The sequence below is a fragment of the Choloepus didactylus genome, chromosome 9 (genome assembly GCF_015220235.1).
Source record: "Choloepus didactylus isolate mChoDid1 chromosome 9, mChoDid1.pri, whole genome shotgun sequence".
NCBI lineage: Eukaryota > Metazoa > Chordata > Mammalia > Pilosa > Megalonychidae > Choloepus > Choloepus didactylus.
The window spans coordinates 88875385-89019563 of record NC_051315.1 but is presented as its reverse complement, the minus strand read 5'-3'; the positions used below and the strand labels follow the sequence as shown (position 1 = coordinate 89019563).

The 144179-nt window shown below is 37.6% G+C and overlaps 3 protein-coding genes and 1 pseudogene across 7 annotated transcripts; 1 reads left to right on the top strand and 3 right to left on the bottom strand.

Annotated features, from left to right (window-relative positions):
• Window positions 1–30964: 30964 nt before the first annotated feature.
• LOC119544930 (MOB-like protein phocein) lies at window positions 30965–74736 on the bottom strand. Of its 3 annotated transcripts, XM_037850507.1 has the most exons (9): window positions 59541–59609; window positions 57489–57517; window positions 56645–56707; window positions 48047–48147; window positions 36576–36618; window positions 36296–36382; window positions 34717–34796; window positions 33562–33673; window positions 30965–33433 (listed from the first exon to the last, which is right to left on the bottom strand). In XM_037850507.1, exons 2-9 carry the CDS (start codon window positions 57498–57500, stop codon window positions 33302–33304), a joined length of 630 nt encoding a protein of 209 aa, XP_037706435.1. In that variant the 5' UTR covers window positions 57501–57517; window positions 59541–59609; the 3' UTR covers window positions 30965–33301. The 3 variants fall into 3 exon arrangements, with proteins under 3 accessions (XP_037706435.1, XP_037706434.1, XP_037706436.1); XM_037850506.1 differs by lacking the exon at window positions 57489–57517 and having other exon boundaries at window positions 59541–59682; XM_037850508.1 differs by lacking the exons at window positions 30965–33433; window positions 33562–33673; window positions 34717–34796; ... (4 more) ...; window positions 57489–57517; window positions 59541–59609 and adding exons at window positions 72580–72808; window positions 72890–72979; window positions 73747–73911; window positions 74579–74736.
• A 184-nt stretch (window positions 74737–74920) lies between these two features.
• On the top strand, window positions 74921–85106 carry HSPD1 (heat shock protein family D (Hsp60) member 1). 2 transcript variants are annotated; one of them, XM_037850503.1, is made up of 12 exons: window positions 74921–75029; window positions 76151–76326; window positions 77447–77699; window positions 79263–79345; window positions 80094–80189; window positions 80609–80702; window positions 81037–81205; window positions 82421–82520; window positions 83064–83309; window positions 83726–83900; window positions 84203–84381; window positions 84493–85106. In XM_037850503.1, the coding sequence occupies exons 2-12, from the start codon at window positions 76153–76155 to the stop codon at window positions 84649–84651; spliced, it is 1728 nt and encodes a 575-aa protein (XP_037706431.1). In that variant the 5' UTR covers window positions 74921–75029; window positions 76151–76152; the 3' UTR covers window positions 84652–85106. The 2 variants fall into 2 exon arrangements, with proteins under 2 accessions (XP_037706431.1, XP_037706430.1); XM_037850502.1 differs by lacking the exon at window positions 74921–75029 and adding an exon at window positions 75103–75240.
• Window positions 85107–88250: 3144 nt separating this feature from the next.
• COQ10B (coenzyme Q10B) lies at window positions 88251–125350 on the bottom strand. Of its 2 annotated transcripts, none has more exons than XM_037850504.1 (5): window positions 125179–125350; window positions 114289–114438; window positions 103075–103267; window positions 90990–91091; window positions 88251–89260 (listed from the first exon to the last, which is right to left on the bottom strand). In XM_037850504.1, the coding sequence occupies exons 1-5, from the start codon at window positions 125298–125300 to the stop codon at window positions 89093–89095; spliced, it is 735 nt and encodes a 244-aa protein (XP_037706432.1). In that variant the 5' UTR covers window positions 125301–125350; the 3' UTR covers window positions 88251–89092. The 2 variants fall into 2 exon arrangements, with proteins under 2 accessions (XP_037706432.1, XP_037706433.1); XM_037850505.1 differs by lacking the exon at window positions 125179–125350 and adding an exon at window positions 124611–125129.
• A 13357-nt stretch (window positions 125351–138707) lies between these two features.
• LOC119544541 lies at window positions 138708–140449 on the bottom strand (annotated as a pseudogene).
• Between the last annotated feature and the right edge of the window lie 3730 nt (window positions 140450–144179).

Here is a 144179-nt window from a genome sequence, read left to right as displayed (position 1 = left end):
GTTTCTTCCAAGAACTGCAAAGCCATTGTGGAAAGAAAAGCCCAGCTGGCCATTGGAGCCACCAGTCCCAATGCCTGGCTATGCAGCAAAGAAAAGGAAACAGACAGCTCCTCTGCAAGATTTATTTGTGTGAAATAAAACCATAAGAAGTAAAAAAACAAAACAAAACAAAACAAAAAAACCCCACAAGCCTCAAAAAAAAAACAAACAAACAAAAAAAAAAAAAAAACACAACTATTTCCAAGCAAACCAGAACAAAACTCAAGAATATTTACAGGAGTATAAAAATATTCAGCATCCAAAAAGGCAAAATTAACAATGTGTGGCATCCAATCAAAAGTGACCAGACATGCAAAGAAGCAGAAAGTAACAATCTATATTGAGGAGAAAAAATAATCAATAGATACAGACCCAGAAATGACAATGATAATAGAAATAGTAAAATTAAAACAATTATTATAACTGTATTCCATAGGTTCAAGAAAGTACAGAAAAGATTGACTGTGTTAAGTAGAGACATGGAAGATATGAATAAAGACAAAAATTGAACTTCTAGAAAAGAAATTTATAATATCTGAGATGAAAAATATATTGGATGGGATTAACAGCAGATTAGACACTGTAGAAGGAAAAAAATAGTGGATTTGAAGCCACAGCAATAGAAATCCAAAATGGGATACATAGAGTTTGCCAATTTAGAGATATTTTGTCTCTCAAAAAGCCATGTTCTTTAATGCAATCTTGTGAAGGCAGAGTTATTAATTCTTTGATTTGGGTGTGACCTCTTGATTGAATGTTTCCATGGAGATTTGACCCCACCCATTCAGGGTAGGTCTTGATTAGTTTACTGGAGTCCTTTAAAGAGAGCTCACAGACAGAAGGAACACAGAGTAGCTGAGAGAGACTTTTGGAGAGAAGCTAAGAGCTGACTCTGACCTCACACTTGGAGATGCTTAGAGACATTTGGAGATGCTAGCCCAGAGTTCACTCCAGAGAAGCTAAGAGAGAAAAGCCCAGAGACATTTTGGAGAAACCTATTTTGAAACCAGAACCCGGAAGCAAAGGATCAGAGGACGCCAGCTACGTGACTTCCCAGTTGACAGAGGTTATCCAGATGCCATCAGCCGTTCTTCAGTGAAGGTGTCTTCTTGGTGATTCCTTAGTTTGGACACTTTTATGACCTCAGGACTGTAAATTTGCAACCAAATAAACTCCCTTTATAAAAGCCTATCCATTTCTGGTAGTCTGCGTAACAGCAGCATTAGCAAACCGGAACATAGAGAAAAAAGATAGAAAAAAATTAGAAAGAGCATCAATAAACTGTGGAACAACTTCAATTAGCCTAATAAATTTATAGAGTCCCCAGAGGAGGTGGGGTGTGGGGGGAAAGGCAGAAAAACTATTTGAAGAAATAATGGCTGAAAATTTTCCAGACTTTCTAAAACCTATAAAACTCGAGAATCAATAATCTCAAACAAACTCTAAGTACTGGAACTATGAAGACAATCACACACGAACACATCATAATCAAATGTGATAAACAGAAAATCTTAAAAGCAGATGGAAGAAAAAGGCACATTGCATGCAGAGAAACGAAGAGAAAAATTCCAGATTTCTCATTGGAAACAACGCAAGCCAGAAGAGAATGGAACAACATCTTTAAAATACTGGGGAAAAATGCTCTCCCAAATTTGAATGCTACATGCAGCAAAAATATCTTTCAAAAACAAAGGCAAAATGAGGACTTTTTCAAACATATAAAAGCTAAAATAATTGCCAACAGATTTGTACATCAAGAAACATTAAAAGAAGTCCTTTTAACTGAAGGAGAATGATACCAGATAGAAATCTGCATCTACTCAAAAAAATGAAGAGCACTGGAAATGGTAAATATGTGGGTAAATGTAAAATACTTTTTTCTTATTTTTAAAATGTATTCAAAGGTGCCAGAGTTTTCCCTCAGAATTTATTCAGAAATCTGGTCAAGACGAAAGTGTACACTTGCACATGCATATACACTCGTGCACAACAGACTACTATCTTCTCACCTCCTTACACCAAGGTGGACTTTTAATTTACTCAATTACTCTTGACCTGTAAGGAAAAATCGTTGAAATCAGATTTTGGGAGAGAATCAAGAACTTCTGAATAACTTTAAACCAAGAGAAGCTAAGAGCTGACTCTGACCTCACACTTGGAGATGCTTAGAGACATTTGGAGATGCTAGCCCAGAGTTCACTCCAGAGAAGCTAAGAGAGAAAAGCCCAGAGAAATTTTGGAGAAACCTATTTTGAAACCAGAACCCGGAAGCAAAGGATCAGAGGACGCCAGCTACGTGACTTCCCAGTTGACAGAGGCTTTAATGGGGATAGCTTAGTACTAACTATGTGACAGTCATTGTTACAAATACATTTATCAAATGAGGAAATTGAGAAAAAAGAATTTGTGAATTTAACTTCAGTCAAGATTTCTGAATCTGAACCTGAAAGTTGATAAACATTTAAATACTTTATGTGGTTAATAAAACAATTCACCATTACTTAGCTAAGAAATAATTCTTTTTCTCACAGGATTGCCGTATTTTCAAAGATCCAACTCAAATAATTCATTCAACCACATTCATCCTACAAGCTACCCTGAGCAATGTGCTAGGATGTAGGGATATAACAGTGAATAAAACAGAGTCCCTACTCTAATGGAATTCTTGGTGGGGAGACATGTAACAAACAAATAGACAATTATGTAATGCCTGTTGGTGATTGGCGCCAAGAAGAAAACTAAGAAGGAAACACCAAATGGCAGGGCTGGATGAGGGTGGGCTGGGGTAAATTTAAATGTTTGTCAGGAAAAGCCTCACTGATAAGAGGAAAATAAGCAGAGACTTGAGTGAAGTGAGAGAGCTAGCCTTGCAGTCCTGCCACAGGAACAGTCTGTGCAAAGGTCTGAGATGGGAGAGTATGCAGAGTGCTCCTAGAGTATTTAGAGTAGCTGAAGAGCCATGAGCATGGTAGAGAAGGGGAGGGGAGAGGTCAGAGCGATGATGGAGATCATTTAGAGCCTTTGTGGACTTTTGTACAGAGTTTGATTTTACATACTTTGAGTAACATGGGAAGACACTGGAAAGTTTTGAGAGCATAGGAGTGGCATGGTCTTTCTTTCGCTTTAAAAAGATGACTGGTTAATGTGTGGAGAATAGAATGTAGGGGGCAAAAGTGAAGTAAGAAGACTGGATAGGAGGCTAAGGCAATAAACTGATGAGAGATTTTAAGAATTTTTTTTTTAATTGTCAGTTCTCAGGCTGAGACAGAATCTCTGTGATTCACTCTCATTGCTCTTATGGAATCAATCATCTGGCAGAGAACAAAGATAGTAAATTAATAATTATATAAATAACTATGAAGTTACAGTTGATGGAAATGCCCTCACAGGGAAGCAAATTTGCTAGGAGAGTGTATAACGGAAGAACATAATATACTCAAGAAAATCAGAGAAAAAATTCCCTGAGCAAATGATATTTAGTAGAGTACAGCTTCTAATAATAGGGTGGGTTTGTGTTGTAAAATTATAAGTAAATCATTTTAAACATGAGTTGCTATGAGCTTTTCAGGGGCCCAAAAAATGGTTTGAGACCTAGAAAAAAATGTTGGCTCTAAAATATGAAAACTGCAAAATTGAAATAAATGTTTGAATAGCTATAAAACATAGCATTTTGCCAACATTACTTCCTTTCAGATTCATAAAAATGCCAATTAGTTATAAAACAATTTGTATATTAGCTCAACTCAAAGACATTCCAAAGAATATGTGATAAGAAATCAATTGTAAACTTAATGACTAATGAGAGTCCAATTCCTAAAACCAAATTGCAAAAGCTTTTGTAATTCAGATTTAAATTCAGATTTATATTTTTTTTTTAATTCAGTTTTATTGAAATACATTCACACACCGTACAATCATCCATGATATACAATCCACTGTCCACAGTATGATAACATAGTTATGCGTTCATCACCACAATCTATCTCTGAACATTTTCCTTACATCAGTAAGAACCAGAACAAGAATAAAAAATAAAAGTGAAAAAAAAACACCCAAATCATCCCCCCATCCCACCCCATTTGTCCTTTAGTTTTTATCCCCATTCCTCCACTCATCCATACACTAGATAAAGGGGGTGTGATCCACAAGGTCTTCACAATCACACTGTCACCCCTTGTAATCTACATTATTATATAATTGTCTTCAAGAGTCCAGACTGCTGGGTTGGAGTTTGGTAGTTTCAGGTATTTACTTCTAGCTATTCCAATACATTAAAGCCTAAGAGGTGTTATCTATATAGTGCATAAGAATGTCCACCAGAGTGACCTCTCGACTCCATTTGGAATCTCTCAGCCACTGAAACTATTTCGTCTCATTTTGCATCCCCCTTTTGGTCAAGAAGATACTCTCAGTCCCACGATGCCGGGTCCACATTCATCCCCGGGAGTCATACTCTGCGTTGCCAGGGAGATTTACACCCCTGGGAGTCGGGTCCCACGTTGGGGGGAGGGCAGCGAGTTCACCTGTCGAGATGGCTCAGTTAGAGAGAGAGAGGGCCACATCTGAGCAACAAAGAGGTACTCAGGGGGAGACTCCTAGGCACCATTATATACAACTTTAGACTCTCCTTTGTGGTAATGAGCTTCGTAAGGGCAAGTCCCATGCTCGAGGGCTCAGCACATCAAACCGTCAGTCCCAATGTTTGTAACAACATATGCTAGGGGGTCAGCATCTCAAAGTTTAGAGATAGGCCTTACAATTCAGGGATAGCGTTAACTGCTGTAAGAGCTTACAATCTAGGGACTATTACAATTATTGTGTCCATGTTAGGCTATGTTCTAAGATTCAATTCTGAGTTTACACATTGTAGTTAGTCCATATTGGTGAGGCATCATCCCTCTCACCATGTTTTCTCCAACACTTTTACTCCTATATATATATTTTCCTACAATTTTATAGAGTTAAATTCACACACCATACATTTATCCACAGTGCACAATCACCTGTTCATGGCATCATCACAAAGTTGTACATTTATCATTACAATCAGCATCCAAACATACTGATTACCACAAGAAAAATTGTTTTCTTTCTTTTCAGCAATAAGAAAAAATGTTAAAAAGAAAAACAACATGTCATACAATACAATATACTACCAAGGACAGCAAACAACACCACTACCAAGAATCCCATATTCCTCCCCTATATCCCCCTCTCATATACATTTAGCATTGGCATATTGCCTTTGTTACATTTAATGGAGGTATATTACAATGTTACTGTTGACCATAGACTCCAGTTTGCTTTGATTATGTTTTTTCCTGAATACCATCCCTTTTTCAAATTTCTACATGGTTGACATTCATTTGCTTTCCCACATGCAAAAACATTTTTATATTTGTATATTTAGTAACAGTCATTGGCTACTCCAGTTTTTGCCACGTTATACAGTCCCAGTCTTTATCATCTATCTTTACCTCTGGTGTCATACATTCTCCTATCCCATCTCTTTCAGCTTTACTCACAGACATCTTTGTTCAGTGTACTTACAATACCGTGCTACCATCACACAGTATTATGCTATCTATTTCTGGATCTATGCAGTCAATCCTAAACATTCTGTAGTCCTTCAGCATCAAATGGCTGATCTCTGCTGTCTTTCTATCTCCTGGTCGCCTGTGTTGTCAGCTTTTAACTCCCAAAGTTTGTTCATTAATGTCTGTTCATATTAGTGAGACCATACAGAATCTGTCCTTTTGTTTCTGGCTAACTTCACTCAACATAATGTCCTCAAGGTTCATCCACATTATTACATGATCCATGTCTTTGTTCTGTCTTACAGCTGCATAATATTCCATCATGTGTATATACCACAGTTTGTTTATCCACTCATCCTTTGATGGACATTTGGGCTGTTTCCATCTCTTGGCAATTGTGAATAATGCTGCAATAAACATTGGTTTACAAATGTCTGTTTGTGTCTTAAGTTTCAGTTCCTCTGAGTATATACCCAGCAATGGAATAGCTGGGTCATATGGCAAATCTATATTTAGCTTCCTGAGGAACCTCCATACTGTCTTCCAGAGTGGTTGCACCATTCTACATTCCCACCAACAATGAATAAGTGTGCCTCTTTCTCCACATCCTCTCCAGCACTTGTCATTTTCTGTTTTTTGGATAATGGCCATTCTGGTAGGTGTGAGATGATATCTCATTGTGGTTTTGATTTGCATTTCCTTAATAGCCAGTGAAGTTGAGCACTTTTTCATATGGTTTTGAGCCATTTGTATTTCCTCTTCAGAAAAATGCCTGTTCATGTCTTTTGCCCATTTTTTAATTGGATTGTTTGTCTTTCTGTTATTGAGATGCAGGATTCCTTTATATATTCGGGATATTAAACCCTTATCTGATATGTGGTTTCCAAATATCATCTCCCATTGTGTAGGTTGCCTTTTGACTTTTCTGACAAAGTCCTTTGATGTACAAAAGTGTTTAATTTTGAGGAGATCCCATTTGTCTATTTGTTCTTTGGTTGCTCGTGCCTTGGGTGTGAGGTCTAAGAAACCACCTCCTTTCACAAGATCTCTAAGATACTGCCCTACATTTTCTTCTAAGAGTTTTATGGTCTTGGTGCTAATGTTTAGGTCTTTGATCCACTTTGAGTTAATTTTGGAATAAGGTGTGAGATGGACATCCTCTTTCATTCTTTTGGAAATGGATATCCAGTTCTCCAAACACCATTTATTGAACAGGCTGCTCTTTCCCAGTTGCTTCGGCTTCACTGCCTTATCAAAGATCAGTTGTCCATAGATGTGAGGGTCTACTTCTGAACACTCAATTCGATTCCATTGATCAGTATATCTGTCCTTATGCCAGTACCATGCTGTTTTGAGCACTGTAGCTTTGTAATATGCTTCAAAGTCAGGTAGTGTGAGACCTCCCACTTCACTCCTCTTTCTCAAGACATTTTTGGCTATTCGGGGCACCTTACCCTTCCAAATAAATTTAGTTATTGGTTTTTCTATTTCTGTAAAGTAAGTTGTTGGGATTTGAATTGGTATTGCATTGAATCTGTAAATCAGTTTAGGTAAAATTGCCATCTTAACTATATTTAGTCTTCCAATCCATGAACATGGTATGTTCTTCCATTTTTTCAGGTCTTGTTCAATTTCTTTTAGCAGTTTCTTATAGTTTTCTATGTAAAGGTCTTTTGTGTCCTTGGTTAAGTTTATTCCTAAATACTTGATTCTTTTGGTTGCTATTGTAAATGGGATTTTTTTCTTGATTTCCTCCTTTTGTTGCACATTACTTGTGTATAGGAACACTACAGATTTTTGCGTGTTGATCTTGTAGCCTGCTACTTTGCTGTATTCATTGACTAGTTCTAGCAGCTTTGCTGTAGATTTTTCTGGATTTCCTACATATAGAATCATGTCATCTGCAAATAGTGAAAGTTTTACTTCTTCCTCTCCAATTTGGATGCCTTTTATTTCTTTTTCTTGCCTAATTGCTCTAGCTAGAACTTCCAGCACAATGTTGAATAGCAATGGTGATAGTGGGCATCCCTGTCTTGTTCCTGATCTTAGAGGAAAAGCTTTCAGTCTCTCCCCATTGAGTGTGATGTTAGCTGTGGGTTTTTCATATATTGCCTTTATCATATTGAAAAAGTTCCCTTCTATTCCTATCCTTTGAAGTGTTTTCATCAGGAAAGGATGTTGAATTTTGTCAAATGCCTTTTCTGCATCAATCGAGATGATCATGTGGTTCTTCTGCTTTGATTTATTGATGTGGTGTATTACATTAATTGATTTTCTTGTGTTGAACCAGCCTTGCATACCTGGAATAAATCCCACCTGGTCGTGGTGTATAATTCTTTTAATGTGCTGCTGGATTCGATTTGCGAGTATTTTGTTGAGGATTTTTGCATCTATATTCATTAAAGAAATTGGTCTATAATTTTCTTTTTTTGTAGTGTCTTTGCCTGGTTTTGGTATTAGGGTGATGTTGGCTTCATAGAAAGAGTTAGGTAGCTTTCCCTCTTCTTCAATTTTTTTGAAGAGATTGAGCAGGATTGGTACTAATTCATTCTTGAATGCTTGGTAGAATTCACATGTGAAACCATCTGGTCCTGGGCTTTTCCTTTTTGGGAGCTTTTTGATGACTGACTCAATCTCTTTACTTGTGATTGGTTTGTTGAGGTCATCTATTTCTTCTTGAGTTAATGTTGGTTGTTTATGCTTTTCTAGGAAGTTGTCCATTTCATCTAAGTTGTCTAGTTTATTAGTATATAGTTGCTCATAGTATCTTCTCATTATCTCCTTAATTTCTGCAGGGTCGGTAGTTATATTTCCTTTCCCGTTTCTGATTGCATTTATTTGCATCTGCTCTCTCTTTTTTTTTTGTTAGCCTAGCCAGTGGTCCATCGATTTTATTGATTTTCTCAAAGAACCAACTTCTGGTTTTGTTGATTCTCTCTATTGTTTTCCTGTTCTCAATTGCATTTATTTCTGCTCTAATCTTTGTTATTTCTTCCCTTCTGCTTGCTTTGGGGTTAGTTTGCTGTTCTTTCTCTAATTCCTCCAGGTGAGCAGTTAACTCTTCAATTTTTGCTCTCTCTTCTCTTTTAATGTAGCCATTTAGGGCAATAAATTTCCCTCTCAGCACCGCCTTTGCTGCATCCCATAAGTTTTGATAAGTTGTGTTTTCATTGTCATTTGCCTCGAGGTATTTACTAATTTCTCTTGTAATTTCTTCCTTTACCCACTGGTTTTCTAAGAGGGTGTTGTTTAGCCTCCATATGTTTGTGAATTTTCTGACCTTCTGCCTTTTATTTATTTCCAACTTCATTCCATTGTGGTCTGAGAAAGTGTTTTGTATAATATCAATATTTTTAAATTTGTCGAGACTTGCTTTGTGACCCAACATGTGGTCTATCCTAGAGAATGTTCCATGAGCACTTGAGAAAAAAGTGTATCCTGCTGTTGTTGGATGTAGTGTTCTATAAATGTCTGTCAAGTCTAGTTCATTTATCATACAATTCAACATCTCTGTTTCTTTAGTGATCCTCTGTCTAGATGTTCTATCCATTGATGAGAGTGGTGTATTGAAGTCTCCAACTATTATTGTAGAGGTATCTATTTCTCCTTTCAGTGATTGCAGTGTTTGCCTCATGAATTTTGGGGCATTCTGGTTTGGTGCATAAATATTTATGACTGTTATGTTTTCTTGATGAATTGACCCTTTTATTAATAAATAGTGTCCTTCTTTGTCTCTTTTAATTGTTTCGCTTTTGAAGTCTAACTTGTCTGATATTAATATAGCTACTCCCGCTTTTTTCTGGTTGTTGTTTGCATGAAATATCTTTTTCCAACCTTTCACTTTCAGTCTATGTTTGTCCTTGTGTCTAAAGTGAGTTTCTTGTAGACAGCATATAGATGGATCCTGTTTTTTAATCCATTCTGCCAGTCTGTGTCTTTTTATTGGGGAGTTTAATCCATTTACATTTAGTGTTATTACTGTAAGGGCAGTACTTTCTACTACCATTTTGTTTTTTGGAATTTATATGTCATATCTTGTTTTTTCCCTCTCCTTTTACCTTTCCTGATAATCTTCATTTCTGCACTCTTCTCCATCTCTCTCTCTCCTGTCTTTTCCTATCAGCCTGTAGCACTCCCTTTAGTATTTCTTGTAGTGCCGGTCTCTTGTTCACAAACTCTCTCAGTGTCTGTTTGTCTGAAAATGTTTTAATCTCTCCCTCATTTTTGAAGGAAAGTTTTGCTGGATATAGAATTCTTGGTTGGCAGTTTTTCTCTTTCAGTATCTTAAATATATCATGCCACTGTCTTCTTGCCTCCATGGTTTCTGCAGAGAAATCTGTACATAGTCTTATTGACTTTCCCTTGTATGTGATGGATTGCTTTTCTCTTGCTGCTTTCAGAATCCTCTCTTTGTCTTTGACATTGGACAATCTGACCAGTAAGTGTCTTGGAGTAGGTCTGTTGGGATCTATTCTAATTGGGGTACGTTGTACTTCTTGAATCTCTAATTTTCTGTCTTTTATAAGAGTTGGGAAACTTTCAGTGAATATATCTTCTATTACTCTTTCTGCCCCTTTTCCCTTCTCTTCTCCTTCTGGGATACCCATAACACGTATATTTGTGCGTTTCATGTTGTCACTCAGCTCCCTAAGACCCTGCTCATATTTTTCCATTTTTTTCACCATCTGTTCTTTTGTGTGTATGAATTCGAATGACCTGTCTTCCAATTCACTGATCCTTTCTTCTGCCTGTTCAAATCTACTGTTGTGTCCCTCCATTGTATTTTTCATCTCCTCCATTGTGGCCTTCATTCCCATGAGTTCTGCCATTTGTTTTTTTAAGTTTATGAATTCTTCTTTACGGTCAGCCAGTGTCTTCTTTATATCCTTCAGCTCTTTTGCTATATCTTCCTTCATTTCATCAAATTTATTTAGCATTAGTTGCCTCCACTCCTGTGTCTCAGCTGAGCTATTAGTTTGTTCCTTTGGCTGGTCCATGTTTTCGTGTTTCCTGGTATGGCTTGTTATCTTAAGTTGTCTAGGCATCTGATTCTCTTGATTAGTTTATTTTGGAGCTTGTTTTCTGTCTTTTACCTAGTGGTTTTCTTGTTGGTTGGCTTTGTTTTCTGGCCTCTGTTATTCAGTTCAGCTTATTCTAGACCTCTAATTTAGGTTCTATTTAGTTGATCAGAATTGTTCCCCTCTTGTTTTTTCTGTTTCTTGCTCTGCCTCTATGTAACCTTTTTGTGAGTGGGTCTCCTCAGATATGGTTGACCCTAGTCAGATTTTCCCAGTCTGGTGAAGCCCAGGTCTCATTGGGAAGGTATGGAGTTTTCCTGAGAATGAGAGCCTCCTATGAGGCCTTTAGAATTGGTGCTTTTCCTCTCCTGTCCAGCAGGTGGCGCTGGCCAGCCCGCAGCTCCCCTACCAGTGTAAGGAGGTGTGGAGACTTTAGTTCTCCTGGTGCCTCTGATCCTGTCGGGGGCGTAGCTGACTGAAGCTGGAATCTGAATTCCAGCCCCTGGGGTCTGAATTCCCAGAAGGAGGACTGCCAGTTTAGCTGGGCCTCCCTCCTCTCTCCCAATCCTCAGACCTCCAGTTGTCTCTCAGGGGCACTATTCCCTTCTCCTCTCTCCTCTTTGGGGCCTCTCCAGGTAGATTCCTTGGTCACCCTGAGTTGCCAATTAAAGACGGGGCTGGAGGCCTTCAGTAATGCATACGGAATTCAAAGACACTGTGGGTACTCTGTCTCCCCCAAGCCCAGCCTAGTCCCTCAACCTGGGCTTTCCGATAGAAAATAACCACATATATTACTTTTAGATTAAAAAAAAAAAAAAAAAGTCTCTTTTAAACGTCTTTCCCCAGGCTGGGAGTTTTGTCAGTATCAGAATAGAGCATTTAAAGATATGCTTTGGGCTATTGTCTGATAATTACTCTCCAACCGCTTCAGTTCCACCCTTGAGTTCCACCCTTGCCGGGGGCTATTGAAATGCAAAAAGATAAGGGATCAGTGAGAAGCCAGAAGGGACAAAATGTAAGGGAAAAAAAAAATGGCTTTTTTGGAGTCTGGGAATGGGTGCCCGCTTTTACGTGCCCCCACTTCTCGGAGCCCAGCCCTTCTTTAGCGCCCCAGCTCCCACAGTTTGTTAATTAATTCTGCAGCTGAGGCTGGGTTGAGCCTCCCTTCTTGCCCTCAGCAGATTGCTGTTTTTTGTTTTTTTTTTTTCCCCCCTTTCAGGGAGCCGGCAGCAAGACAGTCTGTGAGGTCTGGGTGGGGAGGGGCGCCAGACCCCTGGTCTGGGGAACTTACAATGTTCACTGTGATCTCAGCTTTTCCTCCAATTCCAAACTTGAGTCCAATGTGTGACTGGTCACCGGAGACCCCGAAAAAACTGTTTCATATAGTTCTTGGGTAGCTGCCAGATGCTCTAGGGGAGAGACGAAATTCTGCTCCTCACCACTCCGCCATCTTGCCCCGCCCTCCAAAAAATGTTTTTCCAGATTTATATTTTCTAAAATAAAAAATATATATTTAATGTGAAACAAGACTACCTTTTAAAACATGTGGTATGATGTGGGGTGGAATCTGGTACCTACAAAGGTCTTAAAATTGTCTGATTTTAAGGTGTTAGAAAGCCCAGGTCAGCAGATCTCAGGATGTGCAGAGCAGTGGACAGTCACAGGGACTTGAGATTAGGAGGTACAGATGGGTCCTTATCAGTAGACTGGGAGTCACAGGCAGCAGGAGACAGCAGCAATAGGGAACTCACAAGGACGAAAAATTCTTGTCCTATAGGTGGAGAGAACATTTGCATCTAGAGAATTCTGTTCCTATCTGTCACCCTACATCTAGCCTCCCTTTCATCCTCACCACTGAGTTTCTAGGCCACCCATCTTGACCATTTTTCATGCTGTGTTCTGATTCTGAGTAATGGCTTTTATTTCTGAGTTATTATATAATGAGCTCCCAGGTACTGGCAAGCCCTTGAATCTTTAGCAAACCCGTGGAGTCTGAAGAGTGGCAGAGGAAATGGTGCTTAGGATTTGGAAAGCCATAATGGCCAGAAAGGCACACTTGAGAAGTCCCTCTTTCTGACTGTTGACATCCGCTTCACAGACTGTGGCCTCTCCAAATGCCTCAGAAACATAATGCTAATCAACATGGTCACATTCTACTTGTTATTATCCTGCTAAATATGCGCTTTCCACCAAGTATTGATGGGTTTTTCCACAATAAATTCTCTATATCTGGGAGCTCACATTTAATAAAAATAATAAAGATTTCGTTTCTACACTAGCCCTAAAAGTTAGCACCTTATTCAGAAATAGGAACCCCATTCAATCCATGATCTCCTCACCAACTAGCAAGCTCATTTTGCTGTGCAGCATACCATGTTTTCCCCCCACCTCAAGCAATATTTGAAAGATCCCTCTCCTGCTAATTCCAGGTCATCATTAGTGAGTTAAATTTTAAGTACTCTTGTATTAAAAACACATTTAACTATGTTCAGACGTTCAAAATAAGTAACTATACATATATACAGCTCTAAAGGGGAACTTTCATTGATTGCAAAATGAACATGTTTTTGTGAATATAGCTTAGAAAAAAACTTCTCATTGAGTAAACAAAAAGTGTATTTTAATAGAGATGGTTGCCAAGACTGATAGCCTTTTTATCTCTAACTAAGCATGATTGGACATGTTTAACATAAGTCATTATTATAAGATTCAATTTGTATGTTAGTCAGTGAAAACTTATAACTTTAAGACACAGAATTTTCACAAAATAATATTAAAATGTAGACTTGAAAAACTATAAATTATAAGATATTCCAAATTTACTTAGGGAAAAATTGAAAACCTATAAAGATGCACTTTTTGATAAATTATTCCTTTGCTTCTGAACTCACAAACATCATATTTTCTTTCTTCTCTGGTAGTCTCAGTTCTAGCTTCCAGGAAGCTGTGCTCTGTTTACATAGCTGCTATCTAAAATTTACCCTCTGTTTCCAAGATCATAAATTCAGTCTTCAAATGCTGCATTCATTTATCTAACTAGACAGATGTAGATGCATTCTTTATCAGCAGAAAGACTTCTTTTAAGAGTAACCATTCATAAAATGCAAAGTCATCTGCATTAATAGTTTACAATTTCTCAATTCAGTCAAGTGGATCTAGATTATCATAGGCTGATTTTTTGCAGGGTCATGATTTGAAATTTCATATTTTATGTTAGATCCTTGATGCCTAAATAGAGAAGGCAAGGGACAAGTGATAATGATTGCCATGTGAAATTATGATCAAGGAAGCATATTCAGATCCAACTTGAGAAATCAGTCAAGTTATTGCTGGGTGGTATAGGAAGTCCTGGGGAAGAATGGGCACACTGTGAAGCTTCTGGCATGCTTGTAAATTAGCTAGTGAAAGCTAAAGGCAGATGGGACTTTAGCCAATTGATGACTGGCCTATTTTTTATTTAGAATTGTAAGCAGAAGGGGCTGTTTTTAAACAGTCCAAACCACAGTAGTGATTAAGATACAACCTGGAAGTAAATCAGAGCTTCTGGAAATCTCCAAAGATCTCTACTGTTTTGTATACCATGCACTAATATACCAAATACTCTTATCAGTTGAAAAGATTTCACCCAAATTCCAAACTCTAACCTACTTCCAGAAGGGACTTAGACAATGGCTTCAATGTTAAGTTCTGGCCCAAGAAACACTTTCATCTCCAACTAGAGAATCCCACCATTTATTGTTAAAATCATAGGATCTGGCTAAAATGCAACTTAACGTGGATGTTTTAGGAATTGAGATTACCTAATGGTCAATCTTTACAGCACTAGTTCTACTGAGAAGTCATAGGGGACAGGATGCTGGTTTCTCTGGCCACATTGAATAAACTTTTCTTTGTCTCGTATATGTTAACTTCTACACCTTTCTGGGATTTAAGATCCTAGCTCTGCCACTATCTGACTGTGGGAATCCTGGCGATCATTTAATTTCTGTGGCCTTGGTTTTATTTTTGTTTGTGTGTCTTGTTTTAAAATCTGTAAAACAAGAGGTCAGAAGAGGGAGGCTCAACTCAATGTTCTCTAAGGATCTTTTTCTATCTCGAAATATAAATAATACAAGCACAACTGAACCCTTTTAGTTGTGCCAAGACAAGGCTGCCAACTCTTTCTTTAGATTTATCTCCCCCAAATGAAGCAAAGATTCAAGAGTGGTGATATGAAGTAATAAGGTTGGATTCAGGTATCTGTACTGCCTCCAAACAGATAAATGTCCTCTTCAATCCAGAATGTGCTAAACAAGAATATAGCACGAATGTGATGGGAAAAAAATCACTATCTCTACCAAATGCCTAAAGACTCCAGTCCCGCTAGTGTGGGACACTCACTTCTTGAGGAAAGAAATACTAAACAATTTCCTCTCCACCAACCCATGTCAATGTGATATGCTCTTTGAAAATTTTAATTCTGTGTATTTCACACTAATATGATTTCTTAAAGGCTTAAGACATAAAAAAGAATTTTTAAAAAATAACAATCATCATCTATGGGTTTTTCTTCATTAGAAAAGAAATTATTCACACTAGAGATCCCAAAAGGAAATGAACATAATCTTGCAATTCTAGAACACAAAATTAAACTTCATGGTAAGGGATTCTTAAATTTTCAAAAAGTGGAAAAAGAAAAACAGAAAAATTGAGAACAATTTAAGGACAGTGTTTCTCAAATTTAATTCCTTCCACAGACATGTTTTTGGGTGGAGGGAGCTACAAGATTTCAATGAGAATTTTTTAATTTTGCATTTTAATTTTAATGATACTTTAAATCAAAATAATACACATTCATTCAGGATTACCTGGATAAGCATCTTATATAAGAACATTGCTACATGATTGCAGCATCTGCACTTGTGTCTCTGACCCCTGTGGCAACGACTAACAGTGCCTAACTTTTCCTGTAGAGTTGTCAAGTTTGAGAACACTGGCTCAGGGTAATGAGTCTCAAAATGGGATAAGATGGGCTGAAGATGGTGAAAAGAGATATGCATGTAGTTTGAAAAAGCACATTTAAGAGACTATTGATTTTGCAATGCAAATTCTAGAAAGTCAAGCTCAGGAAAATAATTTTGGCTGATGGGTAGTACCAAAGACCAAATATGGATCCATCTTAGGGGGCTTGGAATAAACATGGTTGTGGTTGAAAAACAATGGTTTAGAGGTAGAGGAGTGCTGGCACATGGAGAATAGTCAATAAGAAAAACATGTCCAAAAGAACATCTTTTGGGTCAATGGATGAATCTTAAACCAGAACTTGCCATGATCTTTTGGAACCCAAGAGGCTAATACAGAAGAAACCCAAGATGGTCAGTCTTTTCGGCCCCATGGTGTGGGGAAAGTTGGTCTACTTTTTAATACTGATCCAAAAGAAGAAGAGAAGCTTTCCCCTCTGCCCAAATTCCACTCCCCCTAATATTGTTATTATTATTATTATTATTTCAATAACTGTATTTCAGGCTGTAAACAGCTGCTGTAGCTGGGTAAGAATGGCCCCAGATCCATCCAAGAAGTGCTGTCATCGTTGGTAAGGCCATTCCAGTTCCCAAGGGGGACATCACTGGAGTCTGCTGTGTAATTATTTTAACACTTCAATTTGCCATAGTAGCTAGGTCTCCAGTTCCCCACTCTTTTGCATATTTATTAGAGCAGAGCATCCACCTATACAATTTTTTCCACTAAAGACCAGAGGTATAGTTCTTATCCTGTGAGCTGTTGGAAATAATCTTGAATCACGTTTGTGTCACTGGTGGCTGTAATATCATCAAATTCCAGAAGTCCTTGTTTGAAGGGCATTTGACAGATGATCTCTTGGGTCTTTCTGCAGGACGTGCAGGTGGGCGTGATGAACACAACCACTTTCCCAGGGTGGATTTTGCTATTCACAAATTCCTGAGCCATGCTGATAGGCAGCCGTCTTCCTGGGAGGAATCCTCAATTGCAGGTACTGTTCTGGGTGTAAATCGCTCCCCACCCCATTACTTTTTTTTTTAATCTCAAAATGACATTTTTTTTTTAATTTAATTTTATTTTGATATATTCACATACCATACAATCATCCAAAGTGTACAGTCAATTGTTCACTGTACCATCACATAGTTGTGCATTCATCACCCCCAATCTATTTTTTGAACATTTTCCTTGTACCAGAAAAAGTAAAAGAATAAAAAGTAACGTAAAAAAGAACACCCAAATCATCCCCCCACCTTATTTTTCATTTAGTTTTTTGTCCCCATTTTTCTACTCTCCCCCATTACTTTTTAAATAACCAAAACATTAGAGACCTATTAGAACTTACCTGATATCCTTCAACAAAATACCCAAAATATGAAGGGGTATTAGCCCCACTCTTCAATGTTAATTCCATAGTGAAAGACTCCCACTATCAGTATTGTAACTCATTATAAAGCAAAGCTGGTGAATTCCCTCAAGCTGTAGAATTCAACATTTCTCAAATGGGCTCCCACATTTAAAGAACAAAACAAGATAATCTTTGCAAACTCTGGCAACAAAGTTGGTTAGGGTCAGCTTTGGGCTATCTCTTTCCCTATTTTTCTCTGTAGCCTCTGTCAACCTCTGCAGAACCAGGAAGCAACACATGGTATATCCCAAAACTCACTCCTTCACTTAGGAATTTACCTGAGAGGTGAATGTTTTTGCTACTGTCAGATTTATCTTTCCCAGAGGAAACACTGCCTATGACTACTTTTTACTGATTTGAAGAAAGTGCACCTTTTACCTCATCTCAAATTTCCTAGTGGTTTCTAAAACTGAGTGCTCATCGGAGTCAACCGAGTTAGCACTTAAAATCCAGATTAGGCCCTCTCTATTCTCAATAAATCAGTTTCCAAAGTTAGAGCTAAGCGTCTATACTTTTAAACTCTTCCTTTGTTTTTTGACGTATAAATAGGTTTGGGAAACATTCTCCCACTCCCTTTTCTTCCATCTCTATTTGTTTTTCACAAACAGGTAAGCAAGCTCTCTGAACCACAGAATTATCAGAATTATACATCAACTGGCTACAAGATCATGCCAAGAATTTATCAATGGATCAACACAAGGAGGTACATGGTAATCTGCAGAAAATCATCTTAAATTCAACTTTTCAATAAGATACTTAAACCATGTGTGATTGGGAGGCATAAAGCAATGCAGAACATGTAGGAAATAAAAAGTACCACAATATAGAGGAAATAAAAATACCAGTACCAGAGTAAAAATTAAGTCAGTAGCATGAAGAACCTTCTGAGATTAGCAACATGAATTTGAGAGAATTGCTGTGGTAGGCTAAATAATGGCCTCCCTAAAATGTCCACATCCTAATCCCCAGACTTTGTGAACATGTTACCTTATATGACAAAAGGGACCTTGCAGATGTGATTAAGTTAAGGGTCTCAAAATGGGGAGATTATCCTGAATTAATTTGAGTGGGCCCAATGATGTAATCACAAGTGTCCTTTTAAGACAGGGAGGATTTGGAGAAGATGGTGGAATGGGAAGCTCAAGAATCAGTCCCTTCACCAAAACAAGCATTGAATTGGCACGAACTATCTGAATCAACTACTTTGAAATTCTGGAGTGTAGTGGAACACTGTGCAGCATTCAGGAAGAGCTGGAGGAAGAGGCTGGTAAACTGTAGTAAACACAGGTGAATTTTACCTTCTGAAGAGTGGCTACCATCCCCCATTCCCAAACTGCATGGCAGGCAGCAGAGGAGACTGCAACCAGGGCTCCTGGTACAGCTTTCTGGTGCCAGAGTGGGCTATAAGGACCTAGACCTCCAAAATTTAGGTGTATGTGGTCTGATAGTCACTGCTTTTGACCAGCTGCTTCAGATCGCTGAGGAATCTGCCTCTGAGGGCAGCCAATGTTCCAATCCCCCTCAGGAAAAAGTGGCAGAGAAGTCTTAAAGAAGCAGCATCTTTTTTTTCTCTCTCTCTCTCTTTCCTCTTCCCATTCCCCATTTCAGGGCAAAAGAGTTTGGAAAAGTCACAAATCGATGGCTCCACCCCTCAACAACAACTATAAAACCTAGGAACCCCAGAAGAGTAGGAGAACTAGATTTCCAGAGTAATTACAACATAATACCCAGAATGTCCAATTCTCGATAAAAAAGTAGAAAACACAAAGAAACAGGAAAGTATGGCCTATTCACAGGAAAAAAAGAATTTTCCAGAAACCATTCCTGAGGAAGCTCATACATTGGAACCATTAGTCAAAGACTTTAAATCAACCATCTTAAATATATTCAATGAGCTAAAGGAATCTATACACCAAGAACTAAAGGAAATTAGGAAAACATTGTCAGAGAACTAGAAATTATAAAAAAAAGAACCAAATTTTGAAGTTGTAAAGTACAGTAATTGAAATTAAAAACTCAAGATGAGGGAGAGGAAGAACATGGTGGGATAGAGAGGAGTGGAAACTAGTTTGCTCCCCTGGAACAACTAATAAACAAGCAGGAACAACTAGTAAATAATCTGAAATAACTGCAGGGGGAAAAACGTGACTGTCCACTCATCATACACTAACCTGAATTGGGAGGAATGCCTGATATTGCAGCATAAAATCTGTAAGTAAAGACTGTGGATCCAAGCCAGGCGCCCCCCTCCCCCGTGGCCCAAACTGCAAAGCCTCATGGTGCTAGAGAGCAGCACTCTCCGAACAAATGAATATAGCTCAGCTGAGCTCCAACTGGGGTTTTAATTAACAAACATGGACTGCTTGAAACAAGATATGAATCCCCAACAAGCAGACAGAGGCTTTTGGTGACGACTGACCTTGGAGAGCCGGAGGGTGGCTGTGGACTGGAACTGGAGGGGGCTTTCTGTCCCGTTATCAGCTCAGTGGAGAAAGCCTCAGCCATTTTCAGCTGCCAGTGTCCTGACCCACACAAGGGTAGAGATAGCACAGGCAGAGAGACTATTCAAATGTAAATGACCTCTCCCTAGGGGGCATATGTTCCCTAAGAGAAAGAAGGTGGTACCAAGCTCTACTACCTGCCTTCCATTCAGAACCAGACCTCAGAGTCTGGGGAAATAGCCACAGGCCACACCTCCTTATACCAGTCTTTAGCTATAGGCTGACAGGCACCACCTGCTGGGCGGAAAAGCACAGTGACTTGAGGCCTCACAGGGTATACCAGTCATCTAAGACACACTCTCAGAGACATGTGATACTATTGCCTCCTTCTGAGACCTGAGCCTGTTCTGGTATGGGAAAACCTGGTTGGGGTAACCAAGGAAATCAGATGCCTAGACAACAGAAAACTACAACCTACACTAAGAAAAACGAAGTTATGGCCCAGTCAAAAGGAACTAACTTACACATCAACTGAGATACAGTAATTGAAACAACTAATACTATATCAATTCAAAAAGTTTAGGGAAGATATGGCAAAAGAGATGAAGCATATAATGAACACTGAGCATACATGAGGTAGAAATTGAAAGTTTGAAAAAACAATTAGCAGAATCTATGGAAATGAAAGGCACAACACAAGAGATGAAATACACAATGGAAACATACAACAGCAGATCTCAAGAGACAGAAGAAAACACTCAGTAACTGGAGAACAAGGCACGTGAAAGCCTATACACAAAAGAATAGATAGAGAAAAGAATGGAAAAATATGAGCAACATCGCCAGAAACCTAAGGACAAAATGAAATGCAGGAATGTACATGTCATTGGTGTCCCAGAAGGAGAAGAGAAGGGAAAAGGGACAGAAGCAACAATAGAGGAAATAATCAACAAAAATTTCCCAGTTCTTATGAAAGACATAAAATTATGGATCCAAAAAGCACAGCATACCCCAAACAGAATAGATCTGAATAGACCTACACCAAGACACTTAATAATAAGATTATCAAACATCAAAGATAGAGAGAGAACCCTGCAAGCAGCAAGAGAAAAGCAATCCATCACATAAAAGGAGGCTTGATAAGACTCTGTGTGGATTTCTCAATAGAAACCATGGAGGCAAGAAGGAAGTGGGGTGATATATTTAAGATACAGAAAGAGAAAAACTGCCAACCAAGGATCCTATATCTGGGGAAACTGTCTTCAAATATGAGGGAGAGCTTAAAATATTCTCTGACAAACAGACAATGACAGAGTTTGTGAACAAGATACCTGCTCTACAGGAAACACTAAAGGAAGCACTGCAGAGAGAAAGGAAAAGACAGGAGAGGTTTGGAACACAATTTTGGGAGATAGTAGCACAGCAATGTAAGTACACTGAGTGAAGATGACTGTGAGTATAGTATGGTTGAAATAGGAAGGTTAGGATCATGTGGGACACCAGAACAAAAAACAAAAGATAAAGACTGGGACTGCATAACTCAGTGAAACCTAAGGTGATCAACAATTGTAACAAAAGGTACAAATATGTTTTTACATGAGGTAAAACAAATGAATGTCAACATTGCAAGGTGTTAAACATAGGGTGGGATTGGGGGGAAATACAATCAATGCAAACTAGAGGCTATAATTAACAGAAACATTGTATTATGCATCCTTTAATATAACAAAGGCAATATACCAAAGCAAAATGCATATGGAGGAAGGGGGACTTAGGGGAAGCATATGGGATTCTTGGCATTGGTGATGGTGTCTGACTCTTTATTCTACTTTAATGCTATCTTTCCTTTTGTTGCTTTCTAGCTGTCATGTTTTTCTTCTCTCTCTCTCTCTTTCTTTTTTCTTTTTCTTTTGTCTCTCTGCCTTCTTTGAGTCTTCCTCCTTCTTTGTGGAAGAAATGGAGATGTCCTTATAAAGACAGTGGCAATGGTGCTGAATACATAAATACATGACTATACAGGGAACCAATGACGGTTTACTTAGGACAGAATGTATGGTGTGTGAACAAAACCATCTTAAAAAAAATGGGTTGATGAAGAAACCTTGAAGGCACAATATTGAGTGAAATAAGACAGACAAATAAGGACAAATATTGCAGGGTCTCACTGATATGAACTAATTATAATATGTAACTCATAGACATGAAATATAAGTTTCAAGGCTAAAGAATGGGGAGCAATTGCTTAGTATGAGCAGAATGTTAAACTAGGGTGAACTTAAACATTTGGAAATGGACAGAGGTGATGATAGCACATTGTGAGAATGATTAACAGTGATGAATAGTGTGTGAATATGGTGGAAAGGATAAGCTCAGAGTCATGTATGTCACCAGAAGCAAAGTTGGAGGTTAAAAGACAGGAATGTATAAAACAGTGAATCTGGTGGTGGACAATGTCCATGATTAACTATACAAATATTAGAAATCTCTCTCATGAACTAGAACAAATATGTGACACTGTAACTAGAAGGGAAGAATAGAGGGGTGTTCTAGTTTGCTAATGCTACCAGAATGCAAAACACCAGAGATGGATTGGCTTTTATAAAAGGGGATTTATTTGGTTACACAGTCACAGTCTCAAGGCCATAAAGTGTCCAAGGTAACACATCAGAATTCAGGTACCTTCACTGGAGGATGACCAATGGTGTTTGAAAAACCTCTGTTAGCTGGGAAGACACGTGGTTGGTGTCTGCTCCGAAGTTCTGGTTTCAAAATGGCTTTCTCCTAGGACATTCCTCTTTAGGCTGCAGTTCCTCAAAAATGTCACTCTTAGTTGCACTTGGGGTATCTGTCCTCTCTTAGCTTCTCTGGAGAAAGAGTCTGCTTCCAGTGGTCATCTTCAAAATGTGTCTCATCTGCAGCTCCTATACTTTCTTCAAAGTGTCCCTCTTGGCTGTAGCTCCTCTTCAAAAGTTCACTCTCAGCTGCACTGAGTTCCCTCTGCCCGTCAGCTCATCTGTATAGCTCCACTGATCAAGGCCCACCCTGAATGTGTGGGGCCACACCTCCATGGAAATATCTCATCAGAGTTATCACCCACAGTTGGATGGGGCACATCTCCATGCAAACAACCTAATCCAAACGTTCCAACTTAATCCCCACCAATACGTCTGCCCCACAAGATTGCATCAAAGAATACGGCTTTTTCTGGGGGACATAATACATTCAAACCAGCACAAGGGGCATATAGGAAAAAAATATATACCTATTGCAAACTATATATTACAGTTAGTTGTATTTTAACATTCTTTCATCAACAGTAACAAATGTACTATACCAAAACTATGAATCAATAATGGATGGGGTTTGTTAGGGGTATGGGAGGATTGGAGTCTCAATTTTTTGTATTTATGTCTTTTCTGTAGTAATGAAAATGTTCTAAAATTTGAAAAAAAAATTATTGTGTTGATGGATGCACAGCTGTATGATGGTATCATGGGCAATTGATTGCACACTTTGAATCTTTGGATAGTTGTATTGTATGTGAACAATCTCAATAAAAACTAAAATAATAATAATCAACAAAGCCTCATTAGATGGATTCAATATCAGATTTCAATCCGAAGAAAGGATTGGTAAACTTGAAGACAAGACAATTGAAATCATCCAGTGTGAGGAGCAGAAAGAAAATGGAAAATGAACCTGTGGGACACCTTCAAACATACCAACATATGCCACACTGAAGTCCTAGAAGTAGAAGAGAGAGAGACAAATGGGGTAGAAAAAGTATTTGAAGAAATAATGGCTGAAAACATCCCAGATCTGAGAAAGACATGAATATATACATCGAAGAAGCTCAATAAATTCCAAGAAGGATAGACTGTAAGAGATCTACACCAATACATATTAGAGTGAAAGGTCAAAAGACAAAGAGAGGCTATTGAAGGCAGCAAGAAACATACAAGGATCCCCAGTAAGATTAATAGTGGATTTCTCATAAGAAAACAGAGGCCAGAAGAGAATGGGATGATATATTTAAAGTTCTTAGAGAAGACAAATCTACCAAAAATTCCATATCTGGCAAAATTATTTCAAAAGTGGAGAAATTAAGATATATACCGATAAACAAAAGCTGAAAGAATTCATTACCATAAGAGCTGCCCTACAAGAAATGCTAAAGAAAAATATGTTCTTAAATGCAATTCATTCCTGTGGGTGTGAAACCATAAGTGGGACCTTTTCATGAGGCTACATTAGTTAGGATATAACCCACCTCAATCAAGATGGGTCTTAATCCTATTAGTGGAGTCCTTTTTGAGAGAATGAAATACAGACACACAGAGAAAAAAGCCACTGGAGGCAAGAAGCTGAACCAAGAAGAGAAGGGAGAAAGCAGGAGATGCTTCCATGTGCCTTGCCATGTGACAGAGGAGCCAAGGATCACTGGCAACTGATCATCAGAAGGAAAGCATCACTTTGATGATGCCTTGACTTGGACATTTTCTCAACCTGAAAACCATGAGTGAATAAATTCCCCTTGTTTAACCCAACCCATTTCATGGTGTTTGCTTTGAACAACCTAGGAAACTAAAATAGAGTCCTTCAGGCTGAAACAAAAGGACACTAGACAGTAACTGGAAGCCCTAAGAAGAAAAAAAGAAAAGGTAACTACTAAGGTAAATATAAAATCCTGTACTATTGAACTTTTGATTTGTAACTGCTCCCCCTCTCCTATATGACTTAGGCAAATGTGTAAAATAACATTCAAAATCTTTGTTAATAGACATACAATGCATAAAGACATAATCTGAGACACTAACAATGTAAAGGGGGAGAGATGGAGGTATAAGAAACTTTGTATACTATTGGAGCTAGGTTGTTATTAGTTTAAGAGTTAATTGCAATTACAAAATAACCACTAAGAAAATAACTAAAAAATATAAGGAAAAGGAAAGAAGGGAGTCAAAATGGTACAATACAGAAAAGCAACTAAATTAAAAAAAAAAAAAAAGGCTGGTTTAATTGAGGCAAAAAGCATACAAGACATACAGAAAATAAATGGCTGAATGGCCAAAGTAATCCTTTTCCAGTTATTACCTTAAATGACAATGGATTAAACTCTCCTATTAAAAAATAGAGATTGGCAGATTGGCTGTCTACAAGAGACTTACTTTAGATAGGAAGATACAAAAAGGATGAAAATAAAAGGGTAGAAAAGACATTCCAAGCAAAGAATAATAAAACAGAGCTGGAGTAGCTATATTATTGTCACACAAAATAGAGTTTAAGCCAAGAAAAATTATAAGAAACAAAGAAGAATATTATACATTGAAAAAAGTTTCAATCCAGCAAAAATTATAAAATGATTATAAACATATATGCATCTCACAACAGAGCTCCCAAAATATATGAAGCAAATACTGACAGAATTGAAAGGAGAAATAGTTCTACAATAATAGTTGGAGACTTCAACACACCACTTTCAATAATTGATAGACTATCTAAACAAAAGATAAATAAGGAAATAGAGAACTTGAAAAATACTATTAACCAATTAAAACTAATGGACATATATAAAACACTCTGCCCAACAAAAGCAGAATACACATTCTTCTCAAGTACATATGGAATATTTTCTAGGATAGACAGTGTTAGGCCACAAATTAAACCTTAATTTAAAATATAATGAAATCATACAAAGTATCTTCTCAGACCACAATGGAATAAAGCTATAAATCAATACCAGAAGGAAAACTGGAAAATTACATATATGTGGAAATTAAACCACACACTATTAAAGAACCAATGCAGCAAAGAACTCACAAGGGAAATTAGGAAATATCTTGAGATGAAAGAAAACAAAAACACAACATAACAGATCCTACAGGATGTGGTGAAGGGAGTGCTCAGAGGGAAATGCCTACATTAAAAAACAAAACAAAACAAAACAAAACACATATCAATAATCTAACTTCACTTCTAAAGAAACTAGAACAGGAAGTGCAAACTAAACCCAAAGTTAGTAAGTTAGTAGAAGAAAGAAATAGTAAAGATGGCAGGAGATAAAGATTAGAGAATAGAAAAATAATAGAGAATCAATGAAACCCAATGTTGGTTTTTTGAAAAGATCAATAAAATTAACAAACCTTTAGATAGACTGACAAAGGAAAGAGAGAGAGAAACGAAAGTGGACATATTACTACCAGCTTTATGGAAATAAAAAAGATACTATGCTAACAATTAGAAAACCTGGCTGAAATGGAAAATTCTTTGAAATATACAAATTACTTAATCTGATACAAGAATAAATAAAAATTGCAAGAGATCCAGAAGAGATTGGATTAGTAATTTAAAACCTCCCAACAAAGAAAAGTCCAGGACTGGATGGTTTCACTGCCATACTCTACCAAACACTGAAAGAAGATTTAACACTAAAATTTTCAAAAAAAAAAAAAAAAAAAAAGAGGAGAGATTACATCCTAACTCATTCTATGAAGCTAAAAACAATCTGATACCAATGCCAGATAGACAGTACAGGAAAAGAAAATTACAGACCAATATCCTTTATGAATTTGAAAGTGATGAGCTGGGATACTTAGCTGAAGAGACTTTGAAACTAAATGTGGAAAATGCAGTCTGACTTCTCCTTGCAGCTTGTCGTAAAGTGTGGGAGGAGATAAGCTGAAGACTGAACTCTTGGACAAAAAGAAACCAGAAATTGATAGTCTTGAAAATTCTGGGCTTCCAGAAAGTGAAATCCCAGAAGCTACAGCCCCACATGAGGATTTAACAAAACCTGGAGTCAGCCAGCCATTTCAGTACAAGCCAGGATTGGAGATGAGTTATCCAGAAAGGATTTGTGGCAAGTCCTATTGCTGGCAGTTTTGACCCCTGCTGCATGCCAAGCCAACAAACTTTTTGAAAGATCTGTATAGATAGAACCACTGCCAGTCTAGACTAAAAGGGACAGAAAGCGGACAAATTGAAGGAAAGATGTCTTCAGAGAAGGCAGAACCATGGAAGCCAAGGTCTGAAGCCAAGAAATCTCAGGCAAGGAGAGCAGAGGAACTCATGCATGTGGAAAGGTGAGTTTGCCCCAAAAGCAGAGGGCAGGCCTTCTGGTTGATGCTCAGGAAGAGTGCTGCCACCCCAGGCTTCAGAGAGGGTGGAGCACATTCCCCAGGGATTGTGGAGAGCCTGGCCACCACCCTACCATTCAGAGAGGAGAGCCTTTGTCCAGGAGAGGCAGAGTCCAGGTGGCACCCTGATGCTTGAGGAGGGTGGTGCTGAGAAGGTGGTCTCCCCAATGCATAGATATGTTGGAGTACTCACCCCAGCATTTGGAGAGCAAAGGGCTGCTGCGAAGTCCCTTGGAAAGGGTTGGACTCTGCTCTCTCAAGTTCCAAGGAAAAAACATCATTCTATAAATGACCCTCAGCCTTTGAAATCTAATGAAGTATACCTACAGGTTTTAGAACAGTTTTGGTCCCATGAACTGTTTTCCTTTCAATTTCTCCCTATGGCAATGGGAATGCTTATCCTGTGACTGTCCCTTCTTTGTATATTGGAAGCAGATAACTTGTTCTGAGTTTCCCAGGTCCACAGTCAGAGGAGAATTTTGCCTTAGGACAGACCACAACTGTAACTGATTTTGCCAAGACTTTGTACTTATCTTTAGTGTGATGGAATGAATGTATTTTTGCATTTGGAAAGAGCATGTCCTTTTGGGGTCCAGGGGGTAGAATGTGCCAGTTTGAATATATTATGTCCCCCACAAAAAAACCATGTTCTTTAATGCAATCTTGTGGGGGCAGATTGATTAGTCTGTTGATTAGGGTGGAACCTCTGACTGAATTATTTCCATAAACCCCCTTTATAATAGCCAATACATTTCTGGTATTTTGCATAACGGCAGCATTAACAAACCAGAACAAGATCTCATACTTCCTGAATTAAAAACTTATTAAAGAACCTGACTCCCAGGGGCGTAAATCTCCCTGGCAATGCAGGATATGACTCCTGGGAATGAATCTGGACCTGGCACTGTGGGATTGAGAACATCTTCTTGACCAAAAGGGGGATGCGAAATGAAATGAAATAAAGCTTTAGTGTCTGAGAGATTTCAAATGGAGTCGAGAGGTCACTCTGGTGGACATTCTTACACACTATATAGATAGCACTTTTTAGGTTTTAATGTATTGGAATAGCTAGAAGTAAATACCTGAAACTATCGAACTCCAACCCAGTAGCCTTGACTCTTGAAGACAATTGTATAACAATGTAGATTACAAGGGGTGACAGTGTGAGTGTGAAAACCTTGTGGATCACACTCCCTTTATCCAGTGTATGGATGGATGAGTAGATAAATGGGGACAAAAACTAATTGAAAAATAGGATGGGATGGGGGGATGATTTGGGTGTTCTTTTTTATTTTTTATTCTTATTCTGATTCTTTCTGGTATAAGGAAAATGTTCAAAAATAGATTGGAGTGATGAATGAACAGCTATATAATCGTACTGTGAACAGCTGATTGTATACCATGGATGATTGTATGGTATGTGACTATATCTCACTAAAACTGAATTAAAAAAAAAAAAACTTTATTACAGACCTACAGTAATTTAAATAGTATGGAACTCATGTAAGGAAAGACATATAAAGCAATGGAATAGGACTGAGAATCCAAAGATAAACCTGCATATTTACAGCCAGTTGATTTTCAACAAAGGTGCCAAGTTCATTCAATGGGGAAATAAGTCTTCAACAAATGGTGCTGGGACAACTGGAAATCCACAGGCAAAAGAATGAATGTGGACCCCTACATTTCCACCATATCCAAACAATTCAAAACGGATCAAAGAAGGAAATGTAAGAGTTAATACTATGAAACTTAGGGAAATACCTTCAGGACCTTGTAGAAGGCAATGTATTTTTAGATATTACATGAAAAGTGTGAGTAACAAAAGAAAATGTACATAAAATGGACATCATCAAAATTAAAAACTTTTGTCTCAAAAGACATTATCAAGAAAATGAAAAGACAACCTACAGAATGGGAGAAAATATTTGGAAACATGTATCTGATAAGTGTTTAATATTATATATATATACATATATATAATCTCCTACAACATAACAAAAAGACAAATGACTCAATTTTAAAAATGAGCAAAGGATCTGGACATTTCTCTGAAGAAAATATGTAAATGGCCGATAAATATATGAAAAGATGCTAAACATCAGCCATTAGAGAAACGCAAATTAAAACTACAATGATAAAACACTTCACACCCACTAGGATGGCTATTATTAAAACAAATGAAAATAATAAGTTGGTGAGGATCTGGAGAAATAGAGACCCTCGTACATTGTTGGTAGAAATGTAAAATGGTGCGGACACTGTGCGAAACAGTTTGATGGTTCCTCAGAAAGTTAAACATAGAACATATGACCTGGTAATTCCACTTTTAGGTATGGAACCCAAAAAACTGAAAGGAGGGATTTGGACAGATACCTGTACACCAATGTTCAACACAGCATTCTTCACAACACAATATTATTCCTAAAGAAGGAAACAACCCAAGCGTCCATCAACAGATGACTGGATAAACAAAATGTGGTTGTGGCAACCTGTGGCCTGAGCAAAACAGGCCTGCAGATCTTCGGTGCACAGCAGTCTGCATGACCTAGGCAGCTAAATGTTCAACCTATTGTCTTTCTAAGCCAGTAAAGAAAAAAAAGGGTAAATTGACCTTAAAATGTAACTTGATGCAAGCAGGCAGGAAGTGAGAACTTCTTAGTCTAGAGCAAAACGTAATTGTTCAAGTGTTATTCTAGTCCTTCCTGCACCCCCCCCCCCCAGGTCAGAATGACCTGTTCTTGCATCTGTGCTCCCCCCACCCTTAGGAAGGCCTTTGTCTTAAACCCTTGTAAAAGGCTTTCTGTCCTTTTTGTATCGCTGGGTTGTCTTCCCCGCGAACGCGATGCCTGCCCGGCCTGAGAGAGCCGTCATGATCGCTCCACAACTTCTCACGCTGTAAGTAAACCCTGAATAAAAGTTCAAGTATCAGAAAATGTTCATTGTCTTCTTTGGCCTCTGGACTGGCATGGCCCTCATGGGCTGCGACAGTGGTACTGTTATACAATGGAATATTATTCAGTCGTAAAAAAGAAGTAATGTGCTGATACATGCTACAACATGCTAAATACTAGTATTTAAAAATCAGCAAGTACGTGCAGGGATATAGGAAATACTTTTACAAAAAAAAAAAAAAATCATTACATATAAGCATATTCCTTCAACACATAAAAAATGTCAGAAATAGCCTAAAATCTATACTCAGGCTACAATTTTTAAGTGAAGATTTCTAATTATTATGGAAGATATAGGTGGTTCTCATAAGGTCCTCCTACCTAAAATAAAGTGGTAGATAAACTATTTGTGGAATCATAAACTGCTTTTACCAAGGTTTATAGAAATCCAGATCAGGATACACTCCTGATTTCCTTAAAAACTGAATCAATAACCCACTAGTTTTGAATGTCAACATTGCATTTAACCCTAGAATTAATGTAAAAAGTATGACATACTATTTTCACATGTGTATTTTCTTTTGGAAATTTAAGTTTTAAAAATTCAGTATTCTCTTTGCTTAATTACATTAGGTTCTCACATTTGATATGAAGTTTCCTGTACTACAAAAAAAAATGTAAATGGAAGAAAAATCACACAAATGAGATAACATAATTAGATTCCCAGCCCCACACGAAACACCCAGATATCCTCCAATTTTAGGAGAGCGAGGCTTTTCATTTGTTCAATGAATAAGTAAACTGTCTAGTGGATTCACTTAGCAGTTCTCTGGTTTTATAATGTAATCTACACTAATAATGCATATTATTTTTCAAGAAACAGGTTTTGATGTTTTGACCATCTCAAATAAAACTGCTAAACATGTTGTATCAAATACATCTGTACTGTCTACTTAATTACCAAATAGCTGCATTCAAGAAATGAAAGTGAACTACTTTTACTAGAACATCTGCATAGCGTGTAGTACACTAAGAAATCTTCAGCATGTTCAAGAAGTATTCACAGTATAAGTATATAACATTTAGAATTTAACTGCTTGAATAAAATTATAGGGAGCCTTCAGGCAAAAAAACAAAAACAAAAACAAAAAACCATCATATATAGACTAGGGCAAAGTATCCAGGGCAAAAAACAATTCGCTTTTACATTACAATGAATTTGGAATCAGTCAGTAAATGTGTTTATAACTACAACACAAGCCTTACTAACAATGTAATATGTATTTTAAATTTTATTCTGATATTAAAAGTGCTAAATAATTAAGAATTTAACTGAGAATCTGTTCTAGAAATGCAAACTTAACACTTCAAGACAGAGAAAAGGTAATTTACATACAAAAAAGAACTATGTTACTTCTGGGAACACAGATTAGCAAAAGTAAGCTCCTTTCCCCCATAGGATTGGAAAAAAAGAGTTAAGTACATGGTCAAAATAATTTTATGAAAAGAAAAATTTAATTTTTAATTTTGGATCTCTATAGGATAATTCAAACAAAAGTGGAGCCTAACTACCCTATTACACAGAATGGTGAGTTCTTCATTTCTCCACTTTTTAGAACACTTACGTTATAAATTAATGGTTTGCCAGGCTCATTAATTTAATACCACTTAGGTACATACATATACATTTTCAAAATTATGTAAACAGCATTAGTTAAATAGAAAATGTTTTGTTTAGGTCTTATCTAGTATAATGAATCAACCTCATAGTGCAATAAATACGATTGAAATATCAACATGAATACAAAACAAAACTATAAATGGATGTTTTCTTTCAGGGAATTTTTTTTTTTTTTTTTTTTTTTTTTTTTTTTTTTTTATGATTAACTCCAAACACAGACTACAGGGAAGATGGAATGAGTAGGAAAAAAATCATATTTTATTTCCCTGTAAACACCAAACCAGTGTGTTTCAAAATACTTAGCTAGATCACCAATCCCAGTCACTGTCTTAGTTCAAATGTTCACCAAGAAAAGTCAAGTAACATAAATTTATTGTGAAATGCCTTCTAGAGAAAACAGCCACATTACTATATAATTTATTAATTTAGTAGTTTGTCTCTCAATACTTAGAAAGTTCATTTAAAAATTACTATTCCCATTGGTATTTTATAGTTACATTAATATAAATGCATAATTTCAAAGTCAACATTCCTTTCACCGTGAACACCAAACTTCCTAAAAGATAGCTGTGGGCTGAGGCATACTAATGAATGGCTGCTAGGATAGCACTGTTCAAAGCCAAATAGGCTGGCAGGCTTAGAAAAGCATAAATTATACACACAATCTCATTAAGCTACTACTTCCCACATTTTTGCTGTACATACTTGCCTCATATTGTATAAATTATTTCCTCACATTCAAGTAAGATTAATACATTTTCATCTTCATTTCAAAATGAGCCTTTTATCAAAGAAAAATGTAATTAAAAATGAAAAAGAAGTTCCCCGTGATTGCTAAATTCAAGTTATGGATTTAAATATTTTCTTCACTACATGTACAATGTTTTTACCCTCTCTTAGTGCCTCCCTTCAGTTTGGCAGTAAGACCTACAATGCTTTTTTAAAAACTGCCTCCAACAGATTATTAGTTTGTTAAATCTGTAGTTGAATCCTTCTTAAGACAATGAATTATAACATAGTCCAAAAAATGTATGACCATTCATTAACATCCTTGGAACCTGCAAATTATTGCAAATAATCTCACATGTGCATATAATTCAAACATAAACTTTGTGGGGAGAGGGTACAAAATAAATATTACAATATTCTTTCAACTCTACCTAAATGCTGCCTCAATGGTTAAATGAAACGATTAATGTTACGAATAGGAAGAGTCAAACGATTTTAAGGACTATTTTCCAAATAGAACAATTTTGCAAAACAAAGGTAAGAATCTATGCCAATACATTTTTTCCTGTAGTGTAATGTAATTGCTAATATGAGGTATAATTTGTAAGCAATGAATACAAACATAAATAGGTATAAGCTACCATTAAATCACAGTTTGGTGAAAAGCTTCTCAGCTAATGCTGTTCAGGGAGCGAATTAGGGGAATTCAGAAGGGAGAGATGGGAGTTTCCAGTGGGAACGTCATTATTGTGCCTATGGTCATCATCATTTCACATATAACATACATTGTTGCAGAAAGGTAAGTCCTTTCCAGGTATGCTGGCCAAGAATATACTTTATGTAGCATAGTAAAATCATTTAAGTGTTACTAATACTTCATTTGCATTTACATTTGGATATACACATAATTATATATGCATATCAAAAACTATAAACAGAATTTTAAAATATTTTATCACGTTTGAAAAGTTAAGACTTTATGTACTACAGAATCTTCTAGAAAATCTAAACTCAGGGATTAAAAACCAAAGGAAAAATTTACCATTTCTTTAGTAAATGGCTTGTGCGAAACCTCAAGCTCACTCATCTTTTTATATAGATGGGTTTATTTAATGAGGATTGTGATCCAATGATTGTTTAGCAGCAATTTTACCAAACTGTAAATTCTTTTATTAACAGGCATTATAAACAGATAATACTAATCTTATTTAAAAACCATGAGTGCCACACTGGTGAATATACAGCTCATGAATAACTTAAAAAGTATTTCCCATTTTAAAAGGCTACACACAGCATACAAAAACCTATACTAAACAAAAAAGCTATAATATGGATACATGATTGATGTGTCTAAAATGATATATATACAGTACATAATTAATATTAATTATGTGTTCAGTACATTTTTCTCTGATTCCCTTCATGCTTCACTTTCTCCAGAAACTGAATTCTGTACTTCCTCTTCTAAAATTGGTACAATCAGGTTATCCTTGGACATCAAATTATATTTCATCACAAATTTAGTAAACCGATGACACAAAAATGTTTCATTCTGTAGAAACGAAGAAAAAATGTTATTTTAATTTACTATACAAAACCAAACCAACTAGAAATAATATTAACATTTATTACTGTCAGTCTGACAAGAATGCATCAGGATAATTAGTGATATATACTTACTTCATATTCATCAAATATCTGCCGGTGATGAAAATACGCATGTGAAAATATTCTGTAAATCCTACGGCATACTGATCCTAGTTTTGCTACAGATGATTCCTTTATGCTAACTCTAGAAATAGAAAAGAATTCATAGAATCTTAGAAATTATAGTCTAATCTTCTCATTTCAAAAATGTAGACAATGAAACCTAAGGAAGCTGAGTAGCCCAAGGTCACAGTGCTAGTAAGTCGCAAGGGCAGGACTGGAATTCTGGTTTTTCACTCGAGCCAGTACCCTTTCTACCTAACTACAGTGCTTAAATTAAATTCACTATTACAGTTTCTTTAACTTTGTAAAAGTTTAAGGCAGTATTAGTGAATTAAAATGAATCACTGACAACTCAAAACTTACTAAAAGAAACACTTAAGACATCAATATTTGCCCACTAGTTGAAAGGAACTTACTCTACAGAACTGTTTTCTTTTTTTAATTGCATATTCCTAGTATTCTTTTTTTTAAAAAAATACACATGGGATACTGAGGCACAATCGGTCTTTTTTAAAAAGATATTTCATATGAGCTCTTTGGAGCTAATTAGATTTGGGGGGAAAAATCACCTGGTAACAAATATCTTAATAGAATAAAAGGCCAGTCACAAGGGTCCTCAACTATTCTTCCAAACCTCATCAATAACATAGTACAGTGTACACAGGCTTCTTCTCAGATGTTAAAAGTCTGTAGGGAAGGATAAGGACTTTATTCAAAAAGAAGCAGTCCAACTTAAGAAAGTTTGCTTTTTAGGCATGTTGTGTAAGGGGCAGTTGACTACACAGAGAAATTCATGTGAACAAGTGTGTAAACATCTTTAACCCTAAGACATAAGAGGGAGAAACTTGGAGAATGAGGCACAGCAGCAAGAACTAGAATTGATTCAACTGGTGTCGAGCCTTGTAAGCCAAGTCCTGCTGCCTCTAGTTTAACCACAACTGTAATTTTAAAATCTGAATAACTTTTAACAGGCCAAATAAATATATAGCAGTAAAAAAATTAAAAAAATAAAAATAAAAATAAATTAAAGAAGACATTAACCAGTAACCTAATTTTAGTTTTAAAATAGTAATTCTTGAAATTAAATCCCAAAAGTTTAATACCATGTTTAAAAGTTTTGTTTACCTGCTGGGAAAATATTTATTACTATTCAGAAGACATGCAGCACCATCAAGTGTGTGCCTAGTGTAGTCTATGGCAGGACACTAGAAAAGAAAGGATATAACAAGCTTTACTGCTACATTATGTATATATCATATAGGTGTCTTCTTCTAAAGACCTGGGCATATTCTAAGAAAAAAATCCCTTAAAACTTCAGAATGATTATGTACTTTTTCCTGGTCCACTGACTTATACTGTAACCAAGCTAATCAGAGCCTCAGTAAGCAATGCTGAAATTTTAAGACTTTTTGTTCACAGGCCCTAAATGCTGATGATTACCCCATTATACAATTTAATATTAACCAAGAAAAAACAATGACAATGACAGTATAGATATATCATATAGATATATCATATCACATCACCAACCAGACAGCATTTAAGAGTCAGAATAATGCATCTTTGCAATATGTCAAAATGAAATTAGCCTTCTTGATTCAGCTTCCTAATTGTAATCGTTACATCATTCACCATACTATGTAGCCAATTACAGTGACATCAATGAATTTAAGTGGATTTTCCCATATGTAAATTGATTTACAATCTTAATACTTCAATTCATTAACATGAAAAATGTAATGAAATACGTTTTTCAAATCAGTACTACTTGCTTACATAGGTACCAAATACTCCTTATTTTGGAGAATTTACGCTTTTTCAAACAAAAATATACCAGGTATTGATTTTCCAACTAGTGAGTCACTTGTCTTCAAGCCTTAGAGGTCTGTCAATATAATGACTGTTTTAAGGTCTGTAATTCTAAGAACTGGCTCAGTATCTTGAATGAGTCAGTGTCAAGTAAAAAGAAACTACTCAAGATTAAAAAGGAATGCAGATTAAGGGAAAGGCAATTAATGTATGGTCTAAACAAGTTAAAAGGATATTTTGGAGACAACTAAGAAGAACTGAATATATAATGGGTATCAGATGATATGAAGAAATTATTTAAAGTAAGAAATAAGTTCTGTAAACAGTTGCTACTGACTATACTCTTACCTTAAAAACTAGATGAAGAGAAAACAACATGAATGATTTCTTTAATGTAGAACCAATTATGAAGAAAAAAATCATTATGTTGGGTTCTGACAAATAGGTAAGAAGTATTAATGAAATATGGAGAAAAATATTAACCTATGAAATTAAAAAGCTCAAAAGTAATACTTGTTCTTAATAGACTAAGCATCAACTAGTAATTACCAACAGTTCTTCCTACCACAAGAAGAAATCATGACTGAACAAAAAGCTAAAGTTTATGTATCACCCATTACATAGTGGGTATCAGAACAGTGTGACAGATGTTATTCTGTGATAGCCAGTGAATCATAAAGTGAGCTCAATCCATGCAATAGCCCAGTTATGAAAAATGATGCTAATAATATAAAATCTTAAAATAGCACTTTGACAAAAACTTTGTAGCAAGATACTCTAACCCAAACATTAAAATAAGCAGTGAGCTAAAAGCTCTAAAAACTTATCTACCATTACCATGGAGAGATTTCAGTTATGATGATTCTATTCATTCTATTGTTTCATAAATCCTCACCTCTTTTGGAGTTTTATGAGCTGCACAAAGAAAAATCCATTGTTCAGTTGCTGTCATCTGAGTACATGTATCTGGATGGCACTCACTCTGTTAAAAGTAATTATGTATCTTAATATGTAAAATAATAAAGAAAAGTTTGTCATTTGGGTAACTAAATTCCATGTAAAATTCTAAAAGAAAATAATTAAAATTTTGGATAAGTCTCTGTAAGGATATTAAATTACAAAAAATAGAAAACACTAGAACTTTCCATTACATTTTAATTTAAACAAAATATTACCTGAAGTTTGACAGCAAGTCCATTTAGCTCAAGGCAGAACTGCCTAAAAATGCAAATACATAAGTGAAAAATCATATTATCCAAAATTATTTTTAGAATATTGACTGTAAAAAGAAAGTCTCATCAGTACCAACCCTCCTTCCTCTTCAACTTTACCAACACCACCTGAATTAAAAAGGCACATTTCTTCAAAAGACTTACAGATTAAAAACAGAACCAACAATCAATACCAGAGTTCAATACCACAATTCAACGTTGATCACTCTTTTAAACTGGATATTAGCACAATTTTCCAGGGAAATTATTTGGAAACATTTAACAAAATGCTTAGGAAATGTATACTCTATGACTAAGTCATTCTCCTAAGAATCTATTCTAATGAAATTATCAGAACTGCATGCAGATATATGTACAAAGATGTTCACTGGAACTTTATACACACAAGAGAAAAATGTTGTAAACATTCAAAGTGATTAACAATTGGAAAGTAGTAAAATATTGGTCTATATATAAACATACAGATGATTTATATATCTATATTTCACAGTATGATTCCAGTTTTTGTACTTACATGTATTTTCTAAGTTTTGTTCTGACTACAAACACATGCTCCTTATAAAAACCTCAAACATCACTAAATATATAATGTAGGAAATGAAAGTCTTCTAAACTTCCACCACCCCCTCTCCATGGAAAACTGTTGTTTACACACAAATTGGCTTTTCTATGCACAGATCAAAAATATATTGTTTATCAACAATGGGATCACATCATACACAATTCTGCAATTTGCTTTTGTCACTTAATAAATCTTGGGCATTTTTCCACAATATACCTTCCTTCTTAAATTGCCAAACCTGAAAACTATAAAGCCTAGAACACATATAGTAAGTGCTCAATAAATACTTTTGAATAAATGAATACTGGTGGAAATTACACGACACTGGGATCACCACTTTTACATAGATAACAGAATTATTTGATATGAGCAAGCAATTAATCCTCCACTTGTTTTATAGCTGACAAAATACTGAACATGCTCCCTCTAAAAGTCCTACCAGAAAAAATTTGTTCACAGTTTGAAGTTAGATAATCACTACTATATTTTCCTATCAAACAGATGAAAACACTTTGGTTCTGTAAACATCTAAAGCTAAAAAACCTAGATAGAAGATAAAAGAGTGAATCCCAAAAGAAAAAAAATGAACACATATGAAACAAATCTGGTAAATCTGGTGTTTATTTACTTATTTATTTAAGGTACGTTATAATAGAAGAAAGCAAATAAAAAGACAAGGGTCAAATCAAATTTTCATTTGTCCATAACCATATTTCCTTTCCACATACCTAATAATAATGCTGTTCTTGGAAGACAAAAATAACACTGTATCTGAATCACCGCATTACTCCCTACTGCCCCTTATCAGTAGGACGAATGTTATGCCTTTCTGCGACATCTTTCCAGTAAGCAGTAATAACGACTAGTGATGACTAGCAACTTTCTTATCTAGTTCAAACCTTTTATGGTCAACAGCAAACTTAAGCTAACTGATTCAGCAGTGTTATGGGTACAATCTACAACAACGAAATAGTGCAAAACTAAATGACTTCAAGTTAATTGAATACAAGGCTAACACATATAGCTGTGCAGTTGAAGATACAAGCTGGAGCTGAAATCCAACCTACCTTTAATCTCCAAGCCATGCACCCTGAATTGGATTGCATCCACTCAAACAGAAGAGCACCTTTTTCTAATCACAAAGATTCAGTATGGGCTAGTGGAAGCTATGACTGAAGCCATGACCCAATTCTCATTAACATCATAATATAATCAACTGCATTAACCAATAATGGCAAGTATATGGCCTCAAATCGGTAACATGAAGTACATGCAAAAAAAACCCCAAAAGGCTACCTTTGAAACTCTTCTTGCTAAACTATACAGATATACCCAATATGATAAAGAGACAAAGAATAAATATGTGATGTTCAACACAAAACAAAACGAGTGGGTAACTGTCAGAAAAAAAATAATGAAAGTAGAAAGAATAGCCCAGGACAAATGGGATAGACACAAGAAAGATCTTATAAGTTTTGTGTAATGTATACTTCATAGTATAAGTCAAATAAGGAGGAAAATGTTTTCTTAGAACTAAAATAAAAGTCTCATAAACTAAACTCATCTCTCACTTGTTAGGATTTACACTTGTAGTAAAACATAGATGCCACTTAGTTTCATCATGAATCCCAAACTTGTTACCTATTTTCAAGGCTGATTAAAACAAGGCAAACATTTAACTATATTAAAGTACTCTCAATCCTGAGTTAAAAGAACAGAAAAATATTTACATACTTATACTTTCAATTATCCTGTACTGAGTGGTATTTAAAAAAAATAAATAAATCCAGTAAGTTGTCCAAGTATGATAAAAGACATAAAGAAGTTTCAGCATCCTGAAACTGCTGTACCGTTATGACATGACATTGTCTTAGCAGTATCAAGACAAGCATGTAGCACTAAGAAAGAAAAAAAAGTACCCTGACTACAAGTTGAGACACTCATCGCAGGTAATGAAGTTTAATGTATTCAAGGAAAGTCCTATTTCCACTCTACTTATCTAAAAACCAACTCAAAAGTAATGAACTCAGATGAACATCTTATACTACTTATATATACACATGTATACCTTATATTGCATTCTCTATATTTAATACGTAAACTCACCCCCAATTCCCATTTATACTGGAAAGTTAATAACTTCAAGGAGCAACCTAGTAAATTCAAGATACTAAATGAAAAATAGGGTGGGATGGGGGGATGATTTAGGTGTTCTTTTTTATTTTTTATTCTTTTTATTCTTTCTGGTTTAAGGAAAATGTTCAAAAATAGACTGGGGATAGAGGCGGGGCAAGATGGCAGACTGGTGAGCTGTATGTTTTAGTTACTCCTCCAGGAAAGTAGGTAAAAAGCCAGGAACTGCGTGGTCTGGACACCACAGAGCAATCTGACTTTGGGCATACTTCATACAACACTCATGAAAACGTGGAACTGCTGAGATCAGCGAAATCTGTAAGTTTTTGCGGCCAGGGGACCCGCGCCCCTCCCTGCCAGGCTCAGTCCCGGGGGAGGAGGGGCTGTCAGCTCCAGGAAGGAGAAGGGAGAATTGCAGTGGCTGCTCTTACCGGAAACTCATTCTACTGATTCAAACTCCAACCATAGATAGACTGAGGCCAGACACCAGAGACTCTGAGAGCAGCCAGCCCAGCAGAGAGGAGACAGGCATAGAAAAAAAAACAACACGAAAAACTCCAAAATAAAAGCAGAGGATTTTTGGAGTTCTGGTGAACACAGAAAGGGGAAGGGCGGAGATCAGGCCTTGAGGCGCATATGCAAATCCCGAAGCAAGGCTGATCTCTCTGCCCTGGGCACCTTTCCTTAATGGCCCTGGTTGCTTTGTCTATTAGCATTTCAATAACCCATTAGATCTCTGAGGAGGGCCGTTTTTTTTTTTTTTTTTTTTTTTTGTTTTTTTTTTTTTTTTTAAATCCTTTTTGCTTTTTCTAAAACAATTACTCTAAGAAGCTCAATACAGAAAGCTTCAAAGAATTGAAATTTGGGCACGTCAAGTCAAGAGCAGAACTAAGAGAGCTCTGAGACAAAAGGCAACAATCCAGTGGCTGAGAAAATTCACTGAACAACACAACTTCCCAAGAAAAGGGGGGTGTCCGCTCACAGCCACCATCCTGGTGGACAGGAAACACTCCTGCCCATCGCCAGCCCCATAGCCCAGAGCTGCCCCAGACAACCCAGTGTGACGGAAGTGCTTCAAATAACAGGCACACACCACAAAACTGGGCGTGGACATTAGCCTTCCCTGCAACCTCAGCTGAATGTCCCAGAGCTGGGAAGGGGGAGCAGTGTGAATTAACAGAGCCCCATTCAGCCATCATTTGAGCAGACTGGGAGCCTCCCAACACAGCCCAGCAGCCCAGAACTGCCCTGGGGGGACGGCACTCACCTGCGACATAGCACAGTCATCCCTCAACAGAGGACCCGGGGTGCACAGCCTGGAAGAGGGGCCCACTTGCAAGTCTCAGGAGCCATACGCCAATACCAAAGACTTGTGGGTCAGTGGCAGAGACAAACTGTGGCAGGACTGAACTGAAGGATTAGACTATTGCAGTAGCTTTAAAACTCTAGGATCATCAGGGAGATTTGATTGTTAGGGCCACCCCCCCTCCCCGACTGCCCAGAAACACGCCCCACATACAGGGCAGGCAACACCAACTACACACGCAAGCTTGGGACACCAATTGGGCCCCACAAGACTCACTCCCCCACTCACCAAAAAGGCTAAGCAGGGGAGATCTGGCTTGTGGAGAACAGGTGGCTCGTGGACGCCACCTGCTGGTTAGTTAGAGAAAGTGTACTCCACGAAGCTGTAGATCTGATAAATTAGAGATAAGGACTTCAACTGGTCTACAAACCCTAAAAGAACCCTATCAAGGTCAGCAAATGCCACGAGGCCCAAAACAACAGAAAATTATAAAGCATATGAAAAAACCAGACGATATGGATAACCCAAGCCCAAGCACCCAAATCAAAAGACCAGAAGAGACACACCTAGAGCAGCTACTCAAAGAACTAAAGATGAACAATGAGACCCTAGTACGGGATATGAAGGAAATCAAGAAGACCCTAGAAGAGCATAAAGAAGACACTGCAAGACTAAATAAAAAAATGGATGATCTTATGGAAATTAAAGAAACTGTTGACCAAATTAAAAAGATTCTGGACACTCATAGTACAAGACTAGAGGAAGTTGAACAACGAATCAGTGACCTGGAAGATGACAGAATGGAAAATGAAAACATAAAAGAAAGAATGGGGAAAAAAATTGAAAAACTCGAAATGGACCTCAGGGATATGATAGATAATATGAAACGTCCGAATATAAGACTCATTGGTGTCCCAGAAGGGGAAGAAAAGGGTAAAGGTCTAGGAAGAGTATTCAAAGAAATGGTTGGGGAAAACTTCCCAAATCTTCTAAACAACATAAATACACAAATCATAAATGCTCAGCGAACTCCAAATAGAATAAATCCAAAAAAACCCACTCCAAGACATATACTGATCACACTGTCAAACATAGAAGAGAAGGAGCAAGTTCTGAAAGCAGCAAGAGAAAAGCAATTCACCACATACAAAGGAAACAGCATAAGACTAAGTAGTGACTACTCAGCAGCCACCATGGAGGCGAGAAGGCAGTGGCACGATATATTTAAAATTCTGAGTGAGAGGAATTTCCAGCCAAGAATACTTTATCCAGCAAAGCTCTCCTTCAAATTTGAGGGAGAGCTTAAATTTTTCACAGACAAAGAAACGCTGAGAGAATTTGCTAACAAGAGACCTGCCCTACTGGAGATACTAAAGGGAGCCCTACAGACAGAGAAACAAAGACAGGACAGAGAGACTTGGAGAAAGGTTCAGTACTAAAGAGATTCGGTATGGGTACAATAAAGGATATTAATAGAGAGAGGGAAAAATATGGCAAACATAATCCAAAGGATAAGATGGCCGATTCAAGAAATGCCTTCACGGTTTTAACGTTGAATGTAAATGGACTAAACTCCCCAATTAAAAGATATAGATTCGCAGAATGGATCAAAAAAAATGAACCATCAATATGTTGCATACAAGAGACTCATCTTAGACACAGGGACACAAAGAAACTGAAAGTGAAAGGATGGAAAAAAATATTTCATGCAAGCTACAGCCAAAAGAAAGCAGGTGTAGCAATTTTAATCTCAGATAAAATAGACTTCAAATGCAGGGATGTTTTGAGAGACAAAGAAGGCCACTACATACTAATAAAAGGGGCAATTCAGCAAGAAGAAATAACAATCGTAAATGTCTATGCACCCAATCAAGGTGCCACAAAATACATGAGAGAAACATTGGCAAAACTAAAGGAAGCAATTGATGTTTCCACAATAATTGTGGGAGACTTCAACACATCACTCTCTCCTATAGATAGATCAACCAGACAGAAGACCAATAAGGAAATTGAAAACCTAAACAATCTGATAAATGAATTAGATTTAACAGACATCTACAGGACATTACATCCCAAATCAACAGGATACACATACTTTTCTAGTGCTCACGGAACTTTCTCCAGAATAGATCATATGCTGGGACATAAAACAAGCCTCAATAAATTTAAAAAGATTGAAATTATTCAAAGCACATTCTCTGACCACAATGGAATACAATTAGAAGTCAATAACCATCAGAGACTTAGAAAATTCACAAATACCTGGAGGTTAAACAACACACTCCTAAACAATCAGTGGGTTAAAGAAGAAATAGCAAGAGAAATTGCTAAATATATAGAGACGAATGAAAATGAGAACACAACATACCAAAACCTATGGGATGCAGCAAAAGCAGTGCTAAGGGGGAAATTTATAGCACTAAACGCATATATTAAAAAGGAAGAAAGAGCCAAAATCAAAGAACTAATGGATCAACTGAAGAAGCTAGAAAATGAACAGCAAACCAATCCTAAACCAAGTACAAGAAAAGAAATAACAAGGATTAAAGCAGAAATAAATGACATAGAGAACAAAAAAACAATAGAAAGGATAAATATCACCAAAAGTTGGTTCTTTGAGAAGATCAACAAGATTGACAAGCCCCTAGCTAGACTGACAAAATCAAAAAGAGAGAAGACCCATATAAACAAAATAATGAATGAAAAAGGTGACATAACTGCAGATCCTGAAGAAATTAAAAAAATTATAAGAGGATATTATGAACAACTGTATGGCAACAAACTGGATAATGTAGAAGAAATGGACAATTTCCTGGAAACATATGAACAACCTAGACTGACCAGAGAAGAAATAGAAGACCTCAACCAACCCATCACAAGCAAAGAGATCCAATCAGTCATCAAAAATCTTCCCACAAATAAATGCCCAGGGCCAGATGGCTTCACAGGGGAATTCTACCAAACTTTCCAGAAAGAACTGACACCAATCTTACTCAAACTCTTTCAAAACATTGAAAAAAATGGAACACTACCTAACTCATTTTATGAAGCTAACATCAATCTAATACCAAAACCAGGCAAAGATGCTACAAAAAAGGAAAACTACCGGCCAATCTCCCTAATGAATATAGATGCAAAAATCCTCAACAAAATACTTGCAAATCGAATCCAAAGACACATTAAAAAAATCATACACCATGACCAAGTGGGGTTCATTCCAGGCATGCAAGGATGGTTCAACATAAGAAAAACAATCAATGTATTACAACACATTAAAAACTCGAAAGGGAAAAATCAATTGATCATCTCAATAGATGCTGAAAAAGCATTTGACAAAATCCAATATCCGTTTTTGATAAAAACACTTCAAAAGGTAGGAATTGAAGGAAACTTCCTCAACATGATAAAGAGCATATATGAAAAACCCACAGCCAGCATAGTACTCAATGGTGAGAGACTGAAAGCCTTCCCTCTAAGATCAGGAACAAGACAAGGATGCCCGCTGTCACCACTGTTATTCAACATTGTTCTGGAAGTGCTAGCCAGGGCAATCCGGCAAGACAAAGAAATAAAAGGCATCCAAATTGGAAAAGAAGAAGTAAAACTGTCATTGTTTGCAGATGATATGATCTTATATCTAGAAAACCCTGAGAAATCAACGATACACCTACTAGAGCTAATAAACAAATTTAGCAAAGTAGCGGGATACAAGATTAATGCACATAAGTCAGTAATGTTTCTATATGCTAGAAATGAACAAACTGAAGAGACACTCAAGAAAAAGATACCATTTTCAATAGCAACTAAAAAAATCAAGTACCTAGGAATAAACTTAACCAAAGATGTAAAAGACCTATACAAAGAAAACTACATAACTCTACGAAAAGAAATAGAAGGGGACCTTAAAAGATGGAAAAATATTCCATGTTCATGGATAGGAAGGCTAAATGTCATTAAGATGTCAATTCTACCCAAACTCATCTACAGATTCAATGCAATCCCAATCAAAATTCCAACAACCTACTTTGCAGACTTGGAAAAGCTAGTTATCAAATTTATTTGGAAAGGGAAGATGCCTCCAATTGCTAAAGACACTCTAAAAAAGAAAAACGAAGTGGGAGGACTTACACTCCCTGACTTTGAAGCTTATTATAAAGCCACAGTTGCCAAAACAGCATGGTACTGGCACAAAGATAGACATATAGATCAATGGAATCGAATTGAGAATTCAGAGATAGACCCTCAGATCTATGGCCGACTGATCTTTGATAAGGCCCCCAAAGTCACCGAACTGAGCCATAATGGTCTTTTCAACAAATGGGGCTGGGAGAGTTGGATATCCATATCCAAAAGAATGAAAGAGGACCCCTACCTCACCCCCTACACAAAAATTAACTCAAAATGGACCAAAGATCTCAATATAAAAGAAAGTACCATTAAACTCCTAGAAGATAATGTAGGAAAACATCTTCAAGACCTTGTATTAGGAGGCCACTTCCTAGACTTTACACCCAAAGCACAAGCAACAAAAGAGAAAATAGATAAATGGGAACTCCTCAAGCTTAGAAGTTTCTGCACCTCAAAGGAATTTCTCAAAAAGGTAAAGAGGCAGCCAACTCAATGGGAAAAAATTTTTGGAAACCATGTATCTGACAAAAGACTGATATCTTGCATATACAAAGAAATCCTACAACTCAATGACAATAGTACAGACAGCCCAATTATAAAATGGGCAAAAGATATGAAAAGACAGTTCTCTGAAGAGGAAATACAAATGGCCAAGAAACACATGAAAAAATGTTCAGCTTCACTAGCTATTAGAGAGATGCAAATTAAGACCACAATGAGATACCATCTAACACCGGTTAGAATGGCTGCCATTAAACAAACAGGAAACTACAAATGCTGGAGGGGATGTGGAGAAATTGGAACTCTTATTCATTGTTGGTGGGACTGTATAATGGTTCAGCCACTCTGGAAGTCAGTCTGGCAGTTCCTTAGAAAACTAGAGATAGAGCTACCATTCGATCCAGCGATTGCACTTCTCGGGATATACCCGGAAGATCGGAAAGCAGTGACACGAACAGATATCTGCACGCCGATGTTCATAGCAGCATTATTCACAATTGCCAAGAGATGGAAACAACCCAAATGTCCATCAACAGATGAGAGGATAAATAAAATGTGGTATATACACACGATGGAATACTACGCGGCAGTAAGAAGGAACGATCTGGTGAAACATATGACAACATGGATGAACCTTGAAGACATAATGCTGAGCGAAATAAGCCAGGCACAAAAAGAGAAATATTATATGCTACCACTAATGTGAACTTTGAAAAATGTAAAACAAATGGTTTATAATGTAGAATGTAGGGGAACTAGCAGTAGAGAGCAATTAAGGAAGGGGGAACAATAATCCAAGAAGAACAGATAAGCTATTTAACGTTCTGGGGATGCCCAGAAATGACTATGGTCTGTTAATTTCTGATGGATGTAGTGGGGGCAAGTTCACTGAAATGTTGCTATAGTATGTGGCTTTCTTGGGGTAAAGTAGGAACATGTTGGAAGTTAAGCAGTTATCTTAGGTTAGTTGTCTTTTTCTTACTCCCTTGCTATGGTCTCTTTGAAAGGTTCTTTTATTGTATGTTTGTTTTCTTTTTAACTTTTTTTTTCATACAGTTGATTTGAAAAAAGAAGGGAAAGTTAAAAAAAAAAAAAAGAAAAAAGACAAACAAGGAAAAAAAAAAAAAAAAAAAACGATGTAGTGCCCCCTTGAGGAGCCTGTGGAGAATGCAGGGGTATTCGCCTACCCCACCTCCATGGTTGCTAACATGACCACAGACACAGGGGACTGGTGGTTTGATGGGTTGAGCCCTCTACCATAAGTTTTACCCTTGGGAAGACGGTTGCTGCAAAGGAGAGGCTAGACCTCCCTGTATTTGTGCCTAAGAGTCTCCTCCAGAATGCCTCTTTGTTGCTCAGATGTGGCCCTCTCTCTCTGGCTAAGCCAACTTGAAAGGTGAAATCACTGCCCTCCCCCCTACGTGGGATCAGACACCCAGGGAAGTGAATCTCCCTGGCAACGTGGAATATGACTCCCGGGGAGGAATGTAGACCCGGCATCGTGGGATGGAGAACATCTTCTTGACCAAAAGGGGGATGTGAAAGGAAATGAAATAAGCTTCAGTGGCAGAGAGATTCCAAAACGAGCCGAGAGATCACTCTGGTGGGCACTCTTACGCACACTTTAGACAACCTTTTTTAGGTTCTAAAGAATTGGGGTAGCTGGTGGTGGATACCTGAAAATATTAAACTACAACCCAGAACCCATGAATCTCGAAGACAGTTGTATAAAAATGTAGCTTATGAGGGGTGACAGTGGGATTGGGAATGCCATAAGGACCAAACTCCACTTTGTCTAGTTTATGGATCGATGTGTAGAAAAGTAGGGGAAGCAAACAAACAGACAAAGGTACCTAGTGTTCTTTTTTACTTCAATTGCTCTTTTTCACTCTAATTATTATTCTTGTTATTTTTGTGTGTGTGCTAATGAAGGTGTCAGGGATTGATTTAGGTGATGAATGTACAACTATGTAATGGTACTGTAAACAATCGAAAGTACAATTTGTTTTGTATGACTGCGTGGTATGTGAATATATCTCAATAAAATGATGATTAAAAAAAAAAAAAATAGACTGGGGTGATGAATGCACAACTATATGATAGTGCTGTAAACAGCTGATTGTACACCATGGATGACTGTATGGTATGTGAATATATCTCAATAAAACTGAATTTTAAAAAAAAGATACAGCTGTTTCTAAAGTTAACTCTATTTTTTCACTAGTCATCAATCTTCTCAAAGGATAGTATGAAAAACTCCAAAACTCCTTAATTTAAGATTATAATTAACCTCTCTTTACTGAAGTGAAGACTGAATGTTCACATAGTTCAAAGGTGACTTATCAGATACCAGAACTAGACTAGGATAAGGAGGTGATCCTTTACAGAGAACTATATAGTTATTCACAAATGGGGAAATGGAAATACATTTGTGGTTAGGAATATGATTAAGGAAAACTGGGGGTGGGGGTGGGAAAAGGTCCAAATCCATAAAAACAGAAAGGTGCAGAGACAGGTCCTTATTAGTAGTTCAAATTACCAACCAGCTTTGAAACCACTTTTGAAAAGAACAGTAGTACTGTAGCATAACTTCATCAGGAAACCATCAACAGCTAAAACTGAGAACCTTATGACACTAAAAACACAGAAGCTTTAGAATTTGAATTTCTGGTCTGTAAATTTACATAGTAAATTTTATTAATGATTCATAATTGTCACTAATACCAGAAATTATTTTTACTAGTAGAAGTATTATGACTATTTTAATATATCATAAGGACCTACCTTAAATGTTCATACTTCCATACACCTTCATCTTGGCCTTCAGGTGGTTCAAGAATTTTGTCAATATTGGAGCAATCTGCCCTTATGTTCTGTTGAATATACTATAAAAAAAGTTCTTATGGTTAATTAAAATATTATATAAAATGGTAAATCTTATGTTAAATAAATACAGATTTTGAATATGTAACTGCTCTAGTGGTTCAGCTTTTGGGTTATACACCAAATAGGAAACTGAGTATAGAATCACAATTGGTAACTGAGAGGAAAGGAGGTAACCACTTAGTTTACAAATCAACTTCTTTGGGACAGGATCTACTACATAAATGCAGACATGTATTTATCAGGATTAAAACTGGGATTAAAATTGCAAAACAAATATGAACATAAAATATAGACAATGTATGTACACTGTGGTACATATTGCATGATTCCATTTATATGAAATGCTCAGAATAGGCAAATCTATAGAAACAAAGTAGATTAGTAGCTGCTTAGGGTTGAGGTAGGGGAGGCAGGGGGGAATGGAAATGATTATTAATGTGAATAGGATTTCCTTGGGGGGGGGTGTGAAAATATTCTAAAATTAAATAGTGGCGATGGTTGCACAATTCTGTGATCTATTAAAACAACTCCTTTAAAGGGGTGAATTATATGATATGTGAATTATGTCCAATAAAACAGTTTAAAAAATGAACTGGAGAAAAAGTAATTAAAAAAAAAGGCAAGGAGGATCATTTTCAATTAAAAATATATTATTTAACATAAAATTTTAAATTTTAGATCTTTGTAATGCATCATTCAATCTGGAATTCAGATATCCTGAAATTTAAATAGACTAGATTACTTTATAATAATTGATTATAGAAGCTTACTGACAAGGGCCTTCTTGAACTAATCTATCTTGCCTATTCCAATCTTCCTTAAATATTCTCATCTCAAGCCTGCTCAAAAGCAAACAAAAATTTCTGCTTAAAAATTTCTGATCTCTCCGTAATTCCCATCTAAACCACTCTCCCTGATTTCTGACCCAACCCTTATATTCCAAAGCATCCCCCAAATTTTACATGAAATTGATTCTCTCTGCAAGCAGATCCAACTAAATTCTGTACCATTTCCCGGGGCCACCTCAAATTCCACACAACTATTCTTCCCAAATCTCTCTTCCCCTCCAAAACACTTAAGGTCTTTCCTGATTATTTTAGTCCACACAAAACTCCCTGTAGTTTCCAACTAAATTTGTCACCTGCATAATCTAAAGTAACACTTTATTTATCTACACTTGTGTTTCCTGCTCCCATTATACTTTCTGTAGTACTCCTAATAGCATTTATTTCACACATAATGGTACTTGTTTTCATGTGTCTCCCCAAAGAGTGAGTCCTTGAACAGAGTTTTGTTTATAATTTTGATTTGAATTTGAAATTAGTACCTGGCACATGGGAGATTTTCAATAAGTGTTTACTGACTTTACCTACACTACATTATTTGAAGTCAAGAAAAAAGATAAGTTCACTTCATACCTATAAGAATGGCTACTAAACAAAAAAAAGGAAATAAGTATTGCAGAGGATATGATGTGGAGCTACTGGAATTCTAGTGTATTGCTGGTAGGAATGTAAAATGGTGCAACTACTGTGGAAAGCCATACGGTGGTTCCTCTAAAAGTTCAATATAGAATTACCATGTGATCTGACAATTCTAACTTCTAGGTATATACCCAAAGAAAGTGAAAAATAGGGTCTCAAACAGACCCTTGTAAACCAGGTCTACAGCAGTATTATTCACAACAGTCAAAAGGAAGAAACAATCCAAGTGTCCATCAACAAAAAAATGGATAAACAAAATGTGGTACACACACACAATGGATTATTAAGCCATAAGAAAAAAATGAAGTTATGAGATATGCTGCAACATTAAAGAACCTTAAAAACAGGCTCAGTGAAATAAGTAAGGTAAATAAGAGCAAATATTGTATGATATCACTTACATGACTAGAAATAGCAAATCCACAGATAGAAAGTGAAATAGAGGTTACCAGGCAAAGGGAGAAGGGAGAAAGGGGGAGAGTTTGTAAAAATAAAACAAATTTTAAAATTAAAAAAATAAGCAACTGACCAAAATGTGAAAGACATGGAGTGGTGAAAATTGAGAAAATTTATCAAAAATAAAAGTGTAGACTCTGAATCTTTAGCATCCTTTGGTGATCGCAAACATCAGTTTCTTTCCTAGGTATACAAAAAGATATTCTCTGCAAAACAGTTTGCTCATATTCAACTTTAATTCTTAAACCAATAACTGAGTTTACATCTAATTTTTAAATTTTGTTATAAATAGAGGTAAAAGCAGCAATCTTTGAGGAATCTAAATCCTTTCATTAATGGCAGTTATATACATCATAAACAACAACACAGAAATCCTGAATTTAGAAAACAAAACTCATTTTTTTTCCTAAACTGAATCTTCTACATTTTTATGCAAATAAGGGCAGCTATCATTATTATAAAATGAGCTAAGAAAAATTAACTTCCTTATACTCAATGAATATAACTTTTGCCATGTGGAACTTTTTACATTATTTCTGAGTTACTGCTATCAGGGGTTCCATTGGATCTGTAAATCACTTCGGGTAGAAATGACATCTTAATGATATTTAGTCTAACAATCCATGAACACGGAATATCCTTCCATTTTTTAGGTCTTTTTGTTTTAAACAATTACACAGTTTTCTGAGTACAACTCCTTTGTATCCTTGGTTAGATTTACTCCTAGATATTCTTTTAGTTGCTACTGTGAATGCAATTTTTCCTTAATTTTTGTTCTGAATGCTCATTGCCTGAGTATAGAAACATGACTGATTCTGGGGTGTTGACTTTGTACCATGCTGCTTTGTTAAATTCATTTATTAGCTCTAAGAACTTTGTTGTGGCTTTTTTCAAGGATTTTCTTTTTATAGGATCATAACATCTGCAAATATGGAAAGTTCTACTTCTTCCTTTCCAATTTGGATGCCTTTTATTTCTTTTTCTTGCCTAATTGCTCTGGCAAGAACTTTCAGTACAATGTTGAGTAACAGTGCTGAAAGTGGGCATCCTTGTCTTGTTCTTGATCTCAAAGGGAAAACTTTCAGTTTTTCACCATTAAGTAGGATGTTAGCTGCTGGCTTTTCATATATGCCCTTTATCATGTTGAGGAAGTTTCCTTCTATTCCTATCTTTCAAAGTGTTTTTATCAAGAAAGGGTGCTGTCTTTTATCAAATACTTTTTCTGTGTTGATTGAGATGATCATGCAATTTTTTCCTTTATTCTTTAATGTGTTGTATTACATTAATTGATTTTATGTTGAACCTTGCATACCAGGGATAAATCCCACTTGATTATGGTGTATAATTCTTGTAATATGCTGTTGGATTTGATTTGCTGGTATTTTGTTGAGGATTTCTGCATCTACATTCATAAGAGACACTGCTCTGTAATTTTCTCTGCTTGTGGAATTCTTACCCACCTTTGGTATAAGGGTGATGTAAGCCTCATAGAATGAGTTAGGTGGTGTTCCCTCCTCTTCAAGTTTTTTAAGAGTTTAAGCAGAATAGGAGTTAAGTCTTCTTGGAATGTTTGAGAAAATTCCCCCTGTGAAACCTGGGCTTTTTTGTGTGGGAGGTTTTTGATTACCAATTCAATCCTTTACTAGGAATTGGTTTGTTGAGCTCTTCTATTTCTCCTCGAGTCAATGTAAGAGTTTGTGCATTTCATCCAGGTTATCTAATTCACTGGCATACATCTGTTCATAGTATCCAATTACAGTCCTTTTTATTTCAGCAGGGTCAGTAGTAATGTCTCCCTTTTCATTTCTGATTTAAATATATTTTTTTTCTTCTGTCAGTCTAGCTAAAGTTTTGTTCATTTTGTTGGTTTTTCCAAGGAACCAACTTTTGGTATTGTTGACTATTATGTTTGTTTGTTTGTTTCCTATTTCATTTATTGCCACTCTAATCTTTATTTCCTTCCTTCTGCTTACCTTGGGTTACGTTTTCTCTTCTTTTTTCTAGTTCTTCCAGTTTTGAGGTTAGGTTTCTGATTTGATGCCTCTCTTCTTTTTTAATGTAAGCAGAGCTACAAATTTCCCTCTTAGCACCGCCTCTGTTCACCCCATAAGTTTTGGTATGTTGTATTTTCATTTGTCTCAAAATATTTCCTAACTTTGCTTCTGATTTCCCCTTTAACCCATCGGTTGTTTAAGAGTATATTTCCACATATTTGTGAATTTTACCTTTCTCCCTCTGTTATTGATTTCTAGCTTCTTTCCATTGTGGTTGGGGAATATATATTGTATGATTTCAAATATTTCTGAGACTTGTTTTGTGACCTAACACATGGTCTATAACCTGGAGAATGATTCACATGCACTCGAAAAGAAATGTGTATTCTGCTTTCATTGGGTACAGTATTCTATATATGTCTGTTAGGTCAAGTTGGTTTCGTGTATTATTCAAGTCCTGTACTATCTCACTGCTCTTCTGACTACATGTTCTATTCATTATTGAGAGTGATGTGTTCAGTCTCCTACTAGTAATGTAGAACCATCAATTTCTCCCTTCAAATCTGTCTTCAAATCCAGGGCTCTGCTGTTAGGTCATATGTCTTTACAATCATTACATTTTCCTAATGAATTGTTCCCTTTATCAATTTGTAATGACCATCTTTGTCCCTCAGAACAGTTTTAGACTTAAAAGTCTATTTTATCTGATATTAGCATAGCCACCACAGTCTTCTTTTAGTTACTACTTGCATAGTATAGTTTTTTCCATCCTTCTACCATCAACCTATGTGTACCTTTGACTTCTTAAAGACAGTATATAGTTGGGTCGTGCTTTTTTATCCATGATACCTTTTGACTAGATCATTTAATCCATTTACATTTAAAGTCACTATTGATAATACAGGTCTTTCTTTTGTGATTTTGCTACTTTGACTTTGTAACTCTTCTACCTATTATGTCCCTCACTTCCATTAAAGCCTATTTTTATATTTATTTGCTTTCCTGTGCTGTATCATATTAAGAGCCTTCTCACTTCTATCTAGATGTGTTTTTCATCTGTTTCCCTTTTGGTTACCACAGGGTTAAAATTTAACATCCTACTGATTGTACATGTTGGATGGATTGTATGGTATGTGAATAAAACTACTTTTAAAAAAATTAACATCCTAAATATATATCAATTATATTTGGTTTGATACCAACTGAACTTCAATAGTATGTAAATATACTTTTCCTATACCTCTCCATCACTTTTTTTTTTACTTGTTACTACTTATATCTTCATATATTGTATGTCCATAAACCTAGATTTATCATTACTTTCTATGCATTTGTATTTTAGCACCTGTAGGAAGTTAAGAAGTAGAGTTACATACCATACAATATAATACAATACTGACATTTATAATTACCCAAATGATTACCTTTACCACAGATTTTTATTTCTTTATACTGATTTGAACCACTGTCTAATACCCTTTTGTTTCACTCTTAATAACTCCCTCAACATTGCTTATAGGGCAGGTCTAGTGGTGACATACACTCTCAGGCTTTGTTTATATGAGAATGTTTTAATCTCTTCCTCATTTTTAAAGAGTGTCTCACAGGATATAATATTCTTGGTTGCCACTGTTTTCCTTCAACAAGGTTAAGAGTTTTTCAACCTACTGCCTTCTTGCTTTCGTGATTTCTGATGAGAAATCAGCCTTATATGTAACATGCTGTTTTTCTCAACAAGTGGGATTTATCCCTGGTATGCAAGGGTGGTTCAAGATAATAATATCAATTACTCTAATATACCACATTAATAAATCAAAGGAAGAAAAAAAACAACACATGATCATCTCAACAGTTGCAGAAAAGGCATTTGACAAAATCCAATGACACTTCTTGATAACAAAACATAGAACACTAGGAATAGAAGGAAACTCCCTAACAGGATAAAGGGCATATATGAAAAACCCATAACTAACATCATACTCAATAGTGAGACTGAGAGCTTTCCCTCTCAGGTCAGGAACAAGAGAAGGATGCCCATTGTCACCACCGTTAACTGAACATTATGCTGGAAGTTCCAGCCTAGGCAAGTAGGCAAGAAAAATAAATTAAAAGCATACAAATCAGAAAGGAAGAAGTAAAAGTTTCCCTATTTGCAGATGACATGGTCCTATACACATACAGAATCCTAAAAAAACCATAACAAAGTTATTAGAACTAATAAATTAAGCAAAGTTATGGGGCACAAGATAAACATGCAAAATTCAGTGGTGTTTCTATACATTAGGAATGAAAGATCTTAAGAGGAAATCAAGTAAATAATTCCATTTACAATGGTAATTAAAAGAATTAAATATCTAGGAATAAATTTAGTGAAGGATGTAAAGGCCTTATACACAGAAAACCAAGATCTACATAAATGGAAGGACATTGCATGTTCATGAGTTGGATGTCTAAATATTCTTAATATGTCAGTTCTACCCAAAGTGACTTACAGGTTCAATGTAATCCGAATCAAAATTCCAACAGCCTTCTTTATAGAAATGGAAAAGCTAATTATCAAATTAATATAGAATAAAAGGCCCAACACTATCTTAAAAAAGAAGGATAGAGCTTGAGAACCCATACTTCCTGATTTAAAAACTTATAAAGCTTCAGAAGTCAAAAAGCATGGTACTAGCACAAGGACACAGAACAATGGAACTGAATTGAACTATAACAACATTACTAGAACTAATAAATTAAGCAAAGTTGTGGGGTACAAGATAAACATGCAAAAATAAATGAATGAATGAATAAACCCTCAAATGTATGGCTAATTGATTTCTGACAAGGGTGCCAAGTCTAGTCAGTGGGAGAACAGCCTTTTGAAGTAATGGTGCTAGGAAAACTGATATCCACATGCAAAAGAATTGTTGGACCCCTACCTCACACCATATACAAGTCAACTCAAATTAACCTGGTTATAAAATGAGCAGAAGACCTGTATAGACATATCTCCAAAGAAGATGCACAAATGAAAAGATGCTCAATGTCATTAACCTGTTAGGGAAATGCACCATCAGAGTCACAATGAGTTCCCACTTCACACCCACTAGAATGGCTACTATTTTTAAAAAAATGAAAAATAACAAGTGTTGGAGAGGACATGGAGAAATAGAAATACTTGTTCATTGTTGGTGGGAATGTAAAATGGTGCAGTCACTATGCAAAACACTTGGCTTTTCCTCAGAAAATTAAATATAGAGTCATCATATGACCTGAAATCTCACTTCTACACATATTCTGAAAAGAACTTAAATCAGGGACTCACCAATATTCACAGCAGCATTATTCACTATTACCAAAAGACCTAAATAACCCAAGTGTCCATCAACAGATGATGGGATAAAAAAAATATGTTATTTTCACAAAACGTAGCATTTTCAGCAGTTAAAAGGAATGAAGTTCTAATACACGTGACATGAGTGAATCACGGAGACATTACGTTGACTGAAATATGCCAAATACTAAAGGACAACTATTACATGATCTCACTGATATCAAGTAATTAGAATAAGAAAATTCACAGTCAGATACTAGAATAAAGGTTACCAGGAGCCATGGTGGGTATTGGGAACGGGGAGTTAATGCTTTTGGTACAGTGTTTCTATGTGAGATGATGGAAAAGTTTTGTGAATCGATGGTACTGATGGTAGCATAACATCATGAACATAATTAACACCACTGAATTATACCTTTGAATGTGGTTTAAAGGGAAACTTTAGGTTGTATATATGTTACTAGAACAAAAATTTTAAACAACATAGAATGGTAGAACACAAACAGGAACCCTAATGCAAACCATGGATTGTAGTTAATAGTATAATTAAAATAATACTGTTTCTTCAATTACGACAAAGTGTTAATAATAATGCAAAATGTTAATAATAATATGGAAAACTGCATGTTTGCCAGGAGAGGGGAATATTTGGGAAATCTACTTTCTGCATGATTTTTCTATAAACCTACAACTTCTCTAATAAAAATAAATTAATTAAAGAACATGCTGAGGGGTTTTTCAAACCAAACATGCCTATATAAACCCATTTCCTTGAGAATCACTAACTTAGTTAATGACTTGATAGTGGCACCAAACCAAAGAGCATCCTAGCCCCAATATAAACTGGAGGGGGACAAAAGTTAAGAACTTACAGTAACTAAAATTCAAATGTAAAGCTTAGAAACATACATACAGGTTTTCAAGTGTTTTGTCACCAAATGAGTATGTTATTTCTTTCTTCTCAATCACTGTTATTCTAATTTATCATTTGATTAATTTGGAATTACACCCATTGTAAAATCAAATTTGGTATCCTAATTTGGTATATATTAATAGATATTAAAATGTGATTATAGCTTAATATGCCATCTTAAAACAAAATGAGGTCTGATAAAAGTTTTAAATAGGCATTCCATTAATCCAATGGAATCTGTTTGTGCCAGAAGTTACAGGAATACCCACCTATGCTGAGAGGGGTAAAATGGTGAGATTACTCAAGCTGCAAAAGATACTATGTTATTACCTGCTGAACAGCTAGAGTACTGTCCATTTCATCAAAAGATTCATCAGGCCAATTATAGAAATCCTATTAAAAAAAAGAATCACAGTTAAAGCACAAAGTTAAAAAGAGAATGCAATACCATTATGGTAACTTCAATTCTTTACACAGATCCAAAGCTTACACTAGAGAGAGAGGGAGAGAAAGAAAGGAGACTTTACAATGTAATTATCAATTATTAATAAGAAGGAATTTTACTCACTGTCTTTAAATGAACACTAAAATTTTACTTAACTGAACTACAAATTACACTTTTTTCCAACCACAAATCCCTCCACATATGACTACCATAAACCTCTTGTTTTAAGTTAATTGGGTAGAAGGGTCTATCACTTTTTTGTTTATAGTGGTTAAATACATTTTAAAATGTTTCATTGAAAAAAAAAATCTCCAGACACCAAAAAACTGAGTCAGTTTTTACCTAAAAAAAAATAATTTACTGCTCTATAAACATTATTTAAAAACAAACATTATAAATTATTATACCCATTCCAAATGTTTTAAATTTCTAAATCAGAATGTTAACTTCATCAAAAAGTAGTCATCCAAATAGAACAGGCTTCTTTTAAGGGAAATATTTTTGTTGAGCCCCTTGCACAGCTTCTGAATCCCTCCAAAGATAGCCCCATTCAGAGACCTTTCCCTAAGTGATTAAGAATCGTCCCATTTAACTGATTTTTTCATCAAAGTTTATCTATGTATCTTCAGGAGGCAGCACAATGCTTGACATACAGTAGGTGTTCAATAAATGTTTCTAAGTTTAAAAGTAAACAAACAAAAAAAGTAAATCAATGATCTCTATAGTTACCTGCATGGACATCGGAAGTCCCCAAAGTCCTTGAGTAAAAACAGAAAATTAGAGAATACATAGTGTATGATAGCACATATATAAAAGTTTAAGAAAGTACAAAGCATTCTTACAGATACAATGCATATGGGCAAGGGTGGAGGGGTAGAAAAAAGACAAGAAAATAATCCAGAAGGATTCAACATTAGTAATGTTTTAGTTCTGAGGGTGGATGATGGGTACACCTTTTAAAATGTCTTCAAAGTTTCATAATCTTTTTTCATAGTTGCCCCATCTGAATGAAACTGAACTAATGTTACCGATTAAGGTAACATGTCAAGAAATAAAAAGTACCTTTATTGTTCCAGGAAGCCTTTTCCTAGGCATCACCTAAATATTATTAAAGAGTTTTTAAATTCTTTGACCATTTTTCCCTTTAAAATATTAAGAATGTTTGTAGAATATTTTATTTTAAAATATATATAGAAAAGATGCAAAATAGTTAATTGGGAACTAAATGTTTTCATCATAGCCATGTGATATTTCAGACATAAGAGAGGAGACAAAATTCAGGTTTAATGAACTTTCTCTTCTAATTCAGTCAACAAACATTTATTGAACACCAACTATGTGCCTATATCACAATCTAACCAATTAAAAAAATAAGTAGGAAAATACCCCACCTACTCTACTGGCGTTCTAAATATACTTTAAAATAGACTGAAGACATTTCACTAAAGGAAACTGGCCTAATAGACAAGAGATAGGAGGAGGTGCTGCTTAAGCAGTCATTTTCTTTTTTTTTTTTTCAATCCTAGCCTTTTTCTGTTATATTCTACAACCTTGATGTATTACATGTGGGAAAAAAAAGCAAAGGAGCTTTCTTACATGTGACTTGCTAAGATATCTGAGAAAAGAGCATTTAGAAGAAAACTTCGGAAAAGGTAAAAGAAATCACACATAATATATAAATAATTTCCAATAGTCTGACCACAAAACTGCCAGAAGAAATAAATGATGGCTTAATGTGATTGTATCATAAGACTTTCAAAATAAATTCTCTAAAATACGGTATTAGAAGCAACTTATTAAAGAGGAAAGACCACCAGCGAACTAGGAATCAGAAGACTATGTAATCTTGGGCATAATTCTGTGCAAGAAATTAAAATCTGTTCTCAGAAATACGGTCTTAGTTCCATGGCTTTTTTTCCTTTTCTTTTTTCTTGTTCTTTAAAAAATTACATTTTAAACACATCCTCTCTGATCTAGAGCAACTTCTCAACAGCAAGCCATTTCGGCTGGCTGATCAATCACATTAAGTGTAAATGCCAATTTGATTTTTTTCAAGAACGTGAGCCATCTCGTCCTTCGCAAAGCCTAAGAACTAATATCTAAACAAGTATCAAGTCACCCCCAAATGGTGCCCTACTAAAAGTTGGTAAAATTATAATCAGTTCATTCCTGGACTATGCTTCACACAACAAGGATATCCGCAAAGACTGACATCTAACAAGTCACAACCTGGTAATGAAAACCTGCTGGACCACAGAACAGCAGCAGGGAAGCAGCGAGAGGTGGTCAAAGGTAAACAGCAGTAGGAGGATAGAGTACATTATCGCCATCCGGATCCGGCTAGACAAGCTGGATTACCGAAGCCAGGACGTACGTCACAGGTCAGGTAGGAAGGGCTGTGCTTACAGCCCCTCCCGTCCCCGCGACCTCGAGCCTCAGGAAGCTCCGGGGCTCTCCACCTGGCCAGCTAGGGATCGAGGCAAGAACAGGCAGCTGCCGCTGACAGGCTCCCAGTCCTGGGCCCTCCTGGGCCCAGCCCGCGGCCCCCATTCGCCTCTCACGCCCACCCCCTAGTCATGGTTTAGGCAGGTCTCGGCCGCCTTTGCCTGCTCGGCCAGACTAAAGGGTTGCGGCTCCGGAAGACGAGGCCGGACACCAGGGCCTTCGTCCGCCTGCCCGGCAGCCCGGCCCATCCCAACCTTCCCTCAGGGCGGCCCGCTTCCAGGTGTCGCGCGGCTCGGCACTGGGCATTCCCGGGTAGGAAAGGTGCGAAGACGGTACCTGCGCCTTGGTGCCCGGCCTGTTCCGCCTCAGAACTGCCGTCCCCTCCGCCATGACCATAGTGCCAAAGTCTGGACGGCTAGAGTCGGTACCCGGATGTGGGGAAGGCTGCCTGCGTGGGGGCGTGGAGGCGGGGCCTCAGAGCCGCGCTCTCCGCCAAATGCCGGGGAGGGGCGGCGGCCGACGGAACAGCTGCAGCACGCGCGGGGCAGGGTGGGATGGTAGGGAGGAGTCTAGGAAAGGGCTGGCTCAGCGGAGGGAGGGGATCGAGAAAGGCAGAGCTTGGGAGGCAAAGGCAACGACGTGGACAGGGGGCTACCGCAAAGGTCACAAGCACCTCCTGGAGATCCTGTGGGTTGGCTGTACGGCACTGTGCCAGGTCTGAGTAACTCTTAGGGCTTCTCATTTGGGCTGCGTTGGTTACACTGAAAGAACAGAGTTTGCACAATAGCGAGCCCGTATACAAGCAAATACTTAAGAAGCGTAATTCTGCCGCGAAATCCGCCTAGGGAAGCGAACTGGAAAACAGGCCAGCAGTCTGTCAAAATTTCACAGAACCTGCATGAAACCGACCCGATCTCAAATTAGACTGGCGGTTATAACAAATGTCAGATGATTTTTCCACCAGCCTCTGGTTTCAAAGTCAAGGACCTTTTGAAGGAAAAGTTTTCGTAGATAAACGACGCAGATGCCACTTATCTCAGAGATACGCAGATGCCACTTATCTCAGAGATAGTGGACTTCTGATTTTGTGTCTTAGGCAGACAGAAGTTTTGCAAGTCTTAAGCAGACAGAATTTTTGCAAGTCGGAAGCAACAGGAGAAAATGTATCGCCCTTGATAGATAGTGGGAGTTTTGCTTCTTATAGAATAACAAATTTCCTTTGTTGCAAATTTTAAGTGTTCTCTTCAGTTAGGAAATCACAGCATTTTGGAAAACGTTTTCTCCTGCTCTGAAATCCTAATACTTTTATACGGCATAAGAAAGGCCTGAGGACATCAGGTAGGAAGATAGTTGAAGAATAAAGAATGCATTTCAGTGGGATGATTTTCAAGAGAAAAGATCAGATGTTTGTGTTTCAAGCAACCAACCAAACTGTTAAGAGTTGTGTTGAGAATGCTGAGAGGAGGGCCATGTTACAGCCTTCAAAGATGGAAGTGGAAAGTTGAGAAGTGGTGGGTTAAATTGAATGGGTCGAAGTTGAATCACTATCAATGACTCTGAACTTTGTTTCGAAAGGTTTGACAATGGGAGGTTGGTTGTGGGGGCCCGGGCACTCTACAGAGTGATTTTGGATAGTGGCCTACTTGACAGGGATGGAAGTTAAAAGTCATAAGACCTCCCCAGGGGAGAAGAAAAATGTATTGTTAACAAACTATTGAAACTCCCCTCCCCTGATCACTGTTGATAACAATCTCCACATCCTGTGTCACAAGACCCTTTGTCACAAGACCATGTGTTACAAGACTGTTCTCACACCCTCCTTGTCCTATCCCTTATAAACCAACCCCTGGCACCCCCTATGTGGGATCTCAGGACCCAGGGCGTTCCCCAAGTGCCTTGAAGTCTGTGCACACAGCAGCCTGTGTGACCTAGGTCAGTTGAGGTTATGACTACTCTCCTTGTAAAATCAGGCCTCTGGCACTAAATGTAATCTATAGCTTGCCAACCTCTTGAAACTACATTCTCCCTAAAACTCCCTGAGGTCCTATCTATTTGAATGTCTTTGTCCTAACCCTTATAAACCACTCCTTAGCAACCCTGCTTTTGCGGAGTTTCTTCACCTTGAGCTCTGAACCCACCACCATTCAGAGCAGCCCCTGAATCTATTCAGAGCAGCTCCTGAATTCAGTGCAATGTGACTGACTTCCACCCTGTAGGTAAGCCCCAAAATAAAAACTCATGTCTCATAACATGTCTGGTGCTTTCTTTAGTCCTTTGGCTGCAAAAGCCCTCTTGGGCCATGACACCCTGCTGTTGCGGAGCACTAACTTCATCTTTCCTTGTCAGCTGCCACCATGTAACAAGCCATCTCCTGTTAGTAACTCCTATTAAACTTATGTCTAACTCCTTGCCTGGCATGTTCTTGGTACTAGGGCTAAGCTGGGTTGTGACATGGTTTACATTCAAGTAAGGTTCCTTCCTTCTGGAAAGTTGTAGATTGGTAGCTCTTTAAGAGCAAGGACTTAGCTCTATATATCCCAAGCAGTACGCCCTAGATAGCACAAAGTTTATTCATTCAACAAGTATGTATTAAACCACTGTGGTGGGCACTGAGGTACAGCTTATGACAGTCCTTAGTCATAAATTACTTTGAGTCTAACATGGAGACAGGTGTGCCGATCACCAATTCTTATACAAGAATAATCTTGCTATAATAGAGTTCTGCCTGTCCAAAGTACAGTGAGAGCCCAGGACAAGGGGCATCTAAAGGGTAGTCCATAAGGGAGAGACATGGGGTGATTCTGTGAGAGAACAAGGTCCTGGGTCAGCCTTTGCATCAGTGTACACTCACTCCAAGGATCAAGTTTAAATTTCCCTGGTTGTTTGGTAGTTTTCCTGAGTTGTAAATAGCAGTCAAGGGGCTTGTAGTTGAAGGGGCTCATTTTAGGGTTCTCTTAATTCCAGATTTGTTATTCTGTTTCAGCCCATCTGAAAACAACAAGAGAAAAAGTGGATAAGTGGGTGTTATATTCAGGAACAAAATACACATTCATTCTCTTTGAACAGTCCAGTAAAGTTGCCTTCTGATGTCAACCCTGGCCTTGTTCACAGGAATAACCTTGTTCTTCAGGGATGAAATGTTTCTAGCTTATATCCTTCACATTTTATTTCCTCTGCAGATAATAACCTTCAAACAAAAACCATTTTATAATAAGGATTAATTATGAGGGGAAAAGAAGAAAAAGAAAAGAACATCTGTAATAATAGTTATATGTAATGCTTGGCTTACTTAAATATTTCAGGTTAAGAAGTCTTTTAAAAGGAAATAACGACAAATGGAAATAGCTCTGGGCTAGATTTGGAACATCTAGATTCTCTCATCTGCTGACTTTGAACAAATTATCAAATAAAAATTTCTCTACTTGTGAAGAAGATAGTGCACAGCAGTTCTTTCCCTCTACCTCAGAGTTTGAAAGCAAACATGAAATTAAGTATTCATGGAAGTCTCTGTGAGCTTTAGATGACAGTATTTTGTAAACCCGAAGTATCATAGGTAATTTCAAAAATATATTTTGCATGTGCTGAAAAACATGAAGTTTTATAAAATAATCTCCTTTCCTGAAACAGCTGAAAAATGAAAGGGAAAAAGGTGGGTATAGATTACTATATTACAAGACAGAATGCCTTTAGTGTTGAAGCAGCCCAGTTGGTTGCCTACTTGCTATCCATCCCCTTCCCACACTGTTTGCATACTGACTTCATTCTTGTTCAGGTATCCATCTTCCCTCATGATCAAAGAAAGGTAAACCCATCTCCAGCTGAGAAATAAATTTCCAATTGGCCTATGCCAATCAGTAGTTAAGGAGGTAAGCATGTGACTCCATTTCAGCTTAAAGAGACATGAAAAGAAATCTGATGGAGCACTTTGGGGAAAGGTTTCCTTGCTCTTAAGTAGAAAGAAGAGGGGCTCTCTTCTTTCTAACTCTGGATATTGCCAACTCTATATCTGCAGCAGGGACCATAAGGGAAGTCAAGCTAAACTCAAAGCTAACATCCTCTGAGTGTTGCATGAAGTATTTATATGCAAAGATGCAAGAGATTTTATTCCAGGTTAAGCGAAGTTGTACCAGCAAGGAACATTCATGGAGATGTATGTTCTTGGTAGAACAAATTAGTACTTATATATGATTGTACACATCTTTAACATATTACTAAAAATTTTTCTCTTTAAGAAGGTTGTTCTTAGACATAATTCTTTGGATTTATAAAAAGTTCAAACATAGACACCTTTGAGAGTTAAGTGAGATACTGAACTCTGATGACACTTCATTTTTCTCTTAAGACACTTAGCAACATTTTAGAATATTTGATCAAATTGGTGGTTGGGGTAGCCAGCTCTAACATGGCCCCCAATGATTATTGCCTCCTGGTATTTATACCCTTTTGTGCATCTCTCTCACACTGAATAGGGCTGGTCTGTATAAATAATAGGATATTATGGAAATGTTGTTGTGTAACTTCTGAGGCTATGTCAAAAGAAAAGGTATTGAAACTTCTGCTTGGCTCCCTTGGATCACTTGCCCTGGTGAAGAAACTGTCATGGGTAAGGACACTCAAGCAGCCTTATGAGGAGTCTGTATGGTGAGGAACTGAGGCCTTGCCAAAAACAAACATCAAGTTGCCAACATATGAGTGAACCATCATGGAAACTGATTCTCCAGCCCATTCAAGTCTTAGGATGATTACAGCCTCACAAGAGACCCCCAGCCTATGGCCACACAATTAAGCTACTCCCAAATTTCTGCCCTACAAATACTGTGAGATGTTTATTGTTGTTTTAAGTCATTGAGTTTGGGTAATTTTTTATGCAGCAATAGATAACTAATACAGTAAGTTCATGAACTTTCAGGGAGGGAGGATGTGATATGAAGGAACAAGTCCCAACAGAATATCATTTCTTTTTTTCAAAGGGCACCTAATCTCTCTCATGAAATTAGTAGCATTTTCTATCTTTACTTTCTTGCTGACACTAATCCTATCTGAAATTATGCTATTAATTAATTTGTTCCTCCTTCTTCTTCATCCCAGTATTCCCAATGCCTAGAACAGTACCTTAAAAATACTGTAACAAACTGGTCTTTTAAAACTGACACTCAAGACAGATAAACAAATACCCATTCATGTTTTTTTCCAGTCAAGTCTTTAGGCTAAATAAATAAAATTGAAAGGGCATTTTGCAAGTCATGAGGCTAAATTTTAACATCTCTTAAAAAAAAAAAAAGGCTTAATTTGGAAGAGGGAATGGGAATTTGATACATTGCTTATATCTTGTAACAGGAAGATTTCCAGATGGATCCAAGACTAAAATTCTAAAAAACAAATTTTTTAACAATTTTTAATCTAGAAGAAATCATGGAAGAACATGTAAGTATTGAAGTAGAGAAGAGTTTTCCAAGTTTGACATAATATCCAGAAGCCATAAGAGAAAACATAAGTTCAACTACAATAAAATAAAATCTTCCTGTAAGTTCAAAGTAAAAGCAAAATCAAAACAAAAATGACAAACTGGGGAAAAAAAATCCCAAATAACCAATTTCCCTGATAAATAAAGATCTCATACAAATTATGAAAGACCAGTCACTCTATAGAAAAATGGGCAGAAGATATCCATACACAGCTCAGAATAAAGGAAATAGAAATGGCTTTTAACAACATGAAATTTTCACACTCATTTATAATAACAAGTAAAAAATGAAGCTATCAATCTGGCAAAGGTGAAAAACATTTACAACACCCCTATTCTTAAGCGTAGAAAGAAATAAGTAGTCTCATGCATTGCTGGTAGGCATGTTAATTGACAGAACTTCTATGAAGGGCAACTTGGATATATATAGATGTGTACATGTATGACTAACATCTACATATGCTTTGACACAACAATTACATGTCTAGGAATTTATCTCATAGACCTGTGCACATGTGCAAAATAATTTACACCTAAATATATTCATTGCAGAAGTGTTTTGAATAGCAAAAGATTAGAACAACTTAATTACCCATCAGTGGGGAATGCTTAAATAATGATTCACCCATTTAATGGGACATACAGCTATAAAGAAAATGACAAAGCTCTTTATATACTTTGTATTATATATGGAATATTATCATTTATATTTTGTGAAAAAGGAAAAATGCGTATGGGATATATATGTATACACACATCTATATGTATGTATTGCACACTCACACAAACACACAAATACATACATATACATAAAATACACTAGAAGAAAATAAATATACAGTGTCGTATATGTACACATCTATATATATCCAAGTTGCCATTCAAATAAATATGCTAGTTGGCTCCAGAGAAGGAAATGGATGGCTGGGGGAAGACATGAGGACTCTTTTTTTTGTGTATCTTTTGTCCTTTTTGAATTTTGAACTACATGAACTGCATTAACTATTTAAAAGACAAATAAAATTTGAATTAAAATTTACAAAAAAATAGGCTTGACTGAAAATATTAAGGGGTGGAGAAGGGGCAAGATGGTGGCATAGAAAGGTGTTGAATTTAGTTAGTCCCCTGGACCAACTAATAAACAACCAGAAACAATTAGTAAATAATCTGGAACAACTGCTAGGGGACAACTGCAACTGTCCACACATCATATATCAACCTGGAATGGATGGAATGCCTGAGATCGCAGCATAAAAGCTGTAAGTAAAAACTGCAGAACCATGCCAGGAGCCCCCTCCCCCCAGGGCAGGCTGAGCTGCAAGACCTCATTGTGGGAGAAAACAGCATTCTCAGAGCAAGCAAATATAGCTCAACCTAGCTCCAACTGGGTTTTAATTAACGAATGTGGACTGCTGAATACAAGCTACAAACATAGACAAATGCCTAACAAGCAGCAACGTACCCTGAGGTCACTCCCAGTGGAGAGGAGATGGGGCTGATGGAAAAAAAAAAATAATTAAAAAAAATATAGAGAGAGGCTTTTAGAGACAGCTGACCTTAGAGAGCTGGAAAACACTTGTGTCCTGGGAAAGGGAGCTCAGAAGACTGGGTGATATCTCTGACCAATGGGTGAAACTGGGAGGCTGTGGACTGGCTCTGAAAAGGGGCTTCTTTCCCCTTTTTCTCTTTCTCAACCTGAGTGGCTCAGCAGAAAAAGTCCCAGCCATTGTCAGTTCACAGCCCTCTGACCCAGACAGGGGTGGAGTTAGCATTGTCAGAGAGACAAAGGAGTAATTCAAGTGCAGAAGATGACTCCCTAGGGGGTGTGTCTTCCATAAGAGGAAGGAGATGGGCCCAGCTCTAGTGCCTTTCCTCCCTTCAGAACTCAGATCCCAGGGCCTAGGGGAAAATAGTCAAAACAGAAACAACTTAAGCTGAGAATTAAAGGGACCACACTTCTTTACACCAGTGGGGAGTGACAGGCTGCTAGGCAGGTTAGGAAAAGCACAGCAGCTACAAGCCTCACAGGAAAGTCTGTCAGTCTTCTAAGACATACCTTCAGGGAAACCTGACACTGAATACAGCCCCATTCTGAGACCTGAACCTGTTCTGGTCTGGGAAAATCTGACTGGGTAACCAAAAAACCAGATGCCTAGACAACAGAAAACTACAAATCACACTAGGAAAAACAAAGATATGGCCCAGTCAAAAGAACAATCTTACACCTCAACTGAGTTACTGTTGAGATACTGTTTCCCTTTAATGAAACAATCAATTAAAGATTTTCAAATAAATACGCTAAATCAATTAAAAAATCAAGTCAACGAGTTTAGGGAAGATATGGCAAAAGAGATGAAGTATATAAAGAAAACACCAGGTGAACATAAGGCAGAAATTGAAAATTTGGAAAAAACAAAACAAAACAAAACAAAAACCTGGCAGAATCTATGGAAATGAAAGGCACAAAACAAGAGATGAAAAACACAATGGAGACATGAACAGCAGATTTCAAGAGGCAGAAGAAAACATTCAGGAACTGGAGAACAAGACACCTGAAATCCTACACACAAAAGAACAGACAGGGAAATGAATGGAAAATATGAGCAACATCTCGGGGAATTGAATGACAACATGAAGCACATGAATATATGTGTTATGGGTGTCCCAGAAGGAGAAGAGAAGGGAAAGGGGGCAGAAGCAATAATAGAGGAAATAATGAAAATTTCCCATCTCTTATGAAAGACATAAAATTACGGATCCAAGAAGCGCAGCATACCCCAAACAGATCTGAATAGACCTACACTAAGACACTTAAAAATCAGATTATCAAACATCAAAGACAAAGAGAGATCCTGAAAGCAGCAAGAGAAAAGCAATTCATCACATACAAGGGAAACTTGATAAGACTATGTGTGGATTTCTCCGTAGAAATCATGGAGGCAAGAAGGAAGTGGTGTGATATGTTTAAGATATTGAAAGAGAAAAACTGCCAACCAGAATCCTATATCCAGCAAAACTGTCCTTCTAATATGAGGGAGAATTGAAAATATTCTCTGACAAACAGACAATGAGAGAGTTTGTGAACAAGATAGCTGTTCTATAGGAAATACTAAAGGGAGCACTACAGATAGGAAAAGACAGAAGTGAGAAAGGTTTGGAACACAATTTTGGGTGATGGTAGCACAGCAATGTAAGTAAACTGAACAAAGGTGACTGTGAGTATCATTGAAAGAGGAAGATTAGGGGCATGTGGGACACCAGAAGAAAAGAGGGAAAATAAAGACTGGGACTGTATAACTTAGTGAAACCTAGAGTGCTCAATAATTGTGAATAAAATGTACAAATATGTTTTTACATGTGAGAGGACAAATGAATGCCAACCTTGCAAGGTGTTAAAAATGGGGTGGTATTGGGGAAAAAATACAATCCATGCAAACTAGAGACTATAGTTAAAAGAAACATTTTATTATGCTTCCTTTAATGTAACAAAGGCAATATACCAAAGTAAATGCTTATAAGAGGAAGATATAAGGGAGGGGTATGGGACTCTTGGCATTGGTCATGTTGTCTTTTATTATGCCTTATTTTAATTGTCCTTTTGTTGCTTTTTAGTTGTCATCTTTTTTCTTTCTTTTTCTTTTTCTTTTGTCTCTCTACCTTCTTTAACTCTTCCTTTCTTTGTGGGAAAAAAATGGAAAATGTCCTTAAATAGATAGTGGTGATGGTGGTGAATGCATAAATACGTGATTACACAGGGAACCAGCAATTGTTTACTTAGGATGGAATGTATGGGGTGTGAATAAAACCGTCTTAAAAAAAAAAAGATGGTTGATGAAGAAACCTTGAGGGCATTATATTGAGTGAAATAAGTCAGACAGAAAAGGGCACTGATATGAACTAATTATAACAAGCACACTCATAGACATGGAATGTAGGTACCAGGAATAGAACAAGGCTAAAGAATGGGCAGCGGTTGCTTATTATGAGCAGAATGTTTAACTAGGTTGAACTTAAATGTTCAGACATGGACAGAGGTGATGGTAGCACATTATTGTGAGAATAACTTAACAGTGCTGAATGGTGTGTGAATGTGGTGGAAAGGGTTAAGCTCAGAGTCACGTATCACCAAAATGAAAGTTGGAGGTTAAAATATGGGAATATATAAAACAGTGAATCTTGTGGTGGACAGTGTCCATGATTAACTGTACAAATATTAGAAATCTCTTTCATGAACCAGAACAAATGTATGACACTCTAAATAGAAGTTAATAATAGAGGGGAATATAGGGGGAAAATATACCTATTGCAAACTATGTACTACAGTTAGTAGTATTTTAACATTCATCAACAGTAACAAATGTACTATACCAATACTATGAGTCAATGATGGAGGGGGGTGGGTAGGGGTATGGGAAGATTTGAGTTTTCTTTTTTGTCTTTTTTTCTGGAGTAATGAAAATGTTCTAAAAATTGAAAAAAAAATTGTGGTGATGAATGCACAACTACACAACAGTCCTGTGAACAACTGTACACTTTGGATGATTGTATGGTATGTGAACAATCTCAATAAAAGTGAATTTAAAAAAAATTAAGGGGCAAACTTAGCCCCCTTGATTTACTGTTAATTCTTAAAATAAGATGTTAAGTGATTTGAAAATGTCACAAAACTAGTATGTATTAGACAAAGACTAGAGCATAGATTTAATTACCTAAGGGTTAAGGAAAACATATTTACTCTTCACTCAAGTAAATCCAAAAGTCCAAAACTCCATTTTGGTGTGGGTGCAGAGAGAACAGCAGTAACTTGCTGGAAGAACCATAACTTGGTATACTCTGAAGAGCCACGTAGCAATCCTTTCCAAGAACCCTAAAAATGCTCCTTGCCAGCAGAGCACATTGTGAAGAATACAGGCAAGGACTTGCCTTATCAGGTATCAAACTTTATAAAACCCAGGAATAGACATAAAATTTTAATGTACGATAAAGGTGACAACTCAAATTAGGGATGGGATAAATTTGTTTTATCCCAATAAACAAAATTGGGATAAAAGCTAATTGCTAAATAAAGTCAGATATATGTTGTTTATATTTGTTAAACCTGCTGGAATGTAATACACCAGAAATGCATTGGTTTTTACAATGGGGATTTATTAATTTATAAGCTTACAGTTCCTAGTCCATGAAAAATGTCCAAATCAAGTCATCATCAGATTGTATCTGGACTCCGGTCACATGACGATGCACATAGCCAGCATCTGCTGGTTCTGCTGTCCCAGGTTTCGTTGCTTCATCTTCTGGCTTCAGTGGCTTCCTGTCTCAGCTTTTCTGGGGCTTTTTCCTGAGCTATATCCTCTCATAAAGGACTCCAGTAAGAGGATTAAGACCCACCTTGAATGAAGTGGGTCACATCTCAATTGAAATAACCTAATCAAAAGGTCCCACCTACAATAAATAGGTCTACGCCCACAGGAATGGATTAAATGAACTTGGTCTTTTCCGGGGTACATACAGCTTCAAACTACCAAATATACTATACACTAGATTATGGACCAAAAAATTACTTGAATGTTCAAAAGAAAAAAGTACTATAAGTATGAAATTTGACAAACATAAACAAAAACTGCATGTTAGAAAGGAAACTGGAAATCAATGTGACAAGTTAGTACCTCTAATATGCAAAATCTTAAACCAATTTTAAAAACAAGAATTTTTTTCAAAGTGTTAACTTTCTGAAACAGAAGGAAAAAGCCATAATCGTAATAATGGTAATACAAACAGCTCCCTAGTAATTTTTCTTCCCAATTTTTTCATGTGTGGACTTAGTGAAAAGCAGATTTACTAGTCAGACAGATCTGAAGTCAATTCCAACTCTGCCTCATAAAATTTGTTATCACCTTGCATACGTTATTCTTCCTCCCTGGGCAAGAATACCTCCCTCAAAAAGTTGCTGATTACATGTAATTAAACAAGATTGCACATTAAATACCTAGGACAGTTCCTGCAAGTGCTCAAAAACAGACAATATTATGAGAATTCCACTTAGAATTTTACCTACTTTGTTCACCTTTCTCTTAGAAATTTTCTGCTTCAACAGGAACAAAAGGTAAACGACATTTTTTTCTGAATCATACAGTTCACGCTCTCAGTGCCCTTTCCTTATTTTTGGCCTATTTTCTCAAGTACTAGGGCCAAAATTCCTTTCCTTATTTTATCAACATAATTTCACAATCTAAAATTACTTCTTCAGCAATTCTGCTAGACAAGCATCACAGTTGTTCAACTATTTGTGTGCTACAAAAATTTTCTTCCTGGTTTTGCTTTAGTAGGTGTTGGATGGATGGGGCCCATTTTTTTTTTTTTTTTTTTTTTTCCTTTTCAGTACACTAATTCCAATGATGAACCAAAGTTTGGGAACTATTGCCTTAGATTGCAAAACTCACTTGCTTGGGTCTGCAGCAGGCAGCACTGAGGTGCATAAACAGAAAGTCATGGCTAGCCTTTAGACTAGATTCCTAATGTTGCAATTTAGGAGCCACACGGCCTTGAACAAGTTTCTTCATCTCTCAAGTTTTCTTACCAGTAAACAGAAATCTGTGCTCACAAGGTTATGTGCATAGCACATTACCTGGCTGTGCCTGGAGCACAGTAGGAAATCGGTGCCATAAGAAAAAGGAGCTTTGCCGGATTGTCTTTAAATACACAAAAACTAAGCCTTAATACACTGAATGGCACTCACACATGCACATAATTTATAATGTAGATACTTATTTTGGAGGTACATAACACTTTTTCAGTGATAGGATACATATCAAAAGTTGAGACCACAATTTAATGCCACATCATCCAGACCTTCAAGTCTGCTCAACATAAAGATGGGACAGAATTTTCAAAAGGTGTTATGAAACAGTTCATAATGAACTAAAGCAAGAAAACAGGTTTGATCACTAAGATAGCCATAGCTGGTAGCTGAGGTCGTTAAGTTTAGGAGTTGGTAATCTCCTCTCTGGTATAGGACTGTATTGGTTCAAATTCTCCTTCCCATAGCTGCTATAGCCAGATCAAGCTATTCAACATGTCATGGTTTCCATATTAAATTCAATACTAGATACCCACTAAATGCCAGACACTGCTAGGTACCACCCACACCTCAGGTGAATACTTAAATTAACTGAACTGTATCAAATGCTTAAAAGAATCTGACAATATGGCAAACAGAGGCTCTAAAGGATCCCTTTTTAGAGTGCAGTATCTGGAGGTGGGCTACCTATGTTCAAAGCCTGACTCCACCACTTCTGAGTGAACTTATTACACTAACACCTCTAGTCCTATGCTCCCTCACCTACAAAAAGGCAATACCTACCTCAGAGGGTGACTGACTCATGTCCCCCACAAAAGGCATGACCTGGTCCCAATTCCTGGTCTTGAGGCCATGAACCCATTTGTAAATAGAACCTTGGAATGAGGGTGGGCCTTTATTCAATACGGCTGAAATCCTTACAAGCAAAGAAAATGATAAAAAAGCAGCTCGGGGAGCAGCCTTAAGCTTGAAGTCAATGGAACCCAGGAAAGAAGGAAGGTGCCACTGTGTACATCGCCATGTGACAGAAAAGCCAAGGAAACCCAAGATCGCCAGCCAGCCAGAAGATACCCATCCAGGCAGGAAGCAAGCCATCTAGCCTCTGAAATTATGACAGCCAATAAACTTGTCATTAGCCAGCGCATTGTATGGTACTTGTTTCAGCAGCTGGGAAACTAAAAACAGTGTGGTAGAAAAATTAACTATTATATTTTGCCTTAGATTTCTCCCCACTTAAAGTCACATACAAACCTTGTTTCCCAGAATTATCTGCAGGTTATTTTTAAAAAGGCTTAATTACTCCAGAGAACTCTAAATCACTAAACAAATAAAAATTAAGCATTCATTTACATATTTTTATTTGGAAATGTTTATATCAGTACAGGGAAATTAAATTTTAGAGACACTGGGTTATCAGTTTATTACAAAAGACACGGAAATTATTTACATCACAGAAGATTTCAGAACTTCAGGGGAATGGGCAGCTTCACATGATGCCATTTCAAGAATATTTCACTCTATATACTTCCCAAGAATGTCACTATCTCTAAATAAGAAATATTCCTGCAAAAGAAAAAAAACATTAGGTTAAGACAGCTAACAGCGAACACTTAACTTCTTTTAAAAGTTATTAAGGTTACACACCTTTTCTTCTAGAACTACTTTGGTGCCTCCATATTCTGGGAGAAGAACTTTATCTCCAACTTTCACGCTAACTGGTTCAATCTGTCCACCCTTAAAAAAAAACAGTATTTATTAGCAAAGACAAGTAGTTCACCAAATACTTACACTTTTAAATCACTACAATTAATCAAGTATGTTCACTCAATTCAAATGATAAAAATGCATTTAGTGGCCAAGTGATATAACTAACTACCATTAGTTCTTCACTAATAAATATTAAGTGTAAAGAGTCAGAATTCAAAATAAGCCCTACAGTAGCTTGAACTAGAACCCAATTTCACTGTAAAAGTTCAAGTAGTTATACTGGGAAATCTAACTCTAGCTAATTAAAGCTAACTTCATTATTGCTAAATACTGTATTAACACAGCCTATCAACTTGTAATTAAACAGTTTTCAAAACCATACGCAGCAAAATGATCATCTTTAACTTATTACAACATTCAAAAGTTAAGAGAACTTTTCTATACTTAGGACATACATTTCTTTTTGTTATCCAATTTCCTTCCTTCCAAATTATAGATTCGGGGAAAGGCACTAAAGCAGAGTGCCCAGAACCTCCCTTCTCCTAACTCTGGGACAGCTCCTTGCTAGAACGTTCTCTTTCAGAGTTAACCAGAACAATGCAGTTAACAGATTTCACCCAAAGAGCATTTATCGTGTATTCTGGCTGACACTTTTTGAGTTCTGAGGTCTAGCCAGTTAAGTGAAGAATACCTGAAAGGATAATGCAACCTGTTCCTTTCATAGGTAAGCCAACTGTGGCCCGAGTGGTTCAAGTATTACAACAAAAATTAATTCACTTGCACCCCACATTTACCTTTCCTTTAGCTCCCGATCCAACAGCTAATACTGTTGCTTGCAACACTTTTCCTTGAGATTTTTCTGGAAGCATAATGCCTCCTTTAGTTACAGTTTCGGCTGCACTCCTTTCAACCAATACTCGATCAAAAAGGGGAAGAAACTTTCTAAACGCCTGTCCTGCCTGTAGAGAGAAATTTTACACTTGCAACAAAAACAATATAATTATATGCTGAACAAACAATACCATCGTAACCGTTACATATCAAACACCAACCACATTCTAGTTCCAAAAGATAAACACCGTAAGTCATAAAGTAGTTCGGGAAACACATTTGAGTGTTCGGGCCTATATTTCCACGTTTAATTCCCCAGTCCCTATGTCTATTAGAGGTCGTCGTTGTTCTCCTATCCAGAATAGCCTTAAGAACAACCTTGGCTAACTCCAAGGTCAAATATTTCCCTTCCTCAGATTTTTCTAGAAATGTTCAGAACATGGAGTAAACCCTCCTCCTAGGGCCCTGCTCTTTCTCCAAGAGATCACACGCCCACAAAGGCCTGTGGGAGAACTCAGCCGCCGCACGTGCGCCCAGGTTCTTGTCCCCTGCCCCGCAGACGTGCCTCACCGGCACACTCATGCGAAGACCCCATGGCAGACGAAAGGGTCGGCGGGTCCCTCGCTCTCCCGCCCGGGCGACTTCCCCTTGGGGACCGCGACTGTCCAGGGTCCAAGCGGGAGCAGAACACTGAATGACCCCTATCCCTCCGGCCAGAGCCCAAGCCGCTGTACGAACTCCTGAACTGTTCAAACCAACCCAGGACCGCCGACCTCCAGCCTACGCGGTACCCACCATGGCTCCGGTTGCCGTAACTCGTGCTCTGCTCTCGCGTTACCACCGCCGCAAGGACTGAAATCGCTTAGACCCTGGGACTAAACGAACGTGAGGAAAAGTGGCCCAATGCGCAAGCGGGCTCGCCGCTCCACCCCCCCAACCCGACGCCCCGCCCTGCGAGAGTGGGTGGTCGCACCCGCGCGTGCCCTGATTCGTTCCGGGAGCGCCGCGCAGATCACTGACGCAAGGATAGGAGGGCGGAAGAAAAGAGGAGCATTTTCTAGGCTTTTCTAGGCTACCCGCCGAGGTAAAAGAATTACCCCTTCGCCCCCTCCCGGAAATGACGCAACTTGACCCTTGACACGCGGAGAGCGCGGCGCTTTCCGGAAAGTTCTGGAACTGAGTTTGGCCCGGGAACTAGCCTAAACCGGCTGGAGAGGGCTGAGTCCCCAGATCTGGCCCTTAGCGGGTAGGGAGGGGCGGGGCCCAGGCGTCGCGCGTGCTGATTGCAGGGCCTGCGCGGGGGGAAGAGGGCGGGAGCCCCTCGCACATGCGGCATCGCGGGGCGGGGGGAGCGGCAGAGGGAGGGGACACGGACTCATTGCCGTGTGCGCCCTGTAAGGTGTCCCTCACTCGCCGCTGACGGCTTGCCTCTTCGTCCGCACGCTCGGCCGCCGCAGGTACCCATGCGACTGTGCCGCCTCACCTTACCGTTTCCAATCCCTTAGCGTACTTTTTTGCTGCGACTCTGCTTGAGTGGGGTGTCGGGGATAGAACAAGGGCTTCCCGGTGGCGCTGCAGGCCCAGCCCCGCTGGGCTAGGCCACGAGGGTCCATGCGGGAACCCATCACGTGGGGCGTGGAGCGCAGGACCCGGGCCGGACGCGAGGGAGGGCTTGCTTGGGGGATGGAATTTAGGGGGTTTTAGTTCCGTGGGCCCTCGGTGCAGCGCGCTCTTGGCTGACTGTTAAGGCTTCGAAGGGGGTGGTCGTAGCTGCATGGGAATTGCTTTCTGCCCGGCGGCCGGCTGGGTACGGAGCCTCCACCCTTGACCTTGCTCGCGGCGTCCTGATGCAAAAGACATGTGGGGCCGCGCGGAGAGGCTGGGTCTCAGCCCCCAGCATCACGGACCTCCGGGCTGCTCAGATACTGTAGCCGTGGGTGGATACTTGGAGATACTCCTTTTCAGGTGTTTTTTTGTACCTCAAGGAATAATTTTCACCCCCATGGTGACTTGTGTTTGTAACTTGGTCTTCTGCGGAGTTTGTTTTCCAGGGGCGCACTTGGAGGGCGTTTGCTCTCGGGGCCATTTTAGCGGTGAAAGGTGAACTCATTTTTTTTAGGCATAGGTGGGTGGCCATGGACAAGGAGATAAGTGTACTGTGTGCTAGTGCTATAGGTCAGGAGTTGGAGGCGGCTTCTCCTTTTAAGCTAGTAGCTGGTGTTCTGTAGCTATGGCCCACGGAGCATGGCTTGTGCGTGCCATCCCGGCTCACACCTAACGTTTCTTGTTCCATTGCACAGTTGGCATGTTTGCTGCAACACGCTCATGTAGTGTTAGTACTGATGATCTACTTGTCTTCCCTTCTAGAAATGCTTCGATTACCCACAGTCCTTCGGCAGATGAGGCCAGTGTCCAGGGCATTGGCACCTCATCTCACTCGGGCTTATGCCAAAGATGTAAAATTCGGTGCAGATGCCCGAGCCTTAATGCTTCAAGGTGTAGACCTCTTAGCGGATGCTGTAGCCGTTACTATGGGGCCAAAGGTACAGTATTGTTTTATTATAGTTGTAATACTTTTAACTAAGCAATAATGTTTTACTGATGCAGATAGTCACTGAACTACAGAACAATATTTTGGTATTCGTTTTTGAGAGTATCACATTTGCAAATAAAAGTTTCAATTTTTTGGTTAATATTTTTTTCCTACTTAAGTATAATGTCTTACAGCTTCAGCCAAATTTTCAAAGCTTTATTTTGTATAATGTGCGATGTAATTGAATAGTATTACGGCTCAAACAGTATTTTTAAACTCAAGGTAGAACTAATCTTGTTGGCTTGCTTGACTTAAATTTTGGATTCTTTCCCAGTAAGTTAGTGCCAAGTATAAATGGAAGAGAGTAATTTATTTGTCTTGTAATACCTCAAATATGTGCTTATAGGTACTAGTTGTATCCAATGTATTTTCTCCTATTCCAAAGCGTGTTTAAAATTTTTTAATCTTGTTCACTTTGAAGTTACTGGTGAGTGAGGGGTAATAAATGATTTGAGGTGGTCTTCATTTCATGTTGAAGATGGTTCAAATATTAAAGTGATCCAAACAACTGCACGAAGTATGGCATTTGCTTGCCTCGTGCAAAAAGAAAAAGCAGCTTTTACTGGCCTAAATCGAAAAGTTGCCAATACTGTTGCACCATGTTTGAGGTTTCATATTGAACAACCATGGAAGAGCACATTGCTCTTGCCTGGCTCTTAGTATGTTAGTAATTAGATTTTAAAATGTCATTATTTTTAAAGATAGCAGTAACTAACTAAAATTAAAGTATAAATGGTATGAAGGGTATTATCATTATAATCTACCAACCTGGTGTTGGTTATCCTGTACTCTTGTTTTATAAGATGACATCTTTTGGCCCCTAGGATTTTTATCTGCCATAATACCTAATCCAAAGATATGCACTTGGCTGGGCAACAGAGAGGTCATTTTGTGTGTAAACAAAGAACGTTGATGAATTTGCCCTTGAGATTCATGCTACGGGATTGATAAAAATGACACAACTTATGTTAAGGCTTTCAAGTAGTTGCCCTGTTATGAAGACTGTTCATTGTCTGAGTAGCCTTTGCAGTGTGTGAGCCTGTCATGTTTTATTCTCTCTGCAATTATAGGGAAGAACAGTGATTATTGAACAGAGTTGGGGAAGTCCCAAAGTAACAAAAGATGGTGTGACTGTTGCAAAATCAATTGACTTGAAGGATAAATATAAGAATATTGGTGCTAAACTTGTTCAAGATGTTGCCAATAACACAAATGAAGAGGCTGGGGATGGTACCACCACTGCTACTGTACTGGCACGCTCTATTGCCAAGGAAGGGTTTGAGAAGATTAGCAAAGGTGCTAATCCAGTGGAAATCAGGAGAGGTAGGAAAGTTTCTTCTTTCAGTACATTGTTTTGAACTTTGATTTTTTTTTAAGAAGTCGTTGATTCCCTATCCCTGGACATGAAATGTTTTAAAAGTTATCTGATGAAGTTGAGTCTCTCCTAAAACCTTAAACAGAGCTTGCCTTCAGCAAATAGTGATTGACTGCCTGGCTATGCAGTGAACACTATGCTAGGTTTAAAGGAGAAAATGTAAATGAGACAGATCCTGCTTTCCCCTGTCCCCCAAAGTGCAAGCATTTATTGGCAGATACAGTATCTACCCTGTACCTTGAAAAAAGTAAACTTGTGGGGTTTAGAGAGATGATACAATTTTGATATAATTCCACTTTAGTTTTAGGAAAGGTAGGGTTAAAGAAGAAACTCTCATCATTTAGATCAGAAAGCAATGTCTTCCTAGAATTTTGTAGCAATTTTTTCTTCCATCTTAACAGTACATACCATGTTATTGATTTGCATTTTGTTTGTTACTGCTTGTTTCTTGAGAGCTAGACTGCATTTTAAAGGTTTCCTTCAGCATGAGCTTATGCAATACAGAATTAAATTCAAGTCTTGCCTTTGTCTTTTATTGGCTGTCAGCTAAAACTCATTTTTCCTACCTGTAAAATGGGATTACTATCTATCGCTAGGGTGTGTTATTCTCCAAACCAGAACACTTGAGAGTTAAAGGAGATGCTCTTCATTTTATCAAAATTTAATTCACAAGCCAAATTGATCTATCGTCACCCTATCTCAGTGGTGTAGGCCCAGGTGAGTGCTCTGCATTTAAAGCAGTTTGGGACTGTAAACCACTAGCAAGTATTAAATGATGTTATTAAGAGTACTTCCCAATAACAGTCATTATTACTACTCATTGGATTTTTTTTTTTTTTTTGAAGTAACATTTCTCAAAATGAAGGATGAGGGAAAGGAAGAGCTAGCACTAGTTCTAGTTGAGCAAAACATGGTAGCTGGCCTGTGATTCTTATAAATCCATATTGTTAGTATAGCTCTGTTGATTAATAAAATTTTGTCATTTCATAATTACATATTAAATCAGGATATTTCTGACATTTAAAACCTGCAGTGGTGTATCACAAATTTTTTATGGCCAAGAGCTTATGCTTCTTGTTGAAAATGGAGTATTAATCCATTTTGGTCCCTTTTTGTGTCATTTAATTGGGGTGAGTAGTTTCCCCAAGGCAACCCTTATAGGAAATGGGCAACATGAATGGATTGGGAATAACTTACACAGAATGAATTAAAGGTTGAGAGTCTTGAAACTGTACATATCACCCTTTGTTAGTTCAGTTTTCAGAGTAACATTGGTGTTGTGGGACTTCGTTTGTTTACTGTATAAATGCAAAGTTCCTATTTCAGGACATGCCATCAACTCCATGTGATTGGGAACAGCACTGGCACAGAAGCTGTGCATAGACAGTATATTAAAACATTTATTGGGCATATTAAGGCATTGAAACACTTAATTCAAGATTTTTGAATTCCCTACATGACATGGAAGCCATGAGAGAATAAGTATTGTAATGACATTTATTCTTGACCAGGTGTGATGTTAGCTGTTGATGCTGTAATTGCTGAACTTAAGAAACAGTCGAAACCTGTGACAACCCCTGAAGAAATTGCTCAGGTAAGGATTTTTCATAATATATTGTGAAGGTTAAAAGTAGAATTTTTTTTTAATAAATTGTGTGACTATTCCGTAATCACACACCAATTTCAGAGCTACCACAATCTCCAACATTGGAAGCATTTTTTGTTCCTACTACTGAATCCAGCAACTGTAATTTGAGTCTTACTGGATTATTTTAATTACATGGTTGTAATTTGTATGTATGAGAGAAAGTTCTTTAGCCATTGTATTAGGTATATAATTTTTATATCTTGTAATATTACTGTCACTTTCACCCAGGAAAAAAAATGGGTTCAGCCGATTTTTCCCGTTTTTGTTGAAAGGAACAATTTCATATTTAATTTGTATCCTTCAAAATAATATAGCCAAATAATGAATTTTAAAGGAATTGAAAACAGAACCAACATTTCATTAAAATTGTACAAAATTTATTTTAATTCTTTTTTGAGATATATTCATATACCATGCGGTCATACAAAGCATACATGCAGTTGTTCAAAGTATCATTATATAGTTGTGCATTCATCACCAAAATTAATTTTTGAACATTTTCATTACCACACACACAAAAATAATAATAAAAATTAAAATGAAAAAAAAAACAAAGTAAAAAAGAACACTGGGTGCCTTTTTTCTGACCATTAAAATTTTATTTGGCGGAGGGAGAGGTATCAGTGAAGGGAGTTGATTGAGGATGCTAGCCTTACATTTTAATTTAGAAGAGTATGTATCTTGATTGTTTCAGGTTGCTACAATTTCTGCAAACGGAGATAAAGAAATTGGCAACATCATATCTGATGCAATGAAAAAGGTTGGAAGAAAGGGTGTCATCACAGTAAAGGTGTGTTTTTAATGGTAGCTTGTCTGATGATGATCCAAACAGTTGTTCAAATAGGAAAATTCAATCTAATTGTATTTCAGATTTAAAGTTCTATTTCAGTCCTTCATGTGTACTCACAGCACCTGAATACACTGCTTGTTGTTGTTTGGTGCGAATTATTAACCTTTGCTGTTAGGAATAGAAATTCTGTCCAAATAATCTTATGAATTCATCCTAACTTAAATAATTATCTTCTGGCTGTAAAAAATATTCAAATATGTATTTTTAAAATTTTGGCAGGAGTGGAGTTGGATGCTCCTGGGGCATTTGCATACTCCTGCATGGCTCTCTTAATGGCCAGTGGGATCTATTTTTATTAATCTGGTATATAATTACAGGTTTTATATTTCTTTAATGAAATTCATTCTTTGAATACATAGGATGGAAAAACATTGAATGATGAATTAGAAATTATTGAAGGCATGAAGTTTGATCGGGGTTATATTTCTCCATATTTTATTAATACATCAAAAGGTAAGCAAGTCAGTAATTGAAATTTTTTTTTAAGTATAATTGGCTATTAGGTGTCAAACTAGGCATTACTCGGTGTAATACCTAAAAATATATTGATATTTTGAAAAGTAAATGTCTATTGAGAAACGAAGAATGAAAAATATTAACTCTCACCGGTCACTTTTCAGTAAATAGAAGGTCAACTGTTCGTGAAAAAAGGATGAGACATATATAGAATCTCGACAGAGAAGCCAGAAACCCAAAGTCAGGCACAAGTCAATATATTTCATCAACTGATGACCATTCACTTGGAGCTTTTGTTAAGTTTGATTGGAACTGTTGTTTGTTTTTGTAGGTCAGAAATGTGAATTCCAGGATGCCTATGTTCTGTTGAGTGAAAAGAAAATTTCTAGCGTCCAATCCATTGTACCTGCTCTTGAAATTGCCAATGCTCACCGAAAGCCCTTGGTGATAATTGCTGAAGATGTTGATGGAGAAGCTCTAAGTACACTTGTTTTGAATAGGTAAAAGGCAGTGATATTTGATGGCTTACATTTCTAGGTAAAAGAATTACTGTATTGTTGTTTGAAATCTCCACCATGTACCGCCACAGCTGATCCAGTTTCGTTTATATCTAGGGTTGTAACTTAGTCCAGTTATAGTAGTACCATCTTTTGGAATGGGGTTTTAAAGTCCTTACCATTTTGTTCAACTTTTTAATAAGACAGACCAATTTGTAGTGTATGGTGCCTTTTTATTTTTGAAAGTGTTTATATTTATTATGAATGTACCTGATAGAATTTATTTTTTTTAAAATTTCCTTTTTCTGGTAAAATAAATTGGAATTTTGCATTCAAGAAGTAAATTGCCATTCTAAAAACCTCAGATTTAGATGTATTTAGGGATAAATTATTTTACATAATCAAAATCTTAAAAGTTTAGTAAATAATTGGAAATAGAGAAATTGGAAATTAAGTGAATGGACCTAAACTCATTTTGGAGGATTTTTAAAATCTATGTTTAGTTTAGTATATTAGTTGCAACTTTAAGACAGTTATGTTCATGCAGTAAATAGAATCTTAGGGCATTACTGAAATGTGCTTTTCCTAATTTTAGAATTGAGATATATCACAAGGGAGACTTTCAAATTTTATTTGGTTGGAAATGCACAAATGCATTTCTGTTTGCACAAACCAAATAGCAGATATGTTCCAAAGATGCATACCTTTCTTTACCTGACCCAGAAGTTCTAAAGGAACTTGTTTATCATGGAACTTTTTGTTAACTTGGATTTGCTTTTTTGGATTATGTGGAGCCTTAGAGATTGTGAGATTTGAAGCCAAAATAAAAAAACAAAACAATAGACCTACAGAGTTTTTCATGGAGCCATTTTACTGGTAGCAATGAAGTTGGATGTCCGGTTTACTGAACATACCATAATAGCTTATTTGAGGGTGCTGTGTTTTGTTTTGGTTTTGGTTTTTTAACCAAATAGATCATCTGTCTGGACATTTGCATATTCCTTCTGTTTTTCAATCCAGCCTCAGCTGGACATTTGACTGTGCATTCCATGTGTCCGATATCTGATAAGATTGCAGCTGAGTAGTATCAGTAGTAGTTACATTTTTAAAGGAATTGAATTCAGAACACTGCTTGTTTCCCTATGATCCTTGTCCCTGAATTAAAAGAGATAGGCATTTTTGTTAAATTTAAATCTTACAATCATCTGTTCTTAACAGGCTGAAAGTTGGTCTTCAGGTTGTAGCAGTCAAAGCTCCAGGTTTTGGTGACAATAGAAAGAACCAGCTTAAAGACATGGCTATTGCTACTGGTGGGGCAGTAAGTAAAACAAATGTTGGGATGTTGGCTTTACTGAATGTTATACATAAATACTTTTAGGTCTAAAATTTATAGGTAGAATTTACATTTTTCAGAGTAAGATATTACCTGAACTGCTACTTTGTTTCTCTTGGCTATTTGGGGGGTGTGGTTGGATTAGATAATTTTCAGGTCCCTTTTATCTCTAACTTACCAAGAGTCTGGCCCAAGAAGGGGAAGTTTATTGGCTAATCTCTTGTCAGTTTTGAAAGACAGAAGAATGTAATAGAAATGACATAAGGTAAAGAGTTTAGCCTATGGTGTCTTGTCCTGTTTCAAGTAAGTGTGACCTTGGGTGATTTTCCTGAATTTGTATTTCCTCAGATAAGACTAATACTAATTGGTAGAGTTGTGGAAAATTGAGAAGTTGGAATTGCATTCAGTGTTGTTCTGAACTAGTAATGTCTTAAAGTCTCACATTTCAAAGAAATGTATTTCAAGATGTTACAAACACCTACGTGTTATGTTGTGAATAAGCTTGGTATAACCAAAATGTCTTCATAGGTGTTTGGAGAAGAAGGATTGACTCTAAACCTTGAAGATGTTCAGTCTCATGATTTGGGAAAAGTTGGAGAGGTCATAGTGACCAAAGATGATGCCATGCTCTTGAAAGGAAAAGGTGACAAGACTCAAATTGAAAAACGTATTCAAGAAATCATTGAGCAGTTAGATGTCACAACTAGTGAATATGAAAAGGAAAAACTAAATGAACGTCTAGCAAAACTTTCAGATGGAGTAGCTGTGCTGAAGGTAAGAGCCATTGTTGTAAATAGGTTTCTTGGGTTCTGAGACAAAGAATGATTTTGTGTCTGGTATTTCCCAATAGTGTTGTTTACCTAAATGTTTGAGGAATTAACATCATTGTAGAGATATTTCTTAATAAAATTTATTTACTGAGTCATTCCTTAAACTGGATTTGAACTTGTAGTGGGGGCATTGTCCTGGAAAAAAGGTATGTTTTGTTATTTACTGGGATCAGGAGGTCAGTCTTGTGTATGCCTTTTTGGGACACCCTCTTAGCTACTTAATCATACAGATAATAATAGCAAATATAACAATCCTGTTTTACAGGATTGCTTTAAGTAAACTAGGTGCTTTTTTTAATGACTTTTGACAGCATCCTGAATGGGAGTGGCCATGTTAACTAGAATTCTTTTACTCTTTAGGTTGGTGGAACAAGTGATGTGGAAGTGAATGAAAAGAAAGACAGAGTTACAGATGCACTCAATGCTACACGAGCTGCTGTTGAAGAAGGCATTGTTCTTGGAGGTGGTTGTGCTCTGCTTCGATGCATTCCAGCCTTGGACTCACTAACTCCAGCTAATGAAGATCAAAAAATTGGTAAAGAGTTATCATACAAATGTGTTATTTGTGGCACCTGATTTTAATATTTCTATTAGAATAAAATTGTTGCTACTCACTAAATGGAACGAAAAATCACAAAGCAATATCCAGAATAACAAAAGTAGAATAGTGTTTGTGTCAGAGTTAATAATGCATCTTATGTTTTAGGGAGATTGATATGACCCATATTATCTCCCCATTGGGATTTGTGTACATCAGTACCCTCACAAGGAGAATTGTGTTGATATTTACAAAAGAAAGAACTAAAATAAATTTGCTAAAATTGGTTTTCTTTATAGGTATAGAAATTATTAAAAGAACACTCAAAATTCCTGCAATGACCATTGCTAAGAATGCAGGTGTTGAAGGATCGTTGATAGTTGAGAAAATTATGCAGAGTTCTTCAGAAGTTGGCTATGATGCTATGCTTGGAGATTTTGTGAATATGGTAGAAAAGGGAATTATTGATCCAACTAAGGTAAAGAGTTTTCTAAAAATCCTTTCATCAGCTGAAACATCAAATCTTCATTAAGTCTTTTTCAGTATTTTACTAAGGAGAAATAATATTTTACCAAACTTTTTTTTCTAGGTTGTAAGAACTGCTTTATTGGATGCTGCTGGGGTGGCCTCTCTGTTAACCACAGCAGAAGTTGTAGTCACAGAAATTCCTAAAGAAGAGAAGGACCCTGCAATGGGGGGAATGGGTGGAATGGGTGGAATGGGTGGTATGGGAGGTGGCATGTTCTAATTCCTAGAATAGTGGTTACCATAATTAATGAACTGTGGGAAGCTCAAGGCAGTGTTTCTCAACAATAACTTAGTCATTTGAAGAAAATGGCGGAAGGCTGGCCAGTGTAAGAAAATCACTATAACCATCAGTTACTGGTTTCAGTTGACAATATATAATGGTTTACTGCTGTCATTCTCCATGCCGACAGATAATTTATTTTGTATTTTTGAATAAAAAGACATTTGTACATTCCTGATAACTGGGTACAAGAGCCATGTACCGGTGTACTGCTTTCCACTTAAATCACTGAGGCATTTTACTGATTCTGTTAAAATCAGGATTTTAGTGCTTGCCATCACTAGATGAGAAGTTAAGAAGTAGCCTTTCTGAGGAGAGTAAGAATAATTGTGTACAAAGAGAAATACCCAATTATGTGACAAAGCTTTGCGTAATAAAAATTTCTTTAAAGTTCATAGTTGTGTTGACCTTTCCGTGGTTGAAAAAGAAATGAGAAATGAAAGCTAATTGAAAGGGGGGAAATGGGACGTGTAGGTGGAATTGAGAATACAGGAGTAAACCCATGTCTTGTCAACCCATTTTCAACAAGGGTGCCAAGACTATTCACTGGGTAAAGAAGAGTCTGGTGCTGGGACAAATGGATACCCATGTACAAAAAAAATGAAGTTGGATCCCTTATCTCATACCATATGTAAGGGTATTGTTCCATCTACAGTATTTCATGTTTCTTTTTGCTGCAAACTGAATCACCTTATTACATAGTCACTGGAGGAAATTTTTAAATAAGGCAACAACTCTGAGTCCTGTGGGAATATAATGTGTTTGTTGAGTCTTGGTCATAAAAAAGATAATCTGTCATTTCTTGTGGGGGCTAAAGTTATTGCTCCACATAGGGGGAAGGACATCCACATTTTGCTAGGGACAGCCCATGGCTTCACTTTTTTAATTTAAAAAGAACTTAAATGGAAATGGGTTTCTTTATCTTTGATAATCGCAGTGTGGCAGTTTAGTGGGCTTTTTTTTTATTATGGTAAAGTACGTGTTAGAGAGACATCATTTTGAGCTTTTCAAGCGTCCAATGCAGTGACATTAAGAACATTCCCATTGTTGGGCAACCATCAACATTATCTGGTTATATGGTTCCAGAATTCCCAAAAGGAAACTCTGTGTCCAGCAAGCAGTCACAATTCTCTCCTTTTCCCAGTCTCTGGCAACCACTTACCTGCTTCCTCTGAATTTGCCTATTGTGGATATTTAATGTAAATATGTGATATATATGATACATAGCCTTTTGTGTCTGCCTTCTTTCACTTAGCATGTTCTTAAAATTCATCCATGTCATATATATAATGTATATATAACATGTATTAGTACTTCCTTTTGTACAGATATATATCCTATTCTGTTATCTATCAGTTGATGGTCTTTTGGGTTTTTTTTGGTGTACGTTTTTGCATGGATGTTTTTATTTTGGTATATACGAAGTATGGAATTGTTAGGTCACATGGTAATTGTGTTTAACTTGAACCCAAAACTTCTACAGCCCTGTAGTTTCGCGTTCTCACCAGTAATGTACAAGCCTTCCAAATTTTCCACCTTTACTCAATTTTCCTTTTTTATAATAGCCCTCCCAGTGGGTGTGAAGTGGTATCTCATTGTGGTTTAATTTCTACTTTCCTAACAGCTAAAGATGTTAAGCATCTTTATCTGTGTTTATTGGCCATTTGTCTGTCTTGGGAGAAATGTCTATTCCTTTGCCCATTCCTCCATATGAATTAAAAATTTTAATTGTAATTGCCGATTCCAAGTCTCACTCAGATTAGTCAGTCACCAATATGACAACCAGTACCCAAGAAAACCTAGTCTTTTTCTTAATGTTTAATACTCAGCTGAGTTCAATATATGCATGGTTGATAATATTAATACATGCATGATATATTATTTAGGAGGGTAAAATTAATGCTATGTGGGTTCAGAGTTGTAAGAAAGACTTCCCCAGGTTAGGAAGTAGCTGAGTGGCATGTGAAGAATCATATCTGAATTTAAATACATACCTGTACTGGGGTTAGGATTTGAGACGCTTTACTCGTATTTGTGTTGTCTTTGTTGAGTTTAAATATATTTTGGTTACTAGACCCTTATCAGGGATGTGATTTGTCTTTTCACACTTGAGATAATATACTTTTGATGTGATATACTAAATTTAATTTTTATGAAGTCTAATAATTTTTTGTTGCTTGTGCTTTTGGTGTCATATCTAAAAAATCATTACTAAATCTGAGGTCATGAAAATCTGTCCTAGGATTTGAGAGTTGTATAGTTTCAGCTTTTTTATTTAATGTCTTTGATCCATTTTGAGTTAAATTTTATATATGGTATGAGGTAAGGGATCCAACTTCATTTTTTTTGTACATGGATATCCATTTGTCCCAGCACCATTTGTTGAAGAGACTATTCTTTACCCAGTGAACAGTCTGGGCACCCTTGTGGAAAATGGGTTGACAAGACATGGGTTTATTCCTGTATTCTCAGTTCTGTTCCATTGAGCTATGTATCTATCCCTGTGTCACTACCACTCTTAATTTGATTACTGTATCTGTGTAGTAAGTTTTGAATTTAAAAAGTATGAGTCCTCCAATTTTGTTCTTTTTTAAACTTTTTTTTTTTTTTTGGCTAGTCTAGCTTCCTTGCAATTCCATATGAATCTTAGGATGTTTTTCCATTTAAGGAAAAAAGGCCATTGGGATTTTGATAGGGATTGCAATGAATCTGTAGACCACATTGGAAAGTATTACCATCTTACTCCAGAAAAAGAAATCCAAAACTCCTTACCCCTCCCTTACTGACCACTAGAATTGCACTCTACCCAATTTTTAAGACTTTCAATAGAGGTTAACGCAGTGTGGTACTGTCACAGATAAGATACATAGATCATGGAACTGAACAAAACATCCAGAATTCCATACAAACACGGGCAACTTTTTTTTTTTTTTTTGCTATATAGTTATTATCAAAGGTCAAGGCTAATGGATTACAGTTCAATAACTTAAGGTATTTCCTTCTGGCTATTCTAAAACACTGTAGACACTAAAAAGTATCTATATAATATAGAGTTAGTAGTCACAGTCATTTGTTAAATCCTAATTTCTTGGTTCTACCTCCACCCTCTCATTTGATCTCTCAATCTTTGGGGATATCTGGGCAATGACTTTTAACTTCATAGTGCTGGAAATGGGTGTTGACCTTATGGGGCAGAGAAATGAAACTGGTTGATGTTCTTGGAGAGACTGGTACCTTTGGGTTTCAGTATTGCCATCTTAACAGTATTAAGTCTTCAAATCCATGAAGATAGGGTGTCTTTCCATTTATTTAGATCTTTAATTCAGCAGTGTTTTGTAGTTTCAGTATACAACTGTTGCACCTCCTGAGTTAAATTTATTCCTAAGGATTTTATTCTTCTGATGATACTGCAAATGAAAGTGAATTTTGTCCAGCCATATTTGTCAAAGTCTGATACTTTGGATATTAAGAAATGTTATAATTAAACTTGATGTCTATGCACATATCAAAATAATACAGGAAGATTTCAATGGCCAAAATAACTACAAAAAATAAACAAATTACCTTTATTAAGTTACCACTTCAGTCCTTACATTGATTTGTTTTAAAAAAAATAGTCTGAAATACCAAAGTGAGTATACATAATAAATAGAAAATAGGGATGCATAGTGCTGGAGATGTATCAACCATCTTCATCTGCTGAAGACAAAATTTGGTGCACAATTAGTATTTGTTGAAAGAGCAGCCAAAGTACCTGGGAGAGGGTAGCTTAAAGTCTGGACCACTCACCAAAAAATATATTCACTCTGTATCTGGAAGCTAACCTCACTATAGCACTGAATTCTACCCCCCATAAGAACAATTTTTAAAGTATCAAAAGTGCCAGGGGACTTTTATTGACAGCTTTTTAAGTCAAAGTTTAAAAATATCTAATGATTAGGCAAATAAGCTAAGCCACAGGGCAGCCCCTGTAACAATAAGTTACACAGTGTGAATTTAATAACTTAAGTGTGATATGGTTAATATAATACATACATCATGAATATCTAAACTAACCTTTTTCAAGTAAAGTGATAATGGAAAGTTTAAACTTAGTTTCAATTTCTGCTCTGAAGAGGGATGTCAGTATTCTAGCAACAGTGATGACATCCCATTGTAAATGCAGAACATGCTGATGTATACATTGCTTTGAATTATACTTGATTGAAGAAAATACTATGTACATGTGGTTCAATATTCTGTGTGCAAATTTTAAATGGTGCAGGTTTATAATCAAAGCTGGGTTTAACAAATACTTTCTGACTTCTAAAAGTTAATGATGAAAGCACTTCCTAAATATGAACAAACTTAGAAGTAGGTGACACCAATTCTTCTTTCTCCTCTATGTGTGATGAACTTCATGTAGCATTAATTCCCGAGGTATATTTGTTTCTGGACCATACAGCTTACATGCTCTTCTTTCAAAGGCAGCTACCATCTGCTTTACAACTTCATCAAAAAACAGCGTGGCAAGCTGAGAGTGTAGAAGTGAGCGAAATTCGAAAGAAATCTGTAGGAAAATGCTAATAATTATTTTAGGAAGATGTGTCTTAAACCTCCAATTAGGACGGTGATACTTACACTGTGGCCTGGGCTAGTTGGCCCAGTATCTAAGGCAGAGCTGGGTGAGGTTTTCAGCCCTCTTCAGAAAAGGCTGTCTTATTTACAGCAATAAACATTAACTACTGGCACAAGGAGCTTAAGTAAACAAGGCCAACGGATCTCATTTCAAGGCAAAGAGATATGGCTTCTTAATAAGTTGAGAAAAGCCACACAAAAGCTTTGCTGAATACATGTATCACTCTGACAATCATTAATGTGTCCCTTTTAGATCTGTTCTACCCCCAAAAAAGAAATAAGGAAAGGAAGTGATACTTCTGATAGGTAGCAACAGGAAGATGACTCACGTGTGCATTTCAGACAGACAAGGTTGATGGTTCAATCTGAAAGTAGCTAATGAATTAGAACTTTATATCTCATTGTTCCAGATGGAATTCAAGGCAACTTGTTTTACTTTTCATTTTAAAATAATCTGATTTATAGAAATGTTTCAAATATAGTACAAAGAATTCCCTTATAACCATCACTCAGATTCCTTTATGTTAATGTCTTATATAAGCACAGTTCTATGATCAAAATCAGGATATTAACAGAGGGAGTTAATACTATCAGATTATAATGCTGTAATCTTCATGGATCTTTTTCAAAGTTTTCCAATGTCATTTATCCACTTATGTTTAATGAAAGTAACTCAAGTGCTAAGAACACCATATAGTAATTTAATCAAAATTAGGACCATTTCTTGCGATTTAATGACTGTTACAGAGAACTCTCTGTCAACAAAGGAAAAAGTGGCTTTAAGTTTTTATAGCAAAGGTAATGTGAACAAGAAATTACCAAAGTCACTATATTCTTAAAACATCTTTTTCCCTTTGTCCTGTATTTCTGCTTCTTATAAATCAATGTGTAGATTTAGTTTGGTGCTATTCAGCTGTTACTATAAAAACTGAGTGAAGTCATGACATGTGTCTTATAGTCTGTGGACTTAACAAAAATTATTTCACTTATGTGAAATAATTAGAATATGCAAATTCAGAGCCCGAAACTAGAAAACAAGATACCAGGGGTTGGGGTGGGTCGGGGTGGGTTGGGGAATGGATGTTGGTGATGGCAGCACAATATTGTGAATAAAAATAACACCACTAAATTGTATATTTGAAAGTGGTTAAAGTGGGAAATTCTAGTTGTATATATGTAAACAGAATAAAAATTTAAAACTCATAGAACTGTAAAACAAAAAATGACCCTAATGTCAACTATGGACCATAGTTAATAGTATAACTGAAATAATATTGTTTCATCAATTGTAACAAAAAAATTACTAACACTAATGCAGAGTGTTAACAGGGAAAACTGTATGGGGACAGGGTATATGAGAACTCTATACTTTCTGCATGATTTTTTGTAAACCTATGATTGCTAATAAAAAGAAAAAAGGAATGAATATTCAAGTTTGCAAAAAATACAATAGAAAAAAGGAGAAATGTTCTTTAGTATTTTTTCCTATAAAGTCAGTGCAGAAAAGGTATCCAATGGTCAGAAATTTGAGATTTTTTAAAAGTGTGTTTCAGTAATCTCTGTGCCTATAAGATAATTAATTATGGCATGTGGGTTCTACTCCCTCTATAGCAACTTCACCTGATAGTTGGAACAAATCAAGGGGTTTCTGAGAGACTTACTGAAAAATCCAAAGTACAAGTTCTTGGGTAGCCAGGAAGACCTGGGCTAAAACGCCAAACAGTCTCCAAATGATTGAAAAGTCTCCCATCTGTACAGGATGCCTACAACAAAATTAAAAAATAAAGCCGCAGTAAAATATCACTTGTTTATTTGCCAGAATCTACCATGAGGCTGATTTTTTTGAGAAGTATATATTTTTGATGATGAAGCCATCTGATTTTTAAGCTTGGTATTAGGAAGTAACCTCTTGCCTTAATAAAAGCCATATTCATTTCTTCTGGGATCCACAAGATTTTAAATTTTCTCTTCCACCGCTACCACCCACTGTGCTACTCAGATTTCTCTTCCAGCAGAAAAACGGAGTGATTTTCCGAAGCCTGTTTCCGGCTCTGCCACTCAAACGATCCTGAACAAGTTAATTCCCTACACCATACATTTCTTTTTTTTTTTCCTCCCAACTGAGTTAAGTTTATTCTTTTTCCATATATTTCTTTAATAGATAAAGTGAGTATAATACCTACTTTATACAATCACTATGAGATTAAAATGTGTATAAAGTACCTAACACAGATCTCTAGTAATAATCTAAACTGTTCTCTCCTACCCCCCTATTTTTCTCTAGTTAATCATAGTTAGCATTTATTTTACTCTTTACTCTTATTCCTAGAGGCTTCTATGGCTCCAGTTTCCTCAAGTCTGACCCGAACCCTTGTCCCTGACCCATCCATTTCTTTTGGACCTCTTCAGTGCACATGTGTATTTTATGTGTGTCTACACACTGAAACACAATACTTAGCCTTACTACGTGCAGTGCATTTTGATATTTCCCATTCTGTATCACTTATGATTGAGACCCACTAAAATGGTGACCAGAATCATATTCACTAGTGGACTGTTAGCACTGGTTATGACCTTGAGTAAAGTTCAGCCTCTACCTACTACTCAAAGATACTATCTGGACTTTATTATACTAGTAGACAAGTGACCTCAAGAATACATACAACCTTCCTTCAGCAACAGACCCATTTTTTAATTCCTGTTTCAAAGTCTACACTACCCTCTTCAATTAAGCCTTAAGTTTTCAGTAAGTATCCTGAGGCCAATAAATAAACTAGCAAAAGGAGGACTTGTATGGGTAAACCATGTTTCCCTAGAGTAAAATGAGACATGTTTCTTCCCTAGGTATAGGTTCCCTAAACACATAACCCAGGACCATTTCTCTGACTAAATTCTGGATCTTTCCACAGGAAAGTCAAACTGGGAGTCAAAGAACTGAAAATCTAGTTGCAGTTTTGTTCCTAACCTTTATTTCATTTCTTAACCCTTTTGAATCAATTATCAGATGGTAATATGGTAATATCATTATTACAAACAATGTCAGCTGCACCCAAGGTAAAAAGCAGTTATAAAGAAATGCTCCCTTTATGTAAGGAATTTTAGTTTTTTAAATGAAAACCAATGAATGTCTTAAAAACTTATTTAGACATGATTCAATAACAATCATTAAAATACTACCTCGAATTTAATCACATTATGCTAAGTCATTGGGGAAAAATGAAAATTTCCTTCAAAATATTCAGCTTTACATTTGGTTCAATAATGGCCATCTAATTTTTAAAAGCATCAAGAGTCAATGATAAAGTCTTATTTCAGTTATCCAACTTTAACACATTCTGTCTCTTTTCAATCACATAAAAAGCTTACAGCAAAGTTAACACTAAGGGAGAAACAGCTATTGGAAATACTAAAATATAGTATCTTCCTCTGACTATTTTTCTTCAAAACGTGGTACTGCTGCACTCATAAAATTATCTAGCCCAGGAACCCACAGAATTTTACTGGTATGGTTTGAACATACCAGGAACAATAATGCCAAAGGCCTCGTGCCTAACAGCAGAAAATGCTGACCACAGTAGAAGCTATCCCATACAAAATACTCATATTGTTAACATTCACTGAACTGTTGCTTCTATTAAATCTGCTGAAAACTTTCAAGAGCTCTGGCCATTAGATACTAGAATTAATGACACATTAAGTCACAGGCACATTTTGGGCAGCTAATATTTCACAGAAAAGGTCACAGGGCTTCTGCTGCTCCCTTGGTAATAATGATTTTTATTGTATATCACATGCATAATAAGTATTAAAATCTAGAATCTGAACCTAGAGACAACTGAATGTTGAGCATATATAGTTTTGTGTTATTCTCAAACATATCCTGAGACAGTCAATTAGCGAATTAAGCGTGAATTTATTATAATGGAAAAAAATGTGGAATCAGACACACATAGTGTGACTTTCGCAAGGTTCCTAATGTTAAGCCTCATAAAACTGAGAAAGCAATACTCATCTAACACTGCCTATTAATGAAGATTAATCTTTTAAATAATATAGTTTCCTCCTTCCTGGGCAGTGTGCAAAGCTACTCTGAGATTATGATGGATGTTTCTGGATCTGCAAGGTAAGTAGTGAGGCCTTCATAAGTAAGGAGAACTCACGACTCCATTATTGTAGTATGGGTCTGGGGATAACAAATAAAAAAAGCAGCGTGCCTTTCTTCAAAGAGCTCAATCTTGTCAAGGTTTGTAAATAACTTGTTAAATGAACAAATGTAAGAGAAGGGGCAAAATTAATAAAGCATTTACAAAGCCCAGAGAAATCATGAAGGTAAGAATAATTATCTATATGAAAGGAAAGGGAGAAATGAAACTGGATAGCCGAATTTAAGGAAATTATAGTCAAGGAGTTAAGCACATTACAGATAGAAGAACAATATGCAAAGGCACAGAGCTGTAGAATAATTACCATACAGTGCATTAAGGGAACTTTAACATGGATGGTATTGCCTGAATATTCAGTACAGTATGGGGGATGGGAGGACGAGGAGGGTGAGGAATAGATGGGCTCATGTGTAAGGCTAAAGAGCTTGACTTTATCTGTATGTTTTAAGAAGTCATGGAGGGCGGGGCAAGATGGTGGATTGGTGAGGTGTATGTTTTAGATATTCCTCCAGGAAAGTAGGTAGAAAGCCAGGAACTGCGTGGACTGGACACTGCAGAGCAATTTGACTTTGGGCATACTTCATACAACACTCATGAACACGTCGAACTGCTGAGATCAGCGAAATCTGTAAGTTTTTGCGGCCAGGGGACCCACGCCCCTCCCTGCCAGGCTCAGTCCCATGGGAGGAGGGGCTGTCAGCGCTCGGAAGGAGAAGGGAGAACTGCAGTGGCAGCTCTTATCGGAAACTCATTCTACTGATCCAAATTTCCAACCACAGACAGACTGAGACCAGACACCAGAGAATCTGAGAGCAGCCAGCCCAGCAGAGAGGAGACAGGCATAGCAAAAAACAGCAAGAAAAACTAAAAAATAAAAGCAGAGGCTTCTTGGAGTTCTGGTGAACATAGAAAGGGGAAGGGCAGAGCTCAGGCCCTGAGGCTTATATGCAAATCCCGAAGAAAAACTGATCTCTCTGTCCCCTGGATCTTTCCATAATGGCCCTAATTGCTTTGTCTCTTAGCATTTCAATAACCCATTAGATCTGCTAGGAGGGCTTTTATATATTTTTTTAATCTTTTTTTTTCTGTTTCTAAAACAATTACTCTAAGAAGCCCAATACAGAAAGCCTCAAAGACTTGCAATTATGGCAGGTCAAGACAAGAGCAGAACTAAGAGAGCACTGAGACAAAAGGCAATAATCCAGTGGCTGAGAAAATTCACTAAACAACACAACTTCCCAAGAAAAGGGGGGTGTCCGCTCATAGCCATCATCCTGGTGGACAGGAAACACTCCTGCCCGTCGCCAGCCCCATAGCCCAGAGCTGCCCCAGACAACCCAGTGTGACGGAAGTGCTTCAAATAACACGCACACACCACAAAATCGGGGGTGGACATTAGCCTTCCCTGCACCCTCAGCTGGTTGTCCCAGAGTTGGGAAGGTGGAGCAATGTGAATTAATAAAGCCCCATTCAGCCATCATTTCAGCAGACTGGGAGCCTCCCTACACAGCCCAGCAGCCCAGAACCGCCCTGGGGGGACGTCACTCACCTGTGACATAGCACAGTCATCCCTCAACAGAGGACTTGGTAGTGCACGGCCTGGAAAAGGGACCCACTCGCAAGTCTCAGGGGCCATACGCCAATACCAAGGACTTGTGGGTCAGTGGCAGAGACAAACTGTGGCAGGACTGAACTGAAGGATTAGATTATTGCAGCAGCTTTAAAACTCCAGGAACATCAGGGAGATTTGATTGTTAGAGCCACCCCCCTCCCCCGCCCTGACCACCCAGACACACACCCCCTATACAGAGCGGGCAACAACAACTACACACGCAAGCTTGGTACACCAATTGGACCCCACAAGACTCACTCCCCCACTCACCACAAAGGCAAAGCAGGGGAGAAATGGCTTGTGGAGAACAGGTGGCTCGTGGACGCCACCTGCTGGTTAGTTAGAGAAAGTGTACTCCACGAAGCTGTAGATCTGATAAATTAGACATAAGGACTTCAACTGGTCTACAAATCCTAAAAGAACCCTATCAAGTTAAGCAAATGCCAAGAGGCCAAAAACAACAGCAAATTCTAAAGCGTATGAAAAAACCAGATGATATGGAAAACCCAAGCCCAAACACCCAAATCAAAAGATCAGAAGAGACACAGTCCCTAAAGCAACTAATCAAAGAACTAAAGATGAACAATGAGACCATAGTACGGGATACAAAGGATATCAAGAAGACCCTAGAAGAGCATAAAGAAGACACTGCAAGACTAAATAAAAAAAATAGATGATCTTATGGAAATTAAAGAAACTGTTGACCAAATTAAAAAGATTCTGGATACTCACAGTACAAGACTAGAGGAAGTTGAACAACGAATCAGTGACCTGGAAGATGACAGAATGGAAAATGAAAGCACAAAAGAAAGAATGGGGAAAAAAAATCGAAAAAATCGAAATGGACCTCCGGGATAGATAATATAAAACGTCCAAATATAAGACTCATTGGTGTTCCAGAAGCGGAAGAAAAGGGTTAAGGTCTAGGAAGAGTATTGAAACAAATTGTTGAGGAAAACTTCCCAAATCTTCTAAACACCATAAATACACAAATCATAAATGCCCAGTGAACTCCAAATAGAATAAATCCAAATAAACCCACTCCAAGACATATTCTGATCACACTATCAAACACAGAAGAGAAGGAGCAAGTTATGAAAGCAGCAAGAGAAAAGCAATTCACCACATACAAAGGAAATACCATAAGACTAAGTAGTGACTACTCAGCAGCCACCATGGAGGCGAGAAGGCAGTGGCACGATATATTTAAAATTCTGAGTGAGAATAATTTCCAACCAAGAATTCTTTATCCAGCAAAGATCTCCTTCAAATTTGAGGGAGAGCTTAAATTTTTCACAGGCAAACAAATGCTGAGAGAATTTGCTAACAAGAGACCTGCCCTACTGGAGAAACTAAAGGGAGCCCTACAGACAGAGAAACAAAGAAAGGACAGAGAGACTTGGAGAAAAGTTCAGTACTAAAGAGATTCGGTATGGGTACATTAAAGGATATTAATAGAGAGAGGGGAAAAATATATATGACAAACATAAACCAAAGGATAAGATGGCTGATTCAAGAAATGCCTTCACGGTTATAATGTTGAATGTAAATGGATTAAACTCCCCAATTAAAAGATATAGATCGGCAGAACGGATTAAAAAAAATGAACCATCAATATGTTGCATACAAGAGACTCATCTTAGACACAGGGACACAAAGAAATTGAAAGTGAAAGGATGGAAAAAAATATTTCATGCAAGCTACAGCCAAAAGAAAGCAGGTGTAGCAATATTAATCTCAGATAAAATAGACTTTAAATGCAGGGATGTTTTGAGAGACAAAGAAGGCCACTACATACTAATAAAAGGGGCAATTCAAAAAGAAGAAATAACAATCATAAATGTCTATGTACCCAATCAAGGTACCACAAAATACATGAGAGAAACACTGGCAAAACTAAAGGAAGCAATTGATGTTTCCACAATAATTGTGGGAGACTTCAACACATCACTTTCTCCTATAGATAGATCAACCAGACAGAAAACCAGTAAGGAAACTGAAAACCTAAACAACCTGATAAATGAATTAGATTTAAGACATATACAGAACATTACATCCCAAATCACCAGAATACACATTCTTCTCTAGTGCTCACGGAAGTTTCTCCAGAATAGATCATATGCTGGGACATAAAACAAGCCTCAATAAATTTAAAAAGATTGAAATTATTCAAAGCACATTCTCTAACCATAATGGAATACAATCAGAAGTCAATAACCATCAGAGACTTAGAAAATTCACAAATACCTGGAGGTTAAACAACACACTCCTAAACAATCAGTGGGTTAAACAAGAAATAGCAAGAGAAATTGCTAAATATATAGAGACAAATGAAAATGAGAACACAACATTCCAAAACCTACGGGATGCAGCAAAAGCGGTACTGAGGGGGAAATTTATAGCAATAAATGCATATATTAAAAAGGAAGAAAGAGCCAAAACCAAAGAACTAATGGATCTACTGAAGAAGCTAGAAAATGAACAGCAAACCAATCCTAAACCAAGTAGAAGAAAAGAAATAGCAAGGATTAAAGCAGAAATAAATGACATAGAGAACAAAAAAACTAAATAGAGAGGATAAATATCACCAAAAGTTGGTTCTTTGAGAAGATCAACAAGATTGACAAGCCCCTAGCTAGACTGACAAAATCAAAAAGAGAAAAGACCCATATAAACAAAATAATAAATGAAAAAGGTGACATAACTGCAGATCCCGAAGAAATTTAAAAAATTATAAGAGGATACTATGAACAACTGTATGCCAACAAACTGGATAATGTAGAGGAAATGGACAATTTCCTGGAAACATATGAACAACCTAGACTGACCAGAGAAGAAATAGAAGGCCTCAACCAACCCATCACAAGCAAAGAGATCCAATCAGTCATCAAAAAGTTTCCCACAAATAAATGCCCAGGGCCAGATGGCTTCACAGGGGAATTCTACCAAACTTTCCAAAAAGAACTGATACCAATCTTACTTAAAGTCTTTCAAAACACTGAAGAAAATGGAACACTATCTAACTCATTTTATGAAGCTAACATTAATCTAATACCAAAACCAGGCAAAGATGCCACAAGAAAGGAAAACTACCAGCCAATCTCCCTAATGAATACAGATGCAAAAATCCTCAACAAAATACTTGCAAATCGAATCCAAAGACACATTAAAAAAATCATACACCATGACCAAGTGGGGTTCATTCCAGGCATGCAAGGATGGTTCAACATAAGAAAATCAATCAATGTATTATAACGCATTAACAATTCGAAAGGGAAAAATCAAATGATCATCTCAATAGATGCTGAAAAAGCATTTGACAAAATCCAACATCCCTTTTTGATAAAAACACTTCAAAAGGTAGGAATTGAAGGAAACTTCCTCAACATGATAAAGAGCATATATGAAAAACCCACAGCCAGCATAGTACTCAATTGTGAGAGACTGAAAGCCTTCCCTCTAAGATCAGGAACAAGACAAGGATGCCCGCTATCACCACTGTTATTCAACATTGTGCTGGAAGTGCTAGCCAGGGCAACCTGGCAAGACAAAGAAATAAAAGGCATCCAAATTGGAAAGGAAGAAGTAAAACTGTCATTATTTGCAGATGATACGATCTTGTATCTGGAAAACCCTGAGAAATCGACGATACAGCTACTAGAGCTAATAAATTTAGCAAAGTAGCGGGATACAAGATTAATGCACATAAGTCAGTAATATTTCTATATGCTAGAAATGAACAAACTGAAGAGACACTCAAGAAAAAGACACCATTTTCAATAGCAACTAAAAAAATCAAGTACCTAGGAATAAACTTAACCAAAGATGTAAAAGACCTATACAAAGAAAACTACATAACTCTACTAAAGGAAATAGAAGGGGACCTTAAAAGATGGAAAAATATTCCATGTTCATGGATAGGAAGTCTAAATGTCATTAAGATGTCAATTCTACCCAAACTCATCTACAGATTCAATGCAATCCCAATCAAAATTCCAACAACCTACTTTGCAGACTTGGAAAAGCTAGTTATCAAATTTATTTGGAAAGGGAAGATGCCTCGAATTCCTAAAGACACTCTAAAAAAGAAAAATAAAGTGGGAGGACTTACACTCCCTGACTTTGAAGCTTATTATAAAGCCACAGTTGTCAAAACAGCATGGTACTGGCACAAAGATAGACATATAGATCAATGGATTCGAATTGAGAATTCAGAGAAAGACCCCCAGATCTATGGCCGACTGATCTTTGATAAGGCCCCCAAAGTCACTGAACTGGGTCATAATGGTCTTTTCAACAAATGGGGCTGGGAGAGTTGGATATCCATATCCAAAAGAATGAAAGAGGACCCCTACCTCACCCCCTACACAAAAATTAACTCAAAATGGACCAAAGATCTCAATATAAAAGAAAGTACCATAAAACTCCCAGAAGATAATGTAGGAAAACATCTTCAAGACCTTGTATTAGGCGGCCACTTCCTAGACTTTACACCCAAAGCACAAGCAACAAAGAAAAAACAGATAAATGGGAACTCCTCAAACTTACAAGTTTCTGTACCTCAAAGGAATTTGTCAAAGAGGTAAAGAGGCAGCCAACTCAATGGGAAAAAATTTTTGGAAACCATGTATCTGACAAAAGACTGATATCTTGCATATATAAAGAAATCCTACAACTCAATGACAGTAGTACAGACAGCCCAATTATAAAATGGGCAAAAGATATGAAAAGACAGTTCTCTGAAGAGGAAATACAAATGGCCAAGAAACACATGAAAAAAATGTTCAGCTTCACTAGCTATTAGAGAGATGCAAATTAAGACCACAATGAGATACCATCTCACACTGATTAGAATGGCTGCCATTAAACAAACAGGAAACTACAAATGCTGGAGGGGATGTGGAGAAATTGGAACTCTTATTCATTGTTGGTGGGACTGTATAATGGTTCAGCCACTCTGGAAGTCAGTCTGGCAGTTCCTTAGAAAACTAGATACAGAGTTACCATTCGATCCAGCGACTGCACTTCTCGGTATATACCCGGAAGTTTGGAGAGCAGTGACACGAACGGATATCTGCACGCCAATGTTCATAGCAGCATTATTCACAATTGCCAAGAGATGGAAACAACCCAAATGTCCTTCAACAGATGAGTGAATAAATAAAATGTGGTATATACACACGATGGAATACTACACGGCAGTAAGAAGGAACGATCTCGTGAAACACATGACAACATGGATGAACCTTGAAGACAACGCTGAGCGAAATAAGCCAGGCACAAAAAGACAAATATTATATGTTACCACTAATGTGAACTTTGAAAAATGTAAAACAAATGGTTTATAATGTAGACTGTAGGGGAACTATCAAAAGAGAGCAATTAAGGAAGGGGCAACAATAATCCAAGAAGAACAGATAAGCTATTGTGGGTAAATTTAACATTCTGGGAATGCCCAGGAATGACTATGGTCTGTTAATTTCTGATGGGTATCGTAGGAACAAGTTCACAGAAATGTTGCTATATTAGGTTACTTTCTTGGGGTAGAGTAGGAACATGTTGGAAGTAAAGTAGTTATCTTAGGTTAGTTGTCTTTTTCTTACTCCCTTGTTATGGTCTCTTTGAAATGTTCTTTTATTGTATGTTTTTTTTTTAATTTTTTAATTTTTAATTTTTTTTATTTTTCATACAGTTGATTTAAAAAAAAAAAAAAGAAAAAAAATATGTAGAGCCCCCGTGAGGAGCCTGTGGCGAATGCAGGGTTATTGGCCTACCCCACCTCGATGGTTGCTAACATGACCACAGACATAGGGGACTGGTGGTTTGATGGGCTGAGCTCTCTACCACAGGATTTACCCTTGGGAAGACTGTTGCTGCAAAGGAGAGTCTAGGCCTCCCTATAATTGTGCCTAAGAGCCTCCTCCCGAATGCCTCTTTGTTGCTCAGATGTGGCCCTCTCTCTCTACCTAAGCCAACTTGAAAGGTGAAATCACTGCCCTCCCCACTACGTGGGATCAGACACCCAGGGGAGTGAATCTCCCTGGCAACGTGGAATATGACTCCCGGGGAGGAATGTAGACCTGGCATCGTGGGATGGAGAACATCTTCTTGACCAAAAGGGGGATGTGAAAGGAAAGGAAATAAGCTTCAGTGGCAGAGAGATTCCAAAAGGAGCCGAGAGGTCTCCCTGGTGGGCACTCTTACGCACAATTTAGACAACCCTTTTTAGGTTCTAATGAATTGGGGTAGCTGGTGGTATATACCTGAAACTATCAAAGTACAACCCAGAACCCATGAATCTCAAAGACAATTGTATAAAAATGTAGCTTATGAGAGGTGACAATGGGATTGAGAAAGCCATAAGGACCACACTCTCCTTTATTTAGTTTATGGATGGATGAGTAGAAAAATAGGGGAAGGAAACAAAGAAACAAACAAAGGCACCCAGTGTTCTTTTTTACTTTAATTGCTCTTTTTCACTTTAATTATTATTCTTGTTATTTTTGTGTGTGTGCTAATGAAGGTGTCAGGGATTGAGTTAGGTGACGAATGTACAACTATGTAATGGTACTGTGAACAATCCAATGTACGATTTGTTTTGTATGACTGCGTGGTATGTGAATATATCTCAATAAAATGAAGATTTAAAATTAAAAAAAAAAAAAAAAAAAAAGAATTCATGGAAGGGATAAAAGCCAGTGAAGAAAAATGAGATTTTTTTTAGAGTAGTTTTAGACAGAAGCAGCATAGTATACTAAGATTAAAATTATAAGGACTTTAATGAAAAGAGACTGAGGTCAAGGAATAGAAAATAAGAATTTAAGATTATAGAAATACTCGCGGGTATCAGACAGAATGAGATGGAGTGTTGGCAAATTATTTAACGCTAGTTCCAAGCCTTAGTTTACTCAAACATAAGATGGAAAATATAAAATATTTGAACCTCAGAGGACTGTTGTGGAGATTAAATAGGAAATTCAAGTAAAGCACTAATAAGGGCTCAATAAATATTAGCTCTTACATGAGAAACAGTGAAAACTCCAAAACTATAGGGCAATCTGGTGAAAACACTCTTTATAATGGCAAAGTCCCAGAATGGGTTATAGCCTTGTAAGTGGAGTTCAAATTCTGAGATTGAGAACAGGCAGACTCCAAGGTTACAGCTTAATACTGGACAGAATACTTCTGGTCTAAGAGTCATACCTCCTTCAATGCCTGACAAAGAGTTGACTAAAGTATTTAGCCACAGCCAATACAAATGATATTATCTTTCAAGCCTGTAGGCACAAAAGCACAACTCAGCTTTAAAAGTCTGCTGTCATGCACTAGGAATTCAGAAGAAATGGTATTACTCTAAGGAATTTTGCCTTTTTGTGTATTTAAGTCTGAAGACCTTTTCTACATGTGTATCCTCTTCTAGCCAGAGTAAGATAATTAATATAATGCATGTAACGGTAGCTGGCATTTTGGTGTCTTGGTATATGGCAGGATGACCTCAACAATGCTAATGGTTCTCCACATTTGTAGCTTTTCTACCTTTTTTCATCCTCTCACTTTTCCTTCCTTAATTTTTTTTACATATTTATTAAGCAACATTGAATGTCTTTTTTCTTAATATTCCAATAGTAAAGCATTTATTATTTTTCTTTTAAAGTAATGCAAAGATTAAAACATTTCTCATTTGTGTACTCTAAAACTGATTGTCCCTATGGGTCAGAGTCAACAGAAAGAAAAAAGAGAAAATGAAAAAGTTTCCAACTTCCATTTTCTAGTCAAACTCTACTTGGAAAGAAAAATGCTAGTATTGTATATGTAACACAATTAGGAAATGTAATAAAAAGTTCTTTTTCCCCCCTCTTCCTATTAGTTTAGGGAAATCTTTTTAATGTATTACTTTAACATAAGTAAAACATAATGCATTTTATATAATCAATATTTAGGGAGTATTTTTTAAAATAATTAAACCATTACCTTTACCAAATGTGGTTTCACCAAGGTTACTACTGAGGTATATCGCTCCAACATGGGTGGAAACCCAATTTCTAATCGTGTTTTGCAGTATCCAGATCTCTTTGATATTACATCCGATTTTTTGCACCAAGGAACAAAATGCTTATAATCGTCCATTCCTGATACCACATCATACATTTCCTGCATAGAATATCTTTAAAAAAAAAAAAATGAAAGGGGATGTTAACTTCATATGTTTATAGATGGTATTCTCATACTTTAAACTGAGTATGTGTGTTCAGGCAATAAATCACTGGACACACATATTGAACCATACTCTGGAATGAATGACTTCAAAGCAACAAAGAAAATAAGGAAGGAGTTAAATATACATACACAGCAGAAGTCACAATCTGGCAATGCATGGGCTAGATGTGGCCTACAGATGTGGTTTTTTAAATTTTTAGTTGGCTGCGAGCATTTAAAAATTGACAGGTTACATAAACTGGATTCATGACTTCTCTGAAAAAACTGAAAGGGCTTGCAACAATGGGTCCACATTTCTGTATAACAAGAATTGGCTTCAGTTGATCAACAATTCCTTACTTGGAGTCAACGATTTCACTTCCATCAGGCTGACATTCAAAAATACTCCTAATATTTCACAAAAGTTCATTTCAACAGAACTGTGAGAGAAAACACCTGGAAGCAACCTAGATGTCTATCAATAAGGGAATGATTAATAAATTATGATAGTCCATACTATAGAATTCTATTATCAGTTGATTGAAAGAATTAGTTAAAAAAAGAATTAGAGCAAATGCATACCTTAAAGCAAACAGGTATATGATAAATTGTTACATGAAAAAAAAATTACAAACCATAATAGTATGATTCTAAGAAACATCTGAAGTATACATTTCCTTGATTTTAAACTTATTTAATATTTGTATATTTTTCAAAAAAAATGTCAATAGAATGTCTGTAATGGAAATACAAAGAAAAAAGTCCTAGAAGGATACAATTGTTAATTTTGGGTGAAGGGAGTGGGGGTAAAGGTAGACTAATTTTTTGGTTTACGTATTTCAATCTCATTAGTCTTTTTATACAACCATGAAATATTTTAAAGCAGTTTTATTGAGATATATTCACAAACCATACAATCCATCCAAGGGTACAATCAATGACTCTCAGTATAATCACAGAGTTGCGCATTCATCACCACAATTTTAGAACATTTTCCTTTCTCCAAAAAGAAAAAACCCATATTCATAATACCCCCCTATTGTTGAAACTTAGCATTACTGTGGTACATTTGTTACCAACTGCTGAAAGAATATTAAAATATTACTCTTAACTATAGTGCACAGTTTGCATTAGGTGCATTTTTCCCCATAAACCACCCTATTATTAACATCTTGTAATAGTGACGTACATTTGTTATAGTTCATGACAACTATATTTACTATATATAGTAAATAAATACTATATGCTATAGTATATATAGTATATTTGTACTCTTAACTAAAGTCATTGTCCACAACAGGGTTCACTGCGTTACTCAGTTCCATGTTTTATCGTCTAGCTTTCCTCCTAATAACATATATAACCCAAAACTTCCCCTTTCAACCACATTCACATGCTTAATTCAGCACTGTTCCACTCAAAAGAAAGCTATTATCACCGTTATCCATATCCAAACACTAAAAATCAACCTAATTAGAGACTGCACAAATTAAGCATCCTCTAATTATTTCATAACAGTGAAATCATAAAACATTTGTTCTTTTGTGTCTGGCTTATTTCACTCAACATAATGTCCTCAAGGTTCATCCATGTTGTCACATGCATCAGGATTTCATTCCTTTTTACAGTTGAATAAAATTTTATTGTACATATATACCTAATTTTGTTTATCCACTCATTGGTTGATGGGATACTTGGATTGCTTCCATCTTTGGGCAATTATGAATAATGCTGCTATGAACATCAGAGTGAAAATGTCTTGTTTTGTCCCTGCTTTCAGTTCTTCTGGAACTGGATATATACCTAGTAAGGACTGCCTGATCATATGACAATTCTATACTTAATTTCCTGAGGAACCGCCAAACTATCTTCCACGGGGGCTATAACATTTTATATTTCCACCAGCAGTGAATGAGGGTTCCTATGTCTCCACATCCTCTCCAACACTTGTAGTTTTCTGTTTCGTTTTCTTTTGTTTTTAATAGTGGCCTTTCTAATAGGAGTGAAATGATACCTTATTGTGGCTTTCATGTACATTTCCCTAATAATAGTTAGTGATGTTGAGCATCTTTTCATGTGCTTTTTAGCCATTTGTATTTCCGCTTTGGAAAAATGGCTATTCAGGTCTTTTGCCCATTTTTCAGTTAGTTTGTCTTTTTATTGTTCAGTTTTAGGATTTCTTTATATATTCTGGATGTTAAATCCTTTTCGGGTTTGTGGTTTCCAGATATTTTCTCCCACTGAGTAGGCTGCCTTTTGACTTTCTTGACAAAGTTCCTTGAAGTTCAAAAAGGTTTTTAATTTTGAAGAGGTCCCATTTATTCCTTTGTTGCTTGTGCTTAGGGTGTAAATCTAAGAAACCATTGCCTATCACAAGATCTTAAAGATGCTTCCCCACATTTTCTTCTGGAATTTTATGGTCTTTGCTCTTATATTTAGTTCTTTGACCCATTTTGAGTTACTTTTTGTAAAGAGTGTGAGATAGGAGTCCTACTTCATTCTTTTTGGATATAGATACCTAGTTCTCCTACAACCATTTGTTGAAGATACTATTCTGTCCCAGTTGAGTGGGCCTGGAAGAACTGTCAAATAGCAATTGACCATAGATGTGAGGGTCTATTTCTGAACCCTCAATTAGATTCCCTGGTCAATATATCTATCTTAATGCCAGTATCATGCTGTTTTGACCACTGTAGCTTTGTAACATGCTTTAAAGTCAGAAAGTGTGAGCCCTCCATCTTCATTCTTCTTTTTCAAGGTGTTTTTGGCTTTTGGGGGCCCCTTACCCTTCCAAACAAATTTGATAATTGGCTTTTCCATTTCTGCATAGTAGGCTATTGGAATTTTCATTGGTATTGCATTGAATTTATAAACCAATTTGCATAGAATTGACATTAAATTTATTCCTGGATATTTGATTATTTTAATTACTATTGTAAATGGAATTTTTATTTCTTAATTTCCACCTCAGATTGCTCATTACTAGTATATAAAACACTACTGATTTCTGTGTGTAGATCTTGTATCCCACCCCTTTGCTCAACTCATTTATTAGCTTTACTAGCTTTGTTACAGATTTTTCAGGACTTTACACAGGCTTACGTCATCTGCAAATAGTGAATTTTACTTCTTCCTTCCCCATTTAGATGCCCTTGATTTCTTTTTTGTGTCAAACTGCCCTAGCTACAACTTCTAGTACAATGTTGAAAACAGTGGTGACAGAGGGCATCCTTATCTTGCTCTTGATCTCAGAGGGAAATCTTTCAGTCTTTCAAATCAAGTACAATGTTAGCTGTGGGTTTTTTATATATGCCCTTTACTATGTTGAGGAAGTTTCCTTTTATTCCTATCTTTTGAAGTGTTTTAATCAAGAAAGGATGCTGGATTTTGTCAAATTTCTTTTCCACGTCAATCAAGATGATCATGTGTTTATCCTCCTATGATTTGTCAATGTGGTGTATTTCATTAATATATTTTCTTGTGTTGAACCATTCTTGCATACCTGGGATAAAACCCACTTGACCATTGTATAATTCTTTCAATGTGCTACTGGATTCAAGTTGCAAGTATTTGTTGAGGATTTTTGCATCTATACTCATTAGAGAAATTCTTCTGTCATTTTCTTTCCTTGTAGTATCTTTATCTGACTTTGGTATTAGGGTGATGTTGGCCTCACAGAATGAGTTAAGGAGTGTTGCCTCCTCTTCAGGTGTTGGGAACAGTTTGAGCAGAAATGGAGTTAAGTGTTCTTGTAATGTCTGGTGTAATTCCCCTGTGAAACCATCTCGTCTTAGGCTTGTCTTTGTAGTTTCAATCTCTTTACCTGTAATTCATCTGTTGAGGTCTTCTATATCTTCTAGGGTCACTTTAGGTTGTTCTTGGGTTTCTAGGAATTTGTCCATTTCATCTAACTTGTCTAATTTGTTGGCACACAGTTATTTATATGATCTCTCACAATCCTTTTTATTTCTGTAGGTTCAGTAGTATTGACCCCCTCTCATTTCTGATATTATGTATTTGCATCCTCTCTTTTTTTCATCAGTCTAGCTAAGGGTTTGTCAATTTCATTGACCTGAAAGAACACCACTTGGTTTTGTGAATTCTTTTTTTTTTACTCTCTCATTTATTTCTTGCGGGTGACTGAGCTTGTACCTCGGCTTACCAGGCCTGGGCCAGGGGACCTGATATCACCCCCTGGGGAGGGTAGTAGGTACGGGCGTTAGTGCCCTCTGCAGCCCCCCCGAGCCTGGGGAGCGAGGTCAAGGCAGCTCCCTTTTCCTCACCCAAAATGTCACGGGCAGGGGAGGCTTGCCGGAGGAAACCGCCTTTCTCCCAACCGCCCTTTCCCCACTTCCTTATCTTACCCGCACACTCCCCTGTGCCAAGGCAACTCCTGCCACCGCCAGCGTGCATGCACCGTGGCCAGAACAACTCCCGCCCGCTGCAACGGCTCCTGCGTCCTCTCAGAACCAATCCTAGCCCCTCTCCCTTCAGTATTGCCATTTAAGGCTACTTCACCTCTTTTCCAGCCCTGCCCTTCTTACCAGCCTATATAACCTGTAATCACCCCTGAATAAATCTCTTTGGCGCATACTCCTACTGGATGAAGAGTGTCTTGTCCTTATCGCCGCCCTCCACACCTTGCACGCCTCCCGCCGAGGACCTGGCCAAGTCCTCCGCCTCGCCCTCGCCTCCGGGAAAGAGCCCCCGCCGCCGGTACCCTTTAAGCAGCCCCGAGAGCTGAGGGCTCCGCTACCGGCCGCCACTCCCCCCAGAAGCAGTAACCGCGACCGCAATTTCTATTAATCTTCATCATTTCTTTCCTTCTGCTTGGTTTGGAAGTAGTTTGCTGCTCTTTTTCTAGTTCCTCCATGCGAGCAGTTAGGTCTTTGATTTTACCTCTTTCTTCTTTTTTAATGTAGACATCAGGGCTATAAATTTCCTCTCACCACTTCCTTCACTGTATCCCATATGTTTTGATACATTGTGTTCTCCTTTTCATCTTGAGATATTTACTGATTTCTCTTGCAATTTCTTCTTTGGTCCACCAATCGTTTAAGAGTGTGCAGTTCAACCTCTGTATGTTTGTGAATTTTCTGATTCTCTACCTGTTATTGATTTTCAGCTTCATTCCATTATGATCAGAGAAAGTGCACTGTATAATTTCAGTCTTTTTAAATTTATTGAGACTTGTTTGTTACCCAACATGTGGTCTATCCCGGAAAATGACCAATGAGCACTTGAGAAGAATGTACATCCAGCTGTTTTACAGCGCAGTGTTCTGTGTATTTCTTCTAGTTCATTTATCATATTATTCAAGTTCTCTGTTTCCTTATTGATCCTCTATCTAGATGTTCTACCTATTGGTAAGAGTGGTGTGTGGAAGTCTCCAACTCTTATTGTAGAGATGTCTATTTCTCCCTTCAGTTTTGCCAGTGTTTGCCACATGTACTTTGGGGCACCCTGGTTGGGTACATAAATACTTATGATTGTTATTTCTTCTTGGTGGATTGCCCCCTTTTATTAATTTATAATGTCCTTCTTTGTCTCCTAACAGTTTTGCATTCAAAGTCTATTTTGTCTGTCATTAGTATAGCTACCCAGCTCTTATTTGGTTACCATTTGCATGGAATATCTTTTTCCAACCTTTCACTTACAACCTATTTGTGTCCTTGGGTGTAAAGTGAGTATCTTGTAGATAGCATATAGATGGTTCATACATTTTATCCATTCTGCCAACCTGTCCCTTTTGATTAGGGAGTTTAATCCATTAACATTCAATGTGATTACTGTAAATGCAGTACTTACAACAACCATTTATCCTTTGGCTTTAATATGTTGTATCTTATTTTTGTCCCTCTTCTTACTTTTAGTTACCCATACTGATAATCTTCATTTCTACCCTCTCCTCCAATCCTCTCTGTCCTGTCTTTTCCTTTCAGACTGCAGAACTCTCTCCTGCCTTATCCTTTCAGATGACAGGACTCCTTTTAATATTTCTTGTAGGGCAGGTCTTCTATTGATGAATTCTCTCAGCTTCTGTTTTGCTGTGAATTTTTTAATCTCCCCCTCATTTTTTAAAATTCATTTTTATTGAGATATATTCACATACCATGCAATCATACAAAGTATACATTCAATTGTTCACAGTACTCCCCTTCATTTTTGAAGGACAATTTATCCAGATAAAGAATTCCAGGTGGCAGTTTTTCTCTTTTAGTACCTTAAATATATCATACAATTGCCTTCTTGTCCCCAAGGTTTCTGATGAGAAATTCAAATTCAGTCTTATTGCTGTTCTGTGATCAATCACTTTTCTCTTGATGCTTTCAGAATTCTCTTATCTTTGGCACCCAACATTCTGATTAGTATGTGTCTCAGAGTCAGTCTATTAGGATTTATACTGGTTGCGGAACAGTGCCCTTCTTGGACATGTATATTTGTGTCTTTCATAAGAGTTGGAATATTTTGGCCATTTCCTCAAATATTTCTTCTGCCCCTTTTCCATTCTCTTCTCCTTCTGGAACACTCATGATGTGTACTGTTTGTGTGCTTCATGGTGTCATTCAATTCCCTGAGACCCTGCTCTATTTTTTCCATTCTTTTCTCTATCTGTTCTTCTGTCTTCTTGTAAGATTTTGAATGTCCTATCTTCTAGTTTGCTGATTTTTTCTTCTGCCTGTTCAACTTTGCTGTTGTATGCCTCTGGTGTATTTTTAATCTCTTCTATTGTGACTTTTCTTCCCATAAGTCCTGTTATGTTTCTTTTCATTCTTTGAAATTCTTCTCTATACTCACCCAGTGTTAATATCCTTTATCTCTTTACTTATATTTTTCCTTCATCCTCTTGAATTGATTCAGGAGATTTGTTTGAAATCTTTGGTTACTTGTTCCAAATTTGGTGTCTCCTATGGCTTTTTAATTTGTTCCTTTGACTGGGTTATCTTCCTGTGTCTTAGTATGGCCTGTAATTTTTTGCTGATGTCTAGGTATCTGATTATCTTAATGACTCTACTCTGCAGGTCAGTTTCTCTTTCTTGTCTAAGGTTTTGTTGTTGATTGGCTTTGTGTTAAGGCCTTCTTTGACACTTGGTTCAGCTTATTATAGACCTTTAAAATTGCCTGTGTTTAGCTAATCAGATTTATTCAACTGTTCTGTATCAGATTCTTTCCCTGGGTATGAGGTACAATTTTTAAGATTGCTCTGTTTATGCAATTGCTTCACCCCCAGGAGAAAGCTTCCTTTCATCCATTGTCTCTGGGATAGGAATCTTGACCTGTTCTCTGTGTGTGTGTGTGTGTGGTTTTTTATTTAACATTCTCTTTGTTGCCTGTAGCTGCTTTTGCTTGGAGGGAAAATTCTGGGAGGAGTGTCACCGTGGAGAGGACTTTCCCAAGTCAATATTTCTTAGGCAGAACAGGGTCAAGGACCTAAGAACAAGGTGCAGACCAGTTCAAAAGGGCCTTGGGGAGAGTGTCAGGAAAGACACCCAAAAGCCTTCTTGGCTCCCTGCAGCTGCACTTTTTTCACCAGTCCAGCAGGTGGAGCTCTTCGCCAAAAATTGTTTCTGTTGGCTCTCCAAAGGCTGAACTTTCCTGGCCTTTCCAGTAGATGGCACTGTTTGGCAATCTCTTCCCCACAGCCCTCAAGAGACAGTATGTCTTTAAACCTCCACTGTCTCTCCCCCTGTTGGGGGCAGGGTTGAAGTTGAAGCAATGGCTGTGGCAGTCTTTGCATAAGGCAGGTTTTAGTAGCAGTTCAGAGCTGGGACCCAGCAATCTAAATTCACTGGTCAAAAGCCATGGTCAATATTCAGCCATACTGCTCCTGTTCTTTGGGAGGACAGCGTCCACATCCCTCTCCGTCCACAGCAGCCAGCCAGGTACTGGACCAAGGCTTGCCTCAAGGGTGGGGATGGGCCTGGCCACCACCACAGAGTGAATTACAGTTTTTTACTGAGTTTCTCAGTGTCTTTGTCCCACTCTTCCATGGATGCTGTACAGTGTGTCCTTGGATTCCAGAGCCCCAGAACAGTTGCTTCAGAACATTTCTGCTTGTCTACTAGCTGATTTTGGAGGAGTAAATCCTGGATCCCCTACTCCACTATTTTCCTGGATGACCATGTTAATAGATTTATAATTAAAAAAAGAAGGAAAATAAACTATTCTAGAATACGAAGAAAAGAAATTTCCCATTCTCTTTATGAATCATCACAATATCCTGACAACTAAAATCTGGCAAAGAACTTAAAAAACAAAAACCAGGGACCACAATCACCTGCAAGTACTGTGGCAAAAATTCTAAGTAAAATATCAGCAATCAGAAACCAGCAATACATTAAAAAACATAACAGTCAAATACAACTGATTTAGGAATGGATGGATACATTAATATTACAAACTCCATTATTATAGCCAGATTAATTGGCTAAAGTGGAAGAACTGTATGATCCCTCCACAGATGTTAAAATACCAGAAGCATTCTTATCAGAGTCAGAAATAAGACAAAGATGCTGGCTATAATCATTTTTATGTAATACTGTTCTGGAAGTATCAGCCAATTATTTATATCAGAGCATGAAATATGATCTGCATGTGAGGATTAAATGAAATAATAAATAAATGAAAAGTATCAGTCAAAATTATCAATTGGCAGGTGTTTTGTCTATCAATTCAAAATTCAGTAACATGGTGTGTTATGAAATATATAAAAATTGTTATCTTTCCTATACTAACAGGAACCAATTAAAACAATAGTATATAAATGCAAAATACCTCATAATAAATTCAACAAAAAAGTTCAACACTTAAATGAAAAAACAAACAAAAAACCTCTACGGCCATATATAAAAAACCATCTGAATTATGAGATTCAGACATATTATCAATCTTGGTTATGAAGCCTTGACACTAAAAACATAATTTCTACAAGAGTGATATAGCAATTTAATGTACACATAATCTAAATTACAAGAGGATATTTTTAGAATAGGACAGAATTTAAGTCTTTATGTTTAATGTTTATGATCATAAAAGAAAGCCCACAGAAGAGGGGAAAGAGAAAAAAAAAAAACACAACTAAATTCTCCAGGTTTTCAGACACTTTGAAATAAATGCCTCAGTAAGTCTCAGGAAGAAGAATGAAAGCTTGTAGCCTGGAAGCTAACTGCCATAAAAGTAGTCTACAAAACTAAGTAGTAGAGCACAAAGGGCAAGTAGATGGATGGACTTTGTAGACAGAAATGATTATATTCAAGTATTAGCTCTTAAAACATAGTAGCTATGTGACCTTGGGTAGGCTGCTTAACCTCTCAACTTCATTGTCTTCATCCATAATTGGAAAATGGATGAATTAAATGAAATAGTTTCAGCACCAGGCAGGATGCCTAATAAGCACTTAATAAACGGTAGCAATTATTATTATGTGTTTATGCCAAATACAAATTTTAAAAAGATAAGATGAAGATCATTGGACAAGACCAATATGTAATAAAAAGGATTTTAGCATGAGAAGAATAAGGAAGCAAAGTAAATATGATGGGAAAAAAATAAGCTTTGGAGTCATGATACTTAATGTATGTTATCTTTCTCAACTTCAGTTTCCTCATCTCTAAAATGGTAATAACAAGAGTTTCTATACTTGACTATTGTGAGGATTGAGTGAAATAACAAAGACAAAGCACCACAGTGCCTATCAAATGGCAAAATGCACAACAGACAAATTCACTATTTGATTTCTTATCTTTCAATTGCTATTATTTTTGTAACATATTAGCTGTAGCAAGGATGGTTACCATCCAAAGATTTCTGCTCCCTTTACAAAGCATTGTTGCTAGGAAGCAGCTGCCCATCGAGGTACTACATTTGCCAGTCTTTCCCCCTGTATTTTGAAGGGGTCACGTGACCGATTCTTGCCAATCATATCTAGGAGGAAGTGATGTATGTTGCTTTCAGACCAATGAGGTAAAAAAGCAGGTGAACATTTTTCACTGACTCTGAAGACTAGGGAATTACAGAGGTTACAAGTTGGATGATGCCCGGGTTCCTGAATCCCTATCTGGAGGACAGCTGCCCATGGATCAGGATGACCTACTTGAACTTTACATAAGAAAGAAATAGACTTTGGGCTTTATCTGTATAGCAGATAGTGTTACCTTAATTCATAGATGACTAGCCAATGATAAAGACATATTCTGTGAAAAAAGCTATTGAGTCTGCCAAAACACCTTTACTGCAGAAAAGTCAGAGGGAAAAAGTAAACAACTAAAAGTAATGAAAAGCCCACCTTTAGAAGTTGTCATGTTATACTTAATAGCCTACTGGAAATTAAGACTCCCTTCCAGAAATTTCCATATGGAGGGATGTTATATTTCTCAATCTCTACTCACTGTAATTTCTTCTACTGTATATACCACTAGATTAGGGGTCAAATTTGGCCCACCACCTGTTTTTAACAATTAAAATTTAGTGGAACACAGTCATACCCATTTGTTTACATATTATCTAGAGCCACTTTGGGGCTGTAAGGACAGAGCTAAATAGCTGCAAAAGAGACCACATGGCCTACAAAGCCTAACATATTTACTAGCTGGCCTTTATAGAAAAAGTAAGCCAACCCCTGCTCTGGATGGTAGAAGCCTTTAGTATATACATATGCATATATCCATCCATGTATGTGAATAAGCTGTATACACATATTTGGCCCAATATATCAGTAATATTGCCACCTCTGAAAAGAACAGTGTACAAAAATGCAGGTTATAAACAGCCAAAACAAATTATTTCCTTTAAACATAGCCTATAAAGTTGCCATATAATTATACTCATTTAACAAGTATTCATAAAACAGCAAGGACTATGGAAATGCCAACTCAGAAAAACCAAAGTTTAATCTGTAAGAGAATCAAAGAAAAGAATCCAGGAGAAGCATGATTCTCCACAGAAAGTTGTGAAGGCACTCTTTTACTAAAACTACTGTTATATACAAACCCTATAATTCTTCTCTCTGAATATTCTTTTCTTTTGTTTATTAGCGGTGCAGCAATTTTGAAGAAAGTTCTTGCATATATCTCCTTAGGCACAACTGAGGTATGTAGTGGAAGAGTTCTGTTCATCAATATACCACAGGAAGCTAAATATCTAAAAAAAAAAAAAAAAAAAAAAAAAATTAACTGATTTAGAGTCACAATGAAAATTAATGATACACAACTTACAGAGATTTTAAAATAACCACCACATTTTAGAAGCCTCTGCAACTTAAAAATATTCCTGAAGCACACATACAAATATGCATAGACACAGAAAAAAGAATGCTTCTTAGTATGTTTTAGCAATCTTCTGCACCTTAAGGAAAACTAAAAATAACAGGGTTAGAAGAAGCTTCTGGCACAAAAGGTATCTTTCCCAGAAAGTTGGCTTTCAATTTGTAGCCTGTGTCACAACATATTCTTGCTATACACTTGTAAGAAATAGTCATCATCTTTTTTCCAACTGTTCTTATCTACTCCTGTTGCTTCCCCAGCTGAATCCATAGGAGTTCCTTAATTCTTGATCCACCTCAGGCAACTGACTGAAAGTCTCAATCTCAGACTGGAGATTTGATAGCACTGTCAGATTGCTGCTCTGTTCTTTGCCTTATGTCTGTGTAATTAGGATGTCCATTGTTCGGGGGTATTTCTAAGTACAGATACCTGACATACTCTTGTCCCCCTAAATGTTTTTAATTTTTTCCTTATATGATTACTCCTATTCACTCATTTGTTCACATACTTACTGAGCTTCTACTGTTTTGGACTATGCTAAACTAGGGATATAATGGTGATTAAAACAGAGAAAGGAGCCTTATGAAGATAACCTTCTAGTTGGGATATATTAAAAAAAAAAGTGGTAGGAAAGAAATACGATAATATAGAGAATAATGGGGCTGACAGGCCTATAATTACGACTGCTTAGAAAGCATGGTCTAAGAAATCCACTGAGGCGGTTATTTCATCTGAGACACAATGGATAAGGAAATGTATGTATGTATATGCATACTAAGCATATGCGTATAGGTGACGTACATATATACATATATATATACACACACACATATAAACATATGAAACAGGCGAGGCAGTAGGGAGAGAGCTTGGCAGAGTCCAAAATTTAAAAAAGTAACAATACAGCAGCAATATAGGGAGTCATGAGGAGAGTACCATGAGATAATGCTGGACAGACAGGTAGGGGCTGGGTCATGCTAAACATTTTTGGCCAGGATAAAGCAATTTGGAATTTATTCTCAATGGGAAGGCACTGAAGAGTTTCAAGAAGAGTAATGTTTCATAAAATTAAATTTTATTATGTTTTAAAAAGGGATGTAGAGAATGGGACTGGGTTGGCCTAACAAAATCTCCTTCTGTTATATATAAATAAAATTCCTTGAGGGACACTGATAACCCTATAGTTAGGGAGGAAGAGAAAATCAAGTCAAACAAAGAATAGTAGAAGCAATTGGGAATATTCAGCCAGAAGATAAGGGATGATACCTGATAATATGGCTCCAGAATGTAAAACAAATGCCAAATTAGGGGAAGACAAATCTGGGCTCCATAACAGAAGAAAGAACTTTTGAGGAATTAAAACTGTTTATAAAAATTCAGGTTTTTCCACAGGCAATGAAGTCTAGGTCACTGAAGATCACTAAGCTAAAAACTGCATGACTATTTATTAAAATGTAATGGAAAAGAATCAAACACATGAGTTATAGTGAATGAACTTGGCCTCTGTTAAGTGTAGGATTCTAGGATTCCTATGGGAAATAATACTTCAAGAAATGAGTAATGGGAAAAATATGGTATGGCAAGATGGCTTCATGAATTCTAAATTTCCTAGGACATCACAAGTAGCAACTGATTCTATAATGAATAATGGGAACATATTTCAGAGATATTTTAGAATTGATTCATTTCCTCAAAAGAAAAAGGACATTACAAATGTGTTCCTGAAATATCTGAAAATATGTTATATGAATCTTATTTTAAAGGCAGAGATAACATTAAAGTAGTCTATTTTTATTTTTTTTAGTAAACCTATACTTTGCTTATAAGTGGGATTATGCCTATAAAAGTGAAACAGAGGGAGACAGATAGAGGACCTTCACTTCTTCAGCTAGCCAGCGAAGCGTATCCTGAGGAGTTCATCGAACACCTACATTGGAGTTGCCAGTTCACTGCCTGCTCTATGGAATTTGGACGTGTGCATCCCCACAGAGACTTCCGGAAGATGGCGGTTAGGAGAGACAGGGCAAAAAAAACACCCCCGTGAAAAATACTAGACAAAAGCCAGAAAGTGACCCAGCACACCAGTTCCAGTGATGCACCAGCTGACAAGGTCTGCTAAATCCACAGGGACTGTGCACTTGGTGAAACCGGGAGTCCGCGTTCTGAAAAGACTGAGTAAGCCTTCTGAATATCCTGCAGCCACACTGCGGTGTGGGTAAACAGTGGGTTGGCATTTGGAGTCGGACTGGTTCTTTTTTAAAAAACCCAAAAGCGGGTGAGGATACTGTAGCAAGAACTACACAGTGAAGCGCAGCAGGAACAGGTTGTGGGTATGCTTCAATATCTGGCATGGGCGATACCCTTTCACGCACCCGCTGCTGATTGTCTTGGAGTGAGGAAGGCAGAGGCAAGCCAAAAGGGGAAAATAACCACTCCCCTTACAGCCATCTTCCCAGCAGGCTAGGAATGCTCCTTCCCGGCACCACAGTCCAGAGCCACACCAAAAAACCCAGTGTGACAGGAAGTGTTTCCAGCATCACACACACACACCACAATAGCCTTTAGCACACCCACAGCTAACTGTCCCGGAGCTAGGAAGGCAGAGCTGTGTGAAAAGGGGGAAATTAACACGCCCCATACAGCCAACCTTTCAGCAGGCTGGGAATGCCCCTACATGGCCCAGCAGCCCAGAACTTCCCTTCGGGGATGGCGCGCACTTGTGACGCAGCACAGCTTTCCCTCAGCAGAGGCCCTGGGAGGGCATGGCTTGAAAGAGGGACCCACTTGGATATTCCAGGGACCACATGCCAATACTAAGGACTCGTGGGTCAGGGACTATCTGTGGTGAGACTGAATTGAAGGTTTAGACACTTGCAACAGCCTTAAATCTCCAGGAACACCCGGAAGGTTTGATTATTAAAGCCGCCCTCCCTCCTTAACTGCTCAGACACACACCCCACATTCAGGGTGGACAGCACCAACAACATACCCAAACTTGGTGCACCAACTGGACCCCCACAAGAATCAGACTCCCACATACCACAAAGTTGAGGAGAACTGGCTTGAGGGAAATAGGTGGCTCACAGATGCCACCTGCTGGTTAGTAAGAGAAAGTGTATGCCACCAAGCTGTAGATCTGACAAATTAGAGATCAGACTTTGAATTAGCTTACATATCCTAAAAGAACCCTATCAAGTTCAGCAAATGCCAAGAGGCCAAAAACAACAGAAAATTTTCAAGCATATGAAAAATTGCAAGAGTAAATAAAAAACAGATGATTTTATGGAAATAAACTGTCAACCAAATTAAAAAGATTCTGGATACTCATAATACAAGATTAGAGGAAGCTGAGCAGCGACTCAGCATCCTTGATGACCATAGAACAGAAAATGAAACAACAAAAGAAAGAATGGGGAAAAAATAAAAAAAAAATCGAAATGGATCTCAGGGATAGGATAGATAAAATAAAACGTCCAAACTTAAGACTCACTGGTGTCCCAGAAGGGGAAGAGAAGGGTAAAGGTCTATAAAGAGTATTCAAAGAAATTATTGAGGAAAACTTCCCAAACCTTCTACACAACATAAATACAAAAGGATAAATGCCCAGTGAACTCCAAGTAGAATAAATCCAAATAAACCCACTCCCAGACATCTTCTGATCAGACTGTCAAATACTGAAGAGAAGGAGCAAGTTCTGAAAGCAGCAAGAGAAAAGCAATTCACCACATACAAAGGAAACAACATAACACTAAGTAGTGACTCCTCTGCAGCCACCATGGAGGCGAGAAGGCAGTAGCACAACATATTTAAAATTCTGAGAGAGAAAAAATTCCAACCAAGAATTCTTTACCCAGCAAAGCTCTCCTTCAAATCTGAGGGACAGCTTAAATTTTTCACAGACAAACAAATGTTGAAGAGATTTTGTTAATAAAAGATCTGCCCTACTTCAGATACTAAAGAAAGCCCTACCGACAGAGAAACAAAGAAAGGAGAGAGAGATATGTAGAAAGGTTCAGTACTGAAGAGATTCAATATTAGTTCATTAAAGAACAATAAGAGAGAGAGGGAAAAAATATATCTGACAAACATAAACCAAAGGATAGGATGGCTGATTTAAGAAATGCCTTCACAGTAATAACACTGAAAGTAAATGGTTTAAACTCCCCAATTAAAAGATATAGATTGGCAGAATGGATCAAAAAATATGACCCATCAATATGTTGCATACAAGAGACTGATCTTAGACACAGGGACTCAAAGAAACTGAAGGTGAAAGGATGGGAAAAAATATTCCATGCAAGCTACAGCCAGAAGAAAGCAGGAGTAGCACTATTAATCTCAGATAAAATAGACTTTAAATGCAAGAACGTTACAAGAGACAAAGAAGGCCACTACATACCAATAAAAAGGGCAATTCAACAAGAAGAAATAGCAATCATAAATGTTTATGCACCCAATCATGGTGCCACCAAATGCGTGAGACAAACACTGGCAAAACTAAAGGAAGCAATGGATGTTTCCACAATAATTGTGGGAGACTCCAACACATCACTCTCTCCTATAGATAGATCAACCAGACAGAAGACCAATAAGGAAACTGAAAACCTAAACAATCGGATAAATGAATTGGATTTAACAGACATACATAGAATATTACATCCCAAATCACCAGGATACACATTCTTCTCTAGTGCTCATGGAACTTTCTCCAGAATAGACCATATGCTGGGACATAAAACAAGCCTCAGTAAATTTTAAAACAACTGAAATTATTCAAAGCACATTCTCTGACCACAATGGAATACAATTAGAAGTCAATAACCATCAGAGACTTAGAAAATTCACAAATACCTGGCGGTTAACACAGTCCCAAACAATCAGTGGGTTAAAGAATAAATAGCAAGAGAAATTGCTAAATATGTAGAAACGAATAAAAATGACAACACAACATATCAAAACCTATGGGATGCAGCAAAAGTGGTAATGAAGGGGAAGCTTATAGCACTAAACGCATACATCAAAAAGGAAGAAAGAGCTAAAATCACAAAACTAATGGAGCAACTGAAGAAGCTAGAAAATGAACAGCAAACCAATCCTAAACCAAGCAGAAGAAAAGAAATAACAAGGATTAAAGCAGAAATAAATGACAGAGAGAACAACAACAACAACAAAAACAATAGAGAGAATAAATAACACCAAGAGTTGGTTCTTTGAGAAGATCAACAAGATTGACAAGCCCCTAGCTAGACTGACAAAAACCAAAAAGAGAGAAGACCCACATAAACAATAATGAATGAGAAAGGTGACACTACTGCGGATCCCGAAGAAATTTTAAAAATTATAAGAGGATACCTATGAACAACTGTATGCCAACAAACTGGATAATGTACAGGAAATGGACAATTTCCTGGAAACCTGTGAACAACCTAGACTGACCGGAGAAGAAATAGAAGACCTCAACCAACCCATCACAAGCAAAGAGATCCAATCAGTCATCAAAAAGCTTCCCACAAATAAATGCCCAGGGCCAGATAGCTTCACAGGGGAATTCTACCAAACTTTCCAAAAAGAACTGATACCAATCTTACTTAAACTCTTTAAAAACACTGAAGAAAATGGAACACTACCTAACACATTTTATGAAGCTAACATCAATCTAATACCAAAACCAGGCAAAGATGCCACAAAAAAAGAAAACTACAGACCAATCTCCCTAACGAATATAGATGCAAAAATTCTCAACAAAATACTTGCAAATCGAATCCAAAGACACATTAAAAAAATCATACACCGTGACCAAGTGGAGTTCATTCCACGCATGCAAGGATGGTTCAACATAAGAAAATCAATCAATGTAATACAACACATTAACAAATCAGAAGAGAAAAATCAAATGATCATCTCAATACATGCTGAGAAAGCATTCGACAAAATCCAACATCGCTTTTTGATAAAAACACTTCAAAAGGTAGGAATTGAAGGAAACTTCTTCAATATGATAAAGAGCATATATGAAAAACCCACAGCCAGCATAGTACTCAATGGTGAGAGACTGAAAGCCTTCCCTCTAAGGTCAGGAACAAGTCAAGGATGCCTGCTGTCACCACTGTGCTAGAAGTGCTAGCCAGGGCAACCTGGCAAGACAAAGAAATAAAAGGCATCCAAACTGGAAAGGAAGAAGTAAAACTGTCATTGTTTGCAGATGATATGATCTTATATCTGGAAAACCCTGAGAAATCGACGATATAGCTACTGAAGCTAATAAACAAATTTAGCAAAGTAGTGGGATACAAGATTAATGCACATAAGTCAGTAATGTTTCTGTATGCTAGAAATGAACAAACTGAAGAGACACTCAAGAAAAAGATACCATTTTCAATAGCAACTAAAAAAATCAAGTACCTAGGAATAAACTTAACCAAAGATGTAAAAGACCTATACAAAGAAAACTACGTAACTCTACTAAAAGAAATAGAAGGCGACCTTAAAAGATGGAAAAATATTCCATGTTCATGGATAGGAAGGCTAAATGTCATTAAGATGTCAATTCTACCCAAACTCATCTACAGATTCAATGCAATCCCAATCAAAATTCCAACAACCTACTTTGCAAACTTGGAAAAGCTAGTTGTCAAATTTATTTGGAAAGGGAAGATGCCTCGAATTGCTAAAGACACTCTAAAACAGAAAAACAAAGTGGGAGGACTTACACTCCCTGACTTTGAAGCTTATTATAAAGCCACAGTAGTCAAAACAGCACGGTACTGGCACAAAGATAGATATATCAAGCAATGGAATTGAACTGAGAATTCGGAGATAGACCCCCAGCTCTACAGCTGACTGATCTTTGATAAGGCCCCCAAAGCTATTGAACTGGGACATAAGAGTCTTCAACAAATGGGACTGGGAGAGTTGAATATTCATATCCAAAAGAATGAAAGAGGACCCCTACCTCACACCCTACACAAAAGTTAACTCAAAGTAGATCAAAGACCTCAATATAAAAGACAGTACCATAAAACTCCTAGAAGATAATGTAGGGAGACATCTTCAAGACCTTGTATTAGGAGGCCACTTCTTAGACATTACACTCAAAGCACAAGCAACAAAGGAAAAAATAGATAAATGGGAACTCCTCAAGCTTAGAAGTTTCTGTACCTCAAAGGAATTTGTCAAAAAGGTGAAGAGGCAGCCAACTCAATGGGAAAAAATTTTTGGAAACCATTTATCTAACAAAAGACTGATATCTTGCATATACAAAGAAATCCTACAACTCAATGACAATAGTATAGACAGCCCAATTACAAAACGGGCAAAAGATATGAAAAGACAGTTCTCTGAAGATACACAAATGGCCAAGAAACACATGAAAAAAGGTTCAGCTTCACTAGTGATTAGAGAGATGCAAATTAAGACCACAATGAGATACCATCTCACACCAATTAGAATGGCTGCCATTAAACAGGAAACTACAAATGTTGGAGAGGATGTGGAGAAATTGGAACTCTTATTCATTTTTGGTGGGACTGTATAATGGTTCAGCCACTTTGGAAGACAGGCTGGCAGTTCCTTAGAAAACTAGATGTAGAGATACCCTTTGATCCAGCAACTGCACTTCCCGGTATATACCCGGAAGATCTAAAAGCAGTGACACGAACAGATATCTGCATGCCAATGTTCACAGCAGCATTATTCACAATTGCCAAGAGATGGAAACAACTCAAATGTCCTTCAACAGATGAGTGGATAAATAAAATGTGGTATATATGCACAATGGAATACTATGCAGCAGTAAGAAGGAACGATGTCGTGAAACATATGACAACTTGGATGAACCCTGAAGACATAATGCTGAGCGAAATAAGCCAGGCACAAACAGAGACATATTATATGCTACCACTAATGTGAACATTGCTGGGGGAGAATGCATGGGGTGTTGGGCCTCCCCACCTCGATGGATGGTGATCTGCTCAGACATTGGGGACTGGTGCGTTGATGGGCTGAGCCCTTAATCACAGGACTTGCCCTTGGGAAGAGTGTTACTGCCAAGGAGAGGCTATGCCTGCTTATAATTGTGCGTGTCTCCTCCTGAATGCCTCTTTGTTGCTCAGATGTGGCCCTCTCTCTCTAGCTAAGCCAAATTGGCAGATGAAATCACTGCTCTCCCCACTATGTGGGAACCGACACCCAGAGTTGTAAATACCCCTGGCAATGTGGAAAATGACTTCCAGGGAGGAATCTGGATCCAGCATCATGAATGGAGAACATCTTGACCAAAAGGGGGATGTGAAATGAAATGAAATAAGTTTCAGTGGCTGCGAGATTCCAAAAGGAACCGAGAGGTCACTCTGGTGGGCACTCTTAGGTACAATATAGACAACCCTTTTTAGGTTCTAATGAATTGGAACAGCTAGCAGTAAATATCTGAAACTATCAAACTACAACCCAGAACCCCTGAATCTTGAAGAAGATTGTATAAAAATGTAGCTTATGAGAGGTGACAATATGATTGGGAAAGCCATGTAGATCACACTCCCCTTTGTGCAGTGTATGGATGGATGAGTAGAAAAATGGGGGCAAAAAAAAAAAAAAGCACCCAGTGATCTTTTTTACTTTGTTCTTTTTCACTTTAATTTTCATTATTATTACTTTTGTGTGTGTGGTAATGAAAATGTTCAAAAATTAATTTTGGTGATGAACGCACAACTATATGTTGGTATTGTGAACAACTGACTGTATGCTTTGTATGACTGTATGGTATGTGACTATATCTCAATAAAATTGAATTATTAAAAAAAAAATGAACCAGTTACTCTAAATGAAGCATAGTAGTGTGACAAAACTAGGTGATTAATTTAACTTCTCTTTTAAAAACGAAGTCACACAAAAAAATTTAGGATCTCTGTTAGAGTGATTACACACCAAATTTGGTATGCAAAATGCCTCACCCATTTCCCTTCTAAGACCTTCTGTAGACATCTTTAACTAAACTAACAGTTTTACTTATTTTTTCTACTGTTTGTATCCTATAGATATCATCTATTACTGAAAGCCAATTATGTGGCAGATACTGTGCACAATTATTAATAATTTTCTGATAAATCAATATCAGAAAAGGCAATTTCTCTTAGATAAACATTGATTTAAAAAAAAGGTACCACCCTTGCTTCGGAGAGGTGACTGGGTGATTAGGAAGCTTACCTTTCACTGTGTATGCTTTTGAATTTTGTACCAGGTCTGTATATTGTCTTCCTCCTGATTCCCAAAAAGAAACCCTTACACAATCTAATTACAAAACCAAAGGAAATATCTGTTTAAAGCAAGCGAATAGTTTTTCTGATCAATTTGCATGTTATGATTACAATTGCCTGGACAGCACATCTATTTTCACACACTACCAGGAATATGTCTTCAACTGCTATATAAGGAAGCTTACATATATAAAGTTAGACCATACAGCAGTATTGAACGAGATGGAAGACAGTTGTTTTTCTGTCTTGCAAGAAACTTATATACTCCATCCCTCTTCATTAGGATAAACAAACGGTAGATACTTATCTGGAAGTTAGGCCTTAATTTGACCACTAAAGCAACTGTATTTCCCTTTCAAAGTAACCGTTTTTTGTTGGGTTTTTTGTTTTGTTTTGTTTTGCAAGTCTACATTCTATAAGAGTAATACAAGCAGCTCTAAAGTATGAAGAGGTTATATTCTACTTGGGACTACTTTTTTGAGGTTACTTCCTAAAGCGGGAGTAAACGATATGAAACGATTTTATTTCACTTTCCACCATCATTTGTCTAAAAGGTTGCCGGTAAGTTAAAAAACTGTTTGATCCTCAATGTCTTGAGGATCTAACAAATTTGTGCTCTCCCCCCTACCTCGTACTGTTTATTTACAACTGAATTCATTTTAAGCAGTAACTTTAAACAATTTTAGAGAATAACATATTATAATCTCATTAGTAAAAGGAAACTAAGGGGTGGAAATACGAGGAATCCTTTTTGTCTCCACCTCCATCCCCAACCCCCACACCAGCAAGAGAAACTAACCAGGAAAATCGATGGCAGACTCTGGTTCAAGGTTACAGGACCTCTAAAAAACCGAATGGAAAAACTCCAGGTCCCCTTACATCGGCTACGTTTAGTTTTAGAAACAGCAAATGCGGGGCAAGGAACACCACCAGGAACTGGGAAAGCACACCTGACCATCTGGCATGCAAGGAGAGGCGGGAAGGAGGGGGCTCATTACCAGACCACAAACTTCCACACATGCAATCGCCCAGTAAAAAGTCGGCGCAAAAACTTCGACAGCAGCAGCAACAGGCAGCCGGGGCGGAGACCGGAAAAGCCCAAAGGCACCGGCGGCAGAGTTACTTTATCAGCTGCTTCCAAAGTCGCCTTGCCGATGATTCACCGCCTCTCGCGACGGCGGGGAGCCGCAAACGCAGAAAGGGCGGCCCAGGCAGGCGAGCCTCCAGCCCAAGGAGTCTCTAAAATACCCTACGCGGAGACCCTTCCTCTCCAAAGACGCCAAAACGCCCCGGAAGTCCTCCGACCCCCCACTCAGCAGGCCCCAAAGGAAAACGACTACCTTCCGGGCACCCCGCTTGTTTATTACCTGACGTTACGCGCACCTTCGTGCGCTGGAGCCGAGGCTCCGGCCGCTGCCCCTGCCCCCGACTTCGGACAGCATCCCGAGACCACCTTCCTTAATACCCTCTGACCAATCCGAGCTGCCATGACAGTCCCACTAAAGCCGGTTGCCACCTCCGGAATCAGGCCTGTGGCACCGCCCTCCTCAGGCCCGGGTCGGTCCTGATTCCGGCTACTTCCAGCCAATCGGAAGGCAGCCTGAGAGTCCAGACACGCCCTTTCTTCATTCCCGCGATTACCCAAAGCTGACGCACGCTCCCACTGCAGATGGGCCTATTGTAAGCATTCTCGTCATCCTATCGGCCAATCAGTGGAGGCATAGTGCCGGCAGGACACGCCTTTCTCCCCTGACGGACCTCTCCCTCAGGCCGCCGGCTCGGGCACCATTATGTAATGCTCATAGTGGCAGCTCATCCCGCCTTTCGAGCTGGAACTCTTCCCGGGATTCGCCCACTGTCACGATTTTCTTGCGACACGGGAGCCCAGTCCAGGGGCCAGAGGAATCCGAAGGTGTGATTGTCAATTAAGTAACTGTCCAAACCAGTGAGTGCTGATCCAGACAGGCCATTGCTCCTGGATGCGAAGCCCGGTCGTCAGAGTCCAAATGGGTTAATCCTTGTCTAATATAATTACTGCCGCGCCTACCCCACGGGGTTGTTTTGAAGAAAACATAAGGTCCCATCGTTAGGGAAGGGACTCCGTTTGTAAAGAGAACAGTGGTTCTGTCCGCCTTATACCTGCGTGGCCAACATTTTAGCTGGTGTTTCTGTATGGTTTGGTTTTCCCTTATTCCATGCAAATGAGACAACTTTGTTTTGATTCACCCATATGAGGAACTAGTCAGTCATCAAATCCAGACGTTTCCACTGTTTGTTCCCATCCCAGGTCCTTATTCAATCTCTGTCCATCATACTTTCCTCATTTGTAAAGTGAGGATAGTAGTATTACCTACTTCCTAAGATTGTTAGGAGTAAATGACATCATTGCTTTAATGTACTCAACAAGTATTTATTGGGCACCTACTATATGCCAGACATTGTTCTAGGTACTGGACATACAGAAGTGAACAAAAGTCTTTGCCATATGAAGGATTTATTCTAGGAGAGGGAGAGAAAATTAATTAGTATATAATATGATATCAGGTAATTACATGTGCTATGGAAAAAAAGTAAAGCAGGGAGAGGAGATGGAGAGAGGTGGCAAGAGGTGCTATTTTATATGGGGTGGTCAGGGAGGACCTCTGAGCAGATGATACTGAGCGAAGGGGACTTTGAAGTAAGGAAGTGAACTATTGAATATTTGGGGGGTGGGGCGGGGAGGACCTTTAAATGTAGGAACAGCAAGCACAAAGGCCCTGGGCAGGAACTATAGGGTGCTCTGTTCTAGGAAGAAGAAAGGGTTTCCAGCACAGTGAGTAAGGAGGAGAATGGTAGGAAATGAAGTCAGAGAGGTAGTGAGGGTTTCCTGGGAGGCCATGGTACCAATTTAGGATTTTATTCTAAGTGTGAAGAAGTCACTGGAGATTGAAGGCATGATGGTGGCGTGATCTGATTTACATTTAAAGAAACATTCCAGCTGCTATGTGTATTAAGTCTGTCATGTCATCTCTTACTAGATGCTTTGTGGAGTAAATTGAAATCACGAGCCACAGGGTTTATCAAACAGGTTTCAGTACAACACATGAGGTACTTGTTGATTGAGGTGATCCTGTAACTGCCTCCAGACAATTGTATGTCACATTACTTTCAAAGACACAATCTCTTCTTGCCTTAAATCTTAAATATTTTCCATAATGTATTCCTTTAAAGCACATTTTCAGCATATTACTCCCCTGCTCAAAAACCATGGAGATTACACTACCACTCCCTACTAAGTTCTATTCCAAACTACTGATAGTCTGTCAAACTTAGTTTTCAGTACAATACGTGATTTACTTGTGTACTTAATAAAAGGTTTCTTTCATTAAATGTACCAAATATTTTCTTACACAATTCTTCCTAGACACATGAAAATACCTACTGAATTGGGTCACCCAATTGAATGGTTTCCCAGTAGGAAAAAAAGGTAAATAAAGGAATCAGTAATAGACAGTCTATGATACTCATTTGACTTCTCAACAAAGGAAAGAATATTATGTCAAAACTTAAAGGTGATAATGAATTCTGGTTCAGTTTCAGTAGATGACAGTGGGTCCATAAATTGGGGATTACAAAGTCTGTGTCTGTGGAATATTAAAGTATTGGTAGTGAATTAAAACTTAGCAGCAGAGACTTGTGGGAAGCAGTGTCTTACTATCCAAACCAATTGTGCTATTAAAAAAATATTTGACACACTTATGAAATATTCTTGTAAAAAAATTGAATCTGGATCTGGTCAAGCTTTTATATCAGTCCACCAGTTTACAGGAAATACAAGGGATAGAAGAACATGCTAAATGACACCAAAGGGGAAGCAATCTGCCAAATCCAGAATGTGAGAAATTCTGTAGAACAAATGACTCAGTTTCTTCAACAAATAAATGTCAATCAATAAAGGATGAAAGGGGGACTGTTGTAGATTGAAAAGATTTAAGATGACCTTGTTTGGATTTTGTTTTGAACAAACCAAAATAAAAAGACATATGAGATTGGGAAATTTGAAAACTGACTGGATATTAGATGATAATTAATTTAAAAAATTTGTAGGTGTACTTATGTTAAAGAGTCTATCTCTCAGAGATTCCTTCTAAAGTATCACAGATGAAATATGATGTCTATTAATTGCTTTCAAATAACCCAGTGAGGGTGGAGTGTAGAGTAGATGAAACAAGATTGATCATATGTTGATAATTATTAAAACTGGATGATGGGTACATGGGGAGTTCATAATGTGGTTATATCTAATTTTTAGGGTATGTTTAAAATTTTCCATAATAAAACATTGTAAGTGTGTATGTGTATTTGATTTCTTTTTTATACTGCTCCCTTTATATGATATTTCTAAATGAAATCTTCCCAGTTGTCTTCCAGTTAGAATCACACTTTGTTTACTTCTTGTTCATTCTTTAGAACCATGAATATAGATTGAACAGAACCAAAAAGGCTTCAGGTAGATACAGATGGCTTTTAGTGATGATATTGTTTTTAACCAATTCTGTAGTCAGAACAAATATAGAATGGATTTTAGCCATAGAACAAGACCTTTACCTAAACATCACTTACATTTTTTCCTGAAATAAAACAAGTTTTTAAAGTTAACATAATTTCATTAATGAAACCTTTTTGATAAAGAGAAACAATATTTCCAGCATGCTCAATGATTTTATACAGGGATTATCTTTGTGAGATGTTTGGTTAGAACACCATCTTTGACTGAATTAATCAGGAATGAGTTAACAACAAAAATTAGTGCTATTGCACATGTTTCTGATAATAGTCAGATGAGCAAAAGGAATTGACAGTTTGCCTGTACTGACTGGCTGTCTGGCTATATAAGTCAGAGAAGAGTCAGGAAAACAGAAATCATGCCAGTTATTTTAAATAGAGAATTTAATATAGCGACATTCTTAAACAGATATTGGAGAACTAAGGAGGCAAAAAGGACACACAAAGATAAGAAAGTTTATCTGCAAGAAGCAGGTACCACACTGTTTGGGGGGTCCCCAAGACCACCTCCACATTCAATGATTCATTCAGAGGACTTACAGGATTCAGCATATAGTTGTAATCATGGCTATGAAAGTGAAATGATATAAGGAAAAATTATCAAAGGGAAAAAATTCATGGGAAGTCTGGAGGAAACTACGTGCAAGCTTGTAAGGGTCCTCTCTCAGTTGAGTCAGGAGTCAACACTGGTTGTGTTTAATTCCCCCAGCAATGAGTTGTAACAAGGTGTTCATGTAACACTGCCAACCAGAGAAGCTCATTAGAGACTCGGTGCCCAGGGTTTTTACTGGGGGCTGATCACGTGTGCAACCTCTGCCTGGCATGTTCACAAATTCCAGAGTCCCTGAAGAAAAGCAGTTGTTCACATAAACCATATTGTTTGCAAGTTTAGGCACAGTGAGCCACAATAATCAGTTCCAAGAATAGTTGGAACCCTCCTGAAATCCAAGTTCCCAGAAGCCAGTGAAAGGTCAACCTTGTAAGCAGGCCTTTTGAAAGATAAAAGTCTGGCCTGCTATGATAATTTTTATGAACACACTTGTAAGTCTGTGGGAGCAAAAGGAAGAAATTGGGATTATTAGAACCCAGAAAATTGGTGGAGGGGTCCTGCAATGTTGGGACTCAGATCAATGATGGGAAGAAATTGTTTGGCTAGTGCTAGTGCCTAGGAAGCCTAGAGGAGACAGAACCCCTACTCCCAAACTCCATGGAGCTGGGACTGAGATCTCTGGAGAGGAAGCACCATCTAGCTGATAATGGCACCTCTGAAGTGATGCAACGAAGCCTTTTTGAGTCAATACTTCATACATTTATTAACACCTTAGGAAACTGAAGTTCTGCGATGTTGAGTAACTTGCACAAACTAGAAAGCAGCACATCTAGCCAGTAAACCCATCTTCTCACTGAGTTTGAATGCTCTTACACTATCTGACTTCTTGAAAGATTATGCAGAAACCTTGTAATAATAATAATACAGTAGAACTATTTAAAAAAAAAAACAGCTCAGTTTGAGTCAAAACTAGAAATCTGAGTGTTTCAAATTAGATACTTGAGCAAGAGGAAAGAAGATAATTGACTACCCAGGCAGGTCCACAAAGGGTGAAAACATAATTTAAGAGCTATCAGCTTTCTAGATCCAGAAACTCTTATCTCAGAGCACTCAGAATTGATCAAGAAAACTGATTTTTTTCCTGAAGGTATAACCAGTCTTCTATACAATCCTAGCATTTCCCTTTTCCTACTACCTGCCACACATGTGGCATCCATACATACAGAACTGCTACTAGATCTAAAAATACCATGGTTCATTAATTTTCTTTTGGAATGGTAGGAGTATGTTGAAAGGAATGAAGTTATTTCAGGATATTTGTTTTTCCCATTGCTTTGTTTTGTTTTGTTTGGAAATTTTTTTTTAATTTGATAAATAAAGTAATTTTAAAATAAAAAAATAAAAATACCATGCTGTTTGTTGCCCACACTTCCCTCTCTGCATAGAGGATCCTCCTTCCTTTCCCCACCTCCTCTACTGCCTTTTACCTGGCTAAAACTCCTTCTCCTATAAGATTGAACTGCTGTCACCTCATCCAGGAAATCTCATCCTAGGGGTTAGGTACAGATATAGATGATATAGATTTAGATATATAGGTATAGCTTCAATGTTTCTATGCTGTGCTCTAAAATACCACAAAGGTAGCAATTCAACCACTTTAACCATATTATATTAGAATTGTTTCTATGTATCCTCCCTTCCCCACCCCACATTGGACTGTAACACTAAAGCAGCTGAAAAACTGGGATTTTTGTGGTATTTCTACACAGTATTAAGACAATGGGAATAATATTTTATATTAGGATTGTCATTTTAAAAATCTGAGACATACGGTCTCTAACCTCCTAGGTCTTCTCTTTTTGGTATGAACCATTATTTATTTAGTCATATATTGCATATAATGCAGGTTCAAATCTTTCAGATCTCAACATTTTGTTGAGATTATTCTTAAAATTCAATGTCCAGTACAAAACTCAGTGTTCTAGATGTGATTCTGTGAGCAAGACTGTTCCAGATTTGGTTTGAAATGGGGACTTTTGATTTCCTTCTCCTGAATAGCCTATTTTCTGATAATGCAGCATAACTCTACATTAATCATCTGGATAGATAATTCATTTGCATTCAATTAAATCCCTATATAGTCGTATACTTACTATCATCAATTGGGTTTCCCCATTTTGTATTTGCAACTCAGCCTGCCATGCTGGTGGGGGAGGGGCACCAGCTCCGCAGTTTGGGGAGCTTTACTTACAGTTCTATGCTGTGATCTCAGCTGTTCCACCCATTCCTAACTGTTGTATGATGTTGTCCAGTCATAGATGTCCCCACAGCAGTTGTTCAAGACCATTTTCTAGTTGTTTCTGGTTATTTACTAGTTGTTCTAGGGGCCTAACTAAATTCCATACCTCTCTATGCTGCCATCTTGCCCACCTCCACATGATTTGTTTTTAGTGAAACTATTCAAATTCCATGTGACCATTGCCTTTCCACATGTTCATAAGCCATCTGTCCGTGGTTTGTTCCACATTTTGCCAGGAATCACCATTAAGCTTATTAATCAATAGATTCTTGAAGTCCTACCCTACTCCCAATCATTTCTGTGGAATTCTGACAGTCTTTTCTTCTTCCCCAGTTTCTATAATTCATCTGTTTTCCCAAATTATTAGCTTTACCATCAAACATGCTTATTTCACATTAGCAAGTTCTGTTTTCATTTGGGATGTAATTGGTTTAGGCCAGGACACCTGTGCTCACCTAAAGGCATTAGTTATTCTTATCACCTCACCTTATTTAAGCCCAATTCCCCTTAACTAATATTTTTTTCATTATTCTTTACAGTTTGGGGATTATTTTTCTTAATAAAAAAGCAACAAATATGAATTGAGTAGTTTACTTTGTTTTGTTTTCTGTTATACTGAACCATCTATGCCAAGCAACAGTGCTAGTCTTTCATTATTCTTGCTGCAAACACAAGCTCTTTTACTATCCTTAGCTTTATATCATAAGCCTCAGCTCATTTGAGAGGTTAGCCTTTCTTATACTATTATTTTTTACTTCATTAACTTTTTAAAATTAAAAATTTTTATTTTGAAATACTTTCAAACTTGTAAAACAGTTATAAAAATAATACACACTCCATACAGAGAATTTCAACATACCCCTATTCCCCCTCAGATACCCAGATCCACCAATTTTAGTATTTTGCCACCTTTGCCACATAATTCTATCCATCAATCTGTCAATCCAGCTATCTATATATCTATCCTGAACACAGGAGTGTAGGTTTGTATACTTCATAATCCTTGAGCACTTATTATTGCCATGTACTTTTTGTAAGAACAAGGATTTTCATTTATGTATTCACATTAAGTACAGTAATCAAGTTCAAGAAATTTGACATTGATATAAATCTTACAGTCTGTTCCGGTTTGCTAATGCTGCCATTATGCAAAACACCAGAAATGGATTCGAAATAATCTAATCAAAGGGTATTACCCACAGTTGGATGGTCACATCTCCATGGAAACAACCTAATCCAAAGAGTCCAACCTAATCAACACTAATACGTCTGACCCCACAAGATTGCATTAAAGAACATGGCATTTTGGGGGACATAATACATCCAAACCAGCTCATTCCACCCCCTGGACTCCAAAATGACATGATCTTTCCATATACAAAATACATTCATCCCATCACAAGATCACAAAAACTTAAATCATTTCAGTGACAATAGGTAAATACAAGATCTCATCAAAATCAGCTACAGGCATGGTCTGTCCTGATACAAAATTCCCCTCTAGCTGTGGATATGTGAAACTTGGAACAAATTATCTGAGGAGGGACAGTCATAGGATAAACATTCCCATTGCCATAGGGAGAAACTGAAAGGAAAACAGGGTTCAAGGGAACAAAACAATTCTTAAAATCTGCAGGGCAAACTTCATTAGATTTCAAAGTCTGAGAGTCATTTATAAGTTGACGTTTTATCTTTGGAGCTTGAGAGAGCAGGAGTCCAACCCTTCCTAAGGTCTTTGCGGCAACCCTTTTCTCTCCAAACACTTGGGTGAGTGCGCCAACATATCCACGCATTGGGGAGACCATCTTCTTGGCTCCACCCTCCTCAAACATGAGGATGGCACCCTGACCCTCTTTCACCTCTGGGGCACATGCTCAACCCTTTTAGAACAGTGGGGTGGTGGCCAGACTCTTCCCAATCCCCAGGGAATGTACTCCACCTTCTCTGAAGCCTGGGGTGGCAGCAATCTTCCTGAGCGTTAAGGTGGAAGGCCCACCTTCTGCCTCCGAGGCAAATGCACCCTTTCTACGTGCAAGGGATGCTCTGCTCTCCCTGCCCAAGACCTCTTGACTTCAGACCTCAATTTCCATGATTGTGTCCCTGAAGAGATTTTTCCTTCAATTTGTTCCTTCTCTGTCCCCTCCAGTCTAGACTGGTTCAGTGGTTCTTGCAAAAATTCTGTAGGCTTAGCATGCAGTTTACAGGGGTCAAAACCATCAGACAATAGGACTTTCCACAAATCCTTTCTAGATAACTCCATCTCCAATCCTGACTTGTACTGAAATGGCAATCAGTTTCCATGTTTGGTTAAATCCTCACGTGGGGATGTAGTCTCTGGGGTCTCACTTTCAGGAAGCTCGGAATTTTCCAAACTATCAGTTTCTGATTTCTTTGTATCCAAGAGTTCATTTCTCAGTTTATCTCTGTTCTGTCGCATTTTACTATAAGCTGCAAGGAGAAGCCAGGCTACATCCTCCACACGTAGTCTGGAGATCTCCTCAGCTAAGTATCCCAGCTCGTTGCTTTCAAATTATGCCTTCCATCTGACACCAGGAAAAAATTTTGCCAAATTCTCTGCCACTTTAAAACAAGGGTTGCCTTCCTTCCAGTTTGCAATGACACATTCAACATTTCTGTCCAAGGCCTCATCAGAGCTATCTTTAGAGTCCATATTTCTACCAACAGTCTCTTCAAAGCTATCCAGGCATTTTCTGTCAAGCTCCTCCCAGTTCTTCCAGAATCTTCCCCTTATCCATTTAAAAAGTTGTTCCAACATGTTTGGTATTTGCAAGCACAGCAGCACCAGCACCTCCCTTCTCTGGTACCAAAATCTGTTCTGGTTTCCTAATGCTGCCCTTATGCAAAACACCAGAAATGGATTGCTTTTATAAAGGGGGTTTATTTGGTTACAAAGTTGTAGTCCTAAGGCCATAAAAGTGTCCAAACAAAGGCATCAACAATAAGGTACTTTTACTGAAGAACACCAATGGCATCTGGAAAACTTCTGTCAGCTGGGAAGGCATAGGCATATGGCTAGCATCTGCTTCAGGGTTCTGGTTTCAAAATGTCTTTCTCCCAGGACGTTTCTCTCTAGGCATCTGGGGGCATTTTCTTAGCTTATCTGGAGCAAACTCTGGGCTAGCAAAAGTCTGCTTTCAATGGCCATCTCCAAAATGTCTCTCTTAGCTGCAGCAGCAAGCTCCTTCTGTCTGAGCTCTTGTGTAGGACTCCAATGACTAAATCAAGACCCACGCTGAATGGGCAGGGCCACACCTCCATGGAAATAATCTAATCAAAGATATTATCCACAGTTGGGTGGGTCACATCTCCATGGAAACAACCTAACCCAAAGATTCCAACCTAATCAACACTAATACGTCTGCCCCCACAAGATTGCATTAAAAAACATGGTGTTTTGAGGGACATAATATATCCAAACCAGCACAGAGTCTATATTCCAATTTCTTAAATATCCCAATAATGTCTTTTTCAGACTTCTCTCCTCCCTTGGTCAATCCCATCCAGGATTATGTATTGCCTTTAATTTTCATTCTCACTTTAGATGCTCTTTTTGTGTGTGTGGGGGGGAACGTATATACAACATAAACGTTCCCATCTCAACCACTCCCAAGCATACCATTCAGTGGGATTAATCACGTTCACAGTGTTGTGGTACCCTCTCCACCTTCCATTACTAGAATTTCCTAACCCCCCAAACAGAGACCCTACAACCATTTTGTAATAACTTCCATTTCCTCTGCCCACACCCTTGGCAACCTGAACTTTTATTTTTGTCTCTAACAGCTTGCATATTCCCTGATATTTCCTTCATCATTACCATGGGGCTTAACTTTAACATCCTAAATGTGTAACAATCTCATCGGCTTTGATACCAACTTAACTTCAATAGTATAACACAAACTATGTTCCTCTACCCCTCCATCCCCCCACCTATATGTAATTCTTGTCATAAATTACATGTTTATACATTATGAGTCAAAAACCAGTGATTTATCATTTGCCTTTTAGACCCTGTAGGAAGTAAAGAGTGGAGTTAAAAACCAAAAAATACAATAAAAATGGCATTTATATCTACTCCTGGCATTATCCTTCAAGGAGATTTGCATTCCTTTATGTGGCTTCAATCTACTATATTTTGTCCTTCCCTCTCAACCTGCAGAACTCTCATTAGAAACTCTTGTAGGGCTATGCTAGTGGTGATGAACTCCCTCAGCTTTTCTTTATCTGGGAATGCATTAATCTCTCCCTCATTTTTGACAATTTTGCTGGATATAGAATTCTTGCTGGGCATTTTTTTTTTTTTTTTAATTTCACCACTTTATGTCATCCCATTGCCTTCTTGCCTCCATGGTTTCTGATGAGAAATCAGAACTTATCTTACTGAGGCTCCCTTGTACATGACATGTTGCTTCTCTCTCAAAACTTTCAGAATTCTCTGTTTTTGGCATTCAACAGTTTCATTATAATATGCCATGGTGTGAGTTCATTGAATGTCTTGGATATGTATTCTATATTCATGTCTTTCATTAAACTTGGGAAGTTTTCTGCCATTATTTCTTTGAATATTCTCTCTGCCCCTTTCTTTCTTCTCATTCTGGGACTCTCACAATGTGTATATTGATGTCCTTGATGATGTCCACAGGTTCCTTGGGCTCTGTTCACTTTTCTTCATTCTTTCTTCCTGCTGCTTCTCATATAGGATGATTTTAATTGTCTTATCTTCAGATTTACTGGTTTTTTCTTCTACTAGATCCAGCCTGCTGTCGAACCCCTATAGGGAATTTTAAATTTCTCTTACTGTGGTTTTCAGCTTTGTTTGGTTCCTTTTCATAATTTCCATCTCTGTATTGTTATGCTTTTTGTGTTCATCTATTGCTTTCCTAATTTCCTTTAGTTGTTTGTTCATGTTTTCCTGTAGCTCTTTCAGCATATTTAGGACCATTTTAAAAAGTCTTTGCCTGGTATGTCCCAGGTATGGTCCTCCTCCTTGGTTGTTTCTAAGGTTTTGATCTTCTTTGCATGGGCCATTGCTTCTTGTTTCTTTGTATATTTTGTAATCTTTTGTTTGTAAAATATTATGATATATTAATGTATTATCACTGTAATTTACACTCTGAGATATCTGATCCTTAAGCCTGTATCCACCTTGTATTATATGACAGAGCTTCTATGAATATAAGGAGCTAAAGAAGGAGGAGGGGGAGGAAGAAGAAGAAGGAGGAGGAGAAGGAGGAGGAAGATAAGGGGGAGGGAGGGGGAAGAAGGAAGGGGAAGGAGAAATCACCTTTCCCAGTTTTTGCAGATTGAACTGTACAAGAGCTCTCTTTTAGGGCTTATCTTTACAGAGTTTAGAGAATTGCTCCAGGTTAAAGCCTAGGAGCCTCCCCGATCTTTTCTGTGCATGTGTCTTTCAGGCATGCACGTGTGGCTTTAAGAATGCCCCTTTTACACAGATGCAAATAAACCCTTTACCATAGGACATAGTTTCTTTGTGGTCCTGGGCATTGCACTGTATATCCTACAGCCAGCAATGTCTTGCCCCAGGCAGCTGCTTGACTGCTCTCCCACATAGTTCTGTAGGAGAGCCCAGTGAGGGGCCTTCTTCACTCAGGGCAACTCCTGGGACTGTGAGTCCTTCAGACCACCAGGAGACAAACTGGGCCAGACATACATACTTCCAGTATGTGCATAAAGGTTACTCTGCTCCCTCTGGAACTGAGACCAGAGACCCACACAGGGAGTACATTCTGAGTCTACACCCAGCTGGGGCCAGCAAGGGGTCCAGAAAATCCTATCACTTTTAAGTAGCTTTTTTCTTGATTTAGCACTTGCCCTGTTACTGCAATCCTTTAATAGGTTTTAGGAGTTTTGAGAAAGATGTTTCTACCGGTTCTGTGTGGGGGAGGAACAGAAAGTGTATCACTTGGCCACCTTGATCAGGGTTAAGGCCCTTTTTTTTACACTATTTTTAAACATGTTTGGGCCACTTCTTCACTTATCTTTCTTATACAGGCCTCCTTTCCTCTTTTGCCTTTTATTATGCCCAGTTTTATAGAGAAGCATCTTATTTATTCATATTAGCATCCTTGTTTTTGAATGCTGTCTTCCTTTTTGAAATAATTTATTTATGGTATATAAGTTTGCTCTTACCCATCCTCTTAAGCAGTCTTCCTATCAAGAATCTCTGACGTAGAGAACTTCTTGGGAAGATAGCAGAGTAGATTGCTATAGGAGTCACCCCTCCTCCAAAAACAGTTAGTGGACAGGCAAAAACCATCTGAAATGACTGTTCTAAGGCTCTGGAGGCTCTGGAGGCCAGGGGAACACTGTACACCATCCAGAGAAGAGTGGCATGAAGAGACAGAAAAGCTGTGGTAAAGAAACTTTGAGTAACTTTTTCCACAGTGGCAGCTGGTTCCCATCCCCCTCCCTTGAGGGGAGCTTCTTCAAGTCAAGCCCCTGGCTGGCTGCTGGGTACAGAAAGGGACATGGACACCCTCCTCCCCAAGAATGGGGTCGGGGGGTGGGGGGAGCATGGCCAAGTACCAGTCACAGCTTTTTGTTTGTTTGTTTGTTTTGTTTTGTTTGAATATCCAAGCAATTTTATCAAGATTCAAAACATAAAAATCAAAACATCTTTGATAACATAAAGATAAAAAAATCTTTGATAACATAAAGAAAACAAATCTTTATAATTAAATACTAGTTAGGTGAAAGAATATTATAGGGTATATAACATTTACTTTTCCTACGTAAATTTGCATATCTTAAATTTAATGTAAAACACCATTTTAAATTTGAATTTAGGAATATCATAAACTTGTAGTTCTTGGTGAGTCTAGATATAATGGAATGATCTTGTCAAGTTTTATTTGGTCATTATTCTTTTGACTCTTTAATGTTTTACTTTATTCATTGCACTAAGCCAATTTTAGAAATAAAATCCACAACCAGAGCACGTAAAATGCATCTGTTTCTGAAAATACTAAATAGCTTAGCATGTCATTAAAATAGTGGCTGTGGTTAAACAAGCAAGCAAACAAACAAACGAAAATGACAACTCATGTATGATTTAAAAAGTTACAAAATAAAACTTTAGAAATTTTACTTGGTACGATTGCACTGTAATAAAAGAAATTTCGATAATGTGAGTAAAATGTGTCTGACTATGAATAAATGAAATTCCCAGTTATGACTGGGTTATGTTCAGCAGCAGTGCATTTGTTCTAATTTTATATCAAGAATGTAAGTTCATAATCAATTGACTGTAGTCTGACTTAACTAAGAAAATGAAAGTTTTTATTCCTGTTTCATTTACTCCTTCCTTCCTTGTATTTAACATCTTCACTTTGAGATCAGGCACTTTGTGCCCAGGAATGTGGCACTGCAAACTTACAAAAAATGTATCCATTGATTGTAGAACAACTGAACTAAATTCATGCAGGAGGAGGAGATCTTCATCTAGAGAGAAAAGCACTAAATTATAATTTTACAGTCACAGCACAGGCCCAAGCTCTTCCTAGGTATAGTGGAGCAGCCTGTGTCCGCTCATCTGTCTGGGCAGATCAAAAGTTTCCGCTGTATTAAGTCTGTCCATCATACCCTCCAATAGCATATAGTTATCACCAAGTCAACAGACCCTCACTGCATCTCTGCTGATCTCATAGATCCCACTGCAGTCCACATATCTGTTTTGGGATCATATCTCTCCACCCAGTCTGAAAGTCTGGTTGTCAAGTTGGATGCAGGAGCATTGTGCCCTCCAGTAGCAGGCAACAATCCATTCCAGATAGTTTCTCCTACTCCACCTCTCCTTTTTGACATTTGTGCACAGACTGTCCATTTATTAGTATGAGGATCAAAACATTCTACTGATATGAGACAAGAACTTCCATCATGAACACCAACTGCATACAATTTTCCACTTAGTAAGCCACACCTACTGTGTTCTTCGGGGTGGACATAGTGGCAACAAAATTACTCTGGTGAACCTGAGTGTCCCATCTTTCAACTGCATTCAAATAGCTCTAGCCATCATGCACTCCTACTGCATATGTGGGACCTTCTAATACAGCCACACCAAGGCCATGCCTATTTGTGGACATAGGAGGCATCCCACTTCAAGTCTTTGTTTTGGGGTTGTAGCACTCAACAGTGCTCAATGTTTTCAGTCTGTCTCTTCCTCCAACCACATGCAGTTTGTCATCTAACATTGCAACACTGAACTGTAGCCTCCTCCCATTCATATTTGCTACAGGAGTCCACATATTTGTGCGGAGATCATACTTTTCAATGCTTGTTGTTCCTTTTGTTGAATCCATTCCTCCAACTGCAAATAATGTACCCACAGTTAGTTTCCTAGGTTTTTCTAGGACTTTGTAACATGGGCCATCTTGCTGGTAATAATTACTTCCATAGTGAGTTTCTGACATTCTATATCATCCTGAAAAAGTGCACTATTTTCCATGTCTGCCAGGGACTGTGGTGCAAGAGGAGGTAGCCTAATATAAGCCAAAAGTTTACTGAGGGCTTTCCATCCCTGTTTCAAATCATGACAGACCCAAGTAAGAAGTACATTCAATATTGTCTCTTCCTTAGGGATGCTCATGTCATCACTGGCCAAGAGGTTTGCAATTTTGGAGGCTGGTAATAATACAAATTCCTGGTTTCTAATTACTTCCATGAAATGCTCTGTGGTATAATTGTGAGCCACTTTATGCAAATCTGTACAACCTCGTGTATCAGCTAAAGAATGGATTCCAAAAGAGTTGGATGGGTGAAGCTGTTTCATTAAAACTTACAGCATGCTTCCACAACCTGTGAAACTTGAAGAAGGCAGGCTGTAGATAACAGACACTCAATATTATCTTCTTTTAATTCAAGGCAGCCTGTATATGCATAGTGAATCAGACCATAGTGAATTTGGTTCTACATCTTCCATTTTTATTTCTTCTTGTCTTGCTTTCCTGACATCATTAGTAAACATGGCAGAAAAATAGTCTGAGACAGAGGAGAGCACCAATCTGTGAGCTGGAATTCTATGATCACCAGCAACTAGAGTCACACCACACAACTGTTCATGTCTCAAATAGTTTTCCGTTTTTTAAAATGTTTGCTCAGCATGATTTAGGGCCTGGAAAAATTCATCTGATGTATGGCAGGATGATAATGTCTGACTACTGATGGAAGTGCATTTTGGGCTCCGGAGGCAGCCGGGGGTCATGGTGGGGCAAGCTGACCAGGCGGGAGAATGAGGGTAGGCGGGCAGCAGGGGGCGGCTAGCTGAGGAGAGGGATACTTGGCCCCCGAGAGCCCCCAACCTGTTCCCGGGAGCCTAACCCCTCGTGCCAGCCGGCCTGGGGCAGGCCAGTGCCCCTCCACCTGGCCACCTGATCATGGCTTTTGATCAGCAAATTAAGATTGCTGGGTCCTGGCTCTGAACCATGGTTTTAACCTACCCTGGACAGGGACAGCCACAGCCATTGTCCAATCCTGCCCCCGACAAGGGCAGAGTAGAAGGAGGTTTAAAGACAACATTGCCTACCTAGGGCTGCAGGGAACAGTTAGCCAAAGAGTGCCATCTGCTGGGAAAACAGGAAAGTGTGGCCTCAGAGACCTGAAACAAAGGCTTTCTGGTGTCTTTCCTAACACTTCCAAAGGCCGTTTGGAAATGTTCTGCAGCCTCTTTCATGGGTCCCTGGCCCCGTTATGACTGGGAAACACTGACAGGGAAAGCCCTTTTCAGGGTTACCCTCCTTCCAGAATTTACCCCCCAAGCAAAAGCAGCTACAGGCAACAAAAAGAGAGTGTAAAAAACCAAACAAACAACTATAGTGGGGGAAAAACACAAACAGAACAGGTCAAGATCCTGGAGAAGGAGCAGAGGAAAGGAAGCTTTCTCCTAGGGGCAGAACAGTTGCACAAACAGAGCAATCTTAAAAATTGTACCCCATACCCAGGGCAAAATCTGATGTAGAACAGTTGAATAAATCTGATTAGCTAAACACAGGCAATTTTAAAGGTCTAGAATAAGCTGAACCAAGAGTCAAAGAAGAGCCTTAACACAAAGCCAATCAACAGCAAAACCCGAGACAAGAAAGAGAAACTGACCTGAAGAATAAACTCATTAAGATAATCAGATACCTAGATATCAGCAAAAAAACTTCAGGCCATACTAAAAAACAGAAAGATATGGCCCAGTCAAAGGAACAAATTAAAAAGTCAGAGGAGACACCGAATTTGGAGCAACTAATCAAAGATGTTCAAACAAATCTAAATCAGTTCAAGGAGATGAAGGAAAATATGACTAAAGAGATAAAGGATATTAACACCAGGTTAGCAGGGAAATTCTTTAGAAAAATTTCAAAGTATGAAAAGAAACATAACAGGACTTATGGGAACAAAAGTCACAATAGAAGAGATTAAAAATACACTAGAGGTATGCAACAGCAGATTGAACAGGCCGAAGAAAGAATCAGCAAACTAGAAGATAGGACATTTGAAATCTTACAAGAAGTCAGAAGAACAGATAGAGAAAAGAATGGAAAAAAAATTGAGCAGGGTCTCAGGGAATTGAATGACATCATGAAGCACACAAACAATACACACCATGGGTGTTCCAGAGAGAGAAGAGAAGGGGAAAAGGGCAGAAGGAATACTTGAGGAAATAAACGCCAAAATATTCCAACTAGTGTTACCCAAAGAATATAAATCCTAATAGACCTACCCCAAGATTCATACTAACCAGAATGTCAGATGTCAAAGATAAAGAGAGAATCCTGAAAGCATCAAGAGAAAAGTGATTCATCACATAAAAGGGAACAGGAATAAGATTGAGTTCTGATTTCTCATCAGAAATCATGGAGACGAGAAGACAGTGGTATGATATATTTAAAGTAATGAAAGAGAAAAACTGCCATCCTAGTATTCTTTATCTGGATAAATTTTCCTTCAAAAATGAGGGAGAGATTAAAAAATTCACAGAAAAACAGAAACTGAGAGAGTTCATCAACAAGAGACCTGTCCTACAAGAAATACCAAAAGGGCGTTCTGCAATCTGAAAGGAAAATACAGAAGATGTTTGGAGGAGAGTGTAGAAATGAAGATTATCAGTAAGAGTAACTAAAAGGATAAAAAGAGGGATTAAAAATATGATGACATATAAAAGCCGAAGGATAAATGGTTGATGTAAATTCTGCTTTTACAATAATAAAATTGAATGTTAATGGATTAAACTCCCTAATCAGAAGACACAGATTGGCAGAACGGATAACAATAAGTATGATCCATCTATATGCTTTCTATCAGAGATTCAACTTAGACCCTAAGGACAGAAATAGGTTGTAGTAAGTGAAAGGTTGGAAAAAGATATTCCATGCAAACAGTAACCAAAAACAAGCTGGGGTAGCTATAGTAATATCAAACAAAATAGACTTTAAATGTGAAACTGTTACAAGAGACAAAGAAGGACACTATGTATTAATAAAAGGGGCAATCCACCAAGAAGAAATAGCAAGCATAAATATTTATGTACCCAACCAGGGTGCCCCAAAGCACATGCAGCAAACACTGGCAAAACTGAAGGGAGAAATAGATATCTCTACAATAAGAGTTGGAGACTTCCACACACCACTCTCATCAATAGATAGATGAATAGCTAGACAGATCAATAAGAAAACAGAGAACTTGAATAATATGATAAACAACTTAAACCTAATGGATGTATACAGAACATTGTACCACAGAACAGCAAGAAATACCTTCTTCTCGAGTGCTCATGGATAATTCTTCATGAATCATTCTTCATGTTCCAGTTTGCTAATGCTACCATTATGCAAAATACCAAAATGGATTGGCTTTAAAAAGGGGATTTATTGTGTGCCAGTTTGAATGTATTGTGTCCCCCAAAAGCCATTATCTTTGATGTAGTCTTGTGGGGCAGAAATTTTGGTGCTGATTAGATTTGCCTGGAATGTGCCCCACCCAGCTCTGGGTGGTGACTCTGGTGGGATACTCTCATGGAGGCATGGCCCCGCCCATTCAGGGTGGGCCTTGATCGGTGGAGCCATATAAATGAGCTGACTCAAAGAGAAGGAACTCAGTGCAGCTGTGAGTGACATTTTGAAGAGGAGCAAGCTTGCTGAAGAGGAACGTCCTGGGAGAAAGCCATTTTGACACCAGAACTTTGGAGCAGATGCCAGCCACGTGGCTTCCCAGCTAACAGAGGTTTTCCGGATGCCATTGGCCATCCTCCAGTGAAGGTACCTGATTGCTGACGTGTTACCTTGGACACTTTATGGCCCTAAGACTGTAACTGTGTAGCCAAATAAACCCCCTTTTTATAAAAGCCAATCCATCTCTGGTGTTTTGCATTCTGCAGCATTAGCAAACTAGAACATATTGGGTTACAAATTTACAGTTCTAAGGCCATAAAAGTGTACAAACTAAGGCATCCACAAGAGGATACCTTCACTGAAGAACAGCTGATGGCATCCAGAACACCTCTGTCAGCTGGGAAGGCACTGGTTGTCCTTTGTTCCAGGTTGTGCTTCAAAATGGCTTTCTCCAAAATGTCTCTGGGTATCTGTCTTGGTTCCTCTCTCTCAGCTCCTGTGCATCCTTGTTCTTTCTCCTAGGATGTTTCTCTCTAAGCATCTGGGGGGCCCTCTCTTAGCTTCTCCAGGGCAAACTCTGGGCTTCATGTCTTAGCTTAACATCTCCAAATGTCCTTTTGTCCACATCTCCAAGCATCTTTGAGTGTCAGAGAGCATCTGGGTCTGTGTCGGCTCTCAAGCATCTCTCTCTTTCTTTCTCTCTTTTTTCTTTTTTGCTTTAATCATATTTTTTCATTGTAGAATATAACATATATACCTTTTCAACTGCAATTTAACAACTAGCTAGAGAGCAAATTTCAAACAATATTATGGGTTACAGTTGCACAGTTTCAGTTATTT

Coding starts and splice junctions, on each gene's coding strand:
- LOC119544930 (XM_037850506.1), bottom strand. CDS start 59,600: ATGGTCATGGCGGAGGGGACGGCAGTTCTGAGGCGGAACAGGCCGGGC. Junction 48,148..56,644: donor GTACTCTAGCTGTTCAGCAG/GTAATAACATAG, acceptor CTTTTTTTATAG/TATATTCAACAGAACATAAG. Junction 33,434..33,561: donor AGATATTTGATGAATATGAA/GTAAGTATATAT, acceptor TCGTTTCTACAG/AATGAAACATTTTTGTGTCA.
- HSPD1 (XM_037850503.1), top strand. CDS start 76,153: ATGCTTCGATTACCCACAGTCCTTCGGCAGATGAGGCCAGTGTCCAGG. Junction 76,327..77,446: donor CCGTTACTATGGGGCCAAAG/GTACAGTATTGT, acceptor CTGCAATTATAG/GGAAGAACAGTGATTATTGA. Junction 79,346..80,093: donor CCCCTGAAGAAATTGCTCAG/GTAAGGATTTTT, acceptor TGATTGTTTCAG/GTTGCTACAATTTCTGCAAA.
- COQ10B (XM_037850504.1), bottom strand. CDS start 125,300: ATGGCAGCTCGGATTGGTCAGAGGGTATTAAGGAAGGTGGTCTCGGGA. Junction 114,439..125,178: donor GAAGGTGCGCGTAACGTCAG/GTAATAAACAAG, acceptor TTTTTTTTTTAG/ATATTTAGCTTCCTGTGGTA. Junction 91,092..103,074: donor TGAAACCACATTTGGTAAAG/GTAATGGTTTAA, acceptor ATTTTGTTGTAG/GCATCCTGTACAGATGGGAG.